We start from the raw sequence: 143,414 nt of genomic DNA on the forward strand, positions 1-143,414 counted from the left end.
ATGGTCCAAGTGGGGAAATTCAATCTTGTATGAATGATAAATTGTCGAAACCATGTCAACAAATATGAAAACATTTTTTGTAGATGTAATGTATTTTTTTTCTATTGGCTCATGTATTTTTCAATCAAAAGAAATTGTACACATAATTATCGTTTGTTGAACTTGATTGGATGCCAATGGATGGGTATTTAAGACTTGTCGACTGTTTGTTTCTCGTTATCTTTTTCTGTCCAAACTTTTGATATGAACATTTTTTTTTCTCTCAATAATATCTGTAGAAAATTACATATGCTGCCGAAATTTGGTCGTTTTATTTGAACTGAACTTTTACATGGTCGTACACGTACGTAATTAGATAAAAAGGGTGGCTTAATTAATTTCATGTTTGTACTTCATCAAATTTTATAATAAAAATATAGGAAAGATAATCAAAATTATCATCGAAAAATAATTATATATAAAAAATTCCTAGCGACACCATTTCTTTTGATGAAACTACTTTTAAAAAGAAAAATCATCACCCAATTATAAAATTTAATTAGCCAAAATAATTATAATATGCACAAACATAAATTAACATGTGTTATCGGTAGCATGGAAACTAGATATGTTAAAATTGGTTCGAGTTATTGAAATGAATAATATTAAACTCTTTACTTTTAGATCCGAAAAATACTAAGTGAAATCAGAATTTACTTGATTTTTTTTCAAAATTACATATATAATTATTAAAAAATAAAGTGACTTAAACTCTAAATCCAAAACTCAACTAATTTGATAAATTAGGTCAAATGGAAGAAATCATACATGGATAAAAAGTTGGGTTGGTTCAACTTCAACCTAATTTGTTTCTCTTGATTGACCTGATGGACTGGACTAACCATTTGACACTTTAGTGAAAAAACAAAATCAATGAAAAACTATTAAGGTTATAAATAGAAATTAATATGAGTCCTAGTCCAAGAATGCCAGAGTGAATCCAGAAGGATCATAATGGGAATGCAAAGGGAATTTCAACGAGTAGGATAGTGAGAGCATAGCTAGGTAGGGCTAGGGCTAGGGCTATGGCTAGGGCTAGGGCTAGGGCTAGGGCTAGGGGGAGGACCTTCAAACCATTGGGAATGGACCAAATATTGGGCAGCATTTCAGGTGAACCTCGTGGAACAATACAATACTCATGGACCAAAATCTTAACCCACAACACACTCCATTCTTTTCGCTGTTTCCTTCACCCCAAACCAAAGCTTATCCAAACCCATTAATTCAAATCCACCATCATGTCTTCATTTCATCTTCTGCCTATTGTTACTGAAATTTAGCAATAGGGTGGTCCAATTGAAGTATGGTCCCAAACCCTTTTGTTGGGTTTAAATGTGAATCTTCTGCCTATTGCTACTAGGGGGGAAACTTTTGGGGCCAGACCCACGTGAATTCCCAATGGGCTGGCCCAAAAAAGTTTCAATCGCAAGACTTTTCATAATTATATTTGTAAAATATTAAATGTGCCTATTGACGGCAGATTATTCTAGCAAACAACTTCTACATCATGAAATGGCTTCCTTTTATTATTTTTAGGTTGACAACAATAGTAATAGGGGAAAACGAGGTTTTGGACTTTCCTTCCTACGAACAAAAACGTAAACAAATCAAAATACGTAATTCGAAAATTTGATAAGAAAATTCGAAACTACATTCTCAAAATATACGGAATTTTGTTTGCACTGTTGATATGTTTAAGCATACCATGTTCTTTTGGGAAAATGTCACATCCACTTATAGCCTGAACTTGTGTTACATAAGAATAATTTGTTAGGGCACGAAGCCCTAATTGGTGTCCAATTTCTTATAGAACATTGACTTATAAATCAAAATAGAAAGTTCCTGTATATGCAAAAAAAAAAAATTGATAAGAAAAATCAATCTTTTAAATAAATTTCAGTACCTTACAGAATATATCGTAACTTTCCACTAAGGATACCTTGGTTTACAATAATTAAAAAAAAAACTTTTAATTGCAAAGTATAGCACTACAATAAAACATTACAGGTGGCCACTGACCACTTCTTACATAAACATCTGTAATCTTTTTCGGCTATGGTGGACGTAGTAAATGTTTTCACCTCTAGCAACTCAACAGGAACATAAACAATAAACAATGTTACTAGTAACAAGACATTTTGGTACATTCATTACTATATAAATGTTCCTCCATGTGACTTTACAAAGTCAAAATTTGACAATGAATATTTTACAATTGAATGCTGAGAAAAGAATGAAAAAATAACTTTACAGCAGGGATATGGCCAAAAAGATGCAAGTTCCTTTAAAGATGTAAAGAGAAAATAAGAATAATAAGACGGCATTTACAACCACCAATGGCAAGGACCAACAACTCATTTTATACTAAGCTTCCTACGCCTACTCATTCAAAAATTGGAAGGCTGGATTTTCAAGAAGCTCATCTGCTGGTTTCATGTCTGAGAAATCCTTCTCTTGCAGTGATGTAGAGAGATCTTCCACTGAGAAGGGGATGCTGCAAAGAAGCAAAAACCATTTCATGAACATGTAGCCTATTTGCAAAGTTTAAATTTGCTCTAACTAGTCAAGTACAACCCGAAAGATTGAATTCAAAGAATTTAAAATAATTAGGCTGCAGCTACTTTTAGCATGCGTTACACAACAAATAAATTAAGGCTCTGTATAAATAAACTTTTTCAAAAGTACTCCTAGAAGAAATAGAATAGTAGAACAAAAATTGAAATAAGTTTTTCTATAAGCTTAAAGTAGTTTATGTAGAAGTTAAAAATAAGATTTTAGAGAAACTAACAAGAGAGAATTTAGAGAAACTTTTGCTGTTTTTTTTTTTTCTTCTTATTTTTCTCTCTTAGAAGTGCTTTTGAAAAAGTTTGTCCAAATAGACCCTTAAGTTAAAATAAACCTGGGCACCAACCTCTGCACTTCAACTTTTTGGAGAAATTAGATGAGAAAACTTCTATAAAAGTTGAAGTGCATAAGTTGATTTTAACTTCTGGAAGAAGTTTGATTTATTTTACCTACTTATTATCTTCTCCTATAAGTACTTATTAAGAATTTTATCCAAACAGGACCTGAATACATAATCTATCTTCTATCTATTATAATGAAGATAATTTTGGCCACTACTTAGAGTTATATGTTCTAATGCCCAAAGCACGTGTTATTAAAGAACCCTCACCTGGAATTGTCATCCAGCAAGAAAGAATCACTCTGAGCATTATTGGAGTCCTCAGCCATTAGCATCCTCATGCTTGAAAGGACCTGTTCGAGCGCATTAATCGGTGAATTATTTACCACTTCAGCTATGTCTTTTGCTGTTATTGGAAAAAAAATATAGACAAAATACTTACATCAGGAGATACACTTCGAGTATTGTAGTTACCATCCCAGTAAAGTGTACATATTCTATACAGCTGCTGGACACTCAAGATCTGGAGAAGAAAAATGGAAAGGAAAAGACATCAGAGAAACACATACACAGTTGAAGACATTGAGATCATGCTTTTGCAACCATGCATTTATGAATATCCTTTTCTCCTTCTAATCCATCCCTTACAACTAAATGCAAACATATGTCTGTATTTCAGTCCTATATGTCTGAGCTTTCAGCAGATTCAGGTATGGCTACCATAAAATAAAAGTCCATAGACCATCATATTGATGAGAAATGCATGCAGGCCTCTCACTGACACGGAATTTGAGATGTATAAAGACTTACAGGGCATAAATCATTGATGATTTCATCATAGGAAATCCTATACTTCTGATGAATAACCTGTATATAAACAACGACAATAATTAAGACAGATTGGATTTTAATCACTTCATATAAATTAAATATTCATGAAAAAATAAAATAGAATAAAAATGGTACTTCATATTCTTTAGTTATACAGGATTTATCCTGTTACCAAAACTAATCATGAAACTTCCAGATTGTATATGATTAAGCAAAAAGAAAACAAAGTGCAAGTATGCAACGCATAGAGAATCATCATTTACGATCAAAATAATGAACCATCAACAAAATGTGGCAAATTATCTAATCAGACACACTTACCAAGAATCCAACAGCCTGTCTTATGTGCTTAAGCTCATCCCAAGATGACCCTGCATACTGCAAGTTTGTACTTAAAAAATGAGCACAACAGTTCAAAAAGCATGCAGAATCAACCCTACAACCCATCATATGTCATTAAAGCCCAAGTAATATATGTCCTAACTTGAAATTAACACATCACAGTAAAAGCATAGACAATTTACCTCTTCCTTTGCTTGGCAGCACCACAACTCTAATTCAGCTAATCCAGCTTTCACATATTCCCCGTTGCTGAATGTGCAACAATCACGCCGAAGAAGAAGACTAGTAAACATTTGAGCAAAAGAGGTGTTAACCTTTCCGCATTTTAAGAAGAGTGCCATCATGATGCTAAATAAAATAAAAACTTATGCGATAAAGGATGTATGCAAAAACTACTTACCTATTGAAGAGTTGCACATTAATAAATGAGAATGTTTGACTGAAGATCTTTTGGATAAGAACTGGAGGCACCTGAAGCCCAAAAGAAAATATCACATTTCAGCAATTTTCAGAAATGGAATGGACGAGCAATCAGTGAGGTAACTGCTTAGTATTCAGAAGAATAAGTGACAATTTATCTTCTTACAAAGTTCTCTTTCAGTGTACAGAGGAGGGTATTGAGAGATTCAATAATACTCTGCCAGTGAATCATTGGGGAATCTTTAGCAAAGGATCGGCCAGAACGTAACCCTCCCTTTGATGTTCTTGGAGCCTACATATCAGCAGAGATTTGCATAAGGAACAGAATAAATAAAAAATTTGTAACAAAAATAATATTAGGCTCAGCATCCTTTTTGAAATTTCTAGAAGATGTCTCCAAAATGGAATTATGAGGATAAACAATGAATTTTATGGAATGATATATTGTATACTACTTTATCCAGACCACTTGAGTTGAATTGAACAATTGACAACTATATTTCAACACACCTGGACGCATAGTGCAAGAACTGGTGTTAAATCCTTCTTCAAATTATCCCGAATGATGCCATATATTTTCTCCAAATAGGCTGTGAGCTGCTGCTTGAAAAGCAAAGCAGGGTACTTAGCCTCTACCTTGCGTACAACATCTGAAGGAGGGGCAGCAAGGTTGGCAGAAGAAGGAGATGAAAGAAAACTCTGCAATTTACCTTGAATAAATCAGTATTTTTCAAATGCTAAATAAAAATATGCTTACATACAATGTAGGAAATATCCATTACCATAGTCATTCTTCCAAAGAGGGATGTTGGATTAGGTGGTTTTCTAGCTGGGGTAGCATTAGCTGAACTCCCGGATTTCAGGCTTTGTTCAAGTAAAAACAACAACGCAGATGTATTTGACAGCCAATAGGCCATATGATCATTGCCATCTTGATTCTGTATGGTAAAAAAGAGAGTAAGGTAGAAGAAAGACAATTTTAGATGAGTGCTCTAACACTTTTTGTTGCTATACCAGAAAACACCATAAATATAGAATATTTCATAAAAAAAAAATTAGGATCACAGCATTTAACATTACAGTAGCCACTCTTTAAAGAAATGGAGGAATAACTAGGACAATAAACCATGAAACTGACCAAAGCAGCATTCAATGTATTACTTCTAACACCAATAATTTCATAGGAAAAATATCCTTGAACAAGAATTAAACTAAATAAACACAAACGGACAGTCCCAACTCCAATAGAGAAGTTATTAACAAATAATGAATGTTACATTCCGCTAGACTGCTTATTCAGCGCAATGAAATGGAGCGAGAGTTTAAAGATATTAAAATTGTAAACATATGATTTGAGTTGTCCCAGGCTGCATAATCAATGAAACTCCTTCAGCAGAAAGAGGAGACAATAAAAAAATAAAATATTTTTGGCACAAGTGAAGATTTTTCTCATTAACATGCACTTGCTTTCAATGGCTTCAAGTTTCTAATTTTGGATTATCTCGCAGGAGCTGCTTAGTACCCAGAGACAGATTTATTACTTGATTTTTAGTAGTCAACCTTCCTGTAGACTGTAGCGTTTAACATCTTTAGGGGTTCTAGATCTTCAAAAATTCACATTTCTAACAGATCCTACTCTAAATTAAAGCATTAAGAGAACATAGATTATTAAAATGACTGCTACAGGTGACCAGTTTCTGTTGACTAACTAGCTTCCCTGGTTATGGAAGAACGCAAGAATCCTGCTTTTTTTGTGGTAATGTGCAATTAATCTATGCCACAATTTGGTTGGAACGTAAGTCTCACAACTTATTAGAGATATTTTGGATGAGCAGCTTTGGCTTCAATTTGGTGTAAAACACACTAGTGCCTTTTTTATACAGGTTTCTCCAACAGATACGTTGAGTAGCTTTGCTTTATTAAGGTTTTCTATGTTCCCTACTGTTTGTTTTCTTTTTTAAGGAGAATATCTTACCCCACAAACTTTCTGCATAATGAATTTCTTCTTTTAAACTCCCCTTCCCCCAACAAAAAGCAAAACAAAACAATTGTTTAATCATACTCCCATTGAGCCATTTCAACATGCTCTTCAAAACAGCTCTCTATGGAGGAACCAGATGCTGAATGAAAGAGAAGATAACTGTCTACCCATACAAATTTATCACAAACACATAATTTTTTATGAATTAGGACTCTTGTTAGTTCCCAGAATTGGGCCCAACTAATATCACGTGTTGAAAAGTTACCCACTAAACAACACAATTACACTCCCTTTGTAACTATTTGTTCAAACCCATTTTATTTCAACAATCTTAGTATCGTTAGTACATATATAATCAAAACAAAAGGCAAAAAAGCAAGTTATTTACATTTTAAAAATGATATAGAATTTAAATTGTCAAAATACATGGGATAAATCACATTATCTTCACATAATTAAATGCTCTTATCCTATGACTAAAATTTTCAACTAAGCTGTTTTTCCATATATATTATCTTATCATGTACTATAAAGTATAATTCAGAATAAAGTAATTACATCACCTCAATTTCAAAACCAATCATTTGGATAAGGCGATCAAATACACTAGTTCTTTCAGCTTCGAATGATTTCCAGTGGAGCAGACATTTGTAAATGGTGAATGCAGCAATGGGTTTTCCATGATTGAAGCCAATATTTTTCATAACACAGTTGACAAGTGAATCGACACTCTCCTACAGTGAACAAGAGTTTAAAATGAGAATAGTATTTTGGCATAAATAACTATGACAACAAACAAAATTAAATTCCTAAATTTAAGCACGTACATGTTGTCGTTCAATGTAAGACCTCCTCAATTTAGCGTCAGATTCTGTACCGAATTGTTTCACAGGTGTGACACATGTATCCTGCAAAGATAACTCAATTTGTATTCCATTAAACACAGTCAACAGTTACAGATTCACAGAAGGCATACAGAAACAGTAGTAAAGAATACTTACATCAGCTTTCTGCTCTTCTGCCACGTGGTGACCATTTTCTAACTTCTGTACATAAAAATGTCAATATTTCAATATATGTATATTTACATAGAGAATGAGGATTTATATATCTTGGCTAGAATTAATTACCTCTGGGGAAGACAGGTGCTCTGCTATTGTTTTCATAGATGAGTTTAGGAGAGATTGTTTCTGAAGAATATGGTTTGCAGATTCCATGTCCATGAATTTCTCTTCTAGCCTATCAATATTAAAAAAAAATTTAAAAATGGTCATGATGATAGAGATCTTGTAATAGCAATTAGAGTATGAATGATAACTAACGCAGAGACAAAAATTTCCCTAAAACATCAAATGATGTCAATTAAAGATTTATCTTATATCAACAAAGTTTAATCACAAATAAAACCTTTGCATAGCAGTCTTCAACTGGATTACTTTTGATTCTGCATCCAAAGCTTGCTTCAACCTTTCTTCGCCAATTCTGTTTGCCTCTTCATACCTTTTTTCCGTTTCATCAATTTTCTTTTCCAGTGAACTCACCATGTTCTGTAACAGACTCCACAAAGCACTGTCTTAATAATACAATATGGCAACATATCTCACCCAAAATGTGAGGATATCCTAAATGTATCAATATACAAATACTTTCTTGAAATGAAGCATGGATAACAATGCCATAACCACTTCACCTTGAGTTTCTCATTCTCACTACTGAGCTTCTCCAACAAAGCATGGTCAACAACCGGAACCTCCTGTATGATGGGCTCTCTCTCTGCTGCCCTTTTTGTAGCCTCCCTCTCCTTTTCAAGAAGTGACTTAGTTTCTTTAAACTGAAGTTGCATCTCTTGCAAAGCAGATTGTAATCTTTGATTTTCTTGTGTTTTTGCTTCTTCCATGTCAACCTATATTTAATATTAGAGGTTAAAGAAGCTTTTCAAGATTCTAAATATCGTGTCATCACTTTCTTATATCTTTCTCAGTAAAAAAACACAGAAAAAGTCCCTTTTCATCTATTACACAGATCAATTTCACTTTACTGGGAAAAGTTTCTAAAACAAGTATTGCTACATTGATAACAGATCATGCCACAATATTTTACTCAAACTAATTTGACAGGGTTCATTCATAATGGTAGAAAATTGCTAGTTTACCACATTAAGTTATCTCAGTTAGCAGTTAGTACTGGCAAAATCATAGTAATTTACCCTTGAACGTTTTTCCAGCTGCAACCTTAATGTAAGGTCTTCAACTTGCTTTTCAAGCTTATTTTTGGCAGCTTGGAGAGCTCCTGTTTCTCTTGCAGCCTGCAACAAAAAAATAAATCTCAATCACGATAATAACAAAAATGAAAAGTGAATACACAATCTTAAGATGTAATAGTATTGAAAAAGTTCCCTTCACCAAAAAAGAAAGCATGTGTTTTTTCCTCTTGCAAAATGTGTGTAAAATTGACTCTTACAGTTATGAATTCCAGACTAGCATTTTTTAATGTTCAACAATCACAGATCGCTGTACTCCCAATCCAACACATTACCTCTTTCACACGACAATGTGACCATGTAAACCCAAACAAGATGTGAAACTGGTACTGTTTCAGGAGATATGTAATCTGATTTCACATCTGATTACTTGCTACTTAAATAACTTTATGCTATAAATTATGAAGGGCTAATGCCACTAACCAAATGTCAATACACCTATGAACCCATTGAATTCTAAATTCACTTATCATAACTATTATCTAGGGTCTAATATGATGTTTACTAACTCACAGTTTTACTTGAAACAAATTTCCATTAATGGATTCAAAGGATCAAGGAGTTGCACAAAGGTGCTTACCATCTTGAGCTTTCGCAATTCTTGCCGTGCAACTTTTCCTCTCCATGCACATTGTGTTGTAATTGCTGCCTTCTTTAATTTTGTGAAATGAATTCGTGCCAAGTATTTCCGGCAGTGGCTCTAGAATACACAAAATCATTTGTGTTGGAATAACATACCATTTGAAAACAAATAAAAATTTAAAACCAAGCTCCGCAACAATGATTTTGTATAGAATGCATAAAAATGTTTAAAATGACTAATAATTATGGTTCTTAGAAATACCTGAATGACAATTGCTGCTTTAGTCCGCCTTCTAAAATCTAGCTCACAACGAGCAGCCAACCCCCGCAAACCAGTCTGGATAGAGACAGCAGAAGTATACAATTTTTTGTATGCACTCCTAGCAATATGCATGCGGAAGCACCTTTGAATCATCAAACTAGAAGCCTCCTGCCGCATTCCCTCATATACTTGCCTAGCAAGTTGTCCTGCAATCAGTACAAAGAAAGTCATCAGACTTCACAAGTCTAAATTTTTTCCCAAATCCAACCTGTGAGCTAATATGTCAAGAAGCAGTGACCTCTGCAAGCAGCTTGAATCCAAATGGCGGACAAACGAAGCAAGATGAAACTTTGGCGGGCCAAATAGGAACGAACTTTTCTCTGAATAATGCTTGCTGACTTTCCTAAGATTTCACTTCTACGGGTATCTAGTTCTGCCATCTGACCAGCTCGAAGAAACACTTTTGTCTTACCAATCTGTGGCAACAAACAGAACCAATAAATTAGAAAACAATAATATATGCCTTGTATCACCAAGAATCTGCAATTGTCAAATGCAATGGTATATATCATTACAGTAAGTACAGATCGCAATAATTAGCAATTCATGTTTGGTATATACTTGACAAACACATGACATAGTGATCATTCCTAAACATAAACTACACTCTCCAAATTTACTCTCGGTATAATGGTAGTATAGATGAATCATGCAAGGAGAGAAGAAAAGAAAAAGTTACCAGCTCTCCCAGCATAAAGAGAAAGACTCCCAAAGAATAAAGATTTGATCACACTGTAACAGTTACCTGATAGCCTTCAAGTCCGACATTCTTTAGAATCCTCTTGCAAGCAGTGACCTCATCAGAACTAACATAATTAAAAAAATATGGAAAAGCATAAGCATTTTCAGAATAATGACTAACACGATAGATGAACAATTCAGATACCTTCCATCCAATGCTTCAGGTGCAAGAAGACTAAATCGATCCACAAATTCTTCAAAGGCTTTTCTAGTAGGATACCCAGCACAGCTTATCCTAATTGCCTCCATAACTCCCTACAACCAGATGAACTATGCTAATAAGCATAAACACACAATAATATCATGTTGAACTTCAAATTATGGAACAAACTATATTTTAAAAGAAAAATGTTAAATACTAGCAATCTTACCCCACAACGTAGTTGCAGCAAAACATTTTTATTCTCAAAAATTGCTGGCTTAAGAAGGTTATTGGGTTTTACACAACGAATGTAGTGTGGCTCAGTGGCACTGAGAGTTTCAAGTAAGGATTGCAATTGTTGCTGCAAGACAAGTGTTTTCACAAACCCAAAGATTAGGCAAGAAAGACAAATAAGTTGGTTTCATTTCAAATAAAAATAAACCAACCTTAAATCGTGAACCTATTGAAGAGAACTTTGATTGCTTGGAAGATTCCTCAGGTGAAGGGGTAAACAAGCCCGATACAAACGGACATTTGGAAGCATAAAGAAGTGCCTGGTGTTCTGCAACAACATAATCTTTGTTCTTGTCGAGGAAAAATTCAGTTTGATAAGTGACCTACAAATGACACAGGTTAAGTGTACATGTTATCCAAAGAAGGAATGAATCACATACAGCATCCTGGACATGTACTTATACTATATATGTAATCCTATGTATTATATCTCTGCACATATAAATTACAACTTTACTAACTTACATCTCCAGCATAATGGCAAATTGTGAAGTCACTACGTGATAATTTAGGCTTGCTAAACCTTTTATGGTTTTTGAAGGTCTGATACAACTTTTGGGCAAAAGTTTCATGTGTAGATCTAGGAAACATACTGCATAGTACAAACACAGAGCTATCTGAGCATCAATAAAAATAATTGAAAAATATATATGGGCTATCAGTACAAAGTATACCAAGCTTCATCCAGAAGAGCTATTATGCCACCAGGTTTCTGAAAATGAATACAAGATAATTCAAAAGTCAATAAATTTCAAATGGTAAATAATAAATCCACAAATGGCAGACTGCACAAAGACAACTATGACATTGTGTGCTAACAGTAACAGTGGCAAGTCAAGATATTTAGCCTGCTAACAGTAATAAAAGCAAAATCATGAATAACTTCTTGATATACAAGATATTTTCTACTTAAGGGAGAGGAGACAAGGATCAATTTGTATGCACTAGCAATTATCATTTCAAGGTAATCAGATTTACCTTTCTTAAATTAATTCATAAATTCAACCTAGTCTCTAAATACATTAACTGAACATGGCAAATTTCTTTCAAAACATTATTTAAAACCATTTTTTTAAATGAAAAATAACCTTCAAGATGTCCAAATAATAATTAATGAACTGTTTTTTTTTACTAAGCAACAAATAGAACATTTTATCTCTTTGATATATATACACAACCTCATTGATTTTCAATTTTCAAAACAGACATTGTGAAATATATCAGCATTAAAAGTATACAAATACAAATGTATTAATTATCTGTAAATGACTTTTAGGTACATCCCAAAAGTCATGTTACTCATCCCAAGTTCCCAGTCCATCTTATTATCTTGTTTATTTCTGTAGAGGAGAGAAAGCAAGACACGTGAGAATCCGTGTGCCATTGTACACAACGGAGTGTATCATTAGTAATAATTTTGTATATATAGAAGGAAACCAATACAAAGAAAATATTTATCTAATTAATATATCTATTAAATCCTAGAATTACCGTAATTAAAGATATCTAACAATATCCAACAATTGCTCAATTACCATAATTAAAGATATCTACAATATCTAACCATTTCCAAATTCCAATGTCTAACTGAAGACAGGCATGTTGAGGATTATTGAAAACTGTAGTCAACCATCTTTTCCACACAAGTTCACGTTTTTGAAAGCAACTTCCTTTGAATTTACAATAAATAGAAACTAGTTTTGTCTTTTATCTTCTAACTTCTATATTTACTATAAAAAATCTAAAATATATATATATATATAAATAATAATAATAATAATAATAATAATAAGTTTAGTGTCTGCCTCTGGTATCTTAGAAACAACAACTTTATACTAAAAACAAGGCACTGAAATCAGTGGGTAGTTATTAGTTAATTAAAAACTTAAAGCCTGTAAAAAATTATAAAAAGAAAAAAAGATTCTATTACTTGTGGGTAATTATTTAAAATTTTAAAGCAGATTCTCATATTTTCTGAATAAAATAAAATAAGAAGGTACTCAAACAAACATGCATCATCTCATGTAAGAGGATCCAAACTCATTCATACTGCCCTAAACACAATAGTGTAGGTCAAAACACAAATTTAGTTTCATTGAAAAATGAAGCAACAACATAAAGCTTTTTCACACTAGATGAGATTGACAGCTACACAAATCAAACAAATGTCAATGTGTTCTCTCATAAAAAATAAATATAAATAAATAAGTCTTCAAAAGGTCAATTTAAATCTAAGACATAAATCAAACTAATGTTTTGACTTAGAGGCTTTTGCCTTTCTTGGTCAACCTCTGCCTCTAATAATTGGGCTATCCTCAATGCAATTTACTCTTCTTGCTAGCACTTGAATTGATCATCTTCTCATGTAGCCAAAACATCTTAGACTTACCATCTTTTCCTCAATAGGTGCTACTCCTTTTTTCCCTCTAACCTTGATTTATATGTCCATTCACGCATTGCAATATTCTAATCTCCGTGACAATTGGTTTATGCTCATGTTAACTCTTTACTGCTCATTTAACATTTAATTTTAATAGAAATGAATATCTCATTATAAAAAAAATCCTACAAGAGATCAAGCCAATATCAACAAAAGGATTGCAGAGTTAGAAGGGAAAACCTTTTCAATGAGATCCAGAATATCTTGATTGTCCACGAATTCAATGTAACTCCAATCAATTTCTTCTTTTTTGTATTCTTCTTGCTCCATTTTGAAAACATGCTGCATAACAAAATATTAAAGCATAACAAGAGCATGTTGAATAGATGTAAAATAATAATAATAATATTACTGTCTGTTTCAGACATACAAGAAAAAGATACTGGCCTTTAAAAAGAAAATAATCATTTTCATATACAAACCTGATTAAAATGTTGCTGAAGCTTTTCATTGGTCAAATTTATACAAAATTGCTCAAAACTGCAAAGTACACATAACAAACAGGAATAATATCATACAAAATCAAAATCATTACTATTACAAAAGGTGGTAGAGCTTATGTCTATTAGATAAATCCCCAGTCAAGTAGACTGCTAATAATACGTGATGGAAATGAATGACATTTCATAAAATGTATTTTAACCACGAACAAAACTAACAAATGAATTTATGACATAAGCGTTGTTAATCATGAGCAAGGTTATAATGAACTGAGGATGGACTAAATGATATCACCAATTCAATCTAGCATCTCAGAATAAGACAACTACAGGTGGAGGACATTATTGCCTCCCATGTCCCAAACAAACTGTAAGTTTCTTGGAGTAACTGTTCACTTGAAGACTCACCGATGTTAATTAATAATAACACAACAAAAAGTGCACTGGTTACAAACCTGTTAGTCTTGAAACTCTCAAAACCATAAATATCCAGCACGCCAATTAAGGATTTTGACTGAGGGTCTTGGCCAATAGAATTATTAATTTTATCAACCAACCTACAAAAGCAAGACATAAAATTATAGAAACAGATATTAACACTTGGAGCAAATAGAAAAACTTGGTAACTATGACCAAGGTTCACAAAATTATATCTTTAAACAATCTGCTGCCAGGCTTACCAGTCAAACAATCTTGTGTATACAATCTTAGCCAAGGCATCTCTGCTGAGTGCAGCAGCTTCCGGATCCAGCCATTTTGTAATTGTTTCATCACGAGTAACAATTACACGTTTGCAAAGAGAATCTTCAAGTGCCTTTGCATCACACCTGAATAAAAAATTATGAGCCAACATGGAAAAGATGAAATGCAAAGCTAGAAACAAAGCAAGTTCAAAATGCTTGCTCACATGAAAAGCTCAGCTGCAGTCTGTAGATGAAACCGAGATTTTTCATCTTTAGGAATAGATGAGTCTATTTCTTTCCCTTTGACAAATTCAATGTTGCCAAGATGTAAAATTGCAGCAACAACTTGAAATATTGCATCCTAAAGAGAGCAATTGGGAGGTGGAAAAACAAAGCATTTAATCATAGGTCAAGCTTGAAGAAACTGAAAATGAATAAAAATAAAATCCCAACAAAATACCTGCTCCTTAGAACTTATTCCAACAATATCCATTGCTCTCCTTGTGTCTCTATATTCTTTAGATTCATCAACCCCTTCCAACTGAAAGCAATTTGATTGATTCAAATAATGAAACGTTCTTGGATCTTCTAATTTGTACTTTTTAATATCCTGTCAAAAAAGAGGACCAGAAAATTATAAATAAATTAAATTAAATTAAGCACAAATTCACCAATAATGAACTTCGAAAGCATATTGCCAATACAGACCATTGAAAACTAAAAATAGTTGACCCAACATGATGCATCTTTCAAAATCTGTTTATCACTAATCATTCAGATAAATAAATATTCACAAAACAGGGAAGCAATGTTACCACAAAACAAACCTAAACCATAAAGATGTCTAACTAGAAAAAATTATATCCTAACATGCTAAAGTTCTATCGCCCCATGTTTATCTTCCACTAATAGCAAGATTGAAAATACATTACTACAAACTCTGAACCTCTAAGCTAAAAACAAGGTCACAACTAACAAGTACAACCAGCATGCATTATCCTGATAAAGCGAAAAGACACATCTTACAACAAAAAACAAATTATAGATAGGCATACATAAAAACTATGAGAGGAAAGTAAATCAACTCTTATTTTCTATCAAAGTTTTCTCCAGGTCCATTTTCAGGAAATATTTTCTAATGGTAATTTCCTAACATTTACAATTAAATCCAGAAACAAACTAATGAAACCAAAATAGCTTCAGTACCTCCGGAGGTGCAGCACAGAGCATGTAGAAACAATGATAGTTCCTCTCCGGATCTGACACCTGGCAAACACGTGATCTTTCAAGCAGATAAGTCCTTATAGCAGCTCCTGAAATTCTTCCCTTCTGGTCAAATTGAATCTCCACAAACTTGCCAAAACGACTGCAGAAGTCAAAAGTGAGAAAATAAAATAAATAAGACAGGATTACAAAAAGTTTGTGATATAACTACATAAGCAGAAAACTTACTATTATTTCCCACCTTGAATTATTGTTCCTAACAGTCTTTGCATTGCCAAAGGCTTCTAGAACAGGATTGGACTGCAGATCAAAGAAGAAAGGGTCAAAACAAGGGTTAGGTTGAATGGACATAAGTTAAGGTTCTAAGAAATTTAGATGCTGAAAAAGGAAAGTATAATTCTCTTACCTCAAGGACCTTTTGCTCAACAGTTCTACCTTCAGCAACAGCAACTCTCCCACCCATGTAAGCAAGATACCTCATGAGTAACTTGGTACTTTCTGTTTTACCAGCTCCACTTTCACCACTAACCAATATTGACTGGCTGATTCCCTCGTTTATCATAAGCCTAAATCCACAATAATTTGTATAGTCAGGCTTTTAATTAAACTAATAACATGATGTATCTGCAGGAAAAATATGAAAACTACCTATATGCTGCATCTGCAACAGCAAAGGGATGTGGACTTAGCTCACCAAAAGCTGCTCCTTTATATTGTGCCATCATATGGCTATCATATAAATGAGGGAGCTTTATAAAAGGGTTCACAGCAATCAATATATTCCCAGTGTAAGTCTGGAAACAAAATATTAGTCAGCACTTGTCAATAAGTATGAAAATATGCAGATACTAATGAATGCAAAATAAAGGGAACCATTGACCATTCCCCCCATGCAACAGAAACAAACTTTGAAGAGCTGGAAACTGTAATGCCTACATAAATTTCATTTATATCATATCTTGATCTCAGGTTATCTAGGACTCCAGGTTCATGCAGGTATGCAAGCTTTGTCATATCATCCACTCCACTTGGTGGGACTTCAGTATCTTTATGATAAATACTGGAAGCTTTAACAACAACCTGCAAATTTTGAAGACAAACAAGAGAAGGACAAAATTCACAAATTTAAAACATCAGAAAGTTCCAACTTTGAGTTAACTTAAGAAAATGTAAATGGAGTATGCCAAATAAAAGCACAGGAAGCATGCAAGACAAGAACAAAGAATTTCAAATTTAAATAAGACACATATATTCATTATGATATGCTTCAAAGGTTCCCACTAGTCATTCATGTTTACGAAATAATAGCCCTCAAAGTAAAAAACCCATAAATTTCAAAGAACAAAGAAAATGCATTGGTAAGGATTAACTTTTAGCAAATATTACAAAGTAGCGAAAATATGCTCACCGTCTTCCCTGAAGTGCAAAGGACTTTAATTTCTTCTCCTTTAACCTCAAGGACCTCACCATCTATCCAAGCCACATCAGGATCCTCCACCCAAATATGGGACCCAACTACAGGATTGGCAGCAGCAGCCTACAATGCAGAGAGTGTCACAACATAAGTGTACTAGCTACTAGCAAAATTCAGTTCTCTCAAACGAAATTTTAAGCATAATCAAATAACTACGGTTAAACTCATACAAAGTGGGTAAAAGGAAAAGTAAAGTTCTCTCTCTCTTAAATTCACATAATTGAAATATAAGTCCACACGTGCACAAATAGATCAATGTTATCAATGGTGGAAAGCCAAAATTCTGCCATAAAAACATGCCATTGCAACCTATGACACTGCCATTGTGGGCCACCCTTCACATATTTCCTATGGCAGAGGGGTCAAAAGATGCCATGTTATGGCGTTATCGAAACGCTATAGCAGTTATTTTATAACATTGCACTACATAAAGCAATAAGTTGGCATTTATAAAGTTAAAAGTGAAAATAGAAAACATTTTCTCAAACCTAAAAACTTCTAATTTTGCTGTAGAAAGTCATAACAAGAATGGCTCAAGCATCATGTAACAACTCCATAATCTGCCTTATACTGGAGTTGAAATATGGGTTTAATTTAAACCCACGAGGTTGAAAGTATCAGTTGACACCCATTGGAATCTAGTTTTTCCATTGCTGCTCATCTGCGTATTAATTATTTCCTAATGTGAAACAGCATCTATGAAAGTTTAACTATAACCTCATTACTAGAAAATGACAAATTCAATGAAGGAGGTCAATCAAAGTTGCTCAAGTTAAAAAAAAATTCATTAACTAACAGCTATGGTATGAAAAGCTTGTTGCAACATAATCAGAAGAAAATATATGCACATCTAGTATTGAATTCAAGATTGGTATTAACCAAAATATAAAAAAGAACGTATGAAGGAAATAGATGACAAACACACTAATGATTCATGTACTAGTCAAGCTTCTCAGAAAATAAGGTAGGAAACATTGATTATGAGTGATGGAAACATTCGAAACCTACTATCATCCAATTAAATTTATTAATTGAAAGTAAAGAACATGGGGAGATTAATAAACAGTTGCCAAGTGCCACACCCTACAGATAGTAACAAGCATAGGAAAGGGGGAAAAAACTAGTCCTCAGCCACACAGACATGCACATTTACCCATTAAGTATGTTACTTGGAGGTTAAGCACCTACATTGTCAAAGAGTAACGTCAAACCTCTTTGATTAGGATTCTTCGAAAAAAAAACAAGAAACAGTTATGCTTGATTTTAATTTTGAACCAAATTCAAAAACAAAAGTAAAATATTTACACTTAAATCAATGAAAAATATCCAAACCAATCAATGACACATTGCAACAACATAATGGCACCAAATTTATGAAAGTTGTAACCAGAAGCATAAATTAGCAAAACAAAAGATTCAGAAAACGGCATTCACAGTGTTTACTTTTTCTTAAAAGTCCAGGTAAAATAACTGCAAATTCATATAAACTATAAATCTTCATGTTTTTTTCAAAGAACATAATTAAGATGAAAAACACTATACACTACAGAATTGAACCCCTATAATGTCAGCTGGCAATAACAACACATTCATAAAAAGTAGAAGCAATCAGTTCTAAGATAAAAAGAAAGAGCCAAATCTGCCTTCTATGCTATAGCAGATCAGTCCATTAACATAGGAAAACAACAACCCCATTTCCATCAAAAACAAAAAGAAACAAACAAACAAACAACAACAAACCCACATCAAAGAGTCCATTACAACAAAGTGAGTTTCACGTCACTGAAAGGAAATGAAAGACTTGAAATTGACTCAACCAAGACCACAAGGCAACCCCCAAATGAATGAGAAATGAATACCATTTCTGAGAGAGATCGGATCAAAAACTCAGCTTGCAACCGGATCTACTGCTACCACGTCCAACGGCTACTCCCCCAATCAAAATGAAAGATCTTGCCACTTCCCCTCCACGCTTTCCACCACAACTTTCACAAAAATACGTGCTTTCCAACACCAAATGCAGAAAAAACAAAAGGGTATATCTATATATAAATAATATATGAACTGAAAGACAATGTGGAGAAAAAAAACCGAGAGAAGCTTAAAACCCTTCAACAAGACCAAAACTTTTGAAGAAGATAATAAGCCCCTGGTCTTCTGCTGCCACTGGTTCAACGGCAGACCTTGCTTTCGTTACGGGTTTTATTTATGTTATGAGTGTTGTTCTGTTGTGTTGTGTACGCTCTGTGTTACAGTATTTTCCTTTTTTTTTATTCTTGACTCTAAGGGAAAATAGTTTAATGGAAGTTTATTGGGTAAAAAAATAAGGACGATGATTATGATGATGCGGTGACAATTGGATATAGCAGCACTGCATCGTAGTTTAAGCTCAGTTTAGGTAAAATGAAATGAAACGCTTCCTTATGTCGGTGGAATTCCATAAATGCCCCTGAGTGTTGGAATGAATTACGGTACCTTTTCATTTGAAGACAAACGTTGTCAAAGATGTTGCATTAAAAATCAAAATATTTGAGGCGCCTATCGCGGTCGCCAACATCTTCGGATGCTGCTCTACTGGCCTCAATCCTCTCCTTTTGTCCTTACTTGCATGCATTTTCTTTTCTTTTCTCCTTTTCTTCTTCGGGTAGTCAATTTTTCAAATTTAGTTTAATCAAATTAATTTTGTTACTATTAATTACATCGAGTTAAAATTATATGCTTTTGATGGATAAGGTTCAGCAGAATCGATAAAAAAAAGTTGAATTTTAAGTGTATTGATAATGGTTCAATCTTCAATTCATATGTGTAGAAAAGACAAAACTCATTCTGATAGGTAATTGTCATTTCTCAAAAAAATTTACTAATGAGAAAGAGATATTTTTAGTATAAAAAAATAGTTATTTTTGTTACATTTGGATTAAATTAAATTAGTTATTAATCATTGAAGTCAGTCTACCAATAATATGGATAGAATAAATACATGATGACTTAAATTCGATTATCGTTGTTAATATTTTTTATTGATGAGAGAATTACATTTTAAATGAGGGATGAAATAAAAGGTTGTACAGTATTAAAATCAAATTGTTTGAAAGAGTGGTGTTTAAAAAAACAGATTAAGGAATTTTTAAATATGTTTTTAGACATTTAAAATTAAGTAATATGAACTTGTTGATGAAATTAAACTTAGTGCATTGATATCAAAATTGTTTTGTTTTTTATTCAAGAGTTTATTTATATACATTGTTGATATACACACATACGGATGTTACCTTGAACCATTTTTATAAATGGTTTACTGTGTAAAACTTTTCTTGAGCATTGAATTCATCCAAGTCCTATAATAATACAATACACCTTCGCTTTATTTATTTTTTCTTTCTTCCCCACCACTCCTTTGTTCTCAAAACAATAGCTAAAGAGGAGGTGGTTGACCTCTCAAATTTGAGTGCAGTAGGTGTGGATCTTGGAGGTCGAAGGCACCCTTGAGGACAACCTATACCCATTTGCTTGGACCTTCGGAGGTGGTTCGCAAGAGCACTTTAGCAATTGGAGAACTTTGAAAGTGACATTGATCTCAAACTATTGTGGAATAACTCTAAGGTGGCATAGTAGCACGAAAGGAGTCAAATATGGAACTGGAACCTATTATCAATAGTGTTATAATGGTCCTATTGGTGGACTAGTGTTTCAAATCATGGATAACACCAAAGAAAATCTAAGCCTTGTTTCTTTTTTTTAAGATGTTTCCCTCCACTCAACTAGTTAAAGTCTATACACATGGAAATCATTACCAATTTAGTTTTGAAGTTGGTAACATTCTTTTTTCACGATTACGCATGCCAACTGGGCAGGGCGGGAATGGGTACAGGGACGGGTATTAACATCCTCGTCCTCGTCCTCGTTCCCACAAATTTAAATCACACTCGTCCTCGATACTCTCTAAGAGTAAAATTTTGGTACTCATCCCCGTCCCCAACGGCGTTCGAGTTTCCTTACCCACCCTTGCTCCTGGACCTTTTTTTTCTTCTTTTTTTATTTCTAATAAATATGGAAAAATAAATAAAAAATAAAAGAAAAGTAAGATAATACAAATTTTTACATATAAAGATTTTTAATTTTGGTTTATATATATATATAAATAAATTTTTTATTATATTATTAAGCGGGGTAGGGGCGGAGGCAAGGTAGGTATTAACATCCTCGTCCTTACTCCCTGTCCTTGATTTTATCGATCGAGGAAAACCCAAACTCGAATCTGAACACAGTCAACATGTGTTTTCCCCGTCCAAATCGGGACGGGTTCGGACGAGTACCCATGGAGCCGGGTTAGATTGTCATGCCTATTCACGATCTTGTTTGTGGATCTTGAGCTTATACATTATAGAGTCACGTACGATAGAAAATGGGGAAGGAAGAGAGAAAAAATATTGTGGTAGTTATATCATATTATTGCAGGATTGAGATGAATCTAATGCTTGAGAAAAATAGTGCATTGTATAAAAGTGATCTACAATAACATTTGTCATAGATATATAAACTTGTTGAAAATTTCACAATGAATGAATTTCATTAAATAGTAACATTATTTAATACAAGTGTATCGAAATATCACTTTGACCTAACTTTGTCCTTTGATTAGGAAAACTTACTTGATATGATGACTGTATTGAAGATTTGTCTTAACATATAAAAGGTCAAAGTGTTTATCCTCCACTTCATCTTGTGTGAGACTTGAGGTTGTAAGTCCAACTAATTATGCTGCATCGCAATCACATCCCTGTAAAATAATTATGTCTCATGTGAGAAACATGTGATGTATAAAGGGACTAATAAGTAAAAAATTAAATAATTAGGGACTAAATCATAAATGAGCTTAATGGATCGATTTTGAAAATAATTGTTATTTGATGGGAATAACAATCTTTAGGGATTCTAAATATATATTAATTTAAAACAAGGTTCACATCCCTGAAAGAAAGTATTCTCTCAAACTCTGGCTATCACGAAAGATAAAAAAAGTAGAAAGAAAAGTCAAAGGGAGTGAAATTTTAGTTATCTTATAAATAAGATCAAAGTATTATAAGGATTAAAGGAGATTTCCATTATGGAGAAAGGTACATGTTTTTACTTATTATTACGTGAGTATCATGAATTTCAAAAAATCCTTTTAATTTTCTATAATTGGTGTATTAGAAAATCATAGAACTTACAATCCCATCATTACTCCAAAACCCCTGGGCAAAGCCTTTGAGTTCGTTATCAAGTTGTTCAGCTTACCACACACATACACACACACACACACACATATATATATATATATATATATATAGATATATATATATATATATATATATATATTATAGGGTACATATCCATGAATATGTTGTGATTATCTTAATCATATGTTTAAGTTGTTTTCTTGTTATTAATCATTAATTTCGTTAAGTGCAGTGACTATGACGCATCATTATAATTAGCATAAAAAAATGTTTTTATACGACTAGTTGATGTAAAAAGGATTGTAATGACATTTTTAAATTTGAATTGTAAAGTACCATTTTTTTCACTATTTTTTTTTTCTCTTCTTCATATCATCAATTCTATTTCCCACATTCCCTTTCCATCACACCAAAACACAATTAAGGAGTTAAAGGATAAAAAAGTTGTAATCAAGGTGAAGCTGAACCCAATTTTCTTATGTATAGTCTCAAATTCATGTTTTATAAATGAAAAAAAAAATGTCATTAAAATGGAAGACTACACTAAAAAATGATCGGTCAACTTTTTTAGTAAAGATTAGTTATTGATATATATTTTATAATAATAACATAATTATAAACAAAAAATTAAAGAAGCAAAAAGTGAGATGCTAAGTTTCGCCATAAGTACAAGTTCAATTCTCTCATGTTACGTCAAACCAAAGTAATTTACAATTTTGGAGAGCAACCGGAAATAATCTTTCATTGAGCAATTGTTGCTTTCTTATGTCATATGTGAATTTAATTTTCATGTTTTTATTTTTACGCAAACTTTTTTAGATCCTACTTTTAAATAAAACGTATTAAGTTATAAATTATAAATAAGATTAACAATAAAATATAAAAATGTTGGATGGATTGTATTAATAAAATATTTAGAGTTTTGGATCTAAAAAAAATAGTTAAATTTCCTAAAATAGTAAAAAAAAATTATATTATATAAAAAATTAAAAATAGTATAAACTACGATGAATGTATTTGGAGGGAAGTTGAGTTGAACTGAATTGAGGTTACAAAAAATGCTACACTTATAAATATTTATTTATTTTTGTATTAAAATGTGTATTTTTTCCGTTGAACACCATCTTAAATTGATATCTAAATATACGTTATGTGTATCAACTCATGCAATTGAAATACTCTAACTCGAAAAAAATGTATGTACTAATTTCCTTGCAAAATTTAAATATTTCCTCCTTTTGATAACCTTCTTGTTTTGTATTAGTTATTTGACCATAGTTTTTATGTGTTTCTTTTATTTTGCAAAAAATGCTAATAATATATTATATTAATCATTTTTTTTACTTAAGATTAATATCAGCAAATAGTAAATTTACAATTGGTAATTACTTATAGATAAACTCACGGCTCTATTGAATTATTCGATCCGTGCATAGATGATCGACTTTTTTAATATTTAATTATTTTTCACACGAGTTCACTTATTCTCATCCTTTTCTTTTCTTTTGCAAGTGTATTTCTAAAATTATCAACTTAACGAATTTGAGTTGCTTTGGCTGTGTAAATTCAAAGAACATTGGTAAATCACTTATAGTCACTGTGTTTAATAGAATAAAGCAAACTATAAAAATGAAGTGAACTCTTTGGTTGACATAAGGATTTTACGTTTTTATAAAGATTTATATTTGAATTTATGAATAGTAAAATATTAAGAGAAATTAAACAATTTAAATGAGTTACATAACGTGAATTTTTTGAAGGAAAAAACGACAAAAAAAACCTATACAAGAAATATTGTCATTTAGATAAGGGTATATTGGAACACGCATTCGTTCACACATGTATGCATTAGTGTTGCTTCTCTGTCAATTGCTTAATTTATATTGTCCCTCGTTTACAGACACACCCAATAAAAAAAAGAGAGAGAGAAAGATAAACTATGTTTATATATTACATCTATGCAATTTTTTAAAATACAAATATAAATATGATGTAGATAAACCGAATATATATATATATATAAAGTGTTGTAGAAAAATAGATTGTAGTTAATGTAACACTATAAGGAACTTAATTTGTACTTGGTGATGACCGATATTTTTATTATGGATAACATGGAAAATAAGAAAATTAAAAGATTAGAAAAATATATTTATGAACAAGATCCAATATATGATTAGTACACAATTGGTTTATTTAAGCATGTTGGAGTTTGATTTTTATATGAATAGAAAAGATTTAATTGAAAGAAATAAAATTTATTTGATGATCTTTACAACTCAAAAAGAGTTATTCTCTCGGTGTCAATTGAAATATATCTTTGATGCAAATGAAAAAAAAAATAAAAATGGCAGTGCTTTTTCTATATAGCTAGATCTTTGCAAAGTCGATACTAATAAAATATAACAAATTAAGTTTTTAAATTTAAAATTCCCTTTCAAACACAACATCAAGGAAATCATAATAATTTGTTGCAGTACAGTTAGGCCGTATCTTAATTCTTATCATTTATAAAAGTTGTTGTATTTGTACTGTGTGTCAGTGTTTTCGCATCAAATACTAATTATACTATAATATGCTTCCTAGTTTTTATTTTTGGTGATATAATATGCTTCCTACTTGTTACCAAGTAAATTGCAAGTTGAATCGTAATAAATTTCTTGTAGAAGAATTGAGTACTGAGTATATAATATTAAAAAGAGTTGTTGTACTTCTACGAATGAAAAATAAAACCCTAAGAACATTATTTAAGAGGGTTTCATATAGTACAATCAATTAGAAATTTTGTATTAATATGATTTTTGAGTTAAAAATTATTTATAAAAGTTTATAAAATTATTACATGACTAAATACATTATTTACTCATTATTTGTGTTGGTTTCTTAGATATACGGCTGCATTGATTTATTCATTTTAAATTTGTGACATTAAAATATTTTTAAAATTTTAAAGTGGTATTAAATTAAGCTTTACATAAAATTAAATTAAATTATCATCTTAATTACATTTTAATTACTAGTAGATTGTTGTTTCTGTTGAATCACAAAGTATTACATGACTAGGGATGGCAATGGGCTCCATGGGACAAGTAATAGTAAACTTGTCTCTGTCTTGCTAGATGAAAATTGGCCCTACACGTACCCTATATCCATGCGGGTATCCATTAAGCGGGTATCCATAAATTTTTTAAATACTTACAGATATTCATTGATATTTATAAATTTTTTAAAAAATTAAAAATTAAAAAATTTATATTATAAATAATTTTAAGTTTATATTTAATATTATTGAAATATTAAAAATAAAAATTCAGTGTTAATTTTGAATTTGCATTTAATGTTAATTTTATTAAAATAATAATAAAATACATCAATCTCACAAGTAAGTTAAAATCTCATCACAAAGCTACAATAATTCAATTTTATAATTCTAAACGAAAATAAACAACTTAAAATACATGAATTTTATTAGTCCAATCAAAGCTAGAAAATTAATCAAATTACATCCAACAAAATTTTATAACATGTTTAACACATGTTGGTAACTTCATCAACCTCACTTTTGTAATAACATAAGATAAGAGAGTAATTTTAGGGTTATGTGATATAAGGATAATTAGGATATTTAAAAAATATTATTAAACAAATACTCACAGGTATGAATATCATCTTATCGCCCCCGTCCCGTTTATAAACGGGTAAAAAATTATCTGTTCTTATTATGTGCGGGTACCTAATTAGTCTAATCATTTATTATTTGTAACGGATTTTACATGCAAATACCCACCCGTGCAGCTATTTTTGTCACCCTATACATGACATGGCATATTTTTGGGCAGTGTGTAGTGTAGCCAAAAGCCAACGTGTTTATTTAAAAATGAATAAATAAATAATCTGACCACTGTTTATTGTTTGCCCATATGGTGTGAACATTCATGTATGCAAATATCAAGAGGGTCTACATGATCCACCCAACGTTCACTAATGTGGGAAAATTCATAAATTTTATATCCATTCTTTATTTCATACGAACCATAAAAGAAAACATAGTGAACATTGTCTAATAAAGACTTATAAGAGACTAGAAAAATAAAATATATGATTCGTTTCTCAATCAAAAATAAATAATGTTTCGTATCTAATTAATGGGTGTCTAAAAGTATATGAAGTAGTCAAAGAATATTGGTATAAAGAAAAAAAATATATATATATTTGTATATCAAAAATTCATACCAATCAGATATATTAAATATTGATGTAGAAACTTAGTTTTTGGATTAATTGCTTTTTTACTGATCTACAAAGTTTTGTTATAAATTAAAAAAATTATAGAGATAATTAATATGAAGAAATTATATTAAAAAAAATAACTTTATGCATCAATTATTGTTAAATGCAATATAAAATATTAATGTGTGTTACAGCTTGAAAATTATAACAACTTTTTTTATTGATTGTGAAAAACAATTTTATTTATAGATTGTAATTACATTATTTCTATTGTGTAAAATCTCATTTTATCTCAAATAATTGAATATGTTATTTTATATTGTGAATTATTCTTATAAAGTATTTTAAATTTAATCAATTAACTTATAAAAATTATGTTTTCAACTCTTCACTTATAATTATAGTTCACCAAAGAGACTAAACTAATTGAGAACACCATGTCTTCCATTGTGAGAGATTAATTGTTCACCTCTAGATATATTAATCTTTCGACTTACCTCGCATATCTCTCACCCTTTCATCATGAATATGTAACTTCTACCATTGTTTGAAAATATTTCCATCCCAACTTCCCTCCTTTCCATGCCTTTTTCCTCTATTGATTTTTATTCATCTATTGACAATTTCATGGGTTAGGTCCCACTTAACACAATCAGTCACCTTATATTGCTTAAAATATAATCCTCAATTTGTTCAAATAAATGCATAAGTGCAATCTACATAACTTAGTTTTTTTTTATAAAACTTAATCCATATTAGACATATGACCCTTGTGGTTCTTTAATGCATCCTTAAAAATTTTGTTAACACAAACGATTTGACACTTGTGTTTTTTAACTGAGGATTAAGATTCAATTTTTAGTTTGAGTATGAAATTGTGATTAAAAATACTACATTACTTTTATAAAGATTGCGATTTAATGAAAATGAGATATACTTTTTTATTTAAAAAGTAAATAAAAAGATATGTCATGACCCACAGGATATTATAGTAGGTGGTTTCGAAGTAGAGACACAATAATAGAGCAATGCTACAGTCTCTGAATTAGGGATGACAAATATATCCGTACTCGCGGGTAATACCTGAACCCGTCCCGACTTTGACGGGGAATACCCGGTTTGACCGGGTACGGGTACAGGTACGGGTAAAACTCAATATATTAAAACGGGTACGGGTACGGATATGTACTTACCCGCCTTATACCCGTACCCGTCTCCGTCTTCGTTCCCATTTTTAATTTAATACCCACTTTCAATTTAATTATATTAAAGAATTTTAATATTTTTTTATGTATAATTATATATTATAATATGAGATAAAAATAGCCTAATTATAATTATAATATAATTTAAAAAATAATTTAAAAATATTATATTTTTTAAAAATAATAAAAAATAAAAAATTTGATGGGTACGGGTACGGGTACGGGTATACCCGATACTCGACAGGGACGGGGATGAGGATGAAAATCACATACCCGATAGGTACGGGTACGGGGATGAGGATGAGTTTGGCTCGCGGGGACGGGGACGGATATCATGAAACCCGTACCCGCCCCGCCCCGCCCCGTTGCCATCCCTACTCCGAATACGCATATGAATTATCGATCGAAATGTTAAAATATTAATATTTTTAATAATTTTATTATAAAATAGTTATTTAATTTAAGATTTTATAATTTAAATTATTATTTGAATTATCAGAATGACTTCAAAACATGTTTTCGAATAATCCATCATTTCACATGATAATATTATGGTAATGGAAGATAGGAGATTGAACATGGATGACAAATATGGAAAAGGCTAGGAGGCAATGAGGTAAGAGAGTGGTGGCGAAAAAAAAGTAACAAGCGTAGTGAAAGAGAACAAAGAAAGAAAGAAGGGTGAATCATGAAACAAGAAAAAGTAGAGAGAGAAACTTGGTCCATTAATGTAGAATTAAACAAATCTAACAAATTTAAATTAGTTTTTTTGTCGAGGGAGACGTCCTTAACTTGCCTACTGTAGTCCTCGTTTATAACATAAATTTTTAATTAATTCACACAGTAATTTTATTAAACACACCTAGTATAAAAAAATTGAAAGAAAAATATACTTCTTATCAATGTTATTGTTATTAGACCTTGACCAAACATTAACTCAACCGAAGCACTAGATTGATAAAGTGTGATTTAGGGAGTTTCTGTTAATTGTATGAATTGATGAATATGAAATTCAGGGTTAATATAAGTTTTAAGTTATATTTTGGGTCTCGAGTTAACATTTAATCATAAGTTTTTCTCTCTCTTTCTTTTACATAGAAATTTTGTGTGAATGATATATAAAGATACACAATATTGAAATTTGTTAAAATGAACAAGTAATTAACAATTTATTTATTTATTTTTATCGATCTGAATCGAGTGATTCTCACTTCTTATTGGCTAAATTTATAACATAAATGAACTTTTGATTTAATTGAATAAACTAGTTAGATTAATCTAATTTTTATAATTATTATAACTTATGAATTTCAACTTACTTTTAAACTTTATCTACTTATAAAATAGTTTTATCAAACACATCAACACCAAGGTTGCTGTTTTTAACTAAATGAATTACTGTTTTTGACACAATTTAATAAATAAAGTCATAAAATAGCAATAAATTAATAATCTACTCTTATCTATGATAATTTTACAATTTTTTTTTGGTAATATTTACTGATAAAAAATTACAATTTTACAAATCTTCATATTTTTATACTTAATTTAAGATAATAATCAAGGAGAATTTAACTGAATTGATTTAACACGATTTATGAATATCGTAAATTTATTATCGAGTTTGATTTCCTTTCGTAAAAAAAAAAATTAGAATAGTATAATTGTCTAATTTTATACGACAAAGAGTGAGAAAAGAATACTAGAGCGCAACATAAAACCTAATTAAATTAAGAAAACAAAAATGACATTACAGTTTGTGAGTGTAGACAATAATGAATAATGATTCATAGTGGTTGCAATAAATGGAAATATCGAGTATACTAAGTACACCTTAAATCATATAACCCTCAAAAAGAAATAAAAATATATTTATAATTTATTTTATTTTAATAAAAGTTTAAGTAAGTTAAATATTTGAATTTATCAAGATTAAACAAGGTTTCAAGAGTATTTATAAATTTCTCATTGACAACAAAATCAAGTCTAAAATTTTTTAGAATATGAGTTCGTTTTTTACACTAATCATCATTATTATTTCATTCGATGAGAGTTAGTGGTTGAATTTCCACCGAAACACGTGTCTTTGGATTAATGTATCATCATTGTTTTTAAATTTTGAAGTATTCTTCCGAAGAAATATAAGAAGAACGTGTATTGCACTATCACAAAAACTAATTATTATTAAAAGGTGACTAATACACGTCGCATATTTAAGTAATTATCGATTTGCAGAGGCAATCATCAAGATTTAAGTATCAATAACTTTTTCATTTATTTTTATGGGTTTTGCAACGTTCATCAAGCTTTAAGTACCAATAACCTTTTCATTTTGGAAAATATGAAAAGTTGTTAATTTAAATAATTTGATATTTATATTTTTCTTAATTAAAAACTAGAATTTTATTTTTGTCTTAGTATATAATTATGACTAAGTATTCTTATAAAAGTCAACTTGATGAACAAGAGTTATACTTTTTTGTTAAGAAAAAAATTGATTTTGTAGGAAAATAAAACTTACCTAACTACTGAAATTAATCTAGTGATTAAAAGAGAAAAAAAATTAGAATAAAAGTAAAAGGATCTAAGTTGGAACCTATCGTTATCTTTGAAATCTTCCTATAGATAAAAAAAAAATTTTCTTGTCCACAAAAGATAAATGAACTCATTTTGAGAAAAGGAAAATTCATAAATGTTTTTAACGAGGCTTTGCCCTCGTTCCCCTAGATTGGTATGATTTACTTTTTATTTGTTAAATTAGTGTAACATCGGAAAATTTCCCATTGTTATATATTTGAAAGGTATGGCTAATGAAAATTGAGTTAAACTAAATAAACAATTTATTTTAAAATAATAAAAAATATTTTAAAAAATTCGTAATCTTAAATACGGCGAACAATTTCATATATATATTTTTTTATATCTTTCTTTTTGTTTATATTAAATTTTAAAAGAAACAAATTGGGCAATCAATAGAAAAAAAAATTCAAATTCTAAGTTAGTTAATAATTTTTCAATTTTTTGTCTGAATAAGCTTTTTTTTGTGCATTCATGTTTTTTTTTTTGTATCATTAATCAATTTATTGAATTGAGAATCTATAAAGATATATTTGTTCATAAACTATAACAAATAGTAGCATGTCTTTGTGTAATTTATAGTTTAGAATTTGTAAAGCTTCATTAATGATTTTATTTTTAAATAGTTTGATTAAGGGACTTATTGATTTGATAATTTCCAACAGCACTTTGTTCATAAATTATAATAATTAGTGCTGTAATTTTGCACAATTTATTACTTAGAATTTGTAAAGTTTCATTAATTGCTGTATCTTGATGTTAAAAAAAATGTTACAAAAAAAATTAGTCTATATTGAATTATATCTTTAATGATTTTCTTGATTTAGGATTACGTAAAAGTACATTTGTCTATAAACTATAGCAATAATTAGTAAAGTAAATTTGCGTAATTTATTTTTTGAATTTTGTAAAGTCTCCACTTTCTCGTGAATAACAATTAGTAGCACGACTTTGTGTAATTTCTTGTTTAAACCCGTAAAGTCTCATTAATATCTTTCTTTTAAATAATATCATTAATGAATTTATTTATTAGAGAATCTTCATAGGTACATTTGTTCATTAACTATAACAATTAGTAGCATATTTTGTCTAATTTGTTATTTAGAATTTGTAAAGTATGTTAATGACTTTATCAAGAATAGTCTATTTAACGAGTTTATTAATTTTGAAATGCATAAAAGCACATTTGTTTATAAACTATAACAATTAGTAGCACTGTTTTGTTTACTTTCTTATTTATATAGAACTTGTAAAGTCTTGTTAACAATTTTTTCTTAAATAATTTTACTAATGAGTTTATTATTATTTTTATCCATAAGAATTACTGAGTTTATTGGTTTAAAAATTTGTAGATGTATGTAAGTTCTTAGATTATGCTGTTTTATATAATTGTTTATTCACGGGTCGATGATATAGTATTTTCTTAAACCAAATAACTCTAAATTTTTTCAAACACGTTAAAGTTCTTGTATAAGAATTTTTTTATTAAGAAGATCACATGTAGTGCTTTATATATCATATACAAAAGATAATTGGCCAGACTATAAAGTTGCATGATACAAAACATTGGGTTCACGTACAGGTCTGAAATAATACAACCATTTTCACCTCCTTTCTAGACAAACGAATAACATGAAAATGTTTTGATCACACTTACAATATGGATAAAAAAAAAACCATCTAAAAATCATTTTGTTCCAAATAGCAACAAATACCAAATAAGGGAGTACCAGATCGTAGTCTAAACTTTCCCATACTGCTTGTCTCAAAATAGTTTGTTGTTATGTAAGAAATGAGCAAAGGTTTCATAATTTATGACATGAAAAGCCTAACCAAGCATAAATTGAAAGGTGGCATATGAAAAAAATGGCTTATAATTGAAGACTATATCTTATGCGAAAGATGACAACGAAAAAAAAAAGAAGCTTACACAATAAGTTCTTTAACTAAAAGGAATAATATCTCTATAGCAAAAGTGAGTCCATGAAGGTAATAAATTTGAGAGAAGTCTCCAACTACATATCAGCACCTTTAGAGGGAAAGGAAAAGCAACATTTCATAATATAATGAACACCAATTTTTTTTTTTTTTTTTTTTACATAATTTTATAAAAAAAAAAAAAAAAAATATCAAATCAAATAGACTTCATCCTGTTCGAAGGAGACTGATAAACCAAGTTAATTTTAACACCTCTAATAATGGTAGGTTAATTTGATAGTATAAGCACGTGAACTCTCTCCTTCCCACCCCCATTTGTCTCTCATCTCATATACACACCAACATTACAAAGTAGTTTTAAGTCATACAAAAGATCCTCTCCCCAAATTAAAAAAAAAAGAAAAAGAGAAGACGATGTCATCTCTAAATCAGCTACTAGTCACCATCCTTTCAAGATGTTATATTGGAAATTCAAATGGCAATATATTTGTGTTGAGTAATTTGATATAAGCAAGGAAAAAGCTCTTTCATTAAACTCGTATTAAAAAAAATCAACATGCTTAGTCTTAATACGGTCAATTTTTATTTTTCTGCTTGCATATCTTATCCCAATTCACCCTTGGGATTTTAGAACTGCCCGATACTCCTGGCCATACCAGTTAACTTTGTATGCCAATTGCCAAACAAGATGTTCCAACAACTTTTTAGGTACTCTAAAGAAAGAAAGAAAAATAGAAAGGAAGGCTAATTAAGACAATTAATTAAAACAATTTGTGCTCCCAAATACAGTTGTTTATCCTTTCAAATGCCAACTTTCTTCTAATAATATCAGTTAAAGGTTGCCAAGTAGCTTACCTCCCAGGATTAAAATCAGTAGGGAACCCCAAAAGTTTAAATGGGAGTTGTTATCTCCCAAAAAGAACCGTCCGCATTAATTAAGAAGTTGCTCTTTCCAAATACTTCCCCCAATCTGCTTCTCCCAAACATGATACTCTCATCTCTTCAATTAACCTGGTAACCCCGAAATATATCCAATTCTACATCTAGAACACATCTGTCAACTTTTTTTCCCCGGACTGAAGCACAATTATAAATCTAGACAGATAAAACTTCAAAATTAATTTTGTTTAATAGAAAATTTTTAATAGTTGTTTTTAAGTGAATATGAATTTTTACATCTTAAAATTAATTTTAACGATAATTAAACATGTTACAAACACAATTTTAATAATTTTAGATACAATGTAATTAATTTTATTTCTAGACATGTTTGATGTGGAACCAAACTTAGAAATAGGTCGAATGACTATAGGATGGGTTATTTTCCAATGACCTGTATAGCATGTATATGTTTTGTTGGCGGGCAACACACCTAACTGTAGACTCAAGTCCTGTGTATTCACATGAATTTTCATTCCATCCAGGCCTCATCACCTTTATTTTCCCAATCTCGTGTTCATCTTTCGACCATATGAAATCGTTCCTTCTTTTCGATGTAGTAACCACCGGGTGAGTCTCATACACGAGATACAACAGGATATGTAATAAAATCAAATGTTTACAAGAAAACTTTACATTAGCAGAAGAACAATTTCAACACCGAGAGAGAAGTAATAATCTCTCTCACTGAACTCATCATGATTCTGTACAAACTATAGGACATCTTACAACAAACATGTACAAAGAACCACAAAGTAAACATGAATCCAAAAGCAGAGATGGAAGAGCATTGAGTCCTTAATGGGGAATACCAGTTGTCTGTCTTAGAACACCTCCAATGGGAGGTGCTTAATGGGTTGCTTATTCTTAAGCAACGGAGCTTATTAAAAACTCCCACTGGAGTCATCCTACATGGCACGAGTTCCTTAAAATTTTTTCTGTGTTGCTTGTACAAGGCACGGTGCTTAGCACTGAAGAGACAAATTTCATTGGCTAAAATGCATCTACGTGGAATATGGATCAGATTTATGAAAATAAAAAAAACCGAAAAAAACATGTTCACCTCATCTTCGTCTCCTCCGCGAGCATTTGGAGTATTGCAATATCGATTTGCAATTGTGCATGTACCGGCACGTGCTTGGCGTGTTGATACATCGAAGAATATCATGTATGCATGCATCATATTACATAACATGATAGTTGAAGATGAAAGACACACATACAATATTAATTTTGATTATGATAATGGTGGTAACGAAGTCTCGACTACCGATATATCTATTGGTCCTCATCTTATTTTTACTGTAACATACTTACAAAGGAGGACACATCTTCGTGATAGACAACAACACCGACAACTACAACATGACTTGGTGGAACATATTTGGGAATGATTTGGACATCATAATAACGAAAATTAGTGCGTATTTAATTTTTATATTTAATTTTGTTGTAATTTTTGGTATTTCTTTTTATTATGTAATTTCTTTTTATTATGTAATTTTTTTTATTAATAAATTTATTTTTATTATTGTAATTTTTGGTATTTTTTATTATGTAATTTATTGAAATTTTTTAATTATGTAATTTGTTTTAATTATTAGTTATTCATATTTATATATTATTCATAATAATTAATTTTATAAAAATTTACCATAAAATATAATGTGAGGTGTCAAAAGTGTAGTATGAGTTGTAAAAAAGTTGAGGTGCTTATAAGCAATTTCCATTGGAGCAAAAATTGTAAAAATATAATATGAATTGCTTATGAGTGATGTGGCACAGTGAAACCCATTTAAAGTGGTTGGAAGTTGCTTATAAGTTATAAGCAAACTCCCATTGTAGATGCTCTTAGCATAAAAAAGATGCCAAGCGTGGATCTGTCCGACGTGGAAGACCAGATCGGGCTCCCAAAGCTCTACACTTGGCAGCTGCCTGCAGTTGTCACCGTGAAATTAATATTAAACTAAAAACTTCATTCAATTTTTTTCTCATTTTGGTTTGAAATGCAACTATAAAATATGAAGAGCATCTCATTTTCTTGCGACAACTTACCACTTGAGCAGCAAGTGGCAACATAGTCTCTGGTGCCATGTTTGCGCAGATAGCTGAAAAATAAGGTCAGGGAAGGGAGCATAAGTAATTATCCAAACCGTTTAACATCCAATGCAACAATGAAAATAACTTTTACTAAACATAAACACGCAAAGATGACAATCATGTTAACGTTAACTTCATCACTGTCTTCCACTCGGGGGACTAACTTTGAGCTCTTGGTCGTGTAAACCTGCTAACCCAAGCTTGGACTAGATTAATTGCCTGATTTCAGGGAAGGGCCCATCATTGGAATGGGCCATATTGGGAGCTCCAAGTGGAACGAGGGGAGTGAGAACTAATCACATGCATGGCTTCATGGGGATGTTTTTGTTCTTATCTGTGTTTCTATCATTATGGTGACACAAATATAAAATCAAAAAAGAAAACAAGAAAACCCAGTTGAAGTCTCAAGAAGCTTATACAGGAAAATAGTCAATTTTAAGTCAGTGACTAAACCTACCATACAAAATGGCTCCAATAAAGGCATCCCCAGCACCAGTTGTATCAATCAGCTCAGAATCTGGTATCTTCTCTGCTGTTCCAATATAGAATCTCCCACAAATTGTCCCTATTCCATTTGCTTTGAATTTCATCACCGCCTGAGAAGCTCAACCGCAAAAGATAAAAGGGGAAAAATATATAATCTTTAATATTTGACACTTTTATCAGCCATGGAAATGGATTAATTTATGTCTATCTATAATAATGTCGACAAAATTCTGTACTGAAAACTATTGTTAGTCTCACAACTTATACCAGTAATTTACCATTTTTACAGACAAATTAGAATAGTATTATAATCCACAAATATATTTATTGCATATTCAGTTGTTAATCTCAATGCTCTTTCAATTCATCATTATTTAATTAATATGCATTTAACTTCTACATAATCTATATGAAGTTAAATACAAAACTGAACATAAACAATTTAGTATAGAGTTAAAAAAATTTATATTAACAAGATAAAAATATGTTGCATTTAATCGCTTCTACTAATATATTGCAAATATCTCTCGATGTCAATCGACCTATATAGTTGACTCCACCTAGCAGGATAAAGTTTGATTGCTATATTGAAAATGTCAATTTGCAAAACCAAACTGGATAAGAATACCTTCATTTTATAAAGCATTCATAACATATCTCATGCATCAATGACGTGATTTCTTACAATTTATATCATGCCAAACAACCAAGAGGGAAACTTTTTTATATACACCCTGGTGTATAAGCACATGGTTATACTTCTGTGCTTGCTTTTGCACTATCTTATACGCTAAACAGGAAAGTCACAATGCTTAAGTAATAAGTAGTGAAATTCAAAAAGGTGCTTTTATACCATCCACAATTCTCCTCTCTCTTTGTAACTTTTTTCTCTTTGATTCACTAAAATTCTTCTTCAGTGAAAAAAAAGAGTATATTTGTATACCCAATGCAGAATTGTGGAATATATCTTCACATTAAAATAAAACTTAAAAGAAGTTTTAGATTCAACAATATTTTACCGATGGTATACAGGTAGGGATAGCCAAGCTATCATCTTTCCCTTTATATAAGAATTCTAAGAAACTCTCTACATGCCTTTCTTCTAAGTCAGCATCCTCTGCCAAAAAGAGTTTTCAACTTGTAAGTTGTATTTGCTTGAAGAAAAAAGTGCAATCCAAAGCAATAACTTCACAGCATTAAGCTATTCTTTGAGAAGTTAAATTGAAAAGGTCAGCACTGGTCTTTACCGTTTGCACTTCTTTCTAACATTAGACAACCATCTTCACCCAAAGTCACAATCACAAAGTTGATATTTGGCAATCTTAAAAGCATGGAAACCAGTGCACTCGGGATAGATGGTGCTTGCGTCCAAGCCTGATACATAAAAGCAAAATAAATCCCAAATAAACTGCACAAAAAACATAAATAGAAGCATATGGACACATGATTTATATAATTGGAAGAGCATCCCACCTTATAGGCAATTCATGCTAATCAAGGCATGCAAAAACGAGTTTGAAAGTTAGTGTACAACTGTACATTCAATGCTTGTTTTCGAGGTGCTGACTGTCGAGAAGAGGAACATTTTGAAAACATCATGAAGTGTATTTTCAAACTCCATGGAGTTTGAATACAAAAATCTCCCTATTTTCAATGCTGAGAAGAGAAACAATTTCTAGTAATTCCTACCAACAATATTCTAATGAATTCGACTTTACGTAGTTCAAATTGATTCAAAATGCAATCAGGCCAAAATATAAGTTGATTACAGACAAGCTATAAGTTCCTCATATTGATATTACCTGTGGAAACCTTGCAGAGCATACAACAAAATCAGCTAGCTTCAGGAGTTCATCCAACCCTTCCCTTGGTGATTCTGCTTCAACTAAAATAGGAATATTATTGCGAGCTGCCTGTACTTGAAAATTCAACGATTAAGACTAGGTTTGTTTGTTTAAGCTTAAAAGGTGTAATTCAACAATTCAGCTTCTTTTAGAGTTTATTTTCAAAAGCTACTACATTTTTTTAGGTTATTGCTTCTATTTTTTGCCCCTAGAAAACTTGCATAATTATCAAAATCTTTTTAAACATATGCATTAGTTTAACAAGTGCTTTTTATTTATAAAAAAAAAAACACAAACAAAGGCCTGATGTTCCAAGCCAAAGTGTTGATAAAACCTCCTTCCAAAACTTCACCCCTTCCTTAGCACCCAGGACAGACCAGGTTCAGGCAGGCTGAGTGTATGAAGTATTCTGTACAACCCAACAATATTATAATTCCCATCCACCAAGTTGGGTAAAACTAAAAAAGTTCACTGACAAGACAAACCAAATCCCTAAAAGGGGAAGCTTTATGCCAAATTCCTTGTCATCTTGAACAAATTTGAAAGCGATGACTGACAATTAACATTAAAATATCATTTACCAGGAAGCATGACGTAAAAGTAGTCCTGCAATCATGAAAAAACTGTAAGAAAAAGCAAGATAATGATTACCTCTTGTGCAACAAATAGAGCAGTTTCAGGAAACATCCCATCGAAATAGACTAATCTTGCTCCATCAAATGCAGATAATAATGTTGACTGGGACAGGTCAGCCGGCATCAGCGGAGGTTCTCCAGGGGTATAGATACTTGTGCGAGTTTTCCTGGGAGAATTACTTATAATTAGTTGATTCAATTAAATTACAGAAATCCCAGGTAGATTACATCAAGTATATTGAAGCTCACATTTCTATTTTAATGCATAAGCATAATCACACCTAATTCTACAACAAAAAAAAATTGAATAAAAGAAGTTCAGTGAGTAAAAATATACTTCCAGGATTATGGCTGCAGTTCGATACCAGTAGGGTCACTAGTAATAGCCGTGATGTGATAAAAGAATTGAAATGCATTACACACAGGGATGGGAAGGTAGTGAAAAATTCTCAAACAGCACTTGCAAGAGTTATTTAAAACAACAAAGTCTGTCTCAAATATTAACAAACCAAATACACCTTTATGCATAATCTCATATTCAGAACGCGCTGGAATACACTTGAGCTCAGGCATAAGATGATATTCTGAAATTTTTTTCCTATGCCATTTTAAGCATTGAATCAGAAGGTTTCTTCACACTGTTAAAGAATCTCAAACTAATTTTAACCATGATACAAGCAACTCTTACGTTTGGTTGTCAACTATTACATACGAAAACGTTGAACTACCGCCCTTGGATACCTGAAAAACAAAAAAATCAATTCAGAACATGAGAACTCAACATGAAGAAATAGCAAACAGTTAAGCAGCACAATTCTTTATCAACAAGATAATATACTAATGTTAAACTATAAATTTAGTTTCTATAAACTGAATTTCGATCTTACGACGATAAAGGATGTATCGACGCCATCGGCTTCTAACTCCTTCAATATGGCGAATCCGTGCGCGTCATCCCCAACCTTGGAGATGAGCTTCGGCTTCAAGCCGAGCCGAGCCGAGCCGCGCAGGTAACCGCATTGCCGCCTCCTTCAACCTTCAGCGAACTGCTTCGGACCTTGTCGTCGGGTTGAGGATATCCGTCCACGGTGGCCAGAAAATCTACCGTTGTCATTCCGTATCCAACCTGCGCGCATTACCAAATCAGAATAACTAACCTAGAGAGAGAGAGAAAAGCAACGCACGAAGAAGCGGTTTTCGGGAAGAGGAGGAAGCGCGTGGGAGCACATTTTGATTTTGGCGGCGAAACGGAAATGGACGCGGCGAGGTTGGTTGAGGTTGAGATTGAGATTGAGGAGGCTGCCGTAGTTGGCTGCGGCGAACGGCTTCGACATGCACGCCATCGCGACGGTTCCGTTCGAGTTCGGTTTGGTGACTCACTGATCCAAGCTGAGACGAGTTCTGTTTGTTTGACTTCACACCATGAACGTGTACCGTGCCTTATCGCATTTATGGTCTTCACTGGTCTCAACTTATGCAGTATCAATAAAGTCGTTGTAGTATAGTGGTGAGTATTCCCGCCTGTCACGCGGGTGACCCGGGTTCGATCCCCGGCAACGGCGATTTTGCTTTAACCTTTTCCGTGCATTATCCTATCATTTGTTTTAAATTTACCTTAAGTGCAGAAGTATCAACAAAGTCGTTGTAGTATAGTGGTAAGTATTCCCGCCTGTCACGCGGGTGACCCGGGTTCGATCCCCGGCAACGGCGATTTTCCTGTTTTTCTAGTTTTTCAATTTTCTTCTATCACTAAATAGAATAGAAGTTTTTTTTTTAAAGCTCAGTCATTCCTCCTTTCATTTATCTCAAAATTCTTTATTAATTTATAATATATAGTTTTTTTTTCCAATCTAGAATCATTGAGAAGGTTTTTTTTTTTTTTTTTCTTTCATTTTTTTTAATTAACTTATTTCATAAAATTCGGTCATTCCTTCTTCCATACATCTAAAAACATAGTTTTAAAAACCGGACTGGTCATCGAACCGGTTAAGGTACTGGGTCAGTGGGTCAAAGGTTGAACCGTTGGGTCACTATGCATGACTCGATTTTTATTAAAAAATATTTATATTAAATATATTTTATACTTATAAATTTTAATAAATTCATATCTTATTTTAAATTTCAATTTTTCTATCTTATTTAAAATTATTTTTATTTTTATTTTGTAAAAAATACATAAAAAAAATTACATATTAAACGGTATATTAATACAAATTAAAAATATAAATAATATGTACATATATAATATGCTTGCAATTAATATCACAAAATAATATATGTAATATTTACATAGATATTGCATTATTAAATATATAATTTAAAATTAATAATATACTATAAAAGTTATTTAAGTTGTATATATTGCAAACAAATATATTAGAACAAGTAGTCATTGTTATATTTAATAAGAATCCTTGCTTTTCATTAAGAGATTCAACTTTCATTATTATTTTTGTGATTTATGGTCCCTTAAAAAGATTTAAAAAAAAATAAGAAAAAAAAGTGGTTGAACCGGTTTGACCCACCGGTTCACCGGTTGAACCGGAAAATTGACCGGTTCAATCCGGTTTGAAACGAGTCGACTGCATAACCGATCCAACTTCAGATTCGAACCGGCTGGACCACCGGTTTCCGGTCCAACCGGTCCGACCGGCCGGGTCGGTCCGGTTTTTAAAACACTGTCTAAAAGTTCTCTCTCTCTCTCTCTTCTTTTTTTTTTTAATCAAGTATCATTGAACAATTTATTTTTTTTATTATCGAGTTAACTTATTTCTTAAAACTCAGCCATTCCTTTTTTTTTTTTTTCCATATATTTTAAAAAAATGTTTAATGTAACATATAGTTCTTGGCACTTGTTTAGTATACACCACCAGTGAGGCAAGTGTATGATAATGAAGGAATTGGTGGAACAAAGACGTAGAAGAATTGTCTAATATTACATAACTTCCTCTAACCAAAAAATCTAATTCTAAACCATAAAAATATATGCCTCCTCAATTCAATGGTAAAGAATGCATGAAGGATGCCAGGCATGGATCTGTGCTGTAAGGGAGACCACTTCTTGCTCCTAGAGCTCTGCACTTGGAAGCTGCCTGCAATTAATTACCATAAAAATGTATAAGCCTCTTGCACCAAAATTAACTCATTCTCCTAAATAGTCCTTAAAGTAATGATATTGTATAAATGGTCCCTAAAGTATTGAAAATCCATCAATTTAGTCGTATGTTAATAAAATTTACTAACGTAGAGGAATTAATTTGAAGGATTTTTCTATACTTATGACTATGTAGCATGATTTCTAATGCTTTAGGAACTACTGATATAATTTTGTTACTTTAAGAACTACCTAGAGATTAGTTAATACTTAAAGACCAAATTCACAATTTACTCATTATTTATTACTTGAGTGCAACACTACTTACCACAGTTGCAGCAAAACACAGCATTTTCTCTCTCGCGAAGTTGGCACAGATAGCTGAAAGCAATCAAAGAAAGCATATATTTCACTACTTTAACATGCTGCTTGTAAAAGTAAAACCACTTTGAAAACCCAAATAATTAAATGTTGGGGAGGAGGTGATGGAGAATTTGAAGAACACCAATTGTTAAGAAAAATAAAAAATAAAACCCAAATGCAACCACAATGACTGGCATAGTATTGAGTATCTATCATAAAACAGAACAACTAATTGTATTTTTAATATAGAAAATGGGAACTAGTTAGTCTACACCACCATGTTCATAGATATGCTTGACCAAAGGTGAACAATCCATCTATTGCTAAACCAACCCTTTAGAGCCAGAAAACCTTAATGATGTCTAAGTTAATATAAAAAAGTAGATGAAATAGCAAGAAAGGCAACTATAAAGTTTGTGTGTTCCTTTGAAGGCCAAAAGGAAAAAAATATAGAACAAATGTGGTAAATTACCATAGAGAATAGCTCCAATAAATGCATCTCCAGCACCTGTGGTATCAATAAGCTCTGATGGTGGTATGTTCTCAGCTGTTCCAATGTATAACCTGCCACAAACTGTTCCTATACCTTCTGCATGCAATTTTGTCACTGACTGGAAGTAAAGAGAAAAGAAGGATATAAATAAATAAATAAAAAAGCAAATAAGCATATAATGTTTGAGTCACATTCCCTTACATAATTTCAAAGATGCAAGTGATCCACAATATCAAAACTAATACCTAGAAAAAAGTTTTGTTGTATGACATACACTAATTCATCAGTTTAGGTAATTGACCAATTTGCTTAGAAAAATAATTTATATAATTAAGATAAACAGTTGTAATTGTAACTGATTGGAATCTTAAAACAAAGACCATAACAGAAAACTGGATTTCACTTCACTAATACCACAACAGAGAAAAAGTGTTTAGCGTTTCAATGTAATTACTGAAGATATGCAGGTTGGGATGTGTATGCTCCTGTTTTTTCTCATCTCCAGAGATTCCAGTAATTTGTCAACATCCATTTCTTCGGTGGAAACTCCCTCTGCCAGAAAAACCGTAAATGAGTGAGAACCTGTTTAGAGCGCATATTAGTCTTTAATTATCAGTTTTAGAATATTGCATGAAGTATATTTATAGACTAAAAGTAAAATAAACCAAATAGAACTGAATATGTAATGTAAACATTTATTCTGTTCAATGCTAGCATAAGATCACCTTCTTCAAGTTCAAGATAACCTTTTAATCCCCCATCTCCAACAAAACAAATAAAAATAGGAAGAAATGGGAATGTGTACCATTAGCACTTCTCTCGAGCATTATGCAACCATCTTTTCCCAAAGTTACAATCACAAATTTGATGTTGGGCAACCTTAAAAGCATACAAACAAGTGCTTTAGGAACTGTTGATGCCCCTGTCCATGCCTGTCAGCAGAGATAGGAACATACATCACATGCGTACAGTGATGCTTAAATCAAAAAATTCAATCACACCCCAGAGAATTGAAACAGGGTTTCAGTAAAAGAAAATAACAAACATTTATCTAAAATTATAAGATTTAAAGAAAACAGAAAAGGGATATCTATGGAACCACACCCCAGAGAATTGAAACAGGGTTTCGGTAAAAGAAAAGAACAAATATTTATCTAAAACTATAAGATTTAAAGCAAGCAAAGGGATATCTATGCATCCTTGGCATCAGAAAAGTGATATCCTTTCTTCTTCACAAAAAGAAAAATACAATTAAAGAAAACATAGTTCATGCATGGACATATCTACAAGTATTCACATTTCAATTTCAGAAGTCCACTTAAATGAGAGAGAGAGAGTGAAAATTGTTTTTTCTGATGCTTAGACTGAGTTAATATTTTACTCAGCTAAAAACACATTTACTGATAGACAGTTATGATTGAAAAGCAGTCTACTAAAGTTCATTTCTGAACATCAAAAGCAAGGTTCATTGGAGACCTCTATATTACACATTCTTACAATGTTTCACTTCCAGAGAAAACAAAGCACATGCCTGTGGAAACCGTGAGGCACACACGACATAATCAGCTAATTTCACGAGATCATCCAACCCTTCTCTCAACCTCTCTGCATCCATTAGGATAGGTATGTTCTTCTTAACTGCCTGCACTGGAAAATATGAGATTTTGTTTACTTTCCATCAGATGATGCTATCTTCTCTCATTCTCAACCAACTTTACCAGAAGAAGAATATAAACTAAAATACACCAAGTGGATTAAGGGTACAATACAATTAAAAGACAAAACACGAAAACAGGGAAGCTCCGGATAAACAACAAAAGGTAAAATCAATTTAAGTTAACCGATTAATCGACTTTCAAGTATCTATTATGCCTTGCAGATTACAATTTTTGCAATGTTATCACCCTTATAAATTTCTCCACCGAATAAGCTATAGTTATCTCTTCAATCAATGGTGTGATAAGTTAGGACCATTTTAATAGAATATTGTTAGAAGTGGTCAAAGTTGTTTTTTAACTAAATACAATATAGAAAGATTTACATGCTTCAGCTACTTTTTTCTTTTCTTTTGGAGGGAAAGGGGGTGGAACTAGAAACTTCAACAGAAAACATGCATTCCAATGCAAAAAAAAAACAAGTAAAAACTTGTGAATGTAATGTTTTTCAACTCTAATTAAGTTGAACTCAACCGGTTCCCAAAGACACCTTAAATATGATGATGTGCAGGCTCTTAGAGTTCACTTCACAACATCAAACAAATAATAAAAGCAATAACCTCTTGTGCAACAACTAGAGCAGTTTCATGCAATCTCCCATCAAAATAAACAAGTCTTGATCCATTCAATGCAGTTAGCAAACTTGACTCCGGAAGATCATCTGGCTTCATGGGAGGAAATCCTGGCGTATGTATACAAGTACGGGACTTACTGAAAAATTAAAATAAAAATTAGTTAAGTTACAAATATAATTTCCAACAGCCTTATTAACAGCAAATGCTTCAAGATCTTACTATTATGAATCATTATATTCTATTCTTACTAACGATGCTTTATTTTTCCTTCTCATGCATGCACTGACTACTGGGTGAAACAACAGTCTCAGGTATCTAAAATTGATAAGCAGAAAATATGGACATCATTACAATTTCTTTTCGGAGGGAGGAGTTCTACAAATAAAAGGAACAATAAGTCAATGATCATTACGTTTGGCTGTCCACAATGATATACGTAAATGGTGAAGTACCATCCTGAGAGACCTGCAAATAATATCAAGCACTTTACATAAATATAATAATAACAACAGCAATAACACTATTATATGAATGGAAATTGAATAAAAAGCAAGCACAATAAGCAAAGGACAAACTTCGACCTTGGAATTATACATTGCCATATACTAAGGTTTTAACTTTTAACTGCAAACTTCAATCATACAACAACGTGTTAATAATTTCAAGATCACACAGACATAGTAGTCAATTCCAGACAGTAGCACAGTGTGGTAATCTCCAAAAAAAGGTTATATTTGTGTAGCCAGCTTTTCCACACATTCATGAAAATGGGACGGCTCATATCTTGAATGCATGTTTCAAATCCGGTTTACAAGCTAAATAATGAGCCATCTGATCTTTAACTAACGATTATCAGATGCTGACTGCATGGATGCTTGAGAAAACCGACAAGAAGGAATCTGGATCCAATCAGAGAGTAGCTGCTATAGCAAAGATAGCAAATGTAATGAAAATAATTTCAAACAGAGATATGCTAGTAATAAACTATTTTCAGTACGTTCTTTTTGTTGAGTGAACAGATGCTCAGAACCCAAAAAGTAGTCAAAGGTCAAGACATGTTCAACGAAACAACATCTATACTCAAAAAGTCATGACATATTGATAGACTCTACTTGTATTGAAAGAGAAAATTGAAGGAATGAACAGAGCAAAAAAATTATCTGCAAGTATGTTGTTGGTCCCCTTCCTTTACCACACTATCATCCAATCAATTCAGTACACTAGGCAAATTCGAGAATGCCCGCTCTCCCAAATTACAATATTATTCCACACCTCCTCTCCCCTTACGTTCTCCTATTTATACAATATCCCCGTCCCTACAGCCTGTTATCAGTTAGTTATTAAAAATAACTAACTGCCTCCCTTTCCCCTCCTCACATATACCCGTTTAACCACGGGTCTCCTATCAATACTCCCCCCCCCCGAGCTAACACCTTGTCCTCAAGGTGAAATTGTGGGAATGTGGCATCAACCTTGGTTGCTGATTCCCACGAATTTTCACAGTCAGGTAGGTTGTGCCACTGAATGAGGACCTCCAATTCTCCTGTTCGGCTGTATCTGTACGCTAAAAGTTCAGCTGGTTGCGGCTGTAGTTCCCACTCTACAGAAAGTTCTTCCGGAAGGGACTGCACTTGTTTCTCTATGGGCACTGCTTTCTTCAATTTGCTGACATGGAAAACTGGATGAATCCTACTGTTTTCTGGTAACAGCAACCTGTAAGCCACCTCACCCACCTTAGCCCCTACCTGGAAAGGACCATAATATCGCGGACTCAACTTCTCATTTCTCCTCTTCGCCAATGACTTGAGCCTATACGGCTGTGCTTTGAGATAAACCCAATCTCCCACCTCAAACTTCACATCCCTTCTTTTCTTATCCGCTTGTTGTTTCATCCGATGTTGTGCCTTTCCAATGTTAGCTTTTAATTCCTCCAATATTCCGTCCCTCTCTTCTGCCATTACATTTACAGTCTCCACCTTGGAAGGGAAAGTTTGAGCTTTGAAGATAGTAGGAGGATCCCTTCCATACACGGCCTTGAACGGAGTCATTCCCGAAGATTGATTGTAATGGGTGTTAAAACAAAACTCTGCCCAAGCTAACCACCTAGGCCACTGCTTGGGTTTAACCCCCACAAAACATCTCAAGTAATCCTCCAAACACCTGTTGACCACCTCCGTCTGCCCATCCGATTGAGGGTGATACGCTGATGCATATTTCAATTTTGTGCCAGCAGATTTAAACAATTCTGACCAGAACTGGCTCACAAACAGCTTGTCCCTGTCAGTGACAATGGATTCAGGAAATCCATGTAGCCTCACCACCTCCTGAACGAACACTTGAGCTACTTCCTGTGCAGAAAAAGGGTGTGATAGGGGTAAGAAATGGGCGTACTTCGATAGCCTGTCTACTACCACCAAAATAGTATCCTTGTTCAAAGCTCTCGGAAGGCCCCCAATGAAGTCCATGGATAAATGAGTCCAGATTTGCATAGGAATTGGTAATGGTTGCAACAATCCACCTGGTGCCAGTGTCTGGTACTTATTCGTTTGGCAAACGTGACATTCAGCCACAAATTTGGTAATGTCCTTCTTCATTCCCTTCCAAAAGAATACAGCTGATACTCTCTTGAAGGTTCTGAAAACACCCGCATGGCCTCCCATAGCTGAAGCATGAAACTCTCGGATGATGAGCGGAATCCTGCTAGACTTCCTGGGTAACACCAATTTGCCGTTGAAAAATAATTTTCCCTCTTTCAATTCATACCCTTTCTGTTGGTCCGGGTCTGTGACCAATTTCTGCATCAGTACTTGTAATTCCGCATCCTCCAAAAACTCTTCTTCCCACTTCTGCCACTCTTCCATTTCTACCCTTGTTATTGCCGCATACATCATCTGCCTTGAAAGACCATCTGCCGCCTTATTCTCATAACCCGGTTTATATTGGATTTCAAAATCAAATCCCAATAACTTGGTTGTCCACTTGTGATGCTCCTCTCCCAATAATTTTTGCTCATTAAGAAATTTGAGGCTCCTCTGGTCAGTTTTTATAATGAACTTCCTTCCCATCAAATAATGTCTCCACTTCTGAACAGCCACTACAATTGCCATTAATTCCCTTTCATATACTGATTTTCTCTGGGCCTTGTTAGAAAGAGCCTTGCTCATGAAGGCTAAGGGCCTACCCTCTTGAAGCAGCACCGCCCCAATTCCCTGGCTGGAAGCATCTGACTCCACCACAAACAGTTTAGAAAAATCTGGAACAGCCAACATAGGCAACTCGGTAGAAAAATCTGGAACAGCCAACATAGGCAACTCGGCCACGGCCCGTTTAAGAGCCTCAAACGCTATGGTGGCTTCCTCACTCCATACAAATGCGTCCTTTTTTAACAACTCCGTCAGAGGTCTTGAAATCACCCCGTATCCCCTAACAAACCTCCTATAATATCCGGTCAGACCCAGAAACCCCCTCAGACCCTTAAGATTCATAGGTTGAGGCCATTTAAGCATGGCTTCTACCTTGGAAAGGTCTGCTGCCACCCCCTCGGCCGAAATGACATGACCCAGGTACTCCATATGATGTCTTGCAAACTCACACTTCTTCCTATTAGCCACCAACGAATTCTCCCTTAATAGGGTCAATACCTGTCTTAAGTGGTATTGATGTTCTTCCAAATTCCTGCTATAAACCAATATATCATCAAAAAATACTAAAACAAACTTCCTCAAAATCGGCCTCAATACTTCATTCATTAACCCCTGGAATGTTGAGGGTGCATTAGTAAGGCCGAAAGGCATTACCAAGTATTCATAATGCCCCTCGTGAGTTCTAAAAGCCGTCTTGGGAATGTCCTCCGCTCTCATCCTGATTTGATGATAACCAGATTTCAAATCCAATTTGGAAAATATGGTGGCCCCATTCAGCTCATCCAAAAGCTCATCAATAACGGGAATGGGAAATTTATCTGGTATGGTCACCTTATTCAACGCCCTGTAATCAACACAAAACCTCCAGCTTCCATCCTTCTTTTTTACCAAAATTATAGGACTAGCATAGGGGCTGATACTAGGCCTGATAATCCCTGTCCGCAACATGTCCTGCACCAATTTTTCAATCTCATTTTTTTGGTAATACGGGTACCTATAAGGTCTGAGGTTGGGAATTTCGGCCCCCTCCTTCAAATGAATAGCATGGTCCTGCCTTCTTGATGGGGGCAGTCCCTGGGGTTCCCTGAAAACCTCCTCAAACTCCTCCAATAGTTGCTTAACACACTCTGGCACTACCCTCATCTTTCCCTCTGGCTCGGTTTCAGCCACCCGACATTCCACCCAAAAAAATTTCTCTTCCTCCTTCAACTGCCTGAGGGTGTCTTTCAATGGTGCTTCCGACACACTCAAGGAAGAATCACCCTTGATTTGATAGACTTCTCCTCCTACTGTGCCCTTTAAGGTTAATTTATCAAAATTAACCTTAATTTCTCCCAGCCCCCTCAACCATTCCATCCCTAATATCACGTCAACCCCATCCAATGCAAAAAGATAACAATTTTGCCTCCAAGAAATTCCCTGTACCTCTATCTCCAATCCTGCACACAAGCCTTGCGCCTTCACACTATGACCATCCCCGACCTTCACCCAATATGGCTCTGTTTTCTTTGCCGTCAACCCCAATCTCGTTACCACCGAATCAGCAATGAAGTTGTGCGAAGCCCCACAATCCACCAAAACCAGAACTGAATTATCACCTATCTTTCCCCAGCATTTGAACGAATGTTTAGAAGTCATTCCCACCATACTCCGAAAATCTAATGTCGTGGAGGACGGCTTACCCCCCCATTGTATCTCCTCTTCTTCATCTTCCTCGGTCTCTCCCTCCTCCAATAACATTATTCGAATTTGCTTGTTTTTGCACACATGTCCCGGTGAAAACTTCTCCTCACATCTGAAACAGACCCCCCTTCGCCGCCTTTCTTGGTACTCCGCATCAGTCATCCTCCGCCAGTTTGTCTTACCATCCCCCTTTTGACTATCTTCCCCTTTTGTCTCCCTAGGTTCATCATGTTTCTTCTTCTCTTCGTCCCTTCGGCTGCCATAGAGGTTCTTGTTCCATCCCCCTCTATTCATGGTGGACGACGATCCCCCCACCTCCTTCCTTAAGATCGAATTTCGAGATTCTATCAATAACGTCAAATCCATAATTTCTTCCAATGAATTGAGTCGATGCAACCTCAATTCCGCCTTAACCTCCTCTTTGAGACCATTCAAGAAAATGCCCTTCAAATAATTGGTATCCCCAATCTGGAGAGGCCCAGAATTTGCCTCAAACTGCTCCCTGTAATCCGCCACACTCCCTACTTGCTTAAGGCCCAACAACATTTCGTATGGGTTTTGTACCACCTCGGGCTGAAATCGTTTCAACAATGCCCCTTTGAACCCTGCCCAGGAAGTATTTTGATTTCTGCCTTCCCATCATTGAAACCACGCCACTGCCTTCCCTTGCAACGCTACCATAGCCACCTCCACCTTCTCGTCCTCCCATACCCCCTTCAACCTGAAATACCTTTCCATCTTTCCAACCCATCCTAACACGTCATCCCCTTGGAACAGCGGAAGTTCCAGGTTTCGCCACTTCCACCCATTCTTTTCCGTTCTTGGATCCCCATACTCTTCGTCCCCTTCACGGCCGTTACTTCCCACCGTCCCCATAGTCGCTCGCATTTCCTTCATTTGCTCCAGCATCTCGCGCATCGCCCCCTCAATGTTACGCCGCCATTCAGTTTCCTCCGCCGTACGTTTCTGTATGTCCTGCAAACCCTTTTCCACCTGCTCCAACCGGAACTCCATTTTCTTTTCCATCCTTGACCCCTCAGGTTCGTAGCAGCTTTGATACCAGTTGATAGACTCTACTTGTATTGAAAGAGAAAATTGAAGGAATGAACAGAGCAAAAAAATTATCTGCAAGTATGTTGTTGGTCCCCTTCCTTTACCACACTATCATCCAATCAATTCAGTACACTAGGCAAATTCGAGAATGCCCGCTCTCCCAAATTACAATATTATTCCACACCTCCTCTCCCCTTACGTTCTCCTATTTATACAATATCCCCGTCCCTACAGCCTGTTATCAGTTAGTTATTAAAAATAACTAACTGCCTCCCTTTCCCCTCCTCACATATACCCGTTTAACCACGGGTCTCCTATCACATATCTATGAGGAATGTTAACATCACTCTCTCTATTGTCTGCCAGGATTTGTTAGAAATCACAAATTTTTGGTATGTTCAAACTCTAAATAAGGAGAGACCAAAAAATTAGTGATTTTTAATAAATTTAAATTAACAATTGAGAGTGCTACTAGCATTCTTGGAGACACAATTAATACACAATCATATTAACACCTTGTTTTATTTTTTTAATAAAATCCCTTCCCATAAAGGCCTTGTTTCCTCTCTCCTGTTGCTTTAAACAGCAAAACAGAGGTGGGAAGTGTAAAAGACAACGTTATCAAAAAGAAGATAGAAACACACACACACAAGCTTGATGAAGATTGAAAGTGTGAGAAAATTACGGCCATAAAGGATGTGTCCACACCATCAACCTGCAGCTCGTGTAATATATCCCTGCCTTGAGTGTCATCTGCAACCTTAAGAAAGTGAAACAACATAAACACAAAGATGGTGAAAAAAGACATGCAAACAATGCTTGAGTGTGTGTATGTGATAGATAAAAACCTTGGAGATGAGTCTTGGTTTGAGGCCTAAGCGAGAGGCACAAGTTAAGGCATTGCCTGCATTGCCACCTCCTTGCACCTAAACAAACAAAACAATGCAAATTTTCAACAAAGTCCAAAGAAAGAATGTTTAATTGCACTTCTTGCCATCCATTGTTCAAAATTTCACAAATTTTGCGACCTAACTCTTGAACTTGCACATTTTACCACTGGACTCAAAATATCACACATTTTACCACGTGTTAGTTGACTTGCTAAGATTTTTAGTTAACTTCTAACGTGGTATATTGGCTACTGACACTGAATAGCATATTGACTAGTGATGTGGGTTGTTGGTGTTGTACATGTATGATGACATGTCATAAGGTGTCATGATGGCAGTTAATGTGACATGTCATCGGTAAACATATCACGTTGATAATTAATACATCACATCAACAATTAACTACCGGCAGACTATTAACCCAATGACAAAATATGCAAATTTGGAAGTTGGGTGAAAAAATGTACAATTTTAGAAGGGACAAAATTTAGCTTCACTTCCTTGGGTGTGGTTCATGTTATTCCCGCATTATAATTGAAGTTTTATCTCAATAATATACTAATATACATTTGCATTTAATGAAAGTGTCATTAATATACATTTAGGCATATCACCAAGGTAAAACTCCGATTAGAGAACAACATTAATCACACCAAGCGACAAAATTTTATAAATAGGTGACAAAATTTGCAATTAAGAAAAAAAAAAATCATTATCATGTGATGATAGATAGGTGAAAAGACCTTGAAGGAAGTGCTTCTGATTTTGTCATCTGGGTTGGGAAAAGCAGCAACAGTAGCCAAGAAATCCACAGACACTGCCCCACACCCCACCTGCATACACACAATAACAAACTAAGAGTCCATTTTTAAGCTTCAAAAATGGAAAGGGTAGTCCTTAGAACAGAGAGGACGCACAATAACGGTGTTTTCACAGTCACGGGACATGGTTTTGTGTAGTATTAGTTGGTTGAGACTCTAACTAAACAAACCCAGAAAGCTAGATTGATCGATGTCAACTTCACTTAGTTTAAAAAAAATGCCCATCATTATTAGTATTACCACGTACTTTTAATTATAATAAAAACAAAATTTTGTACCTACTAATCCTAACGCATTGGTCAAGATGAAAAAAAGTGATTTCTTTTTACAAATTATTATTGATGTATCCCGTCGTGTTTTATTTATGAACTCCAATTAAAATTATCAATTACTAAGTCTTTAATTAATGTTATTAGAACATTAATTAATTAGCAAGATCCAAAGAACAAACATATAGTAAAACTTCTATAAATTAATAATTATACGATGTAAAATTTTATTAATTTTGAAATATATTTATTAATTGAAGAAATTTTTATAAACATCAATTATCAATTAATTAATTAACGATGATTAATTTATTCTTTATAAAAATATATATACTTTAATTATAAAAAATACTTTAATATATACTATTAATAAATATAATGTCTTTTAGTGCACACTTTTTTTTATACTATTTTGTTTCTATAACTTTCAAAAACACTTCCTTTTCCGTAATCTTTTTATATAATTTTTAAGCTAAATTATATTTTTAATTAATCTTTCTATTTTCATCGATTCACAATTTTGGTCCCTTTATTTTAAAATAGAGACATTTAGTCCTTCTAATTTTAAAAATACAAAATTTTGATTCACATATTAAATTGATATTTACTAATTATTAAATTTTAATATTTACTTATACTTAAATAATGTGAAATTTAGTGTATGATATTTAGAAATAAAAAAAATGTAAATAAGTTTTTTTATTAATAGATAGATTAAACGCTTCTATTTTAAAATAGAATAATTAAAATTATAGATTCACAAAAATAGAAAAACCAAAACTATAATTTAACTTAATTTTTATCATCTTTCTTCTTTACTTCTTGTTAAATTTGTTCTTCAAATTTCACTAAAATCTCTAATTTACTATTTGAAATAGCTCACATTCTCCAATTCTTAATCACTCACTCCTATTCAACTTTAATTATTTTTATCATTTATTTTATTTTTGCTTCTTTAACAAAATACACATTTTTATTCTTATTTAAGAAAAAAGATAACAGAGACATGAAAACCTATTTTATTTTATGCTAGTATTTGTATAAGAGTTAATCACCTATACATTATCAATGTAAAAAAAAATTCACTAGCAACCAATCATATCTTTTAATAGTGTTATGTTAGTTGCTTATTTAATAAAATAAAATAATTTAAAAAATATGATTGGTTATCGGTGTAAGAATATGCATGATTAACTCTTTGTATAAATCATTTTTTTTATCCTCTGAAAATCAATCCTGGGCGGTCCCCATCTGGACTGCTCAAGGTCAGGGCCACCAATAGAGAGGAGTTACATAAAAGCTAATTTGGAGCTGTGATGTAACAGACTAAGAGGAGTGAAGAAAAAACTGATTTGGATATTAAGATAATAAAATTAAACCAGAAGACAAAATAAACTGAGAATGCTAAACAAAAATAAAACGACGGTTCCTCTATGAGCAGAGACAAAATAGAACTAATAATAAGTTAATATCCCAAGTTAGATTCTACTATTGAAATGAAAACTAGTATGTGTTCTTAAATATTACAAAAGTAAAAAATAAATAATAATAATAATAATAAAAACACTAAAACAGAGTTAAGAATCCATATTAAATTCTTGCATTAAATATGCTTTTACTACAAATTGAATAAGCAAAGAAGGGAAAGACCCTTAAATAGTAACTACACGCTAATCTATCATATTTTTCGTACCTATTGACTTTGATCTGTAAGTGTAGCCTACTAGCCTGTAGGATACTGCCATCTCAAATTGACAATAGAAAGTAAATCCAAGCTCTCGTGACTGAAACTGAATCTGCACTTCCCTCTCTTCCCGACTTCTAAGTGATATCCGTCGTATAAAATGAAGCTAATATATTAATCTTACAAGGTATAAGGTTGAGTAAATAAGGAAACGCACGGCTATGACAACTATTAAATTACAATTTTTCCCATTATACACCTGCTTACACTAGATTTGCAAATACCGCTACTAAGTAAAAATACAGTAGAGGAATTGTGAAAGGGAGCTTATTTTGGCTACATGGCACGTTCTTTTTGATAGACATGGAAATGGAATGAGGCCACGAGATACAATTCAAGGCATTTACAACACTGTTCAAGTTACACTTCCTCCTTGTATAATGAATCAATATTTCAAAATTTGTCAACGTCCTGTATCTCTTCAACCATAACATAAAAACTGCAGAAATTTCAGATGCCTAAGCTAAATCAGTCACTCAATCATTAGTTCTGATCCCTTTAGAAACTGTACATTTCAAAAACACTAGGAAAAAAACCCAAGCCTTAAACCCAGAAACCATCATTCCAATTGCGCTTGGAAGAAGGTCCTCCATGCTCACTCCGACTTCCTGTAAATCTATGTAAGGACAGCTTGCTTCGGACTGTTCTCAAGGGACCTGATCTATTCCCATGTTTAATTGGTAAAGACATTTCATCTCCAATCAAGCTTGAAGTTGAAAACGGTCTGTTATCCATTTCTTCAAGTGGACCAGAACTGTATTCCATAGTGATGAAGGAAGATGCTTGTCCATAAGTTAATCGAGGGGTTACTCCTCCCGCATTCCACCAACTGCTATCAGAAGGGGCAAGGTCACCTCTAAAATCAGATTCCCGAGCAGAGGAATCCTTCTGACTACAACAATCTCCACAAGTTTCATCTGTGTCATTGTATATCAACTTAAGTGCCTGCACAACTTCACCCATAAAAGGTCTCTGGGTAACCTCCGGGTGAACACACATTGAGGCAATAGCCGCAACCTTTGCCATGTCATCAAAGTTGTAACTTCCGGCCAAAGATGGATCCACCAGCTGTTCTAGACCTTCCCTACTCGTCAATAGTGGTCGTGCCCAAGTTACAAGATTCTCCTGTCCCTGAGGTTGAGACATATCCACTGGCTTTCTGCCTGTGAGAAGTTCAAGCAGCACAACACCATAACTATAAACATCACTTTTGACGAGCAAATGCCCTGTCATTGCATATTCTGGAGCAACATACCTGCAAAATTGAATATCAAATTAAAGACTGGAATTTGTAATGCATGAAAAACAGAATGCACCCTCCCAACATTTATTAGATGTATGAATTACAGTTCATAAAGCTAAATTATTTAGTAGAGAATCTCAAAATGGTCACCAATCAGAATGTACAGAATTTGTGTTTTAACCAATAGAATCTTTCAAAGATTAACTAAATATATATGCAAGTTAAATGAAGAAAGTCAATAATTGAAAAACTGTCCAAAGCTTTAAAATAGTATATATTGAAAGTCATTGAAGAACTACAGGACTTGTGTTTGACCATTAGAATCTTTCACAGTTTAACCTAATATATGCACGTTAAATGAAAAAAGTCAAGAATTGAAATAATGTCCAAAACTTCAAAAATATTATATATTGCAAGTTATTGAAAAACTTTACAATTTGGCTCTCGAAATGTTTAAGACTACTTATTCAAAATACTGCAGATGAAGTCAGTTTTTACACTTACCCAAAAGTTCCCATCACCCGTGTTGAAATATGATTACTTCCTTCAGTTGCTTCTCTTGCCAAGCCAAAATCAGAAACTTTGGGAGTAAAGTCATCTTCTAGTAACACATTGCTAGCTTTAAAGTCTCGATGAATTACTCGGGGATTGGAATCCTCGTGAAGATATGCTAATCCTCTCGCAGCTCCTAGGGCAATTTTCATCCGTGCTTCCCAATCCAGCATTCCCTTAATTTTGTCATCACCTGCAAGATCATCAGCAAGCATTTAAATGATTTAACAGGTAGCAAAGACACAGAAGGTGTACATGGGCTGCGTGTCTTGAGCTGGTGAAAATATGTTACCATGTAAATGGGACTCAACACTGCCATTGCGAACAAGCTCATATACCAAGCAACGCCTGCGCCCTTCAATGCATATACCAATCAGTTTCACTAGATTACGGTGATGCAAACGGCTTAGCATCTCAACCTCTGCAATAAACTCACGGTCTCCATTTTGATTATCCCTTGTTAGCAGCTTAACTGCAACTTCAGCTCCATCTTCCAATGTCCCACTATAAACACGTCCAAATCCTCCTTCACCTAGTACTCTCTTTGAATTAAACTTATCTGTTGCTTTCTCAAGCTCAGAAAGTGAAAATGTTTTAGCAGAGAGAATGGAAGTAGCCATTGTGGACATAAGTGACACTGATGTTGAACTTGCAATACTGCTTGACAACATAGACCCCAAGCCTGCAAGTGCAAGCATCCAGACATTTACTTCAACTATTACATAAATAACAGAATAAAGATACGCAAGAAAACAATAAAATTACTAAAACTTACAGAAGGACAAGTAAATCCTAGATTTCAACCTCATAAATACAAGTTCACATACTATAGAAAAAGGTATTTGTAAACATAAAATAAAAACGTTTCCATTGCTATGCTACTATATTTGAACTGCAGGTGTATATAAATCACTAACCACCAAAGGCAGAAGACATCTCATTAATAGTATTGGTCCTGTATGTGACAATAATAGAATGTATATGGTAGTAGAACAAGTCTAATTTATAGCTGTCCATTTTTCATATAAGAAATTAAAATATGAAAAAATTAACACGTGTAAGTCAAGGAAACCTAATTGAAATGTGGTACAGAAATAACAAATAAATAACAAAAGTAGGAAAAACTCTGAAGTAAAACAGATCAACACACTGCAAACTCGTAAAATAGAGCTTAATAAATATAATTGTATGCACATAACAAGAATAGCATAGAAACTAAAAGAAAGAAACTATAAAAGGAATCACAGTCAACAGGAAAATTTATTTTAGGCAATCACCATGGTTGAGTAGACAATAGATGATTAGTAATCAAACAAAAAATTCTTCCAAATTAAACATCATAAAATAATTTTAAAATTTTCAAAAGAAATTCAAAAGTATACCAGATCTCTTGTTTAGGGATGATGTGAATGCAGGGCCAACAGCACTTGATGGTCTCCTAGTCTTCCTCCATTTCAAAATAATTGAAAATGCTCCCACCAAAACCAGCAAGAGTACAAAGGAAGATAAACCAATGATGATTATGGTCCTTAGACTCATTTTCTGGTTCTTGCTGACAAAATTGGCACTGACTGGCAGAATACCATCAACACTTTGACTGGGACCGCTCCCAGTTAAGGATCCATATGGTGGCGATGATGGCATTCCTGATACCAACAGCTTCAGTCTCAAGCAGTAACATGATACCAGTAAATTAAAATGTTATAAGGAGAAACACAAATACCTGGATAAATAATATAGACAACAGCATAATCGCCAAAAAGACTCCTATTTAGAGGAACTTTCTTGTGCCAAAACCTCTCATAGGTCAGAGCTGCAGTTGTATTGTCAAATTTCTCTCCCAGCGGAACCAAGTTAATATCAACAATAGTTCTTTCCTGATTTTGACTGTCAGCTGTTGCACCCATTATCTTCACCTGACTCTGCTCTAAATATGTGCCTAATGCAATTTCATTCTCTAACTCAGTCATTACTGGAAAAACAGCAAAAGGAGCTACATCCAGTGTAAGTCTGACTTTCATGGGAAATACACAACCACAAGGTGAACCAAAGGGAGTTGATGTGAGCGGATCAGTACAGATTTGGCCACACGCTGCCAGAGATTATTTCAGTATAAATGAGTATACAAAAGACAGTAAAAAAGAGCCAAAAGTACAAATGCTAAGTTCAGAAATTCAATCAATTAGTGAAAGGCTTTATTTAACAGAATTATTAATTTGAGTTTGCATGAAAAATGAATATTTAGCCCTATTGTATTAATTAAATCCATTAAACCATGCTGAACATCCAAAAGCAAATATAGTATAAAATAATTTTTACCATAAATATGATGCAAGCAATCATTATCAGACACCCAAGACAGCTAGAAAGAACATCAAGAGGCAAATATTGTTTAAAATAAATAAACATTTCCTCAATAAGATGTGTTAATATTATTTTTTCTCTTCTCTTCTTAAATGTAAAAACTCCTCCAATCTACTTTTTGGCTTTTCCTTTATTAAAAAAATTCTCTTTTATTATTTAGAGTTTCTATAATATTCTGTTTGGCCTTTTGACCAGCTTCTCTTTTTAAGGGAAAGAGAGCCCCCTCCCCTTCACACACACCAAAAAAGGTGTGGGGGGGTGGGAACATTATGTTATAACTATTTTTGCCCCCAAATAGAGTAGGAGGGAAAGATATTCTAAATTCAAAAAATTACCTTGGTCTTTTGAAGGGGGTGGAGCCACTACATGAGGTCTCATGTTGTGACGCCGATGGTGATGATAATGATGTCTTGGTCTTGGAGTCACATGATGACCTAAAATAAGAGAAGATTAGCCCTTAGACATGAAGCCAATTTGAAGTTTTATAGCAAGCTATTGAAAAATATGATAATATACCTTGATAAGATGGAGATGGCACTGGTGCAGAAGATGGTCCAGAAGAAGGTTTAAGCAACCATATTTTAGCTTGTTCTGATGAAGCAAATGACAAACCTAGAGAAAACGACTTCACTGCATTCAAAGAACCTATTATGTCATACATAATAGAAGTGTCCATAGAAAGGACCTTAAAAGGTACCTCTTAAAAATAAAACAAAATAAAAAACAACTCAATCTTCTTCATTAATAGCATGGAGTGTGATTGTAAGTTTGAAGCATGTTTTCCAGGAAAGCATCAGTTTGTGGATTTTATAACTAAATGATGTGCTCAACATGATCAATCTTGGACAATCTGGCAGATTATTACTTGGGAATGAGTTCATGGATTTTGTTGGTTGTAGTTTCATATTTTCATTCGGAATTAGTTTTGTTTTTCTTACCATTTGTACCACCCAAAAAAAAAAAAAACAAGAGTACAATCCAATATGGATTGGAGCACAAAACATAAATAGTGCATTGGATTCATTCAAACTAAAGCTTATAAATATCAAAGAGATAGTTATAACATGCATTTCATTTCACAGTCATCTTCTACAAGATTTAACCCAATATCCAAGTATACTTGCCAATATACTAGAAAAGAACTAATTCCCACAATGACCCTTTGGTTAAAATTTATAACAGGGACTGAACACATAACAACCAGATTAGCCACAATGAAATAGTTATAAGCAAGGATTAGATCATTCAATATATTCTGAGACTGGAGAAGCAAATAAAATATGTTTCACAGCTATTCAATTCAATGCTGGGTTTAGTATATGAATCAATTGTTATAGTTCTAATTTTACAGAATGGAGTCATTAGATTAAAATACAAAACAAATTGTATACTCAAGGCAATCCAGTGGTAGAAAAAGTATATTATATTCAGTGACAGAAAATAAGAAAGATTGAATATCTGATATATTGGCATATTAAGACCAGGTTTGTCCATGTATGAAACGTTCAAGGGAAACAATGATATACCACCCGTACTGAATAGCAGAGAAAGAACTACCTGGTAAAAAGAAAGAAAAACATTCGGAAGGCTGTTCAGCCTGTTCTAAACATAATTAAAATCTTGTAGCAACTAATTTAGCAACAAAATATTATAAATTGTTGACAACCAACCAACTAAAATCCAAACAGCACAGCACAAAAAAAAAAATATATATATATATATATATATATAAATTCAAGAATTCAGTTACTGCTAGTAAGCTACAGAACTAGCAGACATGTACAAAAGATCTAGTCACTGTCTTGAGAAAGTTAAATATGTGTTTAATTCAACCTTCCAAAGTCAGCTTATAAGGTCAGTACTGTTCTCCGCTTAATATACACTATTATGACCATTTCACCAGTAAATGTGAAATCTCCAACACACTGTTTCCCATGGTAGCTACTTCTTATGGAAGATAGTTCAACACACTGCTCCCGTGGTGGTGGATACTTAGTAAGAATACCAAGGTTACCAAAAAATAAAAAACCAGACATGTAGAAAGCCAGTCTTCGGTTAAGGGACCTTGAACCTGGTAACTGGTAAGTAACTGCTACATATCAATTACCATTCAGCGATTCACGTGTAGCGTATACTTCCAAGTTGCAACAGAGAGTGTTAACATCCACTTCATACTGTAACGAAGAAGAAAAAGCTACAGACTACACTACAGACTACAGTAGTACAGAACTAGAGCTACTACAGAACCTAATACGCTAAACTCTCATGTGGCGATATTCTTAGTTTCTTACATCCCTCACTCACTGCACATTTACTTCAATTTTCAGCAGCACCACAGAATGACCGTCACAGTAGCATCGAAAGTGCGAAGTGAAAGTACCTTGGGAAGAGAAAAGCAAGTTGAGAAAAGCAAGGAGGAAGAAGCGCGAGAGCGGCATTCTCTCTGGTGGAAGGCGAGAGCGGCGAAGAGCATCGTCAGGAGAAATTCCGGCGGCGGTCATGGCGGAGACCGCAGCAGGCGGAGGAGGAAGAGAGAGGGCGCATAGACGGAAGCGCGAAACCCTAGGAGAGAGAAGACAATGCAGGAGGCTCCGATTCCGGATCCATGAAATGCGGTGGAAGATCTAGGCAGAGTAACCGATGCGCATGCGGAGAGCTAGAGAGAGAAAGAGAAGATGAGAGAGATCTCGAGAGTGTTGAGATTGGAACGGGGAGAGAGTGGTGAAGAAAGGGTGGGGGGAGTTGAGAGCCTTTAATGCTGGTGGGAGTGTTGTTGACAGTGATGATGCATTCAGTTTTTGTGTTGCGCTACTACGTTCATCATTCAACACTCTTTACTTATAGCTTAGCTACGTGTGGGAGCGTGGGACAAAGTAAACCCAAACGACACTGTGTTAAGCCGTTTCGTTCGCTTCTCAAACGCCATCGGGGAACATCGCTTCGTGGTGGCCCATCCCTCTTGATAATACTATTTTTATTTTACTCTGCTTTTTTTATTAAAAAAATTAGGTGGGGATTATAAAATGTTGTCTTATTAACTTTGTAATCATCATGCTGATAGTGCAAAACAAATATGCATATTTTTCTGCCTTTTCTTTTTCTTAAAAATATTGCTCACACGTGTTATTAAAAATTCCCCAGTCTTTGTATCTCAAAGATCCAAATCATATTGTAATTTGAGAGGAAATTTTCAGTTATTATGTTTTTTCAAATGCATAAAAAAATAATAAATGGAAATTGTTTTCGAGAAATGTGAATTGAAAATGTATCTTGAGAGTGAAATGCTCTCCTACGCACTGGTAAAGACTTAACAGGAAAGTAATATGATAACAAAACAAGGAAGCCTTTGTTAACTTTTTTAGCGAAAACAATACACTGAATAATTAATGGCAGTTTGACTTTAGAATCAGGGATAATGAGCTTACGACAAGACCTGGTGTTATTATAATCATTAATATCTCCCTTTCTAAGAACAACTTTAACAATCCATTATTTAATACTTCTGATACTTATAATATATATATAGATAGTGCCTTGACCGATTGGGATTAGTTACATGTTGTTTGGATTATGGAAGATTTTAAGAAGAATAAGAAAAATATAAAGCATTAGAAAGCAAAAGAAAATTAATAGATTTTGATAATTGTTTGAATTAAGAAATAAATAAAAGTAGGTGTGTATTATAAAGAAATATTTAACTCTCATAATATAGTTATAAAATAAAATAAAATATAATATAAATATGTCATTTTATTTTTTAATACCATGTCATAAATTCTTTTATTCCTTTTTTCTCGAAATTTTGGCAATGATAGAGAGAGACTTTTATGAGATATATTAAACTATTCTTTCTATTACTTCTCTTTTTTTTTGAATAATTAAAATTCATTTTTTCTTTATTTTTTTCTCACATACTTTTTTTCACTCAAGATTATCTCAACTGAACATATCTTCAGTGATTTTTTATGAGAGAAAATCTCATTCATCAAAATATTTACATTTCATTTTTGTAGAAAAAAAATAGTAAATAGAAGAAGAAAAAAAATAAAGAAGTGTGAAATAAGTAAAAAGATAGAGTGAAATTCTATGTTGTTTAGTTTAAATAGATAAATTGTAACACTGTAAGTTTTTAATTATTGTCTTTTAGTAATAATTATTTATCTATGTGGTGTTTGAGATGTATTATGGGACTTAAAGAGTTTAAAAACTCTCAGAAGTCTTGTTAATTTTGAGGGTCATTAGCTAAAGGTTCAGTTGGTATTGAGAAAAAAATATATGTACAAGGTTTATATTAATAACCGAGACTTATAAACTCAAATTCTTAAAGACCTTAAAGAAATGGTAGAGTGAGAAGCATAAAATTCTATAACCTTTACTTATTCCTTTGGATCCCCTAGAGGTGTGAGAAGTTCCTTTAATCCTTAATGTGGTGATCCAAAACATTTAGAAGTTGAGAATTTGAGTCGAGTGGTTGCAAAGCTCGTGGAAGCTCAAAAGTTCATATTTTCCTTCCTCCTTCATCTTAATGCTTGGAGTGAGGTAAAAGAAGTTAGACTTAATTCCTGTTGAACTATGTGGCTATATTTCTTAAAATTCTTGGTTGTTTAATGAATCTAAGGTGAGAGTTGGGTGCATATTGAGTTTTTTGTGTTTTTAGTTTATGAGAGTGATTTTGGCCTGTGATGCAAGTTAAGTTGCATGTGTGATTTGAACTTGGAATTTAGTTGTGAATGATAAGTAGAAGATATTGGGTGCATTGCATGCTTGGTTCTTATGAATTTCATGTTTTGGTGTGCAATTTTCATGATTTGCAAGTGGAAGTTTCTAATGTTGCATTGGGCACAATTCCAATAAGAGGTTTCTGTCTCATATACACCAGACACCAAACGTGAGAACACTTGAAAGTTTCTAGCTGAGTGACATTGGACCCATTTGGGTGGGCAATAAGTGTGATCAAGACGTAGGCAAAGAGAGTATGATATGAAGTTGAACGTGGATTTTGTTGAATCCCATACTTGAAAGTTAGGCAAATGGGGTCCTCTGAAACCCTTATTGAATAACTTGTTGAACATTGGTATGCTAGTCTTAAATAAGGTGTATAACATTGGTATGTTAATTATGGTTGGTGTGGTTTAATTTTTATATGCATTAACATGTGTAAATGTATATAGATGATGTATGCTGAGGTGTTGATGTTGAAAATGTTGTAAGCATCAAAACATACTAATTGACTTAACACTAAAGGAGAGAGTATTGTTTGAAAGTTGAATATCCCATATAAGAAATTTTGTTTTGAGTTAGATTGATTATGCATTCAACTCGTTTTAAATCAAAGTGAACTGGTCAATTTTCTAGTTTGACCAATGAACTGGTGGATCAAACTAGTTCAATCACAATTTTTTTTCAATTTTTTTAAGGTACTACAAACCATAAAAATAACAATGATAATTGAATCCTGTTAATGAAAGAGCAAAAAGTTTTATCAAACATAATAATAACCACTTATTTTAGTATATTTATTTATAATATATGCAACTTAAATAACTTTTATAATATATTATTAATTTTAAATTATATATCTAATAATGTAATATATATGTAGATATTATATATATTATTATGTGATATCAATTGCAAGTATATTATATATGTACACAATATTTATATTTTAATTTGTATTAATATATAATTTAACATGTAATTTTTTATTATGTATTTCTTTATACAAAATAAAAACAAAAATAGTTTAAAATAAGATAGAAATTGAAATTTAAAACAGGATATGAATTTATTGAACTTTATAAGTATAAAATAATTTTAACATTAATATTTTTTAAAAATTAATAAAAATTGGGTTATGCGATTTAACTAGTGATCTACGTGTTTAACCTTTGACCGAGTACTTTAATCAATTGATGATCGGTTCGATTTTTAATACTATATTTCTAACTACCTTAATCCCTCCCCACGAATTCATTAGGTTAATCCTAGTGATTATTACTTGCTAGCTTTTAAACTTTATGCTATTTTTCAAGCATTTTTTAAATTATCATTTTATTAAAACTGGTCTTTATGTTAAATAATTTATATTAAATATTTTTATTCCAAAAGTAAATTAACCGTAAAATTTAGAATAACTTTTTATCCAATAAAACATATACGTAAATTTATTTCAACCCAAAATTTTTTCCTCAACAAAACTAAACTTAAAAAGCATTTATCTGAAATATCAATTCAATTTTATAGAGTCGTCCAAAGATTCACTTAATAGAATAGGCATGTCATGAATGTTAAAATAGTAATGTTCTTTAAGTTTGCATCAGGGAATAAAATATTAATTAAGAAATTACTTCTTTTAATTTCACATTAATTGAAGAAGACTTTTATGATTACTTTTTTATTTCCCATTTTTTAACACAACCACAATAACTATAGAAAATCTAACTCCTTATGGTACTCGAAGATATATTCAAAAATATCAACCACAAAAGAATGTTACATTTTTTTATATACTTAAAAAAATTATATTTATTTATGATCGAAATTTATAATTTTGGCGGATTGTGCATTTTATTTATTAAAACGTGTGATTTTTGATAAATATAAAAAATATTAACAAGTGAGTGTTAGAAAGTGTCGTAATTTTTTTTTAATTTCATATTAGCAAGAAACTGCACGTGGTGCTCCTCGTGGATCCGAAGCATGTGGTTACAGATAAGAGAGACCCGAACCGACCCGACCCGACTCGACGTCCCGTGGTAACAATCACGTGCTATTAGCATTTTATTTATTTTCCCCTGTTTTCATTTTCAGTTTGAGTTCTGAGTTCTACGCTTGATCCTATTTCTATTCTTAGCCTTCAATCTTAATGCTTTTGGGTACCTTCTAGACACTTCCATTCTAGTTCGTGTTGCTCACTGCTGATGCTTCCAATTTCCATCGAATTTTTCTCAGTCTTTTAGCATCTAGGGTTTACCGTATCCTCTCCATTTCGATTTGAACCGTCTTCCCTCTCTCGGGGTAGCTCCAATTTAGGGTCAATATTCATGCCTCTATACCGTGCATGGAGAATTCTTCCGAGGCGCTCGGTTCCAAAGGCTTGATCAATAGGCATGAATTCGTGAGGATCATAATCCAGTGCCTGTATTCATTAGGGTACAGCAACTCCGCCTCGTGTTTGGAATCGGAGTCTGGTGTCTCGTACTGGTCCAACGAGTTTCAGTTACTTGAATCGCTTATACTCAACGGGAACTTGGGCGATTGCATCGATTATCTCAATTCCATAAAGGATGTGTTGGGTGAAACCGCGGAATCCGCACTGTTTCTTGTCTTCAGGCAGTGTGTGATGGAGTATCTGAATTGCGGTGAGGACGCGTTGGCCTTGGGGGTGTTGAGGAAGCAGGTTTCGGCCTTGGATGTGGACAAGTACAAAGTTCACGGTTTGGCTACGTGCTTGCTTTCGTTGAAGGATAGGGAGTTGGGTGCGGTTGTTGGCAGTGGTGGTGATGTTGTTGTGCATGATTTGAGGAGAAAATTGTTGGGGGATTTGGAGAAGTTGTTCCCTCCTCCAATTGTCGTGCCTGAAGCAAGGCTGGAGCACTTGGTGGAAAGTACTGTTACTGCCTGGGTGGATGCGTGTATGTATCATAGTTCATCGAATACGGTTTCGCTTTATGAGGATCATTGCTGCAGCAGGGATGAGATTCCTACAACGACGACTCAGGCGAGTTTGCGTAGTGTTGAATTCCAATTCCATGTTTAGATTCATTTATTTGTTCTATTCAATTGTTAGTTGATGACCGTTGTCATTTGTTGAAGTACCTCTATTTGAGAATTTGTTTTTTTGCGAAGGATGATTTAATGGGTGATTTCAAGTTTATGTAGGATATACGCTGCTGCTTATTGATCTAAATTAAGAATTTGTGTTCGTTGTCTTTTAAATTTGTTTTAAATCATGGATTTCTGTTTCTTGTCTAATAAATTATTGCATCGATTGGATATTTTGTTGAAAAGGATATATTTTGTTTATTTGCATCATTTGTTGGTTGTGATTTTGAAGAATCTTTATCCTTTTTGGTCAATTTTGGGCTCAGATAATCTTTTGGACTTTCCATTGGAAATTGTGAAAAGGGGGAAAATGTTATATGAAGGAGGAGAAGTATGTAGCTGGTCAAGCAAGCTGCCTTATGAGTTTCAGTGATATATTTTAAGCAGGAAATGTATGATTTGTGCTTACTAGAAACTACAACCCATATTTTTCTTGCACCTTAGTTTATTGGAATTTCTAATACTATAGGCATAGCAAGTCTTGAGGTTGGTATGATATGAGGCTGTTTTCCTGATCATTTGATGCCTATTTTGGAGGGTTTTTTTTGGGTATATGCCTAGAGATTGAGTATGGTGACAACTTTTGTGTGGCAAAAGATGAATAAGATTTGGAATGATGGACATAAATTTCAAAATTAATATTTTCTAACAAGTGATATTGCATGCCTTAGATGTTAAATAACATTTTTTTTTCTTTCCATTGCCGCAGATATTGACTGGACATAAAAATGAAGTTTGGTTTGTTCAATTTTCTAATAATGGGGAGTACCTAGCCTCTTCATCCAATGATTGCACAGCCATCATATGGAAGGTATCATACTGTTGTCATATAAAAGTATTTATTTTAGCTTTAGAAGATTCATCCAAATTAATGACTTTTTTAAGTTTGAGTCTTTGAGAAAAAAGTGTTTCGCAAACTCATACATATTGTATATTCACTATAATTTAGGTTCATTTTATGGCAATATATCTTAAATACCCCACCTTTAATGTCATTTAGATTGAATAACAAACATTTATTGTTTTTAAAGATTATTCAAATGGTTGAAGATATTTTTTATTCATCTATTGAACTTCATATGTTTATGTTTTGGAGCTTACCACAAAAGAAAGGGATAAACTATAGAAGGAAAGCATACTTAGAGCTTATTATCATGTCTGGACTCTGGAATTTATGAAAAAAAGAAAGAAAGAATGAGTTTCTTGTTTCATTAGTTGCTAATATGAATGGGAAAATAAATGGACATCCAGAACTTGTTAGAATCTAATATGGATGGATGTCTCTTGTTTGGTTTGAAGCTTACATTATTATCATGGAAAGGGTTTGTGTTACATTCTTGTTATAGCATGGTAAGAAAATGAATAATCTGGCATGCCATCATGGAACCTTATAGCAAACCTCCAGTGACTAAAGCTTTGTTAATTTATGGAATCTGTATTAGTTTTAATACTTTAAAATTGAAATTTATCTTTAAAGTTTGTCTTCTTTCTTCAATTGGACAAGGATGGCCATTTGGTGCTATGAAGGTTGAAGTTTACAAATTAGGAAACAACTACATACTAATGCTTATTTCTGCAAAAAGGGAGGATCTCATGGATGTGAAACATTTGAATGATTTCCAGGGGAGTATCACAATGAAAGTTAAAAAGAAAAAATCTTATAAATTATAATCTCCCAGTCCCAATGCTCTTTCTTATCCCCTTATTTAGTGCAATAGTCCTGAATCTTTGATCCAGTTCATAAATCACAATTACATTTGAGGGTTTTGTGGAAGCAACTTGAGGTGGTTACTGGTAAGGTTGCAGGGGTTTCCACTTGACAGGAGAGAAAGCATAAGGTTCCAAAATAGTGTTTTCACAGAAATTGTAACAGAACAAGATTTGCAATTTTTAGGGGGGCAGGGAACATCAGTGTGATTGTTCCAAATGTAGGACCACATACATTTGGTGAATAAGGCCTTGTTTTTTATCTGGAACATTTTCTACTTAAGTTAAATATGCTGTAGCTAGAGCCTAGAATCGTGCAGAGTGCAAAATGATCAATCCTTAAGAATGTTGTATCTCCATATATATTATTCATAAGCTAAATTAAAAATGCATGAGGATTTGAGGGATTTATTGTGCAGATGTGCCTTTTAATTCTCTCTCTATTTGAAAATTTGCTTTATATTTATGTCTGTGTTCTTTACCTTTAAGATCAGAGTAGTATCCTTTCAATTCCTGTGTTCTGACACTGGTGTCCTTTCTGATATCTGTGGATATATGTATGGATATGCGAAATGTACACCCTAATTACCATTGACAACCTATTAAATTTATATTGATGGGTTTATCTTTTGAGCTAAGGGTTAATGCTAGTTTTGATATTACTAGTTAGGTTAAATACCTCTTTTGGTCCCTTACAATGTTTTTTTGTTTCAATTTAGTCTCACTTTAATTTTTGGTTTCAATTTGGTCCCCAATAATTTAAATCGTTCTAATTTGGGACTTCCGTCTAAATGATTTAAACGGAGTTAACTGGTAGCCACGTGGATGCCAGGTGGATGCCACGTAGATGTCACGTAAGTGGATCCAAAAATACTTGAATACACCTGGAACCAGAACGGCCCGTTCTGGTTACACTATTGGTGTGTAAAATTTGCAACTGGAACGGGCCGTTCCAGGTCCAAAATTAACACACCAACGGTGTAACCAGAACGGGCCGTTCTGGTTTCAGAACGGGCCGTTCTGGTCCAGATTTCTTGCACAAAAAAATTAAAATACAAAGCATTTCAAACACTAGATTTGGTAATATTGTTAATGAGGATTAATAACTTCAATTGCTAAACATTTGGGCTATACAGTATATCATTAAGGATGATGCAGTGTATCACTAAGGACAATGGTAACAAGTTTTATTTCATTGTTAATTAAACTGGAGTGAACCACTTACTACCAAATTGACACTATACAGTCAAGGATAAAACGAAATAGTGTTTTTCCTTGAAGTCATTGACGATGTACCCCAACAATAACAACTTGTTCTTGAGGAGGTACCCCTAAACCTTGAATTTTATTTTCAATTTTTGAAATACATTGCGGCATTTTAGTCAAGATTTTAAACCGGATAAATTCAAATCAAAGAAATATTTTGGAAGGTCTTATCTTATTTGATTTTTTTTATAGTTTTATTCATAAATGAATATTAATTTATTGTATTTTATTTATTATATATTTATTAATATAGATATAACAAAAAAAATACAATAAAAAGCATGGCGTTCTGGAACGGGCCGTTCTGAATTCAGAATGACCCGTTCTGAATTCAGAACAGCCCGTTCTAAAATCAGAACGGCCCGTTCTAAAAGCAGAACAGCCCGTTCTAAAAGCAGAACGGCCCGTTCTGGTTTCAGAACGGGCCGTTCTGGTTTCAGGTTTTTTTCCGGAATTTTGGCGTCCACGTGCGCATCCACGTGGCATCTACGTAGATGCCACGTGGCCAACAATTAACTCCGTCTAAATCATTTGGACGGAAGTCCCAAATTGCACTAATTTAAGTTATTGGGGACCAAATTGAGACAAAAAATTAAAGTGGGACTAAATTGAAACAAAAAAACATTGTAAGGGACCAAAAGAGGTATTTAACCTACTAGTTACTAGATAGAAATGATCAATGCTTTTAGGTCACTTGCTGAGCCAACTTCAATAGCCAACTCAAAAAAATCCTATCTCATAAGGGCCTGATTGGATACTTCCAAATGGAGTTGAGACAAAATTCCCAAATAAAAAAAATCATGTTGCTGTCAAGGAAACAGAGTTTGGAGTATAATACAAACAGGCTCCAATATCTATCAATCTGCTGTCTTTCTGTCTAGTTGTCTATAAGATATTATGATGTTTCGTTTGTTGAATGGAGAATCCAGTAAAATACTTGCCGTGGAAGATGGTAATCTTTCTGAGCTGATAAAAACTGAAAATAAGCTTGTTAGTAAAACACATTTTTATTCTCCTGGTCATGAATAAGTTGGTCATAGCTTCATTATTGTAAATGATCTATAGGTTTGTTTCTCCAAAAGGAATGCAGATTTCGTAGCAAAGACAGGTTCATTGACATTAGATCTGTGTAGTTTCTTGTTAGAAATAGAATATTAACATTTATGATAGAATATGATCAATTATTTTTCATGTTGATTATATTAGAATAATTAATCACTAATATTAAGCTAGAAGTTAGTTTTTGTCAACTGATATTACTCTCTAATTGTCTGTGGATCAATGATACTGGAAGATATGTGTGGCTCAACAGTTCTTAAAAGAAAATTGGTTGTAGCTCATCACAACACACACTTTCAAACATTTCTGATGTTCTGAATACTTCTTCCAGGTGCTGGAGGATGGAAAATTGACATTGAAACATACACTTTGTGGTCACCAACAGGCTGTATCTTTTTTAGCATGGAGTCCTGATGACACCAAGTTGCTTACATGTGGTAACACGGAAGTTTTAAAGCTGTGGGATGTTGAAACAGGTACATGCAAGCAAACATTCGGGAATCAAGGCTTTGTTGTCAGCTGTTGTGCCTGGTTTCCCAACTCAAAACAGTTTGCGTGTGGCAGTTCTGACCCCGAGAAGGGTGTCTGCATGTGGGATTGTGAAGGAAATGTGATCAAATCATGGAGAGGAATGAGGATGCCCAAAGTCGTAGATCTTGCTGTTACTCCAGATGGCGAGTATCTTATCAGCATATTCGTGGACAAAGAAATTCGAATTCTGCATATGGCAACCAATACTGAGCAAGTTATTTCAGAGGAGCACCCAATCACATCCCTTTCAGTTTCAGGAGATAGTAAGTTGTTCATTGTCAATCTAAACAGCCAAGAGATTCATATGTGGGATGTGGCCGGGAAATGGGAAAAGCCCCTGAGGTTTATGGGCCACAAGCAACACAAATATGTGATAAGGTCATGCTTTGGTGGATTGAATAACACATTTATCGCCAGTGGTAGTGAGAATTCAGAGGTATGGTCCCCTTTTCTTGGTGTGCTTATATAGACATTCCCTATAACTTACCTGTGTTACAAGGCATTGTTATTTAGTAAACATTTTACTAATAGTTAAATCACCTCCAAATTTAACGTAATACAGGTATACATTTGGAACTGCCGGAACTCGAGGCCTATAGAGGTTCTATCTGGGCACTCCACGACTGTTAACTGTGTGAGCTGGAACCCCAAAATGCCACAAATGTTGGCATCTGCAAGTGATGATCATACAATTCGTATATGGGGACCCAGCTTAAAAAAAAAGAAGGCAACATGAGTAGATTAGATGAGCACGTTGCATATCTAAATTTGAAGCCTAGTGTAGTGTGGTAGCATATACGAGTTTATTCTTTTTCCCCTTCCCAATGCCTGTTCAGGTCACAGCATGAGTTTGTAAAGTCGTAGTTTACCCATGCAAGAATTTTGGAATTTTGGGCGTACATTTCCCATCTGTATATCTCCTTTCCTTCATTTGTTAGTATACTCTTTATTTTGTCCCGTTCTGTGCAGAAACTGGTGGGTTGAAGTCGGGATTTACCCTGATTCGAAATGGTAGCAGCATATTCGTTTATTCGCAATAAAATGTTTGCTAGTCATTAGACGGATTTATGGGCAGCATGTGCTGTAGGACCCCTGTTGCCAGAGACAGGCATAATCATCACATCTGCACTCAATACTTTGCGGCCTCCTAACCGGGTGCTTGCACGACAATACTTATATTTTATGAAGTTATTATTTTTAAAAAAAATTATGTTGATAAACAAATAAATATTTTTTAATATTAATCCAGTTATACACGCTAAGTTTATAGGCAATCAAGTGTGTGTATATATATATATATATATATATATAATATATATATTTGGATGGTTTCAATATTTATCTGTTTTTGTAATATTTATGTTTAGAAGTTAGGTTTTTGATAAATTATCCATTATTTTTACTGTTAAATTTCAAAATGATACAATGTTGCAGAAAAAAAGTTATTTCGGGTAAAGTTCCCGTATTTTGTTTGAAAATGTGGCAATTGATTTACATTTTGTTTTTCGTGTGATAAGAATGTTCTATGAAACTAGAACAATTTTTTATTTCATTTAATTGACATTTAATTCAACAATTGACTATAATATAATTTTTGCATATAAAATAATTACAGTTAAATTACTAGAATTGAGATAATGATTATTGAAACGAAGATAAAAAGATTTGAAATTGTATTGATATTTCCCTTCATTGTTTTTCCCCCTTAATTTTTTTTCTTTTTCTCCTGGAGTTGACAATATGTACATGGGTAACTACGTTAACACTAAAGTTTATAAATGGTTATGTTCCTTCATTGTTTTAAGATACCATTTTTATACTATAAATGTAGATTGCATGTAATATATTGTTTCTAATATTTTTTCTTCGTATAATATTTTAAAGTTAACGATTAAAAACTAATTTATATTCATAATACTTTCATGTATCCTTTTATATATATTGACAATCATTAGGATGAGGGTTCCCGCATATATTTTCTAAAGAGAAAAAATAATCCTACAAGTAAAGGGAATAAATACACCACACTAGATATATGAATTTGATTTGCCTTCTAGCTACTTTCTTAATATCTATTATAATTATATTATTAACGTATCTTTTATATGTATGAAATGGATAACTACACTCTAATATAATAAAGAAGTCACATGAAATAGTTACTTTAATAACAAGGAAATATTTTAGAATTTTATAATTATGGATTGAATTTATTTTATTAATTTATATAATATAGAATAATTTTATTTATATAAATTTTGATTCTAATTATATTTTCTTAAAGTCATATTTTATAATCTTGTAAAACTAATAAAATAAATTATATTTATTTTTTAAAATTAAACAATCACTTTATTCAAAATCTATTATGAAATTGAAATTTTGAAATATACAAGGTTAAAAAATTTGCTCTTGGTTCATGTAATTTGAACCAATGAATTATTAGTGAATTTGAATCTAATTAAATTCATGTTGAACACAAATCGAGTTGTGAGTTGAACTAAATATTATTGAGTCAAACACAACTTAATCAAATTTAATTTAACTCGACTTATTTTCATTCTATCAACGACGAATACTCATGTCTTTTTTGAAAAATGAAATAATCATGTTAAGAGATGTGAAATCTATCCTTTTAGATATTTTTAACACTTCAAATTTTTTTTAAAAAATAATCCTTTTTTTTTTAAATTATACTTCAAAGTTTATGCACACATATTATGAAATATAATTAATATTCTATATTTCATAAAAAAAATATTTTATATTTTCATCTTTTATATTATTTAAATTAAATTATCTCTTATTTATACTGCTTTATATTTTTCTTTTGGCAATAAATAGTTAATAATATAATACAAAATATATTTAATAATTATTGATATTGTAAAATAAAAATTAATATCTAACAAAATAAAACGGACGAATAATTATTATCATAAATATTTTTAAAATAATTTCATATTTTTCTTCCCTGAATTAATAATTAGTAGTGTGGTTCTGACGCGTCTCCGCTTGGGTCCTAATCCTAAACCTAGGTTGGTAATCCCTATGCCGCTTTGATCCAACGGCGCACGTAGAAAGATCTGAGCGCACAACGAACTCCAGTCTAACCTAAAAACCATTAAGTTTCCTTTATCACACTTTCCTCCCCTCAAAGCCAACGAAATTGCGTTAGAAGCCCCAAAACATGCGAAATCTTCCTTTTCTTTTACCGTCGTCTCCCTAGGTCTGTCTTTGAAATCAAACACAAAGACGGAGGCTCTGAAATAAAGCCACGAGAAAGAGAGAGAAAGAGAAAGAGAAAGAGGGTCTTTCTGTAACAATGAATCTCCTCTCCCTCTAACTCTCTCAGATTCCATCCTCTCTTCTCTTCTTCTTTCGATTTCGCTCCAATGACGGGATTCGCTCGCCCTCGCGATCACGCTTCTTCTTCCTCGCACAATTCCAACAGCAGGTCCAATTTCCTTCTACAGATTTCTTCCGCCTTCTTTTTTCTTTATTCGAATCAAAATTCATTTTCATTTCTAGTTTTCGATTTCTCGTCGCGCCGATTTTGGATTGTTTGATGTGCGATTTCGCCGAATTCGATTTTGTTTCTTGTGCCTGTGTTAGGATTGTGAAATCGGTGGCAGCTGAAATTGAGCTTCGTGTCTGTGTTTAGTGTTTCTGAGGCTTGATTTTACCGCCTGCATGTTTTTTTTTTTTTTTTTTTTTAGGTTGGATCGTGTTTCGTTGTAGAGTGGTTTTTGATGTTGATCGACTTTAATTCACGGTTGTTGACTCGTGAAATTAGGATAGTTGTGTATTGAGTTCTGTTTGAGTCGTGTGAAGTTAGCTAGGTGTTGGGAATTCAGATGAGGTTGTAGTATTGGGAGGTTGTACTGTGTGTTGGATAATCAATATGGGGCGTGGTGATCATGGATACTTGGTGGCAAATTTGTGCACGATCCGGATGGATTGTCATGGAGTAGGGAAATTCATTGTCAATTAATGTAATGAGCTTGACATGGTGATCGGTCATGCTACTAAAAGCTAGGAATTCTTAAGTTTGTCAATACTTGAATCGTCTTCAATTTTGTTTTCACTAACTGAGGCAGAAAACTTTTGTTGCCCTTTCAGGTTGAATTTGAAGTTACATGTTTTTATTTACAATATTTGTCTTGTCTGATGGGTTGAATTTGTTTGGCCAGTGGTAGCAATGTATTTAATTTGCTTGCGAGGAGAGAGATATCACCCCGATCAAAATACGTGGCTAAGTGGCATTGGGGAGAAGCTTCGAAGTCAAAGTCTAGTCCTTATTCTCGTCCTAAAAATGAAGTTGTGAGAGATGCAAGGCGTGGTCTCCTTTCATGGTACTTAGACTACTTCCTCGAATTATATTGAGGAAAAGGAAGCACCTTGAGAATGTAAAATTTTGCTTTCTTCAAGAAGTCAATTTTAGGAACTGACATCTCTAACAATGATTATCAGGGTTGAGGCTGAGTCATTGCGGCATTTGTCAGCAAAGTATTGCCCTTTATTGCCTCCTCCACGGTCTACTATTGCAGCAGCATTTAGTTCAGATGGGAAAGTTCTTGCCTCCACTCAGTAAGTTTTATCTAGTTGATCCTGTTTTGTTCTAGTTTGAATCTAAGAAACTTTTGTGATTGAATCTTGTTATGTGCTATGTGCAGTGGTGACCACACAGTAAAGATAATTGATTGTGAAACTGGAAGTTGTTTAAAGGTGTTAGTTGGCCATAGGAGGACACCGTGGGTGGTAAGTTTGAAATCTGCCTTTTTGGTGTTTGCTTTAATTTCTTGTTTTTTTTATTTTATCTTCCTTTTGTCTTATCTTTTGGTACTGATTGTCGTTTATGGAAAGAACCTTTTTTGCCCTAAATTTGAGACTGAGTCCAGCGTTTGTGAGGTGTACAAATTTCCCACTGTGCATTACTAATATCTACTAATCGGCTTTGACAGTAATAGCCATTATTATTTTTTAAAACTAAATCCACGTTACTGTGTCCCGATATACACTTATCCATTTCTAACCTTCCTGCATCCCCTTTAGTGCCTTACGGCTGAGAGATCTGAATCTCCAATGATAAATAAAGGATAAGATTTTGTAAGTTTAGGAAGAGAAATTACCTGCATCCTTTTTTTTTTTTTTCTGTGATGAAAGGATGACATCAGAAGATTGCTATATTCCATCATATATAGTGGGATTTATCGGGTTGGAGGGCAAGTTGCATAATTTCACCCAATCCCATCTTAGCATTTGTTGTTAGATCTGCCATTTGTAACCAATGTTGCCTGGAGGAGCTATGAATTTCCATGATTTATGTGGCAAAGTATGCCATTGTGGTGTTGGATTTTGCTGCTGGTGCATTTTATCTGAAGAAGTGGATATCTCAGTTTGGTGGTGGTGCATTTTATATGGATAATTGGTAGTATGGTCTTTCTTTTGCACTCTTAGGGAATCTTGTTCCAGGACCTACTTGTTGTTTGTGGTGATTAGTAATAGGTAGCCAGTTTCATATGTTAATTTGTCATCATGGATTTGTAGATTGAGTTATTGATTGCCATTTGTGAATTTCTAGTGTTTGGAGTTGAAGTGTTGTTGATGATAACCATGAACAGTCTTTTGGATGTTTCAGTGGTCATGGAAGCTTGTCAAGCACTATATAGGATTAGAGGAAGTTAGATATGATTTATTTATTTAAAAAAAAGGGTTATAGAAAAATCTCATAAAGATTAGAAATAGGATGCTGCAATCAGGAGCTACCATGGTCATGAACAGAAGGTTGAAATGGGAAGTGACTACTGAGACACAGTAATGATCAGTGATGTGGATTTATTATTTAAAAAAAAAAAACAATAATGGATGTTTACCTTTAAAGCTGGTTAAACTATTAAAAAAAACAATAATGGATGTTATTAGTTACGCACAGTGGGAGATTTGTTCACCTCTCCCACGCTAGAATCCATCCAAGTTTGATGAGATATACTTTGAACTCTGAAGAAGTGACTGGCCAGATGTAACTAATGTGTGCAATCCTCACTCCTGGGGAAAATATTCTTGTGTTTCAGGATGCTAAACTTTTTCTTTTCCAATTTTAACTTTGTGCTAATGGTGCAGGTTAGGTTCCATCCATTGCATCCACATATACTTGCTAGTGGGAGTTTGGATCAAGAAGTTCGTTTATGGGATGCTAACTCATCAGAGTGCATAATATCTCATCATTTCTGTATTTCTTCTTTTCGTTCCTAAATTACTCTTGCAACTGTTACTAAATATGTTCTTAGTTCTTTTTCTCTGTATATTGGTTCCTCTCTTTGATGAATTCCGTGGGTATTTTTTCTTGCAGATCGCCCCATTGCATCCATTGCTTTTCATGCCAAAGGTGAAATAATTGCTGTTGCATCAGGCCACAAGGTTGTATTTTTTTTTCAGAGAACATCCTGTATTTTTTAAATCTTTACTGAATTGTTCTGTATTTTGGTGGCAATTTTTGGAAGCTGTTTTTACATTATGTTGTTAAATACTGTCTCAGTTGTACATATGGCACCACAACAAGAAAGGTGAAGCATCCTCACCAGTATTTGTGTTGAAGACTAAGCGCTCACTTAGGGCAGTGCATTTTCACCCACATGCTGCACCATATCTTTTAACTGCAGAGGTGAATGAACTGTTGTATTTTGGTTGCCTATCTACCCATGCTATTCTATTCAAAATGTTAATTTTTTTTATTTCCTTTTGGTTAACATACTTGTGTTGATGCGTAGGTCAATGATCTTGACTCTTCAGATTCCTCAATGACGGAGGCAACATCTCTTGGTTATTTACAATATCCTCCGCCTGCTGTTTTTGTCACAAATATTCATCCTACAGAACATATTAGTTTGTCCAGTGAACTACCTTATGTGTCATTACCTTTCTTCTTTATGCCCTCATATACCGCCGATGAGTCAAGAGCAGAACTACAGCATGCTAGTCATGATGTTGGCTCAGGTAGCATGCAAATTGAGTCTTCTGCCATGGTACAGATACAAGCGGACACAAGTGCAACAGAGCAATATGAGACTACAGTGGCTCCCATGGATACATTCTCTGAGATGCCCACCAGCTCTCAAACTGGTACAGAATATCCTGCTCATACTTCTTTCTCTAATGGAATGGGAATTGGCCTTAGTAATCTCACAATGGATGGTATGGAGACTGATGAAACCAGACCTACTGAAGGAAGCCAGCATGGAAATTCTACTAATACCTATTCTCTGAATGGCATACTAAATGGACTGTCAAGGCAAACTGCAAACCGCGGGGCTCACTCAGAGTTTGGTCAATTTCATCAGTTTTTTCCTTCAAGTTCAAGAGATCCAGGTGGATGGGAGTTGCCTTTTCTCCAAGGATGGTTAATGGGTCAAAGTCAAGTTGGTGTTCCTTCAATGCTTCCTCACATGGGTGTTAGTCGCGATGTTCTGGCCCAACAGATTGGTTCTTCCACAATGGCATCCACTTCTAATGTTGATGCAGCAATGCCATCTTCAGCAATACCTGGTTCTTCAATGAGGTCAGGTTTACGGAATCATTTTTCACAATTCCGTGTACCTGTACCTGAATCTGGCAATCTTGCTGCTTCTGTTAATACCTCACATGATGGATCCGATATCCAAGCCATCATAAGTCGAATTCAGTCAGAACTTGCTACATCAGTGGCTGCTGCAGCAGCGGCAGAGTTGCCTTGCACTGTGAAGTTAAGAGTATGGTCGCATGACATAAAATATCCCTGTGCCCCCCTCAATGCCGACAAATGCCGTCTAACAATACCGCATGCTGTCCTCTGCAGGTACCTTCTGATGTTATGTTATCTGTCCTACCATGTGGTTGAAATAGTAATTGTCATTTTAGAAAAAATATTTTGCATGTAGCATGTGAATTGATTGCTATTTTCATTTTTCTCTGTGATTGATAATGAACTTGTTATTTATTACTTTATGGAAATGGCATTATTCTTAATACTTTATTACAATTGTGAATCTGTGATCATTTGGCAATTTTCACTTCACAGGCATTGCTTTTTTCTGGATTGAAGTCATATAATATACTTAATGAGTTTTATATGTATATATATACATATATATATATATTTATATATATATTTATTTATTTTTGACTTAATGTATTTTCCCTTTGCAGTGAAATGGGTGCTCATTTTTCACCATGTGGTAGATTTTTAGCTGCCTGTGTTGCATGTATGCTTCCTCATATAGAAGCTGATCCAGGATTACATACTCCAGTACACCAAGATCCTGGTGTTGCAACATCGCCAACTCGACATCCAATCTCAGCACACCAAGTTATGTATGAGCTGCGGATATATTCCCTTGAGGAGGCAACGTAAGGCTCATTTAGTTCAACAAATTCAGCCAATCATAACTTCATTCACACACTCAAGTGAATCCATTAAACTTCAAAATAATTTTTTTATGTATTTTTGTTGAACAGATTTGGCTCGGTGCTTGCTTCACGGGCAATTAGAGCAGCTCATTGTCTAACTTCAATTCAGGTCAGTTAATTACTTTATCATTATGCTAGTTTGTGCCCCTCTCCTTCCTTTTATGAAACTCAAACACAAACCCACATACATATACTATTTGGTGCCTGAAAGTGGAAACTTGTATTGCTATGGTCTTTGAAAGTTTTCATTCATCTAGTCAAATTAGTACATTGAGGATATTTTTTAGTACAAATTAACGACTTGCCGGACTTGGTAGGACAAACATGTTAGCAACTTGACACCTTTAGGGTACCAATTTGTGTAGACGTGCACTTTCAGCAACCTAAGTAACACAAGTTACAATTCTAGGGGCCAACCTTCATAATGTGCTCTTCTTTTATTCATAATTCTATCTGTTTAAATTATGTGGTTTAGGTATAAAGGGTGGAAAAGAGATAAAAGAGAATGAAACACTTCATATATATTAAGTGATATATTACGATGTATTGATGTGTTTGTAAAACCTAGAGCTCTAACCCTCTGTTTCCAGTAAATCATATTCCTAAATAAAATAAAACAATTCTTGAGATAAGAAAACATGGTAACCAGTCATAAGAGATAATGAAATAGGGATACCAATCCTATAGGATATTCTAAGATACCATCAAGATATTTTTATGTATTCTATCACTATCGTTCCTTCTCTCCACATGTCTGTACCTCTATTTTGATATTCATGTTTTAAAAATTATTTCCTTTCTCTCTCAGCCTTAGAGATATGTACCCCTTTTTAATGATACATATTATTAAATTCATTCTTATAATTTTTGTAAACATTAATAGATACCTTTGTCATCTTCCTTCAATTGTTTAAATATAATTTGAAATGCCCTTAGTTTAGAGGATTGAATTTGTGCAATTGCTATTTGATATGCAGTTCTCTCCTACATCTGAGCATATACTACTTGCCTATGGTCGACGCCATGGTTCTCTTCTTAAAAGCATTGTCATTGATGGAGAAACAACATTACCCATATACACAGTGTTAGAGGTAACATGCAGTCTCTTTTTCTCATCTCCTAATTTCCCAACACGAGTAGCTCTCATATCCACCCACGCTTTGTAGTCTGTATAATCTTTAGTATGATGTAAGCATGATTCTGGATCCTGAAATTTATACTGTCACTGTTGTCTTGACCACTGATCAACTATGTGTGTTTAATCTATGGGCTGGCACCAGTTGTCATTCATCTCATCTATCCCCTTATTGTAGCTCAAATGATTTTAATCTGAATTTTATATCTACGAATTTGCTTTATTTTTTAGGTATACAGAGTGTCAGATATGGAACTTGTTAGGGTGCTTCCTAGTGCAGAAGATGAGGTCAATGTGGCATGTTTTCATCCTTTTGCTGGGGGAGGACTAGTTTATGGAACAAAGGTATGGCTTTGCCGGGGGAGATAAATGAGTATGATTTTGCTTACATTATTTAATTGATGATCTTTTACCTGTGGTTGTAGGAAGGAAAGCTTAGAGTCCTCCAGTATGACGGTGCTCATGCAGTGAGTGGCACTGGACCAAGTTACTTTCCTGAGGAGACCATCATTGGGGTCAGTCAGTGAGCAAGGTTATATATTAATTCTTCTAGGATTTATTATGTTTATTTGACAACTAGATAAGTAGTAATGGGTGGTTTTGATTCTCGTCTAGATAAATGCTCGATGATTAATAAAATCAATGTCCGATGAAGATTAGGGGTATGCTATGCAGATGATGCAATCCCCAAAATTCATGGTACTGATGCAAGGATCTTGGCAGAAACGTTTTTGTTGGTTGGGTGAAACAACCATGACATTTGACCTTCTATTTTAAGGACAAATTAGAATAATTGAAGCCAAAATTGATTTTAAATTATATTTTCCACAGGTTGTAGTCAATTTGAATATTTCTCCCTTCTGCTATTAGATCAATATTTCAGTGACTGCAATTCTAGCATTCTTCTGTGACCATAAGATATTTGATTTTAGTAGGGGTTCTAGAAGATAAAGAAGTACATATTACTAGATCTTGCCTGCTTGGATGCTTCATATTGCCTTTTTTATGCAAAATGGGTCACCTCTAAAATTTAGAGGACCCGTGTCAGATGTAAAAAGGAGTATTGGTGGGGTTTGTGATGTGTGAATTTGGTTGGAGTAAAATGTAACAATGGTTTCCGAGGAAGAGATGAATGAAAAAATTGTTTGATTGTTTCAAGTGAGTATCTTTGACTTGCAGTATTCACTTGTAGGACTATAGCACACTCCCTTGTCCTTATTTATTTAACTCTTTGTTGAGTGAATTTAAAGAACATGCTAGCTTTTTTGTTTTTTGTTTTTAACATGGCAATTCCTTTACGTTATTGTGATCTGGACCACAATAATTGACATTTTGTTTATTTATCCTTACAAAGTTACTATCTAATTGTAGGTTTAGACAAATGATTGGGAATGGAATTCAAAGATTTGCTTCACATTAATGTACAACTCATATGGTAAGCCTTCTACACCAACCCCCTCCCTTTGGTTGCATTTGTGGTAATGTTAAAAATATACAAACCCAAAGAAGATAAAATTTTCTGCACTAGTAGCGTATAAAAAATATTTTTTGTTTCAGGATAACTCTAGGGAGAGGTGGACCTCTCAAGCAGTTGAGCTTTCTCACCATAAGATGTATAGAGATTAGAGATTCTCTCACCTTGATTTTTTAACCATCTCAAACAGTGAAGTTATTGAAAAACCAATTCAACAATTTAAAGCTCAACTCTTGAGAGGTACATACAGTTGATAGAAATTATCGTTCTTTTCAAGTGCATGAGATTTTAAAATGTATGTTATCCCCATGCAGCTGTCCCTGCTGCACAACCTCAACACCATATCCAATGCTGTGCCCGTGCGACCGATGGCTGGAACTTCACTCACTGCATTAGCAAATGTATATTTTTGTATTATCCGTGTATGAATATGTACTAACTTTTTCCTTTGTTAACGTGTTTGTATTTCTTATTTTCTCGTCCAACCCATAATTGGGCATCTCCCTTTCTACATGTGTAACTTTAGTAGTTAAAGAAAAGATTTTTTTTTTTTCCATCCTCAGGAAATTCTCAAACGACATGGCACTAAATTACAGCATGCGGTCACGCCAGCCATCTGATATTCCCAATTTGTGTAGGTTTAGATAAATATCCTTAGTTTGGATGACAGATATTTTCACATATTTAAGGCGCGTTTAGATAAATAACATAATTAAACATTTGTTAATAAGCTTATTCAGTTCTTTCATGGAACATGCTGAAATTTATAAAAATAAGCGAAAAGCAAAATTATTGTAAATGTATTGGCATTTATAAATTAGTTCATTTTATAGAAATGACTTTTATTTATTTATTTATTGGAGTTATGTAGCATTTTGGTTCTTGTAAGAGGTGCCAAACAATTTGGTCTGTAAAAGAAATGAAATTACAAATTAGTCCGAATATGATTGGTAAATTTAGTTCAATCATTAGTGATGTCAGTAATGATTGAAGTGGTACGGTATTAGTCATATAATGTGCTTGTGATGGGATACAAACAAGTATTATATCGATAAAATAAGACAAGAAATAATAATTTATATAGCATAACAATACTTCAATGAGAGGAACTTTTTGAGTGATGATCAAAAGTAAAATCGTGAGGGCTTAAGCTCAAAGTGGATAATATCTCATCATTGTGGGGTATGCTTGTGTAATAACTTTATAAAAATAACTCTCATAAAATATCCTTTCAGACAAATGTGATATCCAAGCCACCTAGTTGGATGCGTTAATAACTCTCATAACCCCTCATAACTCATAATAATGATAATGTGATATATAAAGACAGATTTCGTTGTATGAAATGTTAGGTCCTTTGTTTGAGGGGAGGATTGTTGGGATACAAATAAGTCTCACATCGATAAAATAAGACAAGAAATAACAACTTATATATAACATAAACATACTTCAATGACAGAGAGACCTTTTGGGTGATGATCAAAAGTAAACCGTAAGCATTGGATATATTATTTAAAAATTGAATGATCGAAGGTTTGGTTTTCTTCCAAATCTTAACTCCCAAATCGCCACTGTCCTCCGCCTCAGCTTGCGGGCATCGACGTTGTTGTCGCCCATGGCCTTGCGTGATGCCGGTGGCAACAATGTAGGAGGGGTGAATGGAGCTGGTGCCGGTGGCGGCGATGATCGCTTCTCTCCCCTCAAGGCTCGCATCCTTCGCCGCAGCTCGCGCATGTCGACGTCCTCGCCGCCCATGGCCTCGTGCAACGCTGGTGGCGACGATGTAGGAGGGGTGGATGGGGCTGGTGTCGACGGCGACGATGATCGCTTCTCTTTCCTCAAGGCTCGCAGATCCGAGATCCTCCAAGAACTGTGCTACCGTCCTCCGCCACAGCTCGCGCGTGTCGATGTTCTCGTCGCCCATGGCCTTGCGTGACACCGATGATGGCGATGTAGGAGGGGTGGATGGGGCTGGTGGCGGCAATGATCGCTTCTCTTTCCTCAAGGCTTGCATATCCGAGGTCCTCCGCCACAGCTTGCGCTTGTCGACATCCTCGCCGCCCATGGCCTTGAACGATGCTGATGGCGGCGATGACCTTATCATTGGCACAGGTGAATTAACCGGTGGCGGCGACGACTGAGTGGAGTTTCTGGCGGGGGACAGTGGCAGCGTAACGACTGGAGGAAGTGACTTTTATTTTTTTTCATACGATTTTAACCAACATTAATAGATCAATTTAGTAGTATATGGATGATGTATATAATAAAGTACTTCATGCTAGAAACACTCTATACAATACATTATCTAAACTAGTTTTTAGCTGCAAGATTGTACAATACGTTATCTAAACTAGTTTTTTACTATTTTTTTTCTTCTTTTTCTCTTTTGCTTCTCGAAAAAATCAAGGCAAGTAGGTTCTTCTATGAACCTCCTCTAATATTGGGCCTCGTTCATGGGCGCTATTCAGTTTTTGTATTATAGGTTGGGCATTTATGTTTGGTTATTTAATTTTACAATTTCAATGGTTATATTAACATTGAAAAGAAACACGGTGCTTTCATAAATAAATAAAAAAAGAAAAATGACTTGAGTTTAGGAATTGTAATTGATATTGTTGATGAGGCATGGATGAGAGACACTCCCGAAGATGGTATATTTTGACCTTTTAATTTTATATTCCTTCAAAACCCTCTCATGAGTGATTAATTTAGATTATGTTTGGAGGAAAGTAAGAGTTGGGTTGCTGAATAAAGTTAAAAGGGTTGTAATCTGGTAGTGATTGGAGGATGACATACATATAGTTTATCACAGTCAGATTAATCAGATGGTTTATAATATTTTCATTTTTCATCTTTCTCTCCTTTTATTTTTCCTTCATTCTTTCACTTTATAATATATTAATCTCCAACAATCTCTATTTATGAATTAATTTATATTTAAATTTTAAAGGTTGTTTGATAATTCTTTTTAAATAATTGGCTTCATATTATTGAGTATTATTTGAATATGTTTTTGTTTTTTTTTTTAAATGGACTAAAGCCCAAAATATTATCAAAATACCCCTAGTTTTATCAAACTAACTAGAATCCTATTTTAGCCGTAATAAAGTTGCAAAATTGGAGAAGCTTTAATTACTCGTTAGAATATAAACTATAATATTAAGAGTAATTTTAAATTTTTGTTTGGAAATGTCCATATTTTTGTATCAAAATTATAAAAAATACTTGTGACTCTTATTAAGTAGATTATTTAACTAACTCAATCTTACAAAGTAAATTTGTAAGATGGAGATTATCCTTACTTATATATTTTTTAATTTAATTGTTTTATTTATAATAGACGTGAGATTTCAGTTTTTTTTTTCTTCTAATAATGACCTTTCTTATAAGTCTGAGTTCATTTTTTAAGTGAGGAAATTTGTCTAATTATTAAGAATGTCATTTTAATTTTTAAATATGAAATATATTCTATAAAATATTTTGAGAATTTTCTAAAATTATTTTAAGTGCTATTTGCACTAAAGTAAAAAATAAACTTAGTAATATAAGTTTAGTAAGTATTTTATAATACTAAAATTGAACCACTTTTAAATTTTTTAAGATAATTCGTTAGAAATATTCTCAAGAATTATAAATAAATTTCTCACTGAAAATTGAACTCAAACTGATTATAAACATTAAGTATTTGATAATTTTATATAGAAATATAGATAGTTTAAAATTTTTCAAAAATTATTTTAGATATTATAGATAATATTCTAAGTATAAATTTTAGCTTGTACAATTTTTGCAACTAAATTTTTACTAAAAATGAGATTTTGGTTAGTTTGATGATACTAAGAATAATATTTTGGACTTTTGGTAATTTTTTTAACTCCAATTCAAAAAAATATTCGAAAATCACATTCGAATAATATTCAATAATTTGAAACTAATGATGTGTGTCAAAATTATCAAATTCTGATTAGAAATTTAAATATAGATTTTTAAACAACTACAAAGTAAAGATTATGAAAATCTATATGTTTTAAACTATATAGAAAGAAGAGAGAGATGGAGAAGAAGATTGAGAGAGAAAGAAGAACAGAAATTAAAAAAAAAAAATCACTTTGATCTTAAATGTTTCACTGTAAATCATTTTTTATCTGAAATTGTATTTTTTTTCTAATACTTACCAAACAAAATAAGTTAAAGAATTAATAAATAAATGCTGTAAGAATATTAAAAAATTGTATTAAAGAAAACATAGAAAGATGAATGGATGCATGTCATGGGAGCACAGCAGAAGTTGTTTTCTCCTAAACAGGAAAAGTTTGAATTGGTTTTTGCCTCTTTAATGTGGTCAGCTTTTGGTTAAATTTCATTTTCTCATGCATGACTTGTAACATCTTTTCAACATATATTACAAATTTGGTTCTGCTTTTGGGAGTAAAACAAGATGCAACGTCTAAATATAAGAATCCAAATGCATGATAACTTAACTGCTCAAACAAAAGATACTCACCCTTATAAATATAAAAAGAATTCGAGGAAAAGGATGCACACAAAAAAATTCCAAAGATAAAAGAATATGAATGCCCATGTGCAAGTCCTTTTCTCTGTATACTATATCTAAAAACCATGTACTCATCTGCACGTCCTCCTCTCCTGGTATATTCCACTATATTTAAATATTTTTTTTAAACTAGAAAATTATAAATGCCAAATATTTATTCCTTTAATTATTTTCATATAATTATTATTCTATAAGATATTTGTATTTAACGATTAAAAAGAAAACAAGATTAGGTCATCCTTAGTTTAAATATAAATATTCCATATCATTTTTTCAATATATTACATAGATGTTTGTTTTATTGATTGTTACTTTTTAGAAATTTTTTAAGTTTTTAACAAAAGAAATAGAAACTATTAGTTGTATTATACATGCACAAAATGAATTAGTATAAACACATGGGTGATAGTGGTAGAATGAGGTAGATTTACTTATCTCAAGTTATACACATTTCATTCAACAACTTATAAAATACAAATTAAAAACTATAATTATCGAATTGTTTGACATTATTTTGATAATCTTACACAACAATTTTCTAACAAGATTATTTTACAGTTGGTATTGATTTATATATTAAAAATATAGCAATTTAATGTTTTACAGTTGACTAGCTTTTAAATTCTATAAACTTAAATCAGTTAATTAATTAGCATTAAGGAAAATAAGTTTAAGATTACAAAAACTTAATCTTCACGTAAAGTAAAACGTACCCTATTAAATATTTGGAATTGAAACAAACGTAGACACATTAAAAAGTTTGAGGACAGAAAAGGCAAGCACTTGATGCTATTAAAATTAGGAATGTTGTTATGCATGAAAAATGGGAGTTTCCATTTTCACAGCACAAAGAAAGAAAAGAAGAAAAAGAAAAGTGGTTTTGAGATGAGAAATTGAGGTGTCAAAATCACTTTAGAAAATGAAAGAATTCCCTTGAGATCATTAAATTAAAAATAGAAAAAATAAAAAATGTGAATCCTTGACCAGTCAAAAGAACAATAAAAGCAGTGTTTTTAAAATTTGAACACGTAGATAGAGGGGTTGGTTTGAACACAACATGCATTGACTGATATGTTTTCTCATTCTTTGACTCAAATAATTATTATATCTCTCTTTCTGTCAGCCATATTCAATTCCCACCAAAACCAAACAACAACATTATCAAAAACAAATTAACCTAAATCATAATCAAAATCAGAGAATGCTAGAGTTCCATCCATAATTAACACTAACTTATTATCATCACGATGATGATGATGAAGAAGAATTTGATTCAAACTTGTAGTACTTATCAACTGCAACAGACACATCCCAAGTGCAACTCATTCCTCTAGGAATTGTCACAAGATCTCCAGCTCCAAACTCCACAAACTCTGATGAACCTTTTGGGTATGCCTTCACCTTCCCTTTCAACAAGTAGCATGTCTCTTCTGCATCAAACTTCAATTGGTACTTCCCTGGAGAACAACCCCACCTGCATCATCACCATTCACATTTTTCATAAGAAAATAAACAAACTAACCTACACATTAATTAGAATTAAAACCTATCCGGATAAAACTTCAATTCTAGTCATGATAAAAAATAAATAATAATAAATAAAAAAAGATTTACTTGGGCCAGCACTTGATGTTCAACTCAGCTAGGCGTGACTGAGAAGGGTTTCTTTCAATGGTGATTCTAAGGTTTGAGTTAGCCATGGATGGAGTTGAAGTTGACAAGTGTGGTGAAACAAAATAAAATTATTGGAATTTTGGGTACATGCAAGTGTGTTTTGGGAGAGAAAATGCATAAGAGGATGGATAAGAAGACTTTATATTTATATAAGACATTTCAGAGAAAATAATTCGGATATGGGTGGGCCTATCACATCATGCCACGTCAGCATCCTTTTTCAACATAGTCATTATTACGGCTTCACCTCGTCGGATATTTCTCTCTAGAATACTGCTACTGCCCTACTGGTATCAATCAATAAAGTACTTTTCTTTTATTTTTTTTAATGGGGTTTTTAATTTTATTCAACACAGGATTTTTAATTAACTAATTAACGCTTAAAATATGTTTTATCATGGATTTCTTTTATGCTATTCAAACAAGGTTTCAATACTTGATTAAAAAAATAAGCTTTGAATATTAATTTATTAGGTTATTCAAACAATGTTTAAATACTTGAGTTAAAAAAAGAAGAAGGTTTAAATACTAAATAAAAAATGGTTTAAGTAGATAAATAAAAAATAATTAAATAAATAAAATAATAAGCTTTAAATATTATTTTATTACGTTATTCAAACAATGTTTAAATACTTGAGTAAAAATAATAAGTTTTAAATAGCTAAATACAAATAATAATTAAATAAATAATATTTAAATAATAAATTATTATGTTATTCAAACAAGGTTTAAATACTTGATTAAAAAAAGAAAGTTTAAATAGCTAAATAAAAATATTACCTAAGTAAATAAAAAATAAATTTTAAATATTAACTTATTACGTTATTCAAACAAGGTTTAAATATTTGAGTATAAAAAAAAGAAGGTTTAAATAGCTAAATAAAAAATCGCTTAAACAAATAAAAAATAAATTTAAATATTAATTTATTACGTTATTCAGACAATATTTAAATACTAGAGTAAACAAAAAGAAGGTTTCAATACAAAATAATAAGGTTTAAATAGCTATATAAAAATAATACTTAAATAAATAAGAAAAATAAGCTTTAAATATTAATTTAATACGTTATTCAAACAATGTTTTAAAGAAAGAAGGTTTCAATACTAAATAATAAGGTTTAAATAGCTAAATAAAAATATTACTTGAAAAAAGGTTTAAATATTAATTTATTACGTTATTTTAACAAGGCTTAAATACTTGAGTAAAAAAAAGAAGGTTTAAATACAAAATAATAAGATTTAAATAGCTAAATAAAAATTAATTTATTAAATAAATAAACATGGTTTAAATACTTAAGTAAAAAAAAGCTTTAAATAGCTAAATAAAAAAATTACTTAACTAAATAAAAAAAGGGTTTAAATACTATACTAAATAATAAGGTTCAAATAGCTGAATGAAAATATTACTTAACAAAATAAAAAATAAGGATTAAATATTTATTTAGTCCATTAGAATGAACTCTATTTTTTAGTTTTATAATTTAAAATATTTTAATTTGTTTTCTATATACACCCTAATTATTTTGTTTTAATTCATAAATGATTTAAATATGTTTCAATTACATGCAAATATCATCCTGTCTTATTTTAATATTTGTAAAAAAATTATCAATTTTAGATCTTTGACATATGTTTTGGCATTCTTTTTTAGTCTTATTACTAACTCTGTTAATTTAGTTTTAGAATAGCTAACAAATAATATCATTTAAGTTAATTAAAATAACGAATAATATTTTCAATTAAGATAACTAAAATATTTTTACATTTATAATTTAATTATACAATATATTTATTATCTTATATAATAAGTAATTACGTATGTATTTTTTTAAAAAAATGACTTTTAATATATTATAAACAGTAATTTAATAATTTTAATATTGTTCTTACTTTTCAATCTACTTATTTACTTGTAATATTATACTTCTTAAAAAAATTATAATTCTTGATAGTAAAATTATAATTTACTTAAACACTTTTATGAATAAAAAAAATGTCATCTCCTATAAAAATGGTCAACATAACCTTTACAGTAAGAAATTAAATATGCTAATTAATTTATTACAGAAATTTAATAGTTTTGATGTAAAATGCGTGGGGCAATCTTACATGTAAATAACACTGTTTTTTAAAATTTGATTATTCAAAGTCAATATAAAAAATTCTTTTTTGCTGTCTTGAGGAGTCTGTCAATCAGTCTTGTTGTAATTTTTTTTTTCCTTTGTTTTTGCTGTTATTTATCTGTTATTAAAAAGAAAAACTAATAAAATTTGGAATGTAAATATTCCAAGGTTGCGTTGCGCGTACGATTTGTTTATCTTCACTAGAATAATTAACAAATATTTGTGTAACTAATACCAACATATTATAAAATGGTTCATACCTCCGGAAAATACTAAACTAAAGTAAACTTCAATTACTAATTTAAATCTCGGTATTTATACTATTTTGTTATTTTAAAGAATAGTATTATTTAATTTAAATTAGTTTTTGTATTTTTAATAACTTAAAGAGTGGTTACTGTCAAAAAAATATCTTTAGTACCATTGAATATCAATTCCATATTTTACTTAATTTTGTTTTAATACTATAATTGTTTTTAAAAAAAAAATCAACTCTATATATTAAAGACAAACCTCTATATTACGAGAATATTTTTAGAGATTTTTTTTTCTTTAATATGACAGTTTGTAGGAATTTGTGTAATTTTTTATATAATTTAATTTTTATTTATCATATATATTTATTTATTAACTATTAATATTTTACAATAGATTATCAATAAATAATTTTTTTATAATACAAATTATTTATCAAAAATCTAAATATAATTTATATGTTTGAAAAGATTTATGTATATTTATTTTAAATAAAATTCATATATTCAAATATAATATTATATATAATTTATTATAAATATTAATTAATTATATATAATAAACATGCATGTATATTACTATTACATGGTCTAAAATACTAGTACTCCTTATTTTTCATAAAGGGTAGCCTTCTAAAATTTATCTTATCAAAATATTAATTAGTCCTTGAAGGATCAAAACTTTGATAATATTAAGCTATAGGATACAATACATGGATAACAATACAAGTCAAATACTTAAGTTATTAAACAACTTACTTCATACATCTTTAATAGAGTTGAGATACTATGTATTGCTATATTTATTTAAAGATATTTAAAAATTACTAACATTTGTTGAATTAGTTAAGATTGTATCTAGTTATCAAATCTTAAAGTTTCAGTTTCAGTAATATTAGGTTTGTAACAATTGTTAATTTTTAATATTATATTTATTATTTAAAAATTTAAGGGTAAAACAATCTAAAATTTGTGCCACAAAAATAGGGAATCACTTTTATATATAGGTATAAATTTAGTGAATAATGAACAACAACATCCATTATGACCGCTACACTTTATGGATTCACTAACTAGCAACTAAACTACTAACATACTCAATATTTTTATACTCAAAATACTTGGATATGCACATTATAGCATGTATATAAATACAAGTGTAATTAAAAATAACTTTATAAATATATACAATACATGTACAGTCATCTAGTAAAACATGGTAGAAAACCTAATTTGTCGATCAAGCAACATTTATATACAAACCAACAAAAAAGTAGTCCTTGACTACATTGCTAACATGGCCCTGCAACATCTCCTAAAAGCCTGTATCAGTTAATCCTGTCCTGCTCCTGCAAAAAGTGTGATCATCATAGTCAATGGGTAAGCCAATTTTTTAAAAAATATACAAGTATAGAAAACTGAATCTATACTACTCATCAATAAGTAAACCATCAAATTGGCGTTCATAATTCATCTCATACAACCATCAATTAAACATCAACATGTTTGAAAGTTATGCACCAAGTAGTCGAACTCACACCAAGTCATTTCACACAATAAGTTAATAATCCAATACATATGATCACACAATCAATAACACATCATATGCATACACCTTAACTAACGTGTCATCACACATTCACCAATGAAGCTCTCTTAATACACATGAGTAGTCTAAGTGACTTGACCTTACTGAATCATTAATCACTTTCACACCATACGTGACTACTAGGTCCACATCTAAAATGGAATATCAATCCCTCCTTTGATTTTTCGGGTGTCTCCACTTACATTAGATAAGTCTGATTCCATCATCAGGACTAGTATAACTGGGTATAGGTGTATCAAGAACTTGGTATGTATTACAAAGTCACTTATAGAGTTAACCCACTAACTATCTGCAAAGAACCACACAATCTTTTTAGTAATCAATTAAGGGTGATAACCCTTGATTCCATATTTTACTCAACATTAACTAAGGATCTAGAAGGGATTCAAAAAAGTTCACTCTAAGAGTTTCCCATCTACTCGATATGAGATTTTCGACTTCTTAAAGAACATCATCTCCTTTAATACTAAGTCAATTAACATATTTTAATGCTCATAACATTCTTAGCATTAACACATCAATATACATATTTTATATACATTACCTCAGGTCGATGCATATAAAAATTAAATCATACCACTCAAATATAACATGCCAATACTTAACAACTCATCCAAATATAACATATTAATGTTCAATAATTCATTCAATAATTGCATAGCAAGGCTTATCAAGACTCCAATCATGCAATTTATAATATATCAATCATACATAGTATATCGATGCTTATCACCATTTTAACTACACAAACATAGCACACCAATGCTTATTATCATCATTCTACATTTAATTTTTATATAACGTAAAATCCGACCCCGCCCTGCCCTGTTGCCATGCCTACCCTCATGGACATTCTGAGTGAGCAAGCCCATAAACTTGTATAATTGAAGCTCAAGTATATGAACCTAGCAAAACACTTCAATAATCAAAAAATCCACCTAGCCCATGCCTCAATTCATGCATGCAACTTAATCATTCACACACACACACACACACACACACACACACACACACACACACACACGGACGCACACACACGCACGCACGCACACACACACACACGCACGCACGCACACACACACACACGCACGCACGCACACACACACACACGCACGCACGCACGCACGCACGCACGCACGCACGCACACGCACACACGCACACACGCACACACACACACACTCACACACACACACACAGACACAGACACAGACACAGACACAGACACAGACACACACACACACACACACACACACACACACACACACACACACACACACACACACACACACACACACACACACACACACACACACACACACACACACACACACACACACACACACACACACACACACACACACACACACACACACACACACACACAAAATCAAAACATACACTCAGCCACAGAAACATGACATGCAACCACAGATTCAATCAAAACATGAAATTCATCTCAGCCACCTTAAGAAGACTCAAAACCCACCCCTTCATCACGAAAATTTCAAAATTTACAACATACACTCATACATAATCAGAACCAACAACAGGAAATTCAATCATCTCATTCATAATCAATCCTAATTTCTCTTACCTTGACTTCGAGCTTATCAAGAGAGGACAAGAGGAAGAAGGAAGGAAACGAATTTGGGATCTTCGCACCATCACCAATGATTTAGAGCTCCAAGACACTTGAAGCGGTGATCAACACCCGATAACACCACTCTAAGACTCTTGAGAACCTAAGAGAAAGAGGAAGAGATTCAATCAACTGGAGGTCTTCAACTCTCTCTCTCTTTCAAGACAATCTCTCAACTTAAGCTAACCACAAGAAAATAACTCAAGGTATAATGTTACACAAACTAATGCTAAGTTTATCATAATATCATTTTTAATATCAATTATCTTCGTGAATTTTTATCAGTTATTTTCATGGAGCAATGGTAGTGACATTAGCAGTGGTAACAACAATAACTGTGGTAGAATTGAACACAATGGTGGTGGTACATAGAGGGCAATATGATAGGTGATGATGGCTATAGTAGTCATTTGGAGTGATATGGGACATGGTGGTGGTCAACAACAATGACGGTAACAGTCAACAACAATGGTGGTAAGTATGGTGGTGCAACAATAAAGATGACAGTAGTGAATATTTTTGTCTCTTGAGCATTTTGTATTTAGGACAAAAAGTTATCTGATAATTCATTGAATAAAAAGTAGAAGCTTTATTCTATTCCTTTTAATTTGATTTATTTGCCCCATAATCCGATTGTAAGTCAAATATGAAACAAATATATTAATCATGTCTAGTACTATAATTTTTAATTAATCAACAAGACCCTCAAATTTGTGATGAAACAAATATTGTTGAACAAATAGATACTTAAGAATGTAGGTTAAGATTTCAATTTTTTTTTTAAATTATTGTAAAAAAATTGTGTAGTATTCAATTAATACTTTTTTTAATATTAAAAAGTTTTGTAATATTTAATTAAAGACAATTGAGATTTTTTTTATGAGAAAATCAAAATTTGATGATATTCAATTAAAATATTTTTCATTTAAAATTTTTTTGTGAGTATTCAAAAATACAGAGTTTTCGATAGATTATTTTAAATGATAAATTTTGTGAGACCTTTTTTTAGTAAAATTTATATATAATTCACTTATCCAACAATTTCACCCAAACCTTTAAGTTTTTCATGTTTTTTCTTCTTATATTTCTCCTTTTTTTCTTTTTTCTTTCACCTTAATGTTCTTGCCCTCCTTTCTCTGTCCCTTTCCTCTCTATCTCATCTTCTTTTTATCTCTCTCAAATTAGCCCGATGTTTTTCAAGCCTAAAAATAAAAAGTCTAACCTAGTGGGCCAACAAACTAACCCTTTAGGTTGAGTCAAATTTGACAACTATACCGATTAATAAATATAATAAATTTATACATATTCAAATTCAATAACAAAAACAAGAAAGAATCAATGAATGAATGACTATATTAAAAAGACATGAACTTATAATTAATTTTTTATTGAAAATTTGAAAATTTTATATTAATTTTACTTTTTTTATTCAAACTTTATCATTTTTGCTATTTTATTAATTATATATATTTTTTTTAAAAAAATTCACATTATCCTTTGAAATATTATAAAATTCATTCAAATCTTATAAATTCTTATGATATAAATTCATTAAATTTATATTATAAAATCTTGATTATAAAAGTTCTTTAAAAAAAGTGTTAAAAATTATTATATTCTTACATATTTTTTAAAAAATTCATTAAACTTTTTTATGCTAAAATAATCTTATAAAATTTCAATCCAATGACACATGTTGATTACATACATTTACATTAGATTTCATGTAAAAAAAAAGTGCAAAAGTCCTTGGTTCAACATACACATGCTTCAAGATAACCCAGAACGAGTTTTACAAATTTAGATAAAACTCATAATTAAATTAAAAAAATTATTAGAATTAGAATTAAAATAATATATTCAGAATTTTAAATTTAAACTTTATTATCATTATTGTAATTTCTATGAATAAAAAAAAACTCAAAAAACTAAAGTCTTGACTTACGAATTTGAGGCCAATATATGCCCACCAAACATGGCCCGTCCTAACTGAACATAGTAGGCATAATTTCCAAATCTCAAATGTACCTATTGACATTGCTCACATCCCTACTTCCATGTCCACAAATTCACATAGTCACTTGACGTGCAGCAAGAACTTGGAAGTACAAATAATGCTTTTTGTTTTGAGTTAGATATAATTTTGATAAAATTGATTTTAAATCATTAACATAATTTGAATTTATCATCAAATTAGTTTTAATTATAGATTTTGAAGTTTATTACTACGAGAAAAAAATAATCGAGCATTTGTGAAACAAGGACTAGCCATATGCTTCGAGAAGATTAGCGTCTACATATTTAGATAACAAGACCTTATTATCGGTATTTCTTCTTTTTTATTTTCCCGTAGGATTCCTATTTAGTTTGGGGGCTTTTCAGTTCTTCCTGGTACGCTAGAAAAACATTAAGTCCACTACCCATTGATTTCCTAGTCAATTAATACAATTATGCAGTGAATTTCATGCAATTTGAACTAAAAAATCACATTTTAAAATATTATGGGACGTGTAGTAAAACTTAAATGTTGATCACAGTCTAGTAAAGAGACAAGTTAAGGTAATATATATATATATATATATATATATATATATATATATATATATATATATATATATATATATATATATGTCTATATATAAACCAATGAGAACCTCATTGATAACGTTTTTGATAACATCCTTAAACCGGAGCATGTCAAGTGCATTTAACAGAGTACAGAGTATACCTAAACAATCAAAATATTTCTTTTAATAATATTTTGTCACGGGAACCGACTTTCGGTGCAACTATCCAGTTCTCTTCCAAGCATCCAGTGAAAAGTAAAAACCAATATTGAATCTTATAAACATATTAACACTTGGGTTTAACATTTTCCTTTTAAATTTTGGGGAAGGTAAAAGGAAATGAAAACTCGATGATCACCTGAAAAATTGCTAGATATTTAGTTATTAACGGGCACGACAGTACTATAGAGAATTCAAAAGCACAATTCACCTTTTAAAAAAGTAGACCTGGTGAAAGGTGTTAGTTGAACGGATTTCAAAGAAGCCCTCTTCTTCTCTTGTAATCACTAACTGTTAATGTCAGCGCATGCCTCGCTCCATCATTTTCCAGGACTTGGAATCCAATGGTTGTTTCTATTCTTTGTTTTTGTGCCATAAATCCTGCCCGAACTCCTTGGGCTCCACCAAAGTTTTGGAGAATAGCTAATGATATTGGCAGCTCAAAATTATGCAGCATATTTGACTCTGTCCCTTGATCTACCGGAGCACTTGTGTCTACCAACTTTCCAGCACCTGCAGCAGCTTCCAAAGCCACAGCAGTAGCCACCATACCAACTTCCGCTGTTTCAGCTGCTCCCATGCCTGTATCAGCCACAGCCTCGTCAGCACTATTTTTTTCAGCTGCAGCCTCTTCAGCTGATTCTGCAGCATAATAGTTCCTTGATCTAGTCCATCTCCTTGAAAAGGGATCATGACCTACCTCTCCTGCTTTCAAACCAATATTTGGCTTCAATTCAGAAGCATTTTTGAAGTTCTCAAACCTGTTCTTTCTGTTCATCTCAGCAAGCTTCAAAGCCCTGGCATCCTTCTCCCTAGTTTTCCGAGATTCCTCTAATTCTTGCAATCTTTTCGTGATCCTATTTGCTTCGGCTTCTTTATGCTTACTAAGTGCTATATCCAATTCTGTCCTTAACCGATCCTTTTCAGCTGCAATATTTAGTGGCCTTGATTTGGTAGATTTTTTTTCTTGTAACATCTGCTTCACAGTAGCTGCTGAGTAAACAAATAATTTGATCTTTTGTATAGCTTCTTTTTTATCTACCACTTCTTCCTTTGTTGGCATCCTGCCACCTCTTCGCTCTACTTCCTTCAGCCACTGTTTGAACTCCTCCTCGAGTGGAGGAGAGTCGCTAATCATAGCCATTTGCCACCTTGCAGCAGAAGTTTCATTTCCCCAGACAAGATTTAAGTACTTGTGCGTGGTTTTATTTTCTAATTTATACTGTCGATCACGATCTGAGGCATCAACATTTTTAACCATGCAGAGCCTGTAGATAGGCCCTGACTTTGATCTACCAATGCCAACTCTCACAAAACAACCAACAATTAACTCCTCAAAAAAGGGCTCCATAAACCATTTTGCAAGTTTTGATCTGCGAATGGTGATTTCTTTTATATCCTCAAATGAAAGCCCTTCAGATCCTAACATTATCCTGTCATCATCACTGTCAATAATTCTGTCATCTCCACTTGACCCATCATCATCACTGTCGGACCTACTTTCACTATCACTTGAGCTACCAGGAATTGTTGAAGGGAAAGGTTTGCGCTTCGGTGAAACATGCCTAGCCCCTGAACTTCTAGATGCCTCACTTATCCTGCGGTTTGTTTCTGAATCTTGCTGCTTTAATCTTTTCGCACGCAATTCATTCAAAGCACCATCCTTGGCTGTTGACCTGGCTGATGAACGCACACGAGATGACTGGTGAGGTGTAGTCAGTTTCCCGACTAAAGTTGTATTTCCCTTCTCCCGCTTTGAGGCTAACTTCCCCAATAAATCTTTATCATTTTTCCTGGTAGCCCTGTTTGACAATATCATCTCCCTCTGAAGTTCAGTCATCTCAGAAAGCTTACGCCTGTCATCTTCATTCTTATAAAGATCATCACCAATATCAGATTCATCACTGCTATCACCAATATCATCATCCCCTCCTTCCTGACTTCCCTCCCCATCATCTCTTTCCGAATCAAATCTCTTCTTTAGGGGAACTTGCGAGCCAGGGGGCTTTCGGCCCGAATAATTATGCTCGTCATCTGAATCATCCCCTCCAGAGTCACTCCGACAATGATCATGTCCTCTTGAAGGCGGATGAGAGTGTCGGGTTCTCCCTGCTGCCTCCAAAAGTAAATTTTCCAAATCCGCCATAACTCTATTTCACTTCAGCCTTCAATCCAAATCTACCCTGCTTACACAGCACAAGGAATAATCACCCATCTAATCCATACAACAAAAGTTGATCAAAGCATCCACCTTACATTAACACAAAAACATTCAATGCAAACTTGGCATTCACTCAATAACTCAGGCTGCAACCTCTATTTTTCCCAATAAACTACATTGAAATACAATAATGAAAGTTGAAGCGCACTCGAAAACAGTCACATCGGCAATAGTCATTTGAAAAAAATAATGAAATAAATAAAAGCAAAGCAATGTGACACGAATATGATTAGAGCAATGGAAAGCAAAGCGTGAATTGAATTAGGAGAAAAGTGAGAGAGAACTAACGGTGAGAAGAAAACGAAAGGAGCAGAATCTCTTTGGATATAGTGTTGAATCGTTGAGCGGAGAGAGCGTTCAGAGCGGTGCATGTACAACCCTAAGCAACAGCACCGCCATTCGTATCCCAACACCAAGCAAGTAACCTGCTCCCGCCTTTTATATCTTCCGCTTTCAAACGCATCGTTTTGCTTTTTTCTTATTTTTCTACCTCTCAAATCAATCTCATTTCACAATTTTTTAATATAAATAATTTTAAAAAAATTAAATATATTTTTAATTTATCTAAAATAAGTGGATTTTAGTTTTACTTTTAGTAAAATATATATATCTTTTAATTTTGTAAGTATTGTTTTTAATTTTTATAAAATGAATAAATTTTACTTTTTGTAAAATTATTTTATTTATTTATATTCTTTTAAATTTTAAAATTATTATTCAAATTTTTAACAACTATTTTAATCTAAATATATAACATATAATATATAAAAAAAATTAAAAATATTATCTGTTGATATGATATCATTATCGGTTATAGATAAACTTAAAATTGATAATTTTTTATTACTTAATTAATTTTATTTATTTATCATATTTGTTTATGAATTAAATTTTAATATTTTAAAATAAATTATAACACAATTAAATATGATCTTGTAACATAAAATAAATTATTAATCTTAAATATAAAATATAATTACATGTTTAAAAATTATTTATAATTTAAATATAATGTAAATATTTAAATATAATATTTATTTTAAATTTTAATTATATATAATAAATATTTAACATGTATAATACACAAGTTAAAATACTAGTAATTACATGATAATAAAGATTAAAGTCAATAATTTCAAATTTCAGGGGATAAAAGGAAAAGAAAAAAGTATAATATCAAAATAAAATAAAAATATTCATTTTACATAAATTAAAATATATTTAAACATGATAATAATTGTCTAAATAATGGAATTCTTTAGATAATTTATATGATAAAAAAACATCATACAATTTTTATTATACATGAAACATTATTTATACCTTAAAATAACAAATCACAATTCATTCATTTATGAATAGTGAAATGAAAATTTAATTTTATTCTATTTAATATATTTAAATAAAATAATAATATTTTATTTTATTAATTAAATTATACTTTTGATACTTTATATTATTTTTAATTTATTTTAGTCATTTTTATTAAAATATTCATTTTGATCAATTATCTTTTATATTTAGATTGATTTAATGATTTTAAAATATTGATAATTTTTAAAAATGTGAAACTTATACTATTAGATCTACCTATATAAAAATCATGAAATTCATTTGACATTTGAATTAAAAAAAGAATATGAATATAAGAAAAATTATGTAAAAAATATATTTTATAAATAACTGAAAGTTAACATGAAATTAAATTACTTAAATTTTTTTAGTTATTTTGTGACACTTTGATTTGAACTCTAATTATTTTTAATAATTTTTATATAAATAAATTTAATAAAATAAAATTTAAATCTTAAATTAATTAAAATATAATTTAAAATAATATCTTAAAATTGAAATTAATTATTATTTTAAAAGATTAAAGCAACTCAAATTTGTGCGATAAAGATCAATCATTAAAAAATAAAATTTCAAAATTAAAAATGCATTTTTATTTAAATTAAATAGTAAACATAAAAAAGCATGAACAACAAAAATAATTACAAGAGTTATTTAATAATTAAGCAGATTATTTTTAGTAATGTCTTAGTCTAATACGGTAAGATTATTGGAAGTATATAAGATAGAGGAGTGGGGATAGGTGAGTGATAGCTGTGGTGTTGAGTGGAGCGGTCTCAACTCTCATCTGATTTCAATGGCGACTCAAGGTCAAGTCATTACCTGCAAAGGTACTGTTACTCTCTTTCTTCTGCATGTTCTTAATTCTTATCGCAGATCCGAATTCCATTAAACAAACAAACCCTAACCTTTTCATGAAGCTGCGGTGGCCTGGGAACCCAACAAGCCCTTAACCATCGAAGACGTTCAGGTGGCTCCGCCTCAGGCCGGCGAGGTCCGAGTCCAAATCCTCTACACCGCTCTCTGTCACACCGATGCTTACACCTGGGGCGGCAAGGTTCCTCTCTTTTCTTAATCGATTCATTCGCCTTTCCTTCTTTTGAACGCGCAATGTAACAATCCTTCTTGCTTTGCACTTTGCAGGATCCCGAAGGTCTCTTCCCCTGTATTCTCGGCCATGAAGCTGCAGGGTAGTACATCAATATTTTTTCAGATGCAACGTTATGTGATTTTAGCATGCTTGATTGTTGTCGATGGGGAAGGGGCTATGATACACGTATATGATACGCGAATTTGTATTTTAAAAAATTAAAATATATATATAACTATTCAGAAAATATAATAAATGTATAAATGTAGTTTTGATCAAAATCCAAATTAAGAACATATTTATTGTACATTAGTAAAAGCAAAAATAATTTTAAACTATGCCATCATAAATTACTTCCTATTATTTACGAGTAAGATTAATAGTAATACCATCTATAAAGAGAGCAATTTCCAATTTTTGGTTCATCAAGGGTAATGTTTCCATGTTTTTATATTGTACATATTTATATGTCTCATGTACCTGTAATGTCTTTTCATAATTTTTTTTAAGGTTTGGATACTTCAATGGTACGAGTATCCAAGAGTATGATATCGGGAAAGATTTTCATAATTTTTTTAAATGCTTGGATACATCACTGATATGAATTGGTGAAGAATCGGATGCGGATAGGTGAAACAAATGGAAGGGTTGGTGCTTCTTAAGATAAATAGGGGTTTCAGGGTTTATGCATTTTTGGTGCAGGATTGTGGAGAGTGTTGGAGAAGGTGTTACTGAGGTTAAGCCTGGGGATCATGTCATTCCTTGTTACCAGGCTGAGTGTGGGGAGTGCAAAACTTGCAAGTCAGGGAAGACGAACCTCTGTGCCAAGGTTCGGGCTGCCACTGGAGTTGGGGTCATGCTCAATGATCGCAAGAGTCGGTTCTCAATTAATGGAAAGCCCATATATCATTTCATGGGGACCTCCACTTTCAGTGAATACACTGTTGTTCATGATGTTAGTGTAGCTAAGATTGACCCTAGAGCTCCTTTGGAGAAGGTTTGTCTTCTTGGATGTGGTGTTTCAACTGGTGAGCATTCTCCTTTTCGAAAATGCTGTCAAGATTTTTCAAGTTGTATGGAATGTGTCTTATCCTTTCTGAGCATGCTGTCTAATGAATTCATGAAATGTGTTCGGAGTTTGGGCAATGATGTTACATATACCGTATTAGACTCTTGTGTTTTACAAATTACATCATCATCCGTGTTTTCTATTATGTTTAGATAAACTTTTCTACACCTACTTACAATAGGAGAAAATAAAAATAAAAAATAAAATAAGTTTCTCTAAAAGCTGAAATTAGTTTATAAAAAAGTTATTTGTAGAAACACTTAGTATTGGCTTCTCTATTTTTTTTAACTTACATATAAAGAAACTTGTTTCATTTTTGTCTTCTTATTTTCTTCTCATAGAAGTGCGTATAAATAAGTTTATCCAAATAACTCTAACCTCATTTGTTTGAATTTGGAGTTTGATGTACTGATAGCTCATGGTTATTGCATATCATTATTTTAAATTGATTTAAATGCCTTTTTGATCCCTATAGTTTCATAAACTCGACTTCTTAATCCCTATAAAACATTAAAACATTCCATTTTAGCATCTTTACATACTCTTTTTTTTTTTTTTTTTCCATTTTTAGTCTTTATAGTTTCATAAATTTACCTTTTAATTCCTATAACAATAGTCAATAGACAACTAAGACTAAAAGGAAACAAAAATGATATGCATAGAGATTATAAAGGAGCTTTTCTAACTATAAGGACTAAAATGTAAAGTTTATGAAACTATAGGTATCAAAACAATAATTAAACCTTTTAAGTTTGATAACAAGTCTATCGGTGATGCTGCATTTTTTTTTTTTTGAGAGTTTCAATTAACTTGCTTTGTGAAAGATAAAAAATGTTAGTTTACAGAACTTTTCCCCCCCTTCTTTCTTTCTTAATGCTAAAAAACGTTTTGTCTTGTGTGCTTCCAATACCAAGTTCACTTATTATTATGAAGTTGTGATATCTATTTTCCCCCCATTTTTTAGGCCTTGGAGCTGTCTGGAACACTGCAAAAGTGGAGTCAGGGTCAATTGTCGCTGTTTTTGGCCTTGGAACTGTTGGGCTTGCTGTAAGTTTCTGAAGTTAAATTGTTTGTAGGTGTTAATATTTTTGCCTGTTTTTGGGCTGCTATTATGATTTGTAATTTATACTTGACAGGTTGCAGAGGGTGCAAAAGCTGCTGGTGCATCCCGGATTATTGGCATAGATATTGACAGCAAGAAGTTTGATATAGGTACATCACAAATTTAGTTGACCTAACCTTGACAGTATGTCTTTAACATTGTGAAGTGATTTGTTGCCACGTTTCTCATTTTTTTAGTTGTGTTTAATTAATGTTTCTTCATGTATTGATTATCATCTGGCTTTTGACAGTCTGATAAATTTTTTGACATAGCTGTTTGATAAAAGGAAGATGTCCCTTTTAAAGAATTATACTGGCCGAAGAATAACATTGCTTTAATAAGATCTTAATATGTTTGTACTTTTGGTATACATTTATTTCATTTCTTCCTCTATTGTTTTTCCTGTGCCATAACTGCTATGACCTATATAGGTACAAGCATACTGATGGGATAAATAGAGTAAAGGGAATTAGAGTAGTTATTGGTTAGAAGGATATCATGGGCCATGTGCATCATATCTATAAATAGAAAATAACTTGGTAGAGGGGAGGATAGTCGTTCATTTGTAAATTGAGCATTAGCTCTTTGTGAAAGGAGAAATCCTTTGTGAAGGGTAACCCTTGGAAAAAGTTGCCTCTCCTATTTTGTGTTCTTTTGTAATCAAGAAATAAAATCTTTCTTCTTTTTTCTCTTTAGAATTCTTGGTTCCTAACACATATTGTCTTGCTATGAGCAATTTTCTATTTGTGGTTTTCTCAGTTTTGGTTTTTTAGTGCTAGTGCACTAGCACTACAGAAGAGATTCTTTCCAATAATAATTACTTTTTCTTTTATTGACTCGTCCTCTTTTGCTATTTTACCTTGCAGCAAAAAACTTTGGAGTCACTGAGTTTATAAATCCAAATGAACATGATAAACCAATTCAGCAGGTCATAATTGATGGCACAGATGGTGGAGTTGACTATAGCTTTGAGTGCATCGGAAATGTTTCCGTGATGAGAGCTGCTTTGGAATGCTGCCACAAGGTGAATGCTGCTTCTGCCACATTAACTCAATTTTCAAATATCACACCATGATGGTAGCACACGTGAAATATTCTTTTGATAATTTGCAGGGCTGGGGGACATCAGTTATTGTGGGTGTTGCAGCATCGGGGCAGGAAATATCAACTCGTCCTTTCCAGTTGGTAAGTGGACGTGTCTGGAAAGGAACAGCTTTTGGTGGCTTCAAGAGCAGGTCACAGGTGCCTTGGCTTGTAGACAAGTACTTGAAGAAGGTAATTGTTTTTCAAGAGTGTTCTGTGCATTAATTCAGCATTGTTGGAAAGAATGGATATTTGAGTCTACATTGTGTCCTTTATTTGCAGGAAATCAAGGTTGATGAGTACATTACCCACACTTTGACACTTTCTGAGATCAACAAGGCTTTCGATCTTTTGCATGAAGGGGGTTGTCTACGTTGTGTGCTTTCAACACAAGAATGAGTTGATCTTTGTCAGCCTTGCTTGTTTCGTGAAGAATGGATGTTTTGGGTTGCTTTAATTTAAATAAATCTCGAGTGGCTATAGTTTGTAAGTAAGATCATTTTGGTCTATAATATGGATGTTATCTTACGGATCTTTTGCCAGCTTGTGATCAGAAGGCCTTTGCAATGGAAACTTGAGCATCCTTTTGAGTTATGACTATGGTATTATGTTTAACTTTAACGCTTCGTTTGGTATCGTTGAAATAACAGTGAAATAGGGGAGTGACTAGTGAGCAATGAAATAGCTAAGAAATAAAAATCACCATTCTTTTGGTACAAAAGAAATGTGACAGCGAAGTGTGGAACTCGTAACTTTTTATTTTTTCTTTTTTCTATCTTATTAAATATATGTAATATTATATTTCATTTATTTTTCTTCAATCAAATAATCAAATTTTTTACTTTATTTCTTATTTATTTTTACTCACATATCTCTTTTCCTTTCTCTTTATTTTTCTCCCCTCTATTTCACACTTATTTCTTTTTTTTCCTATGTGAAACACACCCTAAAAGATAAAGTGAAGATTCGTTTTACGTCCGGCAATTGGTAACCACTAACTAAACAGACACCTATGCAACGTCAACCAGATTTCGTTTGTGTTGGACAATGCTTCTTCGGTTTTTCATACATTATTATCCATATTCACACTCCCTTGTATGAGGATAGATGCCAAAACTAAAATTCAGGTTCAGAAAGAAATTGGGGGTGGGAATTGGGACTACTTATATTTATAAGTACTCCACACCATAATTAATTAATTTTTATGTTTACTGTTTGATATTTTACATATTCCAAATAATATTAACAAATTTTTTTTATATATTCTTATTTAACTATTATTCCTGTTCATAAGATATTAAATGATGGTATTTTAATTTAACATACTTACATTAAATATTTTTGGTTTAAATATAATTTTCATTAAGTATGTAAAAAGGTTAAATATAAAAAGTTATGATTTGGAGGAAGTAATTATTTTTATTGGAATTATTATTTAATGATAAGTACTGCAATTATTATTATTATTATTATTAGTATTATTCCTAAGATCCAACTTGTATTAGGTGGAAGGTCACGTTTTTATTTTATATTTAAATCGAATAAATAATACTAACATGTTAGTTTTCTTAAAAAATATCAAATATATGTTTGTTTGCCGATGAGTCCGCCACCCAACTAAAGTGGAATGCTTAATTTATTACCAAATAATTTTTTTTTGGCTTAAATATGTTTTTAGTTATCAAATTTAAAATAATTTTATTTTTGATCTCTCAAATTTAAAATTATTATTTTAGTCCTATAATTTTTAAAAATCTTATTTTAGTCTTCCAAGTCATCAATAACATATAAAAGTGATAAATTAAGACGGTTATGCAATATCAACTAAATTTAATGTGATATTTTCACTAATGGAAACATAAAATAAAATTTGAATATAAAGACTAAAATAAGATTTTTTGAAATTATAAGGACTACAAATAATAATTTTAAATTTGAGAGACCAAAAATAAATTTATACTAAATTTGAAGAATTAAAAACATATTTAAACTTCTTTTTCCTCTTTGGTATCTTCTCAAAATCGTTTTGAAAATGAGAATGCTAATCAAATGATATTTGTTTTTGTTTGTTTGTGTAAATAAAGGAGGAAGAAAATGGGGATTTGTCTTTGTTAAAGAGAGAGGAAGAAAAAGGGGAGAATATAGATAGGACGGAAATATCAATCTTTCTTTTGATGTTTTCAAATGTTTATTTGAAAAGAGAAATAAGAAATAAGTTTTTTTAATAATGTGTAAAAAATAATTCCCCTTAACGTGGGGAGAAATCTTTATTGCATTTGATCTTTTTTTATAAAAAGTAAATATGTAACCAATAAAGTATTTAAAAATGTGGTAAACTGTTTACATTTTTAGTTAAGTTTATTTATTTTAATTAATATAGAAGTTTTTAAAATAATTCAGTTATTTCTATTCAGTTTTTAACTTTTCCAAACAAATAGAATTTTTAAATTTTTATTTATTTATTTCACTTATAGTTCAAACATGTTATCAAAGTGGCAATTCACCTTTATTTCGGATTAGACATAGCCAAGTGTGTCTATGTAATATAATGACATCCACTTGAATAAAGTAGAAGCTGTTCTCTTATTGACAAAGTAATGTCTGATTAAACTAAAGTAATGTCTGATTAAACTGGTTTTAATTATTGAATTTGAACCCCGGACGAAGATACCAATTGTAATCCCACTGTGCATCTTTATCTATGAAGATAAGTACTAGTGATCCATCTACTAAATCTAAAATCAAATCATTTCAGATAATACACATTGGTAAAAATAATTTTTATTCAAACTTTATTTAGATTAGTCTAAAATGAAACTCATTTTTTTTTTTCAGATTTGATTTTTAAATGTAAAAAGGCCTATAACATCTTTTAACGAAAAAATGTTTTTCAAATGATCTTTGCTGTTATTTCACGTTAAAACGTCGTGGGAGTAAATTTGATGTGCTTCAAAACACAATGCAAAAACAACGAAAAAGCACAATCCAAGAGAATGAAAAACAAGAAATTCACCATATTGTACATCAGAAGTATCGAGCAAATTTGATAGTAGGTTCTTGCCAATAAAATAAAATAAGAATGAAACTAAAGAAGAGATTTCCACCACTCTCTCAAAATACTTAAAAAAAAATTTTAATGGTTACCGCTAAAAACTCAATCCACATTCTGGGATAAACAAATTAAAATATTTTTAACCCAACTCTCATACACCATCTTGTCATAATAATAATAATAATTTTCAAACTTACTTCAACTTACAAAGACATTATTCAAAATTAAAAAAATCTGTTTGGATAAAAAAATTAAATACTTATAAAAGAAGAAAATAAAAAAATGGATATTAACTTGTTTATAAATCAGAGCATTTGAAGGAAGTAATTTTTTTTTCATTATTAAGGAGTATTTTTTATTGAATATGAGACAATCCTTCTCTAAAGTTTGATAGACATCAAATAGGTGGACATTCCTTTCCAATTTGAGTTTTTTGCATTTACAAGAATCAAGATTAAAGTGGTTAAGCGATGTGAGTTCCTCATCACTTGCACCAATTCCAATTGGTATTTGAAGGAAGTCATTTAATCATGAACAAATGTCTCCTTATTTATAAGACTTGCTTGTTTATTTTATAGTTTTGAAATCACCCCATGCTAAGGGTATAATAAGATGCATATGAATGTAGGGGGTGTAAGCACTAAGCATGTCAAGTTAGGTTGAGTTTAGATGAATTTGTTACTCAATTCAAACAAGAATTAATAGGTTGGGTAGGATTTGTGCATTTTATTTTTAAATCCAACCCAACCCATTTGTTATATTTAAATTAATTTATTTTTTGTACAAATTTAAATATTTCATAATTGATGTAAATTATTTGATATATCTTTTTGCAAATGTAATGTTATCAACCTATAAAACAAATATTGATACAAATTAAATTCTAAAATAAATTTGTTGATTTGTTACATTATTTGTTACATTATTATCAACTCAAACAATCAACATTAATACAAAATAAAATTTTAAAAAAATATGTTGTATTGTTACAAGAGTTAATCATCTATACACTGTTAGTATAAAAAAATTTTACACTAGTATTATTAAAAGATCTGATTGGTTGCTAGTATAAAAAAACTTTACACTAGCAGTGTATTATTGATTAACTCTTGTTACAATACCATTAATCTTAATACACAACTTGATAATGAGGAAAAGTAACAAAGTATTATCCTAAATAAGTTATCATCCAAATATTAACTTATTATTATTTCTTTTATTCTATATGATCAGGTCTGATCAGATCACGAGTAAAAAAATTGTTACCTAATTCGTATAGTATTAAATTTTGGTCGAGTCAAATCTAATCTAACCTTGAATATTAAAAAACACCAATCCAAACGTATTGGATTGATTTTAGTTAGTTTGAATTTGTAGATTACTCGTACTCACTTACACCTCTGAATGCTTGAAGCAAAATATAGGTGAAGTGTCATTGAAATAGGTTTTATATATGACGTGGTACCGACTCATGACTCAGCCCTATGTAAGGACACATTTTATTTTTTTGTCATAAAACAAAAAGGAAACAAGAAGACGTGGTACCACAAGAAAAAACAGAATAGAATATGGGCTTCTTTGGATGCATTCTAGAAGGGCTTTTAAGAGCTTATCTATTGACATAAGCTCTCTACTATTTAGAAGTGGTGTTCGGATGTTAATTTTTTGGGCCTTTAGAAAAGTCAAGCTCCCACTAGAGCTTCTATTGAAGCTCAAATTTCCAACTTCTCATATTTTTAACTTTTTGAGAAGCTATACAATTTTTTTTACCAAACAAAATTACCCTCTTGAAAGATTAAAAATTAAAATCGTGTCCCACACATTTTCATACAATAAAACCCTTACTTTTACTCGGAGTTACGGCTATTAAAATGGATAACCCAATTCAACCCACCATAGGTTGAACAACAGGTGGATCAATCCAACTTGACTCATTTTTTAGTGAACTTAAAAAAAACCAATTTGATCCAATTCATTATGAGTTGGTGAGTTAAATAAGTTGACTCATTTAACTTAAAAATACAAAAAATTATTAAATTTTATAAAAAATAAATATTATAATATTATATTTTAGAATTACAACTATGTTAATAATAAGACAAAAAAATGAAGAAAAAAAAGTAGACATGAACCCTAACCAACTTATACAACTTATAATATCAAATCATATTAAAGTTGTTTTTTTTTAAATATTGACAAATAATATCAAATTGGTACTAATTATCATAATTTACTAGTATGTACAAAATTAGTTAATGATATAAATGTATAATCACATAAATTAACATTTGAAAACTTAAAAAATAAAAATAAAACAAATAAAAAAGTACACTAGGTGGATCAACCTGTGAGCCAACTTGTAAGTCACGGGTTGGCTTGTGATGAGTCGAGTTATAAGTAGGTCAGACCAAGATTTCCTTATAATTGAAATGGACTAATTTTTTTGGTCCAACTTAGTTCAAACTCGTGGTGGGTCAGGTTGGCTCATGAGTTCTAACTTTCTTTGATGACTCTATTTTCACTTTCCTAATCGTGTTCCTCTTTTCTTAGTGTGCATTTATATTTTCTTTCATCCTTCTTCTTCAATTTGTTAGCATCAAAGGTTAGTTTATGCTAAATTTCATCTTTAAATCTCAATATTTTATTTAAATTGTCAATTTTCTATCTTTTGTGAATGCTTTGTGTTAATTTTCTTCTCTCTATTTTGTGAAACAAAATTTTTTCATGTTAAATGGTGGTTAGTGAGTTGAGCATGATTGTAACGATCTGAGTCATAAATGTTTACTAGAGCCAATTTTGGATGTAGTTTATAGAATCCAAATTAATTGAAATTATTATAGACCCTCTAAATTTGGTTTATAATAAAACTAAAAGAACAAATTAAGAGAAATCATATAATTGTTATAAAGTCTCATTCTAGACCATGATCGTCACTATGGATGGTTTAATCAAGTCACTAGAGCTGCATTAAGAAAATTTCCAATTTTGAATCAATTATCATGTTGGACCCTCTTATAAAGTTACCATGAAACAAGGTTTTGGAGTTGCCAACTATTCTCTAAGAAGTTGGGACATGTCAGACTACTTGTTCCTTTGCACTTGGTATGCCATTTAGTGTGGTCATGGCAACATGTATGTGGTGTCACTTGACATCCAATTTGAATACTTCAGGGTCACTTTCACCTCCCATCACAGGACTCTTGACCCTTGAGAGTGTCTCACTCCAAGGAAATGACTTCTTTGGGGAGTTTCTACGTGATATTCACAAGCTACTAAGGCTGAGATTCCTCAACATGCATGTTTGGTGGAAACTTGAGTTGACTTGAGTTGCCAATTCAACATGTTGAGTTGGGAAACCTCATCATGTTAGGCACTCACTTCTTGCAAACCAATAAGCTAAGTGGCTCAATCCTTCCTCAATTAGGAAATTTGACTAGCTTGAAAGCTCTTGATATGTCATTCAACATGCTCACCGAAGACATCCTTTATGATTTTTCATCTTTACATGAGCTTACCCTCTTGAACTTGTTTATTAACAAGTTGCATGGTGAAAATTCCTCACTTCATTGTTGAGCTACCTAAGTTGGAGACTCTCAAGCTTTGGTAGAACAACTTCACTGGAATGCTTCCTTCAAGTCTTGGCCAGAATGGGAGGTTGGTTGAGCTTGAATTGTCAACAAATAAGCTAACTAATTTGGTACCAAAATATCTAAGTCTTGGAAATAGGCTGAAAATTTTGATCCTGTTGAAGAACTTTTAGTTTAGATCTTTGCCCTATGAACTTGGTCAATGCCACACACTCCAAAGAGTTTGGTCTCCTTATGAACTTTCTGGTTAGCACTCTCTGTCTTGGAATTTAAGTGCCAAAACAAGCTCCACAAGCAAAAATAGTTTGAAGGGATAGAGTTTTTACTCCTCAAGGTACTTATCATTTACATAACAAATATATATCATTTATAAACTTGTGTGTTAACATATGATATTATTTTATTTTATTAGGTAACTACTATCTTGTTGATGCTAGCTACCCTAATTTTACAGGTTTTATAAGATCATACAAGAAAAATAGGTATCATCTTCCACAATTTAGAAATTGGCCTAGTGTGGAAGAGTTAAAGTTTTTAATTATTACCATTCTAATCTTCAAAGTACAATTGAGTGCACATTTGGATTATGTAAGGTGAGATGGAAGATATTGGGTAATATGACTCATTTTTCTTTGAAGACACAAAGCCAAGTCATTGTTGCTTGCATGGCTTTACATAATTTTATTAAAAGAAATGATAAGAGTAATCAAGAAATTGATTTACGTGATGAAAACACAAAATATGAAGGTAGTGATGACGAGGAGGAAAATGGAGCTAGCCCTAGTACTATCACATATTTAATTTCTTATGTTTTGAATACCTTTTCTTTTTATTAGAAGATATTGTTATATATCCATGAGTTAGATACACTTGAAAAGTTTTATATTGAATGGCAATTATATTTTATGTGTTCCTACATATTTAATATTGATTATATTAATAATTAATGATATTATTATGAAGTTAATGATATTTTATATTTTGTTATAAATTATAATTGCAGAAATAATAAAATTATTAATAAATGTGAAAGATTATATTGTTGCAGAAATAATACGCAAATTATTAATGTAGAAAGGAAAATATTTTTTTTATAAGATAAATATTTTTTATTAACAATAGATAAAAAATCATTTTTAATAGTATTTAAAATTATTTAATTTTGATGACCTTTTTGGTAATTTAAATTATAGAGAAGTGCTTTTATAATTTTATCCAAACACCACTTGTTATTTTGAATAAGCACTTAAATATAAATCATCCAAACACAAAATAAACTTATCTACATGGAGCTTTTCACAATAGAGCTTCTAGATAAGCTCTTCTCCTATAAGCTCTACTATAAAAGTTCATCCAAACAGACCCTATGTGGCACTGCATTATCTAGAAAAAAAAAATGACATGTATGCTACAGGGACAGGGGAAATAGTTTGTATGTACTCACAATTACTCGATTACAAAACAAGAGCAGCTGAACCCCACAAGAACATATCCCTCAATAAAAAATAGGGACAGTGATTTCTTCCTTCAGGGTTAGCACCAGTGGTTTAGTACATGGCATTTTCAGTCTATTACTATCAACATTATACAAAATTTTTAACCCACATATCAACTTACTGTGTCATTCCAAACCTTGGATTCTCGGATATAGACTGGAGGTGTTCCTCAATGAAATCAAGAACTATATCTTCCTCACTGAACAAACATGTCTAACAGATGTATTGCACTAATGTGACATGGGGCTATGACTCGCCATTCTCAAAGCTTGACAAACGAGAGTCTGATAAAACCGTGAAGAGCTGTGTATCTACAAATAGCTGCAAAGCCAAGGATTCAAAATCAATTATCAGTATAGAGCTTATCAGTCTCACTAGGACCTACACAATTATATGTAACAATTATTTGAAAGAAAAAACTTAGGTACGATTATGTTGTTCTCTAATTAGAATTGAAATTTTACCACATGAATATACATTTACTTTTAATGCAAATTCCAGTAATATACATTTACGAATATTACCAAGGTAAAATTTCAATTTTGATTGAAAAACAATACCAATTGTATATAAAAAAAACTGTATTTAAGTTTTGTCCTTATTTCAATGCTTATGAAGAATGAAAATTTCCTATGATCTTTCTTTCAAAGAATAAAAGGTTGTAGTTACCTTAACGAATGGCTGGTCCCTAGCAGGAAAGGAATCAATGAAGCTATCTTTAAGAAGTAAAGAAACCTGAAAAATTAATCCATGATGAGGTAGGAAAAAGTAAATGATTTCCAAGAATAAATATCATAAGAACTAGTCATCTTACCCTGTCGTTATTTCCTTGTACACTAGTTATCGTGTGAGATTTCAGATCCGAACAAAGTGACTCCAAATAGTGCCATATTATATTCAAAAACTTGGTTGCAGCTTCAGCCTGTAAACAAGTAAAAATCAGCAGCTGCCACTAATGGAAGAAGCATTAGAAGCTGAAAACTGCTGGTTTGTGAAGCAGCCATAGATAAATACTTATTTTTCTAAAATAGAGAGAGAGAGAGAGAGAGAGAGAGATCTTTCAGTATGTGAACTAAAAAAACCTGGACTTCGTTGCACCTATGTACAGGATGCTTTGTAGCAATTGATCTTTCCTTTGAAAGTTTAGCATGAATTGGAGTCAACTGAGAGACAAGCACTTTATGCTGTGGAAGTTTCGGTAAGTGACACATTGTAACCTACACCGAAGAAAAAATAACGGAAGAGGAACATGAGCAAAAAATTCTGCATGGTACATCAAATGCTATCCTTTGTTTAAAAACCAACAATGGGGTCTAAAAATATATTTACAAGACCAAAATTTGGAAATAGACAAAGATATGGCAGTGCAAAAAGTTTCCAACAGACTCCCCACATTTCTAGTGGAATATCATGTGATCGTCTTTAAAACATAATTACAAACCTGATCCTTCTGTACATTAACAAGAACAAGATTAGTAGTTTTCATATTCATGTCATCTGGTTTATGTTGTATGCCAACCTGCAAGAACAACAGAAAATTGGATAAACAATGAGACGATCCTTTAAAACTAAAAAATATATACTCAGGAAAAGAAGAGCTAAATTCTCACATAACAGAACCATCGTGGGAAAAATTCAGTTTGAAGTAGTAGTCAACAAAACAAGATAATATGGAGCGACATATTTTATAAACATCAATGAAAATGAAACTCACAATATATGGAACTGGGGCATCAAGAAAATCAATCATTCTACCCGGTAAAACCTGAAAAGCAAGGCTAAAATATTGTTAGACATACGTGACAATGCCGTGAGGAAAATCTAAAACCAGGGCTTGTAGAATCCACTGACTCACCGGGAGCAATAAACTCTGCCACTGAAATGGACGAATCATGGGAATAAGAGAAAGAACTGTGGAAGATAGAACACCCTGCATTGTGTCAAAAATAGCCAAAATGAAAGGCAGGTTACAGTTCCTCACTGCATCAATCAAAATTAATCAACAGCAACAACTATGTATTAAAGCATACAACATTGTAATGAAAATCAAAGACCATCAATTATTATGATTGTTTTAAAGACTTACCAGATTTGGGCATACTATTACCACCTGTTTTTCCAGCAACACTCCTGTAATTAATGTCAGCACCTGCCAGTAAACATTATGGATAAAAAATAAAATATTTAGTCAATGAAGAAAGTGGCAGGATATTTGCATTTGATATAGTAAATGGAATGAGTCAAAATCTTCAATACGAAAATGGTGAGGCAGGGGCCATGGGGAACAGCCTACATGATGCAAAGAAAGCAAAGTAAAGCATATTCTTTGACAAACTAAATTGTTTCTGCTAGTGGTAAGGATTAATTTTCAGCACCATTCCTTTTCTGATTGTGGAATAACACATAATATAGAATAACAAGGAATCTGCTTATTTATGTGAAATAAATAAATAAGGAATGGAAATGTTCATGGATATACACATGATACATTCTTCTTTCTTTTCTTTACCTTTTCACAAGATATATTTGGGTTCATTTTAGTTAGAGGATATAAAATACTTGTTTGGTTGGGTTTGGGTTTGGGTTGAACCAAAGTACACCTATAAATAGTAATTTAGGAACTGATGGTGCAAGCAATAATTCAATAAAATAATGTTATCCAGTATAAGAACTAGAATAAAGCAATGGGAAAAGGAAACATGAGAGAGAAGCAAAATCAATGTGAAAATATTTTTCTGCATAAAACATCAGAAAAAGTAGAAATTAGAGGAAAAATAATAGTTTTAGAAGATTTTCTGTTTGCAGAAAATGGTTTCTAAGAATAGTTTCTATAAAGAACTTTTGAGTTCAGACAAACATTAACATTGTTGAATGCCAACTGGAATATGTGCTTACACTATCAAGGGACAGGACTCGACATGTAGTTGCCATTGTCCATACTGATAATGATAGGGCCTCCTCAGCAGCTGCCAGCTTTGCATTGACCTTTTACCAAGTATAGTTGTAAGGAGTAATATTTTTGGATAAGTATTGCGTTAATAATCACTTAAGAATTACCTGAGCTGTTTCAGAACAATTTGAACAATCATCGTTTAAGCCAAGAGAAGAAGCTGAATGTCGTATATACTGAATAGGTTGCAGATGTTCAAGAGGGTGGAAAACAAATTCACTTCCTCTAGGTGGAATAGGTTGGTCATGGTATCTACACACTATCTGTAGCAAATCATTCTGATTCTCCTATCAAAGCCATTCACAAAAGAGAAAGCATGTAAAATAATCAAGCATCACGTCAGTTTAACCAATGCTAAATAAATGGAAAATCATTTAGACTTACCGTAGCCTGTTCCATTAACAACTTGTTCCCATAATCTCTTTCACTGTTTGCGAAAACATAGTCCTCATCTTCTGATGCCATGCTTCTAACTGGACTGCCAATGAAAACAATATGGTAATGAAATTGATTTGGGATTAAACTTTAAACGTCATTAAAAAAAACACACACACACACACAGCAGACAGGTGAGTGAACTACATCAAATACAAAAAAGTTACTCACCATAAGGATTTTCAGATGAGGAGGCAAATTATTGCCAGAAACATAGCACAATAAGTTAAAAGGAAAAAAATGTGATCTATTAAAAAGTAAAATTGAAATGAATACTATAATTATAAATTTATTACCTGAAAAGTGATTCAGAACTTCCAAGATGGTCCAAGACATTACTCCGAGCAGATAAGGGTGTTCCAACTTTTGGAGAAACTTGATCATTTTCGCAATTTCCATGCATTCTTTCCATAGAATCATGAGTTTCTAGTGTCTCAAAAGCACAATTGTCTTGATCTTGCAGATTCTTCCTGCCATCCTTGTCTATGTCCCTATATTGAAAATAATCTGATGTATCACTGGCAGTCACACTTACAGGAGATTGACAGCGAGAATCCCATATTTTAGGTGATAACTGCAGCATTTCATCATCAGATATAATCCCAGCAGCAGCAGCAGAAATCACAGCTGCACCATCAACAGGTATGGCACAATTCATCCAGTCACTAAATGACTCCCTATCTGGGGAGTAAGCATTTGAACTCCTTTGATCATCTAGTTTGGCTGTTGATGGAATGCAGCTAGTGAGAGTCATCTCGTTTATAAACTGAGTTATCCGATTCAGACGCTCCTGTGCAATGAGACTGCATCCAAGTAAGGCATAATAAATTCTACTGGATCTAGGGAAAACCAAAGGATACTAAGCATGTCTTTTCCATGAAAAGTAAGTCAGTACATGCCAATAAGCCAGAAATTATGCTAACCTGTTTAACATCTCAAAATGTAACTCAAAGAAAGGAACTCTAGTCAGAAGACAGTAACAGCGAGGCGCAGAAACCAGAAAACGGCTGCATCCTCCAGAGGGGTGAGAAAAAGAAGATGGTATGCCTAAGATACCAGGGGGCCTCTGAACAATTTCAGGCACATGTAAGCAAACTCCATAAAGTGTTGTATTGTCTGTTGCCTGATCATGACACCAAGGTACACATAAAGTGTTTCAGCAATCATTACTGTAAGCAAACACACACACACATTGAATGTCCCTATGCTCATATATATTGTAGCAAGGTAGCAGTAAGTTTATGTGAGATCCATGCTTTTAGGCCCTATCTGTTTGTCCATAAGGAACCATGATACAAATTACGAGTTTATTTTTTGTTCTCCTTTTCTCACTTGCAACTTGAGCTATAACATTAGGATGCTCTTTAACATCTTAAATGTACTGAATTGTTGAGACAATTGTTAGACACACATACTTCTGAAGTTTTATCTCATAGAAAAATACTAACTTACTAAGTAGCTTAGAAAAAATATATACTGCAAGATAACTTACCCCCTCCTCCCTGGCTCACTCTACAATTTTCAAAAAATAAATTCAAAATAAAAATATGCACAAACTGTACACAGACACAGAATCTTGCATAGTTTGACCAAGCATAGGTGAACCAGGGTACAGGTAAGTCAAAAAAGAGTTCAATAGAACAATCACCAACCATATCAGGCTAACAGAATAAGGTTCAAAGATGATATCAATACAAAAATTACCTTGACTGTGAAGACGAATGAATGATCATCTTTGCCTAAATGCTCCTGTAGAGAATAGAAGCAAGAAAAAAAATTATCTTTGGTTGCAAAGGTGGCAAGTGCTTGATAGAAGGTTAAGTATACAATAAAAAATATTGGTTGAGTCAATGCTTCTTTGCAACAAAAATGAAAGATCATGAAATATAGAGCTACTCAATATTTCTCTTCATATGCATGCCTTAGTACTTAGACCGAGTATTAAGTTATACTTATATAGTATGAATTAATTATCTAAAACACTAGATGATAAATTATTCTAACTAGCTTGTCAAAAGAACCATCTATTTTCATGAAAAAACAACTCCGAGTTTGATATGGCATACCTGTCCATAGACAAGTTCATTCAGTTCACTTAGAGATGGAGTCCTCTCCAACAACCTTGCCTGCAAATCAACACTTAACAAATGAAACAGTTTGCAGGAAAGCAGATTTTATAACTTAATTAGACCTACTGTTTATCAAAATTGTTACTTTTATCTTAGTAACAAAATGCCAGATTCTACCACAAAAATAAAAGATGGAAAATTGATTATTTACAATTATGAAATCATATAAATTTGGAAAGAATATCAGTTAATCCTAATAAGCTAAACCTATGAATGCAAGTCACTTCAGTAAAAAAAAAAAAATGCAAGTATAGTAAGGATTCTCTAGATTCCATAGACTTAGAGAGCAACTTTATTGTAGATATTGTTCCTTAGTTTCTCTCTCCTGCTGACCCCACTTTTCAATTTTGAACTTGGTAAGTATGTTGCCTGTGAAAGCAACTACATCTTAAAATTTCTTGTCTCTCTCTTGCCATATCATCATAATATTGAATAGGCAACTATTGTTGAAGTTGTTTTTACTATGTCAGATACCAGAGCGATATAAATTATGTTCACACTTCCATATACTGCAATGTAATAATGATAAAAAAAAGGTAACAGAACTTTCTAACTCCAAGATAAATCAAACAATTTATTCACCAAGAAATCAAACAGTTTTGTCATTTACATATGAAGGATAGGACAGGAGCAACATGCAATGATGGTAGGACCAATTCAGTAGCTCCAAATACAAACAAAGGTAAGCTATGGCAAACAATTTGTAAGGTGGCATTTAACAAAGAAAAACAATTTGACAGCTCTAAGTAGGTAAAATAACATCAAACAGACCTTAACACCTTCAGGAAAGCAAAAGGAAGATAAATCCGTCATACGCATTGTTAGCTTCTTAGCAGGAGGATATTTGAATAGTAACTGCATGTTTGCAAAAAGGCATCAGCTACAAAGAACCTATTGTTCCATAGCAATAGACTAAATTGTAAATACAAATAAGGAAACAGTTACAATTTGATTGCTAGGAAACTTTACTATCATTTTTTTGTAAGCAGAGATTATTTGTATGGTAGCAGCATATAATATTGAATATTCCTAAACATATTTCATAAATCTTTTTTGATTCGTAGGAATATTTCATATATGTTTTGAAATTCATCTTTTATATTCATAGGAGAACCAGACACCAGATATGCGCAACGCCCATCAGCCTATAACACTAAATATATTTACAAAGCTTGAAAATTTAACCTTAAAAGTTTATCAATAGTGAATAACAATCAAATTAAAATTAAAATTTTCTGTTTCTAACATGCAGAGACTGGACAGTCAGTCACATCTCTTTCATTCTATATTTCCACTTCTATTTCCTCTGTTTTGGAGGAGATCTTACCCTCCCTTAATTGTGCTTTCTTTCTTTCCCTCTAATAAAATTTCCTTTACAATCAAATGTACTCATTGAAAGGGATCTCATGGAAAATAATATTCAAGAAAATTTGGTTTTGTGGCATCATGTGACCCATGTATTCGATCCCATCTAGTGGGATAACGCTATAGTTATTTTTGTATCAAATGTATGTTTTAAAAAATAGTGATATCTAACAAACCTGAGGTTCCAAAATTGGTTCTGGTGACCTTTGTTGCTCTAGCACTTTGTAATCTAGAAATTCAAGTTTTTCCTTCTCTTTTTCCCACTTCTTCCTTCCTGCAAATGAATGCTCCACGGCTTCCAAATTAGCATCTGGATGCAGCCCCACAATCACAAAATGTTCAAAGAGCGATGTTGGCTCCTTATAATTTACACACTCCTACAGTAATATTCAAGTGACTTACTTTAACAAAATGATAAGCATACATTTCTTACAAATATTTGTATGGTGCTTAAAGTCACCTCCTAAAAGTTAGTGCAATAATGCACCATAGTTAATGTTCCAAGCCTACTTGAAGAACCTTCAAAATAACTTAGTATTAACAGTATACTCGCTATGCATATACCAGTATGGCATGGTTAACTATACAAATATAAGAAAAATCAAAAAGCCTCAACACTTATGCTCTAAGTTCTTTTTGATAGGGCTAGACTTTAATACAGAGACAGCTGCTATCAATTCCCTTTGGTGATGTATGTTTGACATTAAAAATATTGCTTGCATAAAAAACTATAATTTTGAAAACAGGCAAGAGAATTAATTCAAAGAATAGTTAAATTTCCTAGAGGACAAAAATGTTTCCTAGCAGATTTTGTTGATAAAACAATAAAGAACAAGTAATTGAGAGAGGAAAATGATCTTCTACTCTAAGGTGGAACATGAAGTAGCATGAGCTATTGAAATTTATCATCATTGATAGTACTCTACTCTGTACTGTACATTATAGAAGGTAAGTGAATTAAATTCCATAACTGTTTGCAGATCAATCAAGCAAGGAATATTTTCCTCAAAAATAAATATAGTACATGAAGGGATTCTAAAAAATGAATACCAGAGTTTTAGGATGAAGCTGATACCACTGACGTTTCTGGTTCGCCATGACCTCAGGATTGAAACTCGACAAACATTCTTCACGCGTTTTGCCACCCCAGCGCCAAGCCTTGTTCACATGAGATTTCAATTTCTGAAGGCTCTGAGTACGCTGATATCCTCTAGTGACAAGTTCACTTTGACTACGTCTATGTGAACCTGGCCCCATGGGTGACATGCCTGACCCACCACCTGTGTACATATTGTGAAATGCTTCCCCAGCAACTCTGAATGCCCCCTCAGATAACTGCTGCAGGACCCGCATTGGCGATGAGGGCCTCTCCTCTTGAGGCTCAGCCTCTTCTTTTGAGTCCATATTCATAGCCACCTAGCTCATGCTCTCAATGTTTCACTTCACCATTCAATTGTGTCCTCTACTCCATTGCTCCACCACCCTTTCGGACCATTCCCCTAAATTTGATGATTCTACCACATGGTGATTGAAATTACCACCAAAACTTATCCCAGGGACCCTCCTCTCTCACAAATAAACGTTTGATATGATTTAACAATAAAAAAATCAAGCGATTGGCATGCATTCCACCCTTTAATTTTTTTTTCTTCAAAGTTTCAAACTTTTCCACCCCAATAATAATGGGCACCAACCTGATTCCAAGACAAGGAGAGGGAACGGTGCAATAATGATGGGATTGCCATTAATGAGAAAAGAATGCGGAGAGGGAGAAATAAAAAAGAATAACCCTTCAACGCATATTATTACTTGTAACGGAAACAATAGTGAGTAAATGCAGGGAAATTCAAAAGGGAAAAACAAAACAAAACAAAGGAATATTGCAGGTTTGGCAAGGCAAAGGCACAACATGTACCTGTGTTTTCGTGGCTCCTGAGGCTCGGTGACAGAACAGAGCGAGAGAGAGGGAAGAGTTGCTAAATATGGAAATGGAAGAGAAAGGAAGGAGATGGTTAAGTGAGTGGAGGATGAACCTTTGGAGTTTGAACAAAAAATAAACTACTCGTGTCATGTCATGTTAATGTTAATAAATAAAAAAACTCACAACATAGGACATATACGAGAGTACTGATATGGCCCTCAACTTGCATTAATTTTTATCAGACACAGCTCCATTTGTTTCCCAGTTTTGCCACACTTGTCGGGCCTCTTTTAGAATCAATTCATCGGACCAAGTTTTATGGCCGCTGCATGTGCATGATAATAAATGATTTTAAACCTTCCAATGTAAGAAAAGATAAAAACAAGTACACCGAATAAACTATTAGTAATATTTTAATATAAGTTTAACCCAATGTCTTCTGATTGAAAAAAAAAAAAAAACGTGATAAAGAGCGAAAATTTCATGTCAATTAACTTATGAAAAATAATATGTGAATACTTTGCATTAATAAAATGATTTTTTTTAAATCATATATATATTTTTTGTTATTATAAGTTTGCTATTGACAAAAGTAAAAATAAAAAATAAAAAATTGGAACATGTTTGACAGAGATTACAGTCTCTCTTTTAAGTTATTTTTTTTTTGGGAAAAATCTATTTACAGAAAGAGTTATGTGTTTGAAAGAATAGTTTAAATTTGTAAAAATTTTCTTTTTAAAATTTTTTTTTACTAAGTTACAAATTTTAAATTTGTGATTATTTTTCAACAACTTTTTTTTCCCTCAAGTTGATTTACTACACAAAAACGGGCTTTTTTGTTTTATCTAAATAAATTTGAACATCTTAAAATCACATATAATTTCAATTGTTCTATACAAATAATTCATATAAAGGAGTATGTAACATCTCAGTTAAAGGATAAAGATAAAGAATTTCTAATAGTATTGCACTTTCCCTTCATAAGATCATCAAACCCTTTATGTTTATGACAAATCTTATGAACAAAAGTCATTAGCTTTTTAAGTATATTTATTATTAATGAGTTTGCTTAATATATTCAAAACATCAATTAAAGTAAATTCAATATTGATTTATAATGACTATTAGAAGGTGGACAAGAAAGAACAAGTTTAAGCCAAACAAAATAGTATCAATATGACATAAATATTATAATAAAGTTTCAAAATATAGAACTCAAAATAATTCATAATGGATGTCTTAACTATGCATTAAATATTGAAGATCTTAACAAGATTATGAAGTCCACTTGTGTGATATCTTGAGTTTTGGGAATTTGTTTGAGGAGATCTTGGTAGCTATGAAAAGCCTGAAGAAGTATATACATTCTTCATGAAGAACTCAAAAGCTTATATGCATTAGATAATGTGCAAAACTGCAAAATAAGTTGTAGATGATGTTGATCTTGACTACAAAACATAGTTGTTGTATTTTACACATATCTTAAGTTGTATGTATGATCTCAAGACAAACTTTGTGGCTATGGAAAGTTGGACTAATTATCTACAACCTTTATAAAGAACTCGTGCATTGGAAAAGCCTATATTATGAACAGATATGATAATCAAAATGGAAACATCATTTTGAGTTACAACATTAACACAATGCAATATTTTAAGCATATCTAGTCTTGTAGACATGATTTTGAGTCACGCTTGGTGGCTATGGAAAGAGATAAATTTTTTTTACTACTTTGATGAAAATTTCATGGGCTAATAAGGTTTCTATCATGGATAAATTATGTGTGCAATATGAAAACGCTGATTTTTGTCCAAAATAACATGATGTTGTTGCAATATTTTGCAAATATCTTGTGCTAAAAAGGTCCAAATATTTATCTACAAGTTTTATGAAGACATCCTTATAACAATCTAAAAGGAAATTTTGTATATGTCAAGGATTGTTGTTTAGCAAAAATGACGATGTTTATCCCAAACAAGTAAATGAGTATTTCAAGTAATTGATTAGAAAGCTTCAAGTAAAACATTTCTTCTTAAGAGACTTGTCTTGAAGACCTAGTTCATAAGACTACCATTTCAAATAACTAATAAGAAACCTTCATTTGAAATAATATTTCTTAGAAGATGTGTATTGATAACCTGGTTCAATCCTACACAAAAACATAAGGGTGAGCTTATATAAAAAGACATCAACATATAAAAGAAAGCTTTAAAAGCTAAAAACTTTAACTTTGAACAACATATACAACTTTAAATTTTATAATTATTATACAACTTAAAATACAACTTCAATTTAAAAACAACTAAAAACAAATGACAATAGAAGCAACTGAAACATCTTTAACTTTAATATCATGTGCAACTTTCAAGCTAACAACTCAAAATCAACTTTAAATGCAACAAATGACAACTTAGGCATTTTCATGCATTTTAAATTTTGGATATCTCCTACAATTTAATGAACAATTTAAGTGGCTTAACTCTACCAAACCTACAATGTTTGAACTTTCTTCTTTGGGCCAAGTGACAACGTCTAATCCTTAGTAAAACCAAGTGAGAGCAATGTTTGACATAATAGTCAAGTAAACAACTTTTGATTTGTTAGATTTCGTCACTTAAATTAAGAAGGTCAAGTATTAGCATTAGGAATAAAATGGCTTGAATGAGTCTCACAACATTGACATGTATTAACCAATAGTTTTTAATAAAATTAGCTTGTTGCCTATCCTCTAAGTACCACACACCTTTTTGACATTGCCTTTTTAGCTATTCATGACAAGTATGACTTGACCTAACTTCTATATTGTTTTCAACTTAAAAACCTAGAGGAGATAACTTTTGAGGAACAACTTTCCTTTAAAAGACAACTTTCTAACTAACGAATTTTTTTCATTGGACTTCTTATAGCATCCCAACTTTAGATCTACATAATGAGATCTTTACAACGTAAAAACAACTTATTCTTCTTTAGTTTTCAACTTACAACTTGATAAAATATGCATAACATGTATATACCACAACTTAGTCAACTTCAACAACTTACTACTATTAAACTTAATGAACATACAACTTTATAAAAATAACTTCTCACAATTTAAGCATCTTCAAAATTTATCACTCAACATAAAAACATCTTACAACTTAATAAACTTGCATCTTAAATCAACTTACAACATCATGCACAACATAAGATAACATAATTCATCATAATTAAACATCATATATAAGTCTTCTATCAAACTATTAATTCTGCCAATAAAAGTAATTTCGTCTAATGAATTTTCAGTTGAGACATTTTCCTTGTGTTTGTATCCTAAATTTGCTTAGTAAATTTTCATTCGAGACACTTCTTTGTGTCTCATCTTGAAATTTGTTTGGCAAAAATAATTTATTCAACAAATTTATGCAAACACATGTGCGATTTTTATCATTTTTTAGTTCTCAACCTCAATCAACAACCTCTAGCTCATCTTCTTGATAAGGACCAAGTTGATGTCTCAATTGCGTCTTAAACTATTTGAGGCACCAACTTTAAAAATTATAGAAGGAAAAAATTGTACAATTTAATGTCTAATATTTTTATTTTTATAATTTTCTTATTGGTTATACATGTAAATATATTATGAAATATATTTTATACTAATAAACATAAACGAAACAAGGATGAGTTGCACACATTATTGTTAACTAATATTTTTATAATATGAAATATTTATTTAAGCAACTTTCAAGAAATATATTTTATAATAAGAAAAAAGGAAATAACAATGATTTTTAAATCAAAAATATTTTTTTAATCACGTAATGTATTATATTTAATGTGGATTTGACTATTTAATAATTTGCTTTTAATGATTGTTTATTTTATTTATTGTATCATTAATAACAAGTTTTTGCTAAAAATAATTATAGCTGAGACATGATATCCAAATCTTTTGTGATTGACACGTGTCATATGAATATATTTTTTATTGATACATAACATTCAAACATGTCAATGAATTCACAAATATTTTTATATAATTAGAAAAGAAAAATAGTAATGATTTGTATATCATAAATGTTGGTTATTACAAATTTTTTTTATATTTAATGTTGATTGATTATTTTATAATACGATTGTTTATTTCATTTATTATATCATTAATGATGAATTTATGTGAAAAATAAATATGGTTGATGTGATATTTAAACCTCTCTTCATTAATTGAGTCATTAACATGTGTTGTATCATCTGAACATATGAATAGTAAGGATAATAAAATAGGTTAATCCAACTTGTTTTAACCCACCATCAACCAACAAAAAATAGGGTGGGATGACTAGTCCACCTAACCTAATAGTTAGAAATTTTGGTCTGTCTCACTTAGGGATTGGTTGACAGATTGAACCACCAAAATTTAAATTTTTTTTATCATTAATTTAAATTAATAAATTTAATTTTTAATAATAATTAACAAATTTAATTTTTAATAATAATTAACAAATTTAATTGAATGATTTATAATATAAATTTTTCCTTCAACTTCAAGTCTAGAAAAAACAATAAACTACAAATTATTATACAAAAGTCTTTCTTTTTAAATTAAAATTACTACTAATAATCTTTTAAAAATACAAAATTATAAATGTCCTTAAAAATTAACACAAGTACTAATATTTCTTCAACAAATTATTATTATTATTTTTGAAAAAGGCGAATGAACCCCAATTAAATGTAATAGAGGAAAATATTTTCTTTACCCTTATTAGTGCGAGAAAATGAATACTCTAGCAACTCAAATTTTGTATATAAAGATAATAAAAAACCATCGATTCAAATTAGATCATTTAGAGTTATTTTAAAATTTAAAAATCATAACAGTGATATAATTAATAACATTAATCTTTATATATAAAACATGAGTAACCATCAAAACTATTTTTAGAAATTTTTATTCAATGAAAATTTTTTTAGAGACCTTATTAATTTTATACCTGATTCAATTTTTATTTATCATAATTATTTATGAATTAAATTTTAATATTTTTAAAATATATTATTAATAAATAAAAATATTTTATTATAATATAAATTATTTATCATAAATATAAAACATAATGTATATATTTAAAATATTTATTTATTCATTCAAATTTTATATATAATTTATATATTAGAACATAATATGTATATATATTTTTAGTTATATGTAATAAACATTTAAGAGACAAATGAACTTTTAAGAGGCATTTGGTTCAAGGTTTAATATTTGTATCTTTTTAGAAAATAGTAAAATTTGATTGGGTTGATCAAGAATTGGATGTAGTCTTAGTGATTAAGATAAACTAATATAAAAATATTGTGAGTTCTTCTTGCTTTAGTATTTGTTTGCTCTTTTGTGATCTTGATACTACTTTACAAATTAAAAAAGTGTTGAATTTTTTATTTTTTTTAGTTCGTCCCTGGAGTATCCAGAGCCGATAGCGGTGACTAATTTCCTCGCTACGTTGGAGACACCTCAAAGGGTGGGATAGCTGGCCCCAAGATTTAACGCGGCTGCATACACAAGGCAGGATTCAACCCCTGACCTTGCTTAAGCGTTGATCAACCCCTACCGCTGAACCACACGCTTGGAGTTTGTTGAATTTTTTATTGACACTATTTATTCCCCTTCTAGTGTCTTTTTTTTTTCTTCTTAGTTTGATATTAGAACTTAGTCTTTAACAAAGTTGAGCATCTAACCGTGCTAAAGAAAATGACCTTAAAATGGAAAGTAGTGAATGACAATACTTGCCTAAACGAGCTTTTCTTACAAAGTTTGGAGAAGATGACCCATATTAAAAGGACAAAATAGAGATGTTTATCAAGTCCACCTAATATCACCTTTTGAAGATCATCACAAGAGATGATGTTGTAGTTTAGAGGATGTGCCACTTTATATATAGGCATAAGTTTATTTAGACTTACTCTATTCAATAACTCATTTTATATCAAATTTTAACGATCTAACTGTTGAATTTAAAACTATTAATGTATAGATAAAGTCTGCAAAATTTTTAAAAATATTTAAGATCATTTGATACTTCATTTCATTAATTTAAATTAACGTATAAAATTATTTTATGATTATCTATTAATTTGAATTATTTAAACAAAGTATCAAATGATTTTTAAAATTTTTAAATTCAACAATTGGATTATTAAAATTTAATGTAAAACACGAGTTATTAAACGAAATAAATTTAGGTTGAGTTATTATTAAAATAAACGAATCCCTCCTCGTGTATATATATATATATTAATTATAATTAAAAAATCTCATTTATATGACGATGACAACAACAACAATGATAACGACAATGATGATGACGACAACAACAATAACAACAATAATAATAAGCATCTATTTTTATAATTAAAAATCATAATTATAATATATTTTAATAAAAAATAAATCATAAGTAACCAAAAAGAATTGTATATATTTTAATTTGAACATGAAAATTTAAAATAAAATTTACCTTAAAAATGAAAAATATAAGTTATTAGTAAATATATTTAAAGGAATTTTTGTTAACTTGCAGTCATTTATTTTATAGAAAAAATAAGTTAGCGAGTAATAATTATAATTTTAAAAAAATACACTATTTATAATTTGTTAACTTACTCCAACTAAAAATAAAATAAATACAAATTAATAAATATTTTTAAGATTTGCTAGCACACATTTACTTTTCTTTTTTTGAAGGAGTAACTTAATATACATAGTTTTTTTTTTTAAATTCACTCAGGTCACCAACTTACTCAAAAAATAAAAACAAGTAACAAATTCCATATTTAAATTACATTAAATAATAAACTATGATTTAGCATATATTTTCAATCATCATTTAATGTCTCGTAATTTAAATCTACACAATTTAACATATATTTATAATTTACATGATTACTTTTTATCTTTAATCGTTTTTCATTTCCATTTTTTTAAAGAATAAAAGGGTATTTAAAAGAGTTTTTTACTCAAATAATACCATTTTAAAAAAAATTTACCCAAATAATAACTGTGCAAATTTATTTCTCCAACTGTTCACGTTCAGAACAGGCTGTTCTGATTTCAGAACGAGCCGTTCCAGTTTAAAAAATAACACATAAAGAATGAATCAAAACGGGTCGTGGATTGAAAATTAGTACATAAAAAGTAAAACCAGAACAGACCGTTCTTAATTCAGAACGGGCCGTTATGAATCCAGAACGGGCCATTTTGGCCTATAAATATTTTTTTTTCGATTTTCACTTATCAAATACCAAAACTCAGAAACTAAAATCAAATAATTAAATTTATTGAATATTAACATTATAAATATAACTAAATAAATTTATTAAAATTCAATACAACAATAAAGATCAATGGTGGTGGAAACTGATTATGTTGTTCTCTAATATTGATCTTTGTTTTAATCCTGCTGGACTTTGCCACAATCACACCACATTACATTTAGCCTTACTGTAAATCTCCCAGCGGTCATGGAGCAAGGGATATGAACTTTTTGAAACTTGCCGCAATCACACCACATTACATTTAACTTTATTGTAAATTTCCCAACGGGTCATGCGAGCAAGGGATATGAACTTTCTAGAACTTGCTAAAATCATACCTTGCCGCAATCACACCACATTACATTTAGCGTTACCGTAAATTTCCCAACGGGTCATGCGAGCAAAGGATATGAACTTTCTGAAACTTGCCGCAATCATACCTTGTCGCAATCACACCACATTATATTTAGTCTTACTCTAAATTTCCCAACGGGTCATGCGAGCAAGGGATATGAACTTTCTGGAACTTTCTGGAACTTGTTGCAATCATACCACATTTCATTTAGCCTTATTGTAAATCTCCTAGCGGGTCATGTGAACAACATAATTAGTTTCCGCCAACATAATCAGTTTCCCAGCGGGTCGGCCAAAGTCTAGCAGGATTAAAACAAAAATGAATATTAGAGAACAACATAATCAGTTTCCGTTACCATTTATCTTTATTGTTGTATTGAATTTTAATAAATTTATTTAGTTATATTTATAATGTTAATATTCAATAAATTTAATTATTTGATGTTAGTTTCTGAGTTTTGGTATTTGATTAGTGAAAATCGAAAAAAAATTATTTATAGGCCACAGCGACTCATTCTAGATTTAGAACGGTCTGTTCTGGTTCATTTTTTATGTACTAATTTTGAATTCGGAACGGCCGTTCAGATCCATTCGTTATGTTTTATTTTTTAAACTGAAACGGTCTGTTCTGAAATGAGAACGACCCGTTCTGAACATGAACACTAAATGATATTAGTTAGGAAAATAAATTTGCACGATTGCTATTTGAGTAATTTTTTTTAAAATAATATTATTTGAGTAAAAAATTCGTATTCAAAAAGAGTGATGACAAAAAAAGAAAACGATTTTAAAAAAATATATTTCTTTCATCTATTGATATAAATAATTTATAAAGTCATGATTGAAAAATAATTATTTTTTATTCTTATAACATTATAAAATTTTACTTTTTAATTTCTACAATACAAATATTATATTTTAATTTGTATACATATTATTTTTATTTTTTCTTTATATTTTTATAAATTTGATCTTTTAGTCATTATAGTAATACACACGAGAGACTAAAATGAAACAAAATTAGCATGGACATGAATTAAAATGAAATCTTTTTAACTATAACAAAAATAAAATTTACGAAATTATTGAGAAAAAAAAAAATATGATAACCCACAAACTATTGACTAAAATGAAGAAAGATGGGGATGAATTTCGTTGCAGGCACTAGGCAAGTGGCCTTCAACTTCACCTTCCATTCTCTCTTAACCAACGCCAACTAGTCGCCTCGTCGGTAACGTTAACGTGCGTGTGTGCAACCGCTTTTTCATTTCTTTTTTTCATCAAAAAAAAAAAAAAACCACGAAATTACCTCTCAATTTCCCCCAACACCTTCCATTTTTCTTCTCTCATAAATAAATTCTCATTTATTTTCCCAAAAAAATAAATTCTCATTTATTTTAGTATTTGACATTTGCATAGTTTTCCACTAAGCAACCAACACTCTGTCTTCACCTTCCCAACCTTCAACGCTTTGCAATTTAAATAAATATCCATTTTTTAAATTCCAAATATCACTGCCCAACGTTAACGTCGAAGCGGTTATTTATTATTTATATATTTATATTTATTTATTTATTTCTTACTGTTACTACTATTCTCAAACTTGCCTTTTGCGCTTCCCATATCACATATGATGTTCAACTTTTGTGTCCAATATGAAGTTCCACTTTTGTGTGCATTTTGTTTCCCCCCACTACGAGGTTGCTCCAAAGTTTCCATTTTTTTAAGGTTTCTTGGGGTTTGAACTCTCTTCCATACTGTAGTTTAGTTTAGTATGGAACCCGTGCCTATTGTGATGTATGTAAGTTCGGACGAGGAAGAAGAGGAAGTGGCGTGTTTGGAAGAGAAGGGAAGGAGGGCCATTGATCTTGATTGGATAAAGGAGTTTTTGGACATGTCGGATGAGGAGACAAACGAGGTTGTTGTGTTGGACGAGGTGAAAAAACCTGAACTCAAGTCAAAGTCTTTGGATGTGAAAAAAGTGGATGATGATGATGAGGAGGAGGAGGAGGATGATTGTGTTGTTCTGGATGGTGACCCGGAAAATCGAGTCACTTCGGTGGAGGGCTTGTCAACTGGATCAGATGAATTGGTTGTTGTTGGGGAGAAGGGTCAGGTATTTTTTTTCCCAATTTTTTGTGTTGGGTAGAAATTTTGGTTTTTTTGGTGTGTAATTGTTGGTGAGAGAGAGAGAGAGAGGGAGAGAGGGAGAGAGAGAGGATTAAATGATGGGTTTTATGTCATGCATGCTACTCTCAACTCAACTGTCATGCATGTGATTGATTATTTTCTGATTTTTTTCAAGGTTTGATTTAATGCATTGTTAAGTGGTAACCTTGATGTGTTTTCATTTTTCTTAAAGAGTTCAATACCTTGAACCGTCTGGGTGAAATTCATACGGCTCTTACTAAATATGTGAGTTTTACTTAACAGTGGGTGTGGGTCTTATTTTTTATTTTGTGGGTTTTATTCCCAAATTAGTGGGATATATATGAATTTAAACTGATGGAAGAAAATGTGTTAGAGATTGAGTTGCTTGCACTTCCAATTTTAAATGGATTCTTATTCTAAGATTGAAAGTGAAATATTTGATCCTGATTGGTAGGAGGTATGAATAGATGTTGCTAACTCAATCCAGATTATTTGGAAGAAAGCATAGCCTGAGCGGAACCCCTATGTGTTGCAATGTGATGATGGTTACTTATGATTTGTCTGTATTTAACTTCTTATGAAGTTATGCAACTTCTTGAAGTATGCTTGAGAATGCAATACTCATTCCAACAGAGATTTTTTCCATTAATCAAGACATTTGCTTTGGCTGCAGCATAGCTATTTTCTCTTTTGACATTCTGGCTTAGATTTTCCTTGGTTTTCATACATGATATTGTTTTCTCAAAACACAAATTTTCATACTTCACTTATGATTGAAGATGTATATATGTAGCATTTTAGATGTGGAGATTCATTTTTGTTTTGGACTTGCAGATTGCGTGCAGAGACTATCCTCATCCGCGGCATCTTTGTGTCAAATTTCCTTATTCTTCCGCCCCTCATGAGAAGCACTGTGACCAAGTAAAGATCATAACTTGTTGCTTAAGGCTATGTCAGAATTTAGTTTTATGCATTAGCTGGTTTAATTGTAATTGTTTGTTATTTTATGTTTGATATTATCCTTCTATCACTCTGATTTTTGCTTTCTTTAATGACATTCAGTGCCACTGTTATGTGTGTGACTCAGTAGCACCATGTCTGAAGTGGGGCACTGGCCATTTAGGTACAGATCATTGCCATGCAACTGATAAATCCGAGACATGGAGAACTCTGAGGAAGAATTTCATGTTGGGCAAGACTGCTCCATTATTGGCTTCATCCACTCATGGTACTTTGAGTGATGTGAGGACTGTCCAACATAATCATACTCTGCCCCTTGATATTATGCTATTGTCCCCAAATTCCATGTTGCTGAATCATACATCATTGTCAACTGCAACACATCCATGCTCCCCAGTAAATGTCATCCCTCAAAATCAAGCCTCTAGGACGATTACAATGCATGAGCGCTCTTCACTATATTCTAGCTTACGCAACCATGTCTCTAGCCCAAATGCTATCCCTGAATGCTCCACTGCCACCAACTTTACTATCCCATCTGGTACAAACAATGGTAGATGTCGAGTGTCAGGGTCTACTTTGGTGAGAAACAGATACCAGTCTCATTCTGTTCCACAGCACGGGCTAGGTGTGCGCAATCATGCCATCCAAAGGGTGCGAGGACATGGAGTAAGTAGTTTAGGGCATCAGTTCCTTCATTCGCACATGATGCTTAACAGGTTAGGCAGTGTTGGTGTTGGGAGCACCCTGCCAATGAACCATTCTGCTCATGGTGCTTCTGGCTTTGACAATCATATCAATCCAGCACAGCAATATGGCAGATATCATGCTGCAACAGGATTTTTAAATAACAGAACTTGTTATGGACAAAATGATGTCTGTGTCCCCCAAAATTTATTGTACCCAGATCCATGCTCTCAACCGAATAACCTCAGATCTGTCAGCAATTATAGTACAGCTTATGAAACCCAATTATGTTACCTATCAAATGGAAGCCAAAATTTTTATGCAAATTGTGTTCAGGGTAACAATGTTCCTTCAAGTAATGTGGCTAGCTTGAGTATAAATCGGGTTTTAAATGAGCATCAAGTAGGAAGTCAAAATGAAAATGCTTGTGGAAATGTAATCCATTGTGGAACTACAAGACAATATTCTTGCCAGCAGAAACATTATGACACGAGTCAAATTGAATCTGCACTAAAAGCAGATTTTTCAGCTTTTGACTCAAGTAGGATGGAGGATACCAGCCAAAGCATTTCACATCTACAAGGCTCAGGATCTATGAACATATACAGTGCCAAGGAGTCTGGTGCCCAGTTTACAGGAAGCACCTGTCTTGGCTCAGTCGATGACATCAAGCAGTGGCTCTTTGATGAAGAAAACTCTGTCCCAGTTGGAGCTGATGTTGCTTTGGCGTTTGACTCTGAGCTGAATATTCCATCTCCTGATCTTAGCACATTTGATGCAAGCACATTCTTATATGATTTTGAAAACTCTTGGGATTGTCCGGCACAAAGTCTAGTCTAGAATATTAGCTTAGCAATGTTATCAATGATGACGAGACTTCAAGGTAACGAGACAAGAATTCTGCTGATTGATTTATACATGGATGAGCTCAGAACTTGCTAGTGCTAGATATCGTATTAGTGACTACTACATATATATGACTTGTTGACTCTGAGGATCTCATAAGCTAGTGTTAGAAGTTATAATTGGACCGTGTTAGATCTGATGTCGTTCCCATTGCAGAAGAGTTTGATGCATTAGACAGACTGAATCTTTGAACTTACAAGCCTAGCACCAACCAATGGAAAAATCCTACATGTGTACAGGATGCTAACATAAGAAGGAATACAAGAACTGTGAAGCGTTGTTTTGCCTCTTTCATTTTCAGTTACGCGCAGTATGTTTAAGATTTCTATATAACTTTTTTCCCCCCTTCAAAATTTAGTATATAACATCATATCTAATGTTATTAAATGGAAAAATCTGAACATCTATGATCTCTGCCTAATAGGTAGATTTTTACATGCCTAACTATTTCTTTTTGTGAAAAAAGAATATTTGCCCCCCATAATATGAAAATAACAAAGGGATTTTTTTCCCCATAATTTCACACTTCTCTTTTATAATTGACAACTTATTCAATAAGGGAGAAAATTAACCGCGTGTAACTTACAAACATGTTTATACTTTAAGAGGTGTAGCCAATAGTGTGTTCAAAAGAAAAAGGGTATTTGATTAATAAATGATAATAAAGGATTTAGCATATACCTTTTTTATTTAAAGAAAAAATATTTTTTCTCAAAATATGTTTTAAGACTTATTTATGGTTCAGCCAACTCTAGTATTAGATTCAAATTGTACAACAAAAAAAAGTGACCCAGGTTTATGGCAAGTTCATATCCGGAATTGGACTCTTCGAAGGCGGAAGCAACAAACATGGCTTGAAAGATAGAAGGATGACGGCTTTAGTTTGATCCTAACAGGCAATTTATTCATTTCCTCGCAAAAGTTTATTCTTTAATCTCTAACCCTATGAATAATTTCCTAAAAGTAACCCAAAATTCTACTTTTTTTTCTCTTCTTCTTTAAATAGATAAATAAACAATCTTAAATTAAAAATATAAACTTATATAAAATATTGATTATATAAACATGTTAATTATATAAAATATTAATGATATATTATAAATAAATATAAATATTATTCATATAATATATGAATTATAATATAAATAAATAAACTTAAATATAAATAAAATAAAGTCAACCTTAAAAGACGTAAATCGTGCATGCCTAATAAACACTAACATAATAAAATCAACTTTTAAAACACACATTATATTTGAGAAATTATTTTATTGAGAACGATTGACACCATAAATGAATCTTGAATTCATTTTTTGTCAGAGTTGGTTTCATATATATTTTGCAAAGCCTCCTTCAATTTCCATGATCCTAATAATATGCTTCTCAATGCAACTAATATGGAGAGTGGAGACCAACTTTGTATGTCTTATACTAAATTTGTGGTGTTCTTTAAAATATTATTCGTTTCATTTTAATATAAAATTTTAAAAATATAAAAATTACGTTAAAATAAATTTTGAAGAAAAAGTGGAGCCTTGTTATATGTATGCACTTGTTTATTGATGAAAAACATTTTACGAAATAGAGTACGAAGCAGGTGTATCTTTTCTATTGGTTGAAAAAATTGAATAATAAAAAAAAAAATAAAGAAGATTTTAACCGAAATCACGCGGGTCGTGAATTTACAATTCAATAATAAAAGCAAACTCTTCCTCTGAAATGCACGATCATGTGCATATAGTACCAGTTATAACTCCAAATCCGAGTTATTCACCATTCTTCCTCTACTACTTGTTATTGCTCTAGTCTGAAGATCTTGATTCTTGAGAAAGGTTACATTACACGTGCAGGTCAGTGTTACTCCACCATCATCTCGAAATCTACTTACATGTATATATTTAGTAGATATATATCTTTTGGCGATTATATTTCTTGCTTCTTTAGGAAGAAAATAAAATATTTGTCTTTTTTTCTTTCAAGAAACATTTTGTAACACAGTGGTGAAGGCTGAAGAAACATGGAATTGAGTGCACTTGTTGTAGAAGGCGATGCGAACGTACGAAACGTTCATAAGGATCTGTTGAGATTAGTTGGGAATTGTACTACTGTGAACAGTGGCTTGCAAGCTGTGATCCTTCATCGCATGGGTAAAAGATTTGACGTCATTCTCATGGACATGGACTTGCCTCAACTTGAAGGAATTAGGGTATACGCACTTAATTTCATAATAGGAGCTAGGAAATTCAAACCACGTTCTTTCTTGATTTGATGGTTTACCTATATAGAATGTTCCGTGAGTGGTAATGTAATGAATAAAATGCATGTGCAATATTATGCGTATAAATTATATATAACGTGATTTTGTTGTTGCATGGTGTTATGTTATAGGCAACAAATGAACTTCGTGTAATGGGGGTTCGTAGCTTGATTTTGGGTATGTCGAGATCATGCAGTAAAGAGGAAGTGCGAAGTCGGGAAAGAATAATGGTGGAAGACGCCATAGATGTCCACTACACGAAACCCTTGACCGCTGAACAGCTTGAAGAAGCTCTTGAAATGTTAGATTCATGAAAATCCAACGTGTAAGGATGATGATCTGTTTTGCCATGCTGTGCACTGCTTTCTTATTCTATGGTGTTGTCGTGTGTACGTAATAAGGAGAAAACTTCAAAATGATCTTCTTGAACGAATCTTTGCTAAGGGTCCTTTTGCCTTTTTCTTTCTTCTTCTTATTTTCAACCGACTTTTTGAGTTGTAATTGATTTTGAAAATATATGATATTTGATTTTGTTGATAAGGTTATTTTATGATATTTGTCTAAAAGAATATTTTATAAGAATTATTTTTATCAGATAAATATAATCTAATTTTATTTTTGAGATTTTTATTTATAAATAAAAGTTGTTATACAAAATTAAATATTGATAATATATCTTATTCTAAAAACACGAAAACAAATCATAAAATAATTAAAAATAAATTAAATCTAAATATTTAAAATATAAATAAAATATTTTTATCAAAAATTAATTTATTCTCTTAAAGATATTTAAGCGTATTTCCAACACTTGTGCATGTGTTGCCTTTAGTTTCGAAACAATATGACTATTATAGTATTGTCACCATAAGTAGTTATTAGTTTTGAACTGATAGTGGTAGGTTAAGTTTAGTCGATTTTGGAAGGTTTTATAAGCAATGTTTATATTTAATATCGTTTTTCTTTTAAAGAACGAGTTTGTGTTTGGGTTGATAGTGTTTTGTGAGTTTGTTAGGTATACTTAATATCGCTTTTCTTTTTAAAAATTGAGTTTGTGTTTGGGTTCGTGTTTTCCGAGTTTGTTAAGTTTTTTTCCCCTCATAAAATAGTGGTATTATGTTTGCCGATTGGGCGTTGTTAAAGCATTGTAGTCCTTATTTGACATCTTATTTCATAATTAAAAAACCAACTTTGTATTTATATAGTGACTTTGTTTTACGATTTTATGACTTTTTCATTGGTTTGATAATTTATTATGTTTCATTGTGGATTGTTGTATTAAGCCTATGTCTCCACACATATATATGAACATGCTTGCATATATTATTGTGGTGTCCCTTGGCAAAATATAAACTTCAAACACATCAAAGAACCTTGGAAGAAAATATTTTGGTTGTGAAAGATTTGATGAACTAATAAACATTGTCCTTCTTTTCGAATGGTGTAGCCAAATAGATGAAGTGGAAAAATTAGTTATAATAGTATCAAGTTACATATCTTATTTGAAGGTTAAAGTTGAGAAACTAATAGAGGAGTTGAATGTGATGACTAAGTGTGTATTTTTGAATGTGTTAATATAATTGATATAAAAGTAATGTGAATTTGTAGAATTAATTTTGAATAAATATTAGTCAAAAGTAACGTGATCTTTGTTTAGATAATAAATGATATATATTTGATTTTTATATTGAATATTATTTAGAAATTTATTATCAAAGTTGATTTTGAATATATAATTATAAATCTTGATAAATAAAACTCCAAAATTGAGTTTAATGGAAAAGCTATGCTTCCAAATTATGTGAATTTTCATATCTTGAAATCAATTATACTAATAGTCAATGGTATCTCTTGTACCATTTTATTATATAAAATATTTTTTTTCTGTTCAAAAAAAAAAAAAAACTAATAGTCAAACACACTACAAATGTGATTTCGATCATTTTTGAATGCAATGAAATTGATTTTAAATATATTTGATATGGAACCAAACATACTCTAAAAAGGTACATATTGTGAAAGAAAAGTTGATGGAGGTTATGCGGAGGGTGCAAGCAAATGATATTGATATGAAGAAGAACTTTTTATTGTGTGTATGTTAGTGTTTATTTTGGTAGCAATTATACTCATATCATAAGTCAATATGAAGCTTTCATTAGTTACTTTGAATTATATATTTTAGTCACGGAATGTTTGTTTGTGTTTTTCAATATCACATGTTTTGAATATATAAAGTGCGGTACTTTCATAAAGTTGTCCTTATGGAAAACAAATGTCAATGACAATGTGTAGATGTTTGACGATTACAAAAGCAAGTGGTTGCGACTGGACCTGTTGTTATATTGAGGTTAGGAACGATGATCAATTTTTTCTTATTGTCATTACAGGAAATATTATATATAGTGATATACAAAAAGTCTCACTATATATACAATATATATAGGTATATATATCTATTTGATATATAGTCACACAATTTTAGTGTTGATTTTGAATGAGATTTAACAACATATTTTATATGTTATTATAATCTATACCCATATTTTTTTTAACAATATATCAATATATATTGTATTTATTATGTGATAAACATAACTTTTAATGATATATATAGTGTCACTATAAGATGTGTGTTATTATATGACAATTTTCTTGTAATGTTTCTAATTTTTTCTAATTTGTAACGACTAGTTTGATTTTCATCCTTTTTAGTGTGTAAGAGTGGAGATCCAACTCCATGACTTGTTGCATCCTTATTGTCGTGTTCACCTAATAAAGGTAATGTAAAACAAATAGTATTAGATATGAGACTAGATGTTATAAAAAAAAAGCTTATTAATTAATGAACTACAAGTTTACTTGTATTTTATAATCTTGAGCTCAGCCACGATGTGACATTCACTTGTCAACCCAAATGTTATAATCATTTCTACAAAAGTAAATGAAAGCAAATTTTTAGTTATTGCCGCATAGTGTATAAAAAAAATAGATTTTTATTTGGGAAAAAAATGTTGGGAGCAACCTGAGTTATATATATATATATATATATATGTCTTGTTACGTTGTTCTTGTTGATTTTAAATATTAAAGTAATAATAAGGTCATGCAAAATGATCTCTTTATTATTTATTTTAAAAAGAAAGTTTTAACTTCATTATTTTTATAAGGTTATTTCATATATAACCTCACAATAGTGAGGTATTATCCATTTTAAATCTAAATTTTTACCTAATTTTATTTTTGATCATTTTTCAAAAGTAGGTCATCATTTAAGAGAGACTACATGTGTTAGTTTGAGCGTGAATTAATGTGCTTCGGTTCATTTTGGGCTTCAAAGTCCCATATATATAGGTCATGTTATCTTGTTCATGTCAATTTTAAATATAAATTAATTAAGGTAATTATAATTAATAATACTTAATAAATTATCATCATTTTAAGAAGAGAGTCATAATTTTATTATTTTTATAAAGTTATTTCATATTTAATTTCATAATAATGAAATATTGTCAGTTTTAAATCTAAATTCTCGTCCAATTTTACTTTTAATCGTCTTTCAAAAGTCTCTTAATCATTAAAGTATATATGTGATTTATAAATTATTATTATTTTTTCTTATTTTATTGATGTGAAATTTTATTTGTATTTTAACATAATATGTTTTTGTATATTATATGAGGATTCCCTCATTGCTTGAAAGTAAATAATAAAAAAAACATAGAGTTGAAATAAACATATAGAAGGCGATGAGGACATACGAATGGCTTATAAAGTTGCACCACTTTGGACAGTGGCATGAAAGCCGTGGCCCTTCATTGCATGGGAAAAAAGATTTGACCTCATTCTCATGTCTAACAATGATGGAATTAAGGTACGCACTTAATTTCATAATAGGAGTTAGGAAATTCAAACCACGTCTTTCTTGATTTGCTTTACCTACATGGAATATTTCGAGAGTGGAAATATAATGCACGTGCATGCGTATAAATTATATATTATGTGATTTTCTTGTTTCATGGTTTTGTACAGGCAACAAACTTACTTCGTATAATGGTGGTTCGTAGCTTGAATAAAATGCCATCTTTTTTTATTTTATTTTATTTTATATGCCATTTTTTTTGGTAAAGATAAGAAAAATTATAAAGATGGTCGCAATGAGAATTGAACCTAAGTCTTCATGTTTCTAACTAACTCAACCCTTCCCCACTCAACCACTATGCTAACCCTAATGATTATTTTATATGCCATCTGAATTTCCACTCAAGAAACATTGAATATAAGTGAATCAAATCAAGGAATATATCCTTCATTATCATCCATGAGAATATAGGTCAAATCTTTTGCCATTGCAATGAAGGGTCACGGCTTCTTTGCCACCTTCCATAGTAACACGCACAAGTTCCTCAAGAACAGATCTTCATACTAGAGCAACAAGATCAAAATTAAGAACCCGCGTGATGTAGTTTATGAAAAGTTTAAATAGTCTATTCCAAAAACAAATGCTTAATTAGTTATTTTTTAAGTCATCTAATGAACATGATCAAAATTAATGGTTTGTTGGTTGAAAAATTGAATATTAAAAAGAAAAATTATAAAATATCATATATATATATTATAGTTATTTATTTAAACTTTGTTTTGTATATTTCACTTCTTTATCTAGTAAAGAAAATAATAACAACCAAAAAGTTAGTTATTCAGTTGAGGTATATAATAACTAACTTTCACTTGTTATTATTGTTCTATTTCATTAAAAATAAACAAAACTAATTAAGTTTTGAGAATCCGAAGAAAATCCAAATGTAGTGTTACGTGCGTGCGAATGGAATGGCATATTTATAATCGTATATATAGGCATAGCACTCCAACAAACTAGCTTAATTATATTCATACATCGTTCTTTCTCTGAAGCTGCAGAACTAATAGAGTTGTCATTCAAGTTAACTAATTAGTGCTTTTTTACATTATCTTCAATTCAAATGAATATATTTTTCTGCAACTATGTTTCTTGCTTGTTTAGGAATAAAGTGAAATACTTGTCTTGTTTTTTTTTTTTTTTTTTTTCAAGAAACATTTGTAACACGAGTGGTGAAAATATATATCGGTGCAAGTTATGGAGGAAGGCCAAGGCAGCAACAAACACAAAGTGATAATCGCTCCTATACTTGAAGCTGAAACTGAAAGGGAAAAGTTGGGAAATGAATTCAGTGCAATTGTTGTAGAGGAAGATGTTGTCGTCAGAATGGGTCACAAAGAGATTTTGACATTAAATGGGGCGAAAACTTGTGATACTGTGGGAAATGGTCGAGAAGCCACGACCCTTCATCTCAATGGCAAAAGATTTGACATCATTCTCATGGATTTGGACATGCCTGATGATGATGGATTTAACGTAAGTACGCAGTTAACTTCATAACATATGAGGAATGTCTCTTTAGTACGTAAAAAGCATGTGCATGCAATTATTTTATAATGAGTTTTTCTTTTTGCATGTTTTTATACAGACAATAGATACACTTCGTTCATTGGGCGTTCGCAGCTTGATTTTAAGTGTGTCGGGACCATGCTGTCCAGAAATTTTTCCTAGATTATTCAAGGAAGTGCCGATAGATGGCCACTTAATCAAACCCTTGACTGTTCAGATGCTTGGAGAAGCTCTTCAAAAGTTCAAATCATGATGAAGAAAATGAAAATCCAACTCTGATGAATGCAGTGCAACAATAGTGGTCTGTTTTTTCATGCTAACACATTGTTTGTTGTGTGTACAAGATAAGGAGAAGAAACCTCCAAAATGACCTTTTATTTGTAACAAATCTTGCAAAGGGTCCTACTGTTTTCAGTTTCCAAGTTTTCAACTGACTTTTAGAGTTGTAACTGATTTTGACAATATATGATGTTTGATCATTTGCATTTTCAAAGAAACAAGAATTTGGTCCATTTGGAGCAACTGTTTGATCTATTTGTAATGGAAAATAAAAACGGCCTCTTAAGTGACTGTATCTTATTATTGGGAGTTGCTACGGTACCCTCAAAGATTGAGAGGTTTCAATACATTTTCCTATATAAAAACTCATAAAAATTTAAAAAAGATTAATTTAATTATAAAATGAAGAATCTAAATTATACTTATAAAATAAAAAATAAGATAAAATTATAGAGATTAAAATTATAAGATTTCAATAATATTATAAAATATTAAAAAAAAGAAAAAATTAATAAATAGTAGAAATAAAAAATTATTAAAATTACAATATAGAAATTCAAAAATTTAAGACAAAAAGACAAAAAATATACTTAAAAAATTATTAAAATTAAAATATAAAAATTAAAAAATTTTAAATGAAAAGATAAAAATATACTTAAAAAATTATTAAAATTAAACTATTTAAATATATAATAATATTATTACAAATAAATTAGAATATATAAAATAAAAATAAAATGACTAAATAATTTAAAAATTAAAAAAATAAAATATCATAAATATTATTTAAATAAATTATTAAAAATATAAAATATAAAAAACTGTACCGGTACCCTCTCAAATAAGATAGGTACCGTAGAATTTCTCTCTTATTATTTGCTCACTTTAGGGTCAATCTGAAAAAATATTAAATTAATGCAAAGATTGTGCATAGTATCGAAGGCAATAATATAATAGTAGCTATCAGTGTTTTATATATCCCTTCGGATATGTTCATATATGTATATGTATTCAATATCAGTTACAGTTTGCAACATTAAACACACAAAAAGGAAATGTTTAGGACTTTAGAGTAATTTATTTTGTTATCTAATTAAGAAGTATATTAGACATGCAATTAGAGAAACATGGCAAGTTAAGACACAAAATTAGCTTTAACGCAAATTTTCTAAATAATCAATTGTATACTAGCAAGTAGCTAGAGTGTTGCTTACTTGCTCCCTGTTTAATTGGTAAACCCCTTCTGCATGATTTAATTAAATCCCTGAAATGAGTACACCTCAGATAATTTAAGTAGATTTTTGGTTTCTAAGAATCATGCATTCTCCTTCACCCTGTTCGAAGCATGTTGGAGGACACTAAACATGAAACTTTTGCAAGTAATTGATTTCAATGTCTAACGGTTATTGCTTTCACTGTTCTTTTTTTTTTTAAATGAACAAATTATATTAACAACAAAAAAATTTCAAACTTAAGATCGTGTGAATATTGTCCTAACCTTTCACTATTATGTCATCCTTAATGATTTAAATAAATAATTATTTTAAGTTGATGAGTCTTATTAAGAAAATTAATATATTTAGTTAGTAGTAACTTAAACACTTAACGAAATAGAATAACATGAAGTGTTCCTATCGGTTAGAGAGATTGATTTGAGTTTTGTTTGTACAACTATAAAAAGCAAAGTGGAGCCTTGTTAGTTGTTATATATATGTACAATTCATTGGCTGAAAATCATTTATGAAATAGAGTACGAAATAACTGTATCTTTCCTATTTGCTGAAAAAATGAATAATAAAAAGAAAAAAAATAGAGTTTAACCCATATTTTGTATAGTTAATTTACAATAACTCATATATA

At 31.9% G+C, this 143,414-nt stretch overlaps 12 protein-coding genes, 2 non-coding genes and 1 pseudogene across 27 annotated transcripts; 8 read left to right on the plus strand and 7 right to left on the minus strand.

Annotated features, from left to right (window-relative positions):
• Positions 1 to 2,158: 2,158 nt before the first annotated feature.
• On the minus strand, positions 2,159 to 19,482 carry LOC109797480 (myosin-6). The gene is made up of 39 exons (XM_020357531.3): positions 18,980 to 19,482; positions 17,055 to 17,183; positions 16,583 to 16,726; positions 16,295 to 16,440; positions 16,053 to 16,212; positions 15,888 to 15,946; positions 15,629 to 15,788; positions 14,883 to 15,032; positions 14,647 to 14,783; positions 14,420 to 14,566; positions 14,195 to 14,296; positions 13,722 to 13,779; positions 13,480 to 13,581; positions 11,534 to 11,571; positions 11,325 to 11,451; positions 11,012 to 11,182; positions 10,795 to 10,926; positions 10,569 to 10,678; positions 10,428 to 10,488; positions 9,921 to 10,098; positions 9,623 to 9,828; positions 9,359 to 9,478; positions 8,725 to 8,823; positions 8,209 to 8,421; positions 7,926 to 8,065; positions 7,649 to 7,757; positions 7,520 to 7,564; positions 7,346 to 7,426; positions 7,082 to 7,252; positions 5,320 to 5,475; positions 5,048 to 5,236; positions 4,704 to 4,829; positions 4,518 to 4,588; positions 4,300 to 4,399; positions 4,097 to 4,153; positions 3,755 to 3,811; positions 3,387 to 3,467; positions 3,215 to 3,297; positions 2,159 to 2,533 (listed from the first exon to the last, which is right to left on the minus strand). Exons 1-39 carry the CDS (start codon positions 18,980 to 18,982, stop codon positions 2,419 to 2,421), a joined length of 4,533 nt encoding a protein of 1,510 aa, XP_020213120.1. The 5' UTR covers positions 18,983 to 19,482; the 3' UTR covers positions 2,159 to 2,418.
• A 15,490-nt stretch (positions 19,483 to 34,972) lies between these two features.
• LOC109796991 (uncharacterized) lies at positions 34,973 to 39,421 on the minus strand (annotated as a pseudogene). The gene is made up of 9 exons (XR_014427602.1): positions 39,184 to 39,421; positions 38,985 to 39,037; positions 38,313 to 38,463; positions 37,620 to 37,730; positions 37,065 to 37,191; positions 36,837 to 36,934; positions 35,789 to 35,927; positions 35,287 to 35,339; positions 34,973 to 35,166 (listed from the first exon to the last, which is right to left on the minus strand). The product of XR_014427602.1 is annotated as an uncharacterized LOC109796991 (transcript).
• Positions 39,422 to 39,786: 365 nt separating this feature from the next.
• TRNAD-GUC (transfer RNA aspartic acid (anticodon GUC)) lies at positions 39,787 to 39,858 on the plus strand. Its single transcript has one exon. It is a non-coding gene; the product is annotated as a tRNA-Asp (tRNA).
• A 76-nt stretch (positions 39,859 to 39,934) lies between these two features.
• TRNAD-GUC (transfer RNA aspartic acid (anticodon GUC)) lies at positions 39,935 to 40,006 on the plus strand. Its single transcript has one exon. It is a non-coding gene; the product is annotated as a tRNA-Asp (tRNA).
• A 1,056-nt stretch (positions 40,007 to 41,062) lies between these two features.
• On the minus strand, positions 41,063 to 52,369 carry LOC109795876 (uncharacterized). 2 transcript variants are annotated; one of them, XM_020355437.3, is made up of 12 exons: positions 52,223 to 52,369; positions 52,049 to 52,138; positions 51,264 to 51,341; positions 51,101 to 51,175; positions 44,949 to 45,001; positions 44,522 to 44,672; positions 43,778 to 43,888; positions 43,052 to 43,178; positions 42,701 to 42,828; positions 42,226 to 42,364; positions 41,719 to 41,771; positions 41,063 to 41,388 (listed from the first exon to the last, which is right to left on the minus strand). In XM_020355437.3, exons 1-12 carry the CDS (start codon positions 52,250 to 52,252, stop codon positions 41,290 to 41,292), a joined length of 1,134 nt encoding a protein of 377 aa, XP_020211026.1. In that variant the 5' UTR covers positions 52,253 to 52,369; the 3' UTR covers positions 41,063 to 41,289. The 2 variants fall into 2 exon arrangements, with proteins under 2 accessions (XP_020211026.1, XP_020211027.1); XM_020355438.3 differs by having other exon boundaries at positions 42,701 to 42,798; positions 52,223 to 52,368.
• A 2,037-nt stretch (positions 52,370 to 54,406) lies between these two features.
• Positions 54,407 to 61,131, minus strand: ALE2 (Protein kinase superfamily protein). Its single transcript, XM_083059276.1, has 8 exons — positions 60,679 to 61,131; positions 58,815 to 58,928; positions 58,634 to 58,732; positions 57,658 to 58,026; positions 57,317 to 57,580; positions 56,227 to 56,616; positions 55,887 to 56,127; positions 54,407 to 55,394 (listed from the first exon to the last, which is right to left on the minus strand). The coding sequence occupies exons 1-8, from the start codon at positions 60,797 to 60,799 to the stop codon at positions 54,683 to 54,685; spliced, it is 2,310 nt and encodes a 769-aa protein (XP_082915402.1). The 5' UTR covers positions 60,800 to 61,131; the 3' UTR covers positions 54,407 to 54,682.
• Positions 61,132 to 65,101: 3,970 nt separating this feature from the next.
• Positions 65,102 to 71,645, plus strand: LOC109797475 (transducin family protein / WD-40 repeat family protein). Its single transcript, XM_020357524.3, has 4 exons — positions 65,102 to 66,021; positions 66,835 to 66,936; positions 70,489 to 71,124; positions 71,251 to 71,645. Exons 1-4 carry the CDS (start codon positions 65,362 to 65,364, stop codon positions 71,422 to 71,424), a joined length of 1,572 nt encoding a protein of 523 aa, XP_020213113.1. The 5' UTR covers positions 65,102 to 65,361; the 3' UTR covers positions 71,425 to 71,645.
• Positions 71,646 to 73,853: 2,208 nt separating this feature from the next.
• LOC109796173 (uncharacterized) lies at positions 73,854 to 82,298 on the plus strand. Of its 7 annotated transcripts, XM_083059278.1 has the most exons (17): positions 73,854 to 74,145; positions 74,882 to 75,043; positions 75,162 to 75,278; positions 75,365 to 75,449; positions 76,812 to 76,920; positions 77,041 to 77,108; positions 77,227 to 77,352; positions 77,459 to 78,522; positions 78,873 to 79,073; positions 79,182 to 79,242; positions 80,111 to 80,224; positions 80,500 to 80,613; positions 80,694 to 80,783; positions 80,884 to 80,967; positions 81,640 to 81,703; positions 81,826 to 81,982; positions 82,057 to 82,298. In XM_083059278.1, the coding sequence occupies exons 1-14, from the start codon at positions 74,084 to 74,086 to the stop codon at positions 80,896 to 80,898; spliced, it is 2,388 nt and encodes a 795-aa protein (XP_082915404.1). In that variant the 5' UTR covers positions 73,854 to 74,083; the 3' UTR covers positions 80,899 to 80,967; positions 81,640 to 81,703; positions 81,826 to 81,982; positions 82,057 to 82,298. The 7 variants fall into 7 exon arrangements, with proteins under 7 accessions (XP_082915404.1, XP_082915403.1, XP_020211427.2 ...); XM_083059277.1 differs by lacking the exon at positions 81,826 to 81,982; XM_020355838.3 differs by lacking the exon at positions 80,884 to 80,967.
• Positions 82,299 to 87,330: 5,032 nt separating this feature from the next.
• Positions 87,331 to 88,099, minus strand: LOC109797871 (uncharacterized). Its single transcript, XM_020358023.3, has 2 exons — positions 87,912 to 88,099; positions 87,331 to 87,771 (listed from the first exon to the last, which is right to left on the minus strand). Exons 1-2 carry the CDS (start codon positions 87,995 to 87,997, stop codon positions 87,540 to 87,542), a joined length of 318 nt encoding a protein of 105 aa, XP_020213612.1. The 5' UTR covers positions 87,998 to 88,099; the 3' UTR covers positions 87,331 to 87,539.
• Positions 88,100 to 96,254: 8,155 nt separating this feature from the next.
• LOC109797349 (protein RTF1 homolog) lies at positions 96,255 to 99,243 on the minus strand. Of its 3 annotated transcripts, none has more exons than XM_083059280.1 (3): positions 98,893 to 99,243; positions 96,612 to 98,566; positions 96,255 to 96,522 (listed from the first exon to the last, which is right to left on the minus strand). In XM_083059280.1, the coding sequence occupies exon 2, from the start codon at positions 98,527 to 98,529 to the stop codon at positions 96,640 to 96,642; it is 1,890 nt and encodes a 629-aa protein (XP_082915406.1). In that variant the 5' UTR covers positions 98,530 to 98,566; positions 98,893 to 99,243; the 3' UTR covers positions 96,255 to 96,522; positions 96,612 to 96,639. The 3 variants fall into 3 exon arrangements, with proteins under 3 accessions (XP_082915406.1, XP_020212949.1, XP_020212948.1); XM_020357360.3 differs by having other exon boundaries at positions 96,595 to 98,566; XM_020357359.3 differs by having other exon boundaries at positions 96,255 to 98,566; positions 98,893 to 99,241.
• Positions 99,244 to 100,631: 1,388 nt separating this feature from the next.
• LOC109796918 (alcohol dehydrogenase class-3) lies at positions 100,632 to 104,895 on the plus strand. Its single transcript, XM_020356778.3, has 9 exons — positions 100,632 to 100,787; positions 100,878 to 101,014; positions 101,101 to 101,147; positions 101,750 to 102,075; positions 103,081 to 103,163; positions 103,253 to 103,328; positions 104,085 to 104,242; positions 104,332 to 104,493; positions 104,584 to 104,895. The coding sequence occupies exons 1-9, from the start codon at positions 100,754 to 100,756 to the stop codon at positions 104,698 to 104,700; spliced, it is 1,140 nt and encodes a 379-aa protein (XP_020212367.1). The 5' UTR covers positions 100,632 to 100,753; the 3' UTR covers positions 104,701 to 104,895.
• A 7,271-nt stretch (positions 104,896 to 112,166) lies between these two features.
• LOC109798048 (DENN (AEX-3) domain-containing protein) lies at positions 112,167 to 121,438 on the minus strand. 4 transcript variants are annotated; one of them, XM_083059281.1, is made up of 20 exons: positions 121,420 to 121,438; positions 121,231 to 121,291; positions 120,366 to 121,009; positions 119,492 to 119,692; positions 118,722 to 118,805; positions 117,888 to 117,947; positions 117,526 to 117,570; positions 116,745 to 116,944; positions 116,118 to 116,624; positions 115,771 to 115,864; positions 115,494 to 115,673; positions 115,332 to 115,421; positions 114,523 to 114,585; positions 114,292 to 114,366; positions 114,151 to 114,201; positions 113,878 to 113,955; positions 113,519 to 113,653; positions 113,251 to 113,358; positions 113,106 to 113,171; positions 112,167 to 112,757 (listed from the first exon to the last, which is right to left on the minus strand). In XM_083059281.1, exons 3-20 carry the CDS (start codon positions 120,723 to 120,725, stop codon positions 112,683 to 112,685), a joined length of 2,472 nt encoding a protein of 823 aa, XP_082915407.1. In that variant the 5' UTR covers positions 120,726 to 121,009; positions 121,231 to 121,291; positions 121,420 to 121,438; the 3' UTR covers positions 112,167 to 112,682. The 4 variants fall into 4 exon arrangements, 3 of the variants coding, with proteins under 3 accessions (XP_082915407.1, XP_020213836.1, XP_029126817.1); XM_020358247.3 differs by lacking the exon at positions 121,420 to 121,438 and having other exon boundaries at positions 121,231 to 121,401; XM_029270984.2 differs by lacking the exon at positions 121,420 to 121,438 and having other exon boundaries at positions 120,366 to 121,401.
• An 8,616-nt stretch (positions 121,439 to 130,054) lies between these two features.
• LOC109803984 (uncharacterized) lies at positions 130,055 to 133,994 on the plus strand. The gene is made up of 3 exons (XM_020365703.3): positions 130,055 to 131,005; positions 131,875 to 131,961; positions 132,103 to 133,994. Exons 1-3 carry the CDS (start codon positions 130,664 to 130,666, stop codon positions 133,525 to 133,527), a joined length of 1,854 nt encoding a protein of 617 aa, XP_020221292.1. The 5' UTR covers positions 130,055 to 130,663; the 3' UTR covers positions 133,528 to 133,994.
• Positions 133,995 to 135,197: 1,203 nt separating this feature from the next.
• Positions 135,198 to 136,400, plus strand: LOC109803785 (two-component response regulator ARR22). The gene is made up of 3 exons (XM_083076417.1): positions 135,198 to 135,443; positions 135,574 to 135,799; positions 135,982 to 136,400. Exons 2-3 carry the CDS (start codon positions 135,611 to 135,613, stop codon positions 136,162 to 136,164), a joined length of 372 nt encoding a protein of 123 aa, XP_082932543.1. The 5' UTR covers positions 135,198 to 135,443; positions 135,574 to 135,610; the 3' UTR covers positions 136,165 to 136,400.
• Positions 136,401 to 139,113: 2,713 nt separating this feature from the next.
• On the plus strand, positions 139,114 to 142,626 carry LOC109803786 (two-component response regulator 24-like). Its single transcript, XM_020365461.2, has 2 exons — positions 139,114 to 141,242; positions 141,355 to 142,626. The coding sequence occupies exons 1-2, from the start codon at positions 140,964 to 140,966 to the stop codon at positions 141,526 to 141,528; spliced, it is 453 nt and encodes a 150-aa protein (XP_020221050.1). The 5' UTR covers positions 139,114 to 140,963; the 3' UTR covers positions 141,529 to 142,626.
• The last annotated feature ends 788 nt before the right edge of the window (positions 142,627 to 143,414 follow it).

This window comes from Cajanus cajan, chromosome 6, assembly GCF_000230855.2.
Source record: "Cajanus cajan strain Asha chromosome 6, NIPB_CcT2T_4, whole genome shotgun sequence".
NCBI classification, from domain to species: Eukaryota; Viridiplantae; Streptophyta; class Magnoliopsida; order Fabales; family Fabaceae; genus Cajanus; species Cajanus cajan.

What these genes read in the sequence shown, in the direction of transcription:
- LOC109797480 (XM_020357531.3), bottom strand. An exon ending in TGCTGCAACTACGTTGTGGG is followed by an intron (nt 10,679 to 10,794) that starts GTAAGATTGCTA and finishes ATCTGGTTGTAG; the next exon opens with GGAGTTATGGAGGCAATTAG. An exon ending in TGATTGGTTTTGAAATTGAG is followed by an intron (nt 5,476 to 7,081) that starts GTGATGTAATTA and finishes TTTACCATACAG; the next exon opens with AATCAAGATGGCAATGATCA.
- LOC109795876 (XM_020355437.3), bottom strand. Translation starts at nt 52,252, where the DNA reads ATGTCCCGTGACTGTGAAAACACCGTTATT. An exon ending in GTGCCTCACGGTTTCCACAG is followed by an intron (nt 43,179 to 43,777) that starts GCATGTGCTTTG and finishes CTCTGCTGACAG; the next exon opens with GCATGGACAGGGGCATCAAC. An exon ending in TCCCAACCTGCATATCTTCA is followed by an intron (nt 42,365 to 42,700) that starts GTAATTACATTG and finishes CTTTACTTCCAG; the next exon opens with TCAGTGACAAAATTGCATGC.
- ALE2 (XM_083059276.1), bottom strand. Translation starts at nt 60,799, where the DNA reads ATGACCGCCGCCGGAATTTCTCCTGACGATGCTCTTCGCCGCTCTCGC. An exon ending in GCCATCTCCATCTTATCAAG is followed by an intron (nt 58,733 to 58,814) that starts GTATATTATCAT and finishes CTCTTATTTTAG; the next exon opens with GTCATCATGTGACTCCAAGA. An exon ending in TGTCTATATTATTTATCCAG is followed by an intron (nt 57,581 to 57,657) that starts GTATTTGTGTTT and finishes TGTTGGTATCAG; the next exon opens with GAATGCCATCATCGCCACCA.
- LOC109797475 (XM_020357524.3), top strand. Translation starts at nt 65,362, where the DNA reads ATGGAGAATTCTTCCGAGGCGCTCGGTTCCAAAGGCTTGATCAATAGG. An exon ending in TTCCTACAACGACGACTCAG is followed by an intron (nt 66,022 to 66,834) that starts GCGAGTTTGCGT and finishes CCATTGCCGCAG; the next exon opens with ATATTGACTGGACATAAAAA. An exon ending in GCACAGCCATCATATGGAAG is followed by an intron (nt 66,937 to 70,488) that starts GTATCATACTGT and finishes TACTTCTTCCAG; the next exon opens with GTGCTGGAGGATGGAAAATT.
- LOC109796173 (XM_083059278.1), top strand. Translation starts at nt 74,084, where the DNA reads ATGACGGGATTCGCTCGCCCTCGCGATCACGCTTCTTCTTCCTCGCAC. An exon ending in CATATCTTTTAACTGCAGAG is followed by an intron (nt 77,353 to 77,458) that starts GTGAATGAACTG and finishes GTTGATGCGTAG; the next exon opens with GTCAATGATCTTGACTCTTC. An exon ending in GACTAGTTTATGGAACAAAG is followed by an intron (nt 80,614 to 80,693) that starts GTATGGCTTTGC and finishes CTGTGGTTGTAG; the next exon opens with GAAGGAAAGCTTAGAGTCCT.
- LOC109797871 (XM_020358023.3), bottom strand. Translation starts at nt 87,997, where the DNA reads ATGGCTAACTCAAACCTTAGAATCACCATTGAAAGAAACCCTTCTCAG. An exon ending in AACATCAAGTGCTGGCCCAA is followed by an intron (nt 87,772 to 87,911) that starts GTAAATCTTTTT and finishes GTGATGATGCAG; the next exon opens with GTGGGGTTGTTCTCCAGGGA.
- LOC109797349 (XM_083059280.1), bottom strand. Translation starts at nt 98,529, where the DNA reads ATGGCGGATTTGGAAAATTTACTTTTGGAGGCAGCAGGGAGAACCCGA.
- LOC109796918 (XM_020356778.3), top strand. Translation starts at nt 100,754, where the DNA reads ATGGCGACTCAAGGTCAAGTCATTACCTGCAAAG. An exon ending in CTTACACCTGGGGCGGCAAG is followed by an intron (nt 101,015 to 101,100) that starts GTTCCTCTCTTT and finishes TGCACTTTGCAG; the next exon opens with GATCCCGAAGGTCTCTTCCC. An exon ending in TAGACAAGTACTTGAAGAAG is followed by an intron (nt 104,494 to 104,583) that starts GTAATTGTTTTT and finishes CTTTATTTGCAG; the next exon opens with GAAATCAAGGTTGATGAGTA.
- LOC109798048 (XM_083059281.1), bottom strand. Translation starts at nt 120,725, where the DNA reads ATGAATATGGACTCAAAAGAAGAGGCTGAGCCTCAAGAGGAGAGGCCC. An exon ending in AACCAATTTTGGAACCTCAG is followed by an intron (nt 118,806 to 119,491) that starts GTTTGTTAGATA and finishes GCAAACATGCAG; the next exon opens with TTACTATTCAAATATCCTCC. An exon ending in GCTTTCCTGAAGGTGTTAAG is followed by an intron (nt 117,948 to 118,721) that starts GTCTGTTTGATG and finishes GTTGATTTGCAG; the next exon opens with GCAAGGTTGTTGGAGAGGAC.
- LOC109803984 (XM_020365703.3), top strand. Translation starts at nt 130,664, where the DNA reads ATGGAACCCGTGCCTATTGTGATGTATGTAAGTTCGGACGAGGAAGAA. An exon ending in TTGTTGGGGAGAAGGGTCAG is followed by an intron (nt 131,006 to 131,874) that starts GTATTTTTTTTC and finishes TTGGACTTGCAG; the next exon opens with ATTGCGTGCAGAGACTATCC. An exon ending in ATGAGAAGCACTGTGACCAA is followed by an intron (nt 131,962 to 132,102) that starts GTAAAGATCATA and finishes AATGACATTCAG; the next exon opens with TGCCACTGTTATGTGTGTGA.
- LOC109803785 (XM_083076417.1), top strand. Translation starts at nt 135,611, where the DNA reads ATGGAATTGAGTGCACTTGTTGTAGAAGGCGATGCGAACGTACGAAAC. An exon ending in CTCAACTTGAAGGAATTAGG is followed by an intron (nt 135,800 to 135,981) that starts GTATACGCACTT and finishes GTTATGTTATAG; the next exon opens with GCAACAAATGAACTTCGTGT.
- LOC109803786 (XM_020365461.2), top strand. Translation starts at nt 140,964, where the DNA reads ATGGAGGAAGGCCAAGGCAGCAACAAACACAAAGTGATAATCGCTCCT. An exon ending in CTGATGATGATGGATTTAAC is followed by an intron (nt 141,243 to 141,354) that starts GTAAGTACGCAG and finishes GTTTTTATACAG; the next exon opens with ACAATAGATACACTTCGTTC.